The sequence below is a fragment of the Gymnogyps californianus genome, chromosome Z (assembly GCF_018139145.2).
Source record: "Gymnogyps californianus isolate 813 chromosome Z, ASM1813914v2, whole genome shotgun sequence".
NCBI lineage: Eukaryota > Metazoa > Chordata > Aves > Accipitriformes > Cathartidae > Gymnogyps > Gymnogyps californianus.
Window position 1 is genome coordinate 30,737,684 of NC_059500.1, and position 144,179 is coordinate 30,881,862.

Here is a 144,179-nt window from a genome sequence, read left to right on the forward strand (position 1 = left end):
GTCGAGGTTTCCTGGCTAGACTACAGCCAGTAAGGGTTATTTGAACTTTAGGCAGTTTAGCTAGGGAGTATAATGATTTCAAAAATACGAGTTTTCCCCATAGCAGCATTACAGCACAGGATATGTCTCTGTGTGTTCCAGTGTGTATCTGCACTTTGTTACTGAGGCCAGGCTGGATTTCCAAGGATACAGAAAAGCACCAGGTTAGCTTCAGGAGTCCAGTTATGCAGGCACTGCCACTGGGACATGCAGCTGGACTTCAGGAAGCCTCAGGATTCAATGCAGCATGTGCATCTGTGGCTTTTCCTGACTGAGCAAGTCTTGCCTCTTTCCTCCACACCACATGTCTCCCTGGCATCATGGTAGGTCTGTGACCCATGGTGGGAGGGCCTTTTATCCCTCTCTCTGCAAATTGCCCAAGTGGCAGCATGGTGATGAGGACACCTCAGGGTTACTGCTGGGTGACCACAGCTCTCCTTGATAGGGTGGTGGATGCCAGCTGAAGCATGGCTCAGGACCAGGGCATCCTGAAACCTGCCCCTGCAACAGATTTTGCCCCTGTGCTGAGCAGGACAGGTAGCATCGGTAACGCTCCTGCAGGGCTCGGGGCTGGCCCCTGCTTGCTGTCTGAGGGAGTCCTGCAGCCCTCCTCAGGAGCGGTCTCCGTCCCCCTCCTACCCCCTTAGCCTTTCATTGGTGCCTGTTTGTCCCAGACTGTAATGGCCAAGTGTGTCCTGCTCTCTGTTTCAGCCTTCCTGGCCTTTTTTCTGCCCCCCTCCTAAACTGGCTGGGCTGCAGCAAGCGATGTGCACAGCAGCACTCAGAGCTAGGGCGGCAGGCAGAGCTGAGCCCAGCCCAGCCCAGCTTTCTAGTTGTTGACAGAGGGCACATGGGCAGAAGGGCTGCCCCATGCTGCTGGGTGGTTTCCACGCTGCCCTGTCCTGTCCAGCTCCGGGTGCCATCTCTGCTCCTATCCATCCACAGGCAACGGTGCTCAGGAAGAGTGTGACTGGTCGGGGGGTAAAGCTGCCTTTTATTCCTCCTCATTCTGACTCCACAGCCTTCTCCTCTCTGCCTTTCTCTCTCTCTGCTCTCCTGCTTTCCCCCAGCTCGTCTCTGCAAGATGCCCTACCCCTGCTTTCCCCACCTAAGTGGCTCTGGGGCAGGCTGGAGAAGCCCGCAGCGAGAGGCAAGGAGCCTGCCAGCTCCTCCAGGTGCTGCCCTTCTGTCCCGCTGTTGGGGGCTGCCAGGAGGACAGCTGGTACCCTCAGCCGTACAAAGCAGCCCGAGACACTTAGCACAGAGTCTGTCATCTTGTGCCTGAGGGTGAATGTGAGGAGAGTGAAGGGGAGGGAATACCTCTCCCCACTGTGCACCACTTAGAAAGAAACACGGTTTGTTATGATGCCAGAGCATCAAGCATGTTATTGCTTAATTTGCCTTGCGGGCCTCTTGCATAGCTTACATCATAGCATTTCAGCTCAGACCCATATGTTATCAGCTGCTAAAAGGACTAATGTGAAAAATATCTGACACTGTATGTAACTCTGCTAGCTGCTGAAATAGTTTAAACAGATATTCTGTGTTTCTGTTAACACTCTCTTAGACACCCATAAAAATGCTGGTCACATAAGTAGATAGATGCTTTTGTACCCCTGAAACCAAAGATCATGCCCAGTTTTGGGAGAGATCTCATCCTGAAAGAAGGAATTAAAGACAGGTTTGTTGAAGAATAAGAACAGCCAAAAATTTCCTTTGCAACTCTAGTTCAAATTTGTCTCCCTCACCTACCTCATCACGTACTCTGTCTGATACTCTGGGCTGCACAAAATGGCCAATGTTTGATTGATGCCTTGCATACAAGCACAAGTCCAGCCCTTCAGTGTTCAAGGTATTCACAGCTAATCCCAAAGGCAGGGTAAAACTGGCTGGAGTTTGTGACCACTGAGCCTGACATTGTGGTGGACAAGATGTCTGCATCTTTCTGTTTCTTTGCCCTTCTGGTTTGTCAGCATCGCAAGAGACTTTTTGGTCTTTATTTATGGGTTTGTGTTTTCTATCTGGCCAGTACACTTGCCTTTTCACTTCTTTACGGTACACTCTCCATCCCAGAGCCCCATTTGGGTAGTATCACCAGGCTTGCCTGCTGTATTTGTCTCCCAGGCACCAGCTCAGGACATTAGTGTGATTGATCCAAAGGGTGAGCTTGAGTTTAGCCCTCTGAGGTTAAAAGGAACCCTTCTACTGGCAGTCCTGCATAAAATACAGCAGCCTGGGAGCCAGATCACATAGCATTTTCATCTATAAACCGGTGGCCAAGTCCTGGAAGGGAAGTGTAGCTGGCCATAGTCAGTCTGCCTTAAATAGACCTGGATCAGTTCAAGTCTGGAAGGGAATATTCCCATCCACTTGAGTGCCTCATCCTGCAGTCCCTCAGAGAGAGAGCAAGTATGGGCAGATGCAAAACAGCACAGTGCATGCAGCTGGATAAAGCAGATCCATCCCTCCTTATACCAGGGACAGGAGGGATGTCTAACAAGTAATTGCGTATTTGAAGAAGATAATTGAATTCAACCCTTCCAGCTAGCTCATAGAGGAGTTGCCTTGGCTGAAGCTGAGTCAGTGTCCTTAAACCAATTTTTCTTGCCTGCCGTAGAACAGCCTGAGAAAGCTGACATAACTAAACGGACTAGCAGCTACTTTCACAGTCCCTCTGCCTCCTTTTAGCATATCCTTTTTTTGTGAGACCTTGCAGCAAGCAGACTTTTGATAATGGCCTAAGCATAACTGGGTTGAGTACTGAGTCATTTGCGCAGCCCATGTCTCGATATATGTGCTGCCTGCATTTATGCAGTTGGGACCATGCCACTTGAAGAACAGACAAAAGAAAACATTTATTATAGCTGGTAACTAGGTAAAACACTGGAGATGTCAGAGATCTTTTTCCTAGATCCTTTTAATTTCAAAATTAATCATCTGACACTGTTCAAAGACTGAGTACCTCCCTGCGTAAGACAGAATCAAGGGGCTATAGGGACTTAGTTGCCCTAAAGGACAACTGAGACTATACCCTGGTTTCCCTTTTATCTTGTCCATAACTTCTGGAAACCCTTTCCTATTGCATTCATTTGCCTTCAGTGCTCTTAATCTGAAATTGACTTTGCCTGCCCCCTACCAGGGCTTTTTTAATGCACGAATAGCACTGGATAGGATAGATGAGCATTAAAGCGAGACCAGAAATCTGATCGAATTTCTGGCTTACTCTTGTTGCCTACAGCAACACAGTCTACACATCCAGAAAATGATTTTCTGCGGGGCTGCACTTCAATGCACAAGTTGACTCAAAAAAAAATATTAATTAACCTTCTTGAATTTTACCTTGCTTAGGCTATTTCCGACTTCCACAAGTGTCTTTCATTTCTCTTCCAATTGCATAGAAATCAGAATGTAATTCAGCACCATCAACTAAAAAAGAAGCCAGATGATGCATTTCAACATGATTAAGCCCTTTATGTTTTCTTTTTCTAAGTGCAGTTTCAAGTGACAAACTCTTACAATTGCAGGTATGTCTTTAAGAGATGTTTTTAATCAAAAAGTTATAATAGTTAGGGAACGAGGGACTTTCGGCTCCATTTGGTGCAGAGTAAGGCAGGGAGGCAATAGAGTGCCAATGCTGTAGGGTAGCCTCCCCCAGCTTGTGACCTTACATGGGTCAGATTGTTAATGGCGATACAGTTTTTAATAATTATAGCTACAACAACTATTATCAGACATAAATGCTGCTGGACACCTTCTTGTGAGAAGGGACTGGTTCAGTACCTGGGGGGACACAGGAAATGCAGGCTGTTAACTGTGAAAACAACAGAGACAGCCAAGGGGCAAGGTGGGCCACTGAAAAACCTGTCTACCTTGGTCCATCTTCACCTTTCACAGTGCCTGTCCCTGAAACACACAGGTCCTGTTCATGTGGAGCACTCCTTTCCTTGTGGCTAGCACAAGAGGTCTTCTCTGGCAGTATACACCAATTTGTTTTCCACCTATCAATAGTTGTAGTGAGATGACGGTCCGTGAAAGCCTAGCTGAGCCTCTGGTTGAGGCATGGCAGATCCTACAGACTGTGGCAACTCAAGAAGCGACAAAGCTGGCAATGCCAAAGTGCAGCCTGGTAATCAGTGGCGATCCTTGCAAGAAGTCCACAGCACACCTCAGAGGAACCCAGCTACCAACCCGCATGGTCCTGTGGGGTGGCGAGAAAACGTTACCTGAACTGCTGCTAACCCCTCTGCAGAAACAGAATTCTCAGTCCTCTGCAAGCGAAAAGCTGTGTCAGCTGGATGAAGCGTGGCAAGACCGGAACAATGTTGTTACGGGAAGGTGCCCTGGCTGCAGCCACCCAGGAGTTAAGCTGTGATTTCAGAGAAGAAGAATTAGATGGGCAAAAGACCAAAAGGCAAAACGTTGTCCCCATTTGGGTGTAAGAAACAGAGTTTTGTTTTCTAGCAGTTTGTGTTTTTGTTCTCTGAGGCCAGGGTAGAATTAGACACACGGTAACCAGGACAAACATCAGACTGAGGATTAGGCTCAGCACTTATGTGCTGTTTTGGAAGACGGGTGTGTTTCTACTCAGAAGTGTGGAAAAGTCAGAGCAGCAAGGATGCAAGAATGCTCTAATGAGCATAATTCAGACATCACACAGGCCTGCTAATTGGCACAGTGCCTGGGATTTGTTAGTGGACAACCATATAAACATGCCCCAGCCAATCAGTTAAGTCACCCTTCCTCCATCCTTAGAGTAAATGAGGAAAGGCTTCAGTTTCTGGAAGCGTACTGCTGGTAATTGCAGAAATCCATTGTCATTTTGTTTCTGGCAGGGAGTGCCTCAGCTTGCCAGGAGGCAAGCAGACCTCTCCCCATCGTGCAGCAGACTCCCTTGCTGACTGAACGGCACTATTTGTTTCATATTTATTTTCCTCCAGTCCTGCTTGCACAGGGGTAAGTTCTAGTGGGCTGCTTCTAGCCACTGTGCACACTTGTTTGCAATGGAGAAGCAAGTACTGTCTGCTTCTTCAACAAGAGTCTGCGACCTTATGGAGCTGGATAATTCAGCAGTCCCCCTGGTTTTCTTCCTCCTCTTAGTACTTGCTCTTAATGACCAGGCAGGTGTTCCTGTTAACTTAGGAGACACAAGAAAGATGACTGCTCTGCACAGCCTCTCTAGAATACGCTTTCTGTGAGCTAATCAAAGTGCTTGTCCTGTCCCTGGCCATTGCACTCTGGCTGCAGCATGTAGGTGTTAGGAGAATGGGGACCATGCATGGGCTCAAAGCAGAGCTGCAATTCCCAGCTATTCAGCTCAAAAGCCTGTGGTGCTGTCCCCAACAGGGGTGGGGTGTTCCTAAGTGTTACAGCTATGCTGAATTCTTACTCCCTCTCAGTCGCAAGAAATTTATGCCACTCCTTTCCAGTTATGCTCTCTGAACTGTTCCTGCCTTCCTTCCCCAAAGGTCTCAAATACTCACTGCTGGTCAACTTCTTGTCCTGAGCACTCCAAACAGCTTTGTTGTGTTTCAGCTGCCAACAGGAGCCTTGAGACCTTTTCCTCTCCTTTTCTACTAATGGCACCAGGCTCAGATACATTTTTGTTCCGGTGTCCTTCCAAGAACTGGGGCATTGCATGGGATTGGTATTTCATATTCCAAACATACGCCATTTGCAGCTGAAACTTCCTGCAAATTAGCTGAGAGAGATCCCAAAAGTATGTTAGTAGTAGCAAACTTCAGCTATAACAAGGTTACGTACTATACAGCACTGTGACATTATCAGTCACTTACATTAATAGCATTAGCAATCCTATTTTTAATCCCAGTCAGTGCATTAGTGATTGCTGTTAGCAAAGCAGTTATTCATGCTGTTGCCAAATCTTTGCAGCTTTGTGAATGAAGGCAGGAACATTTGTTATCTTTTGAGAAGCTGCAGAGTCCTCATCTGCAGAACCAAACTATGGTGATACTGAGGCTAATCAGCACATGCAAATGAGGGCTACAATCATTTTAGAAGGTTTTCTCCTCCAGGGCAAGTCATTACTCTTCAAAGACCAAGAAAAGCAGTGAAGTTTCTTCTGGGAAGGGTAGGGGTGAAGTCTCTGTGCATTTAACCCAGTTATCTTCATTTCTATGTTAAAAGTGAGCAATTTCTTCTGTGGGGAGGCATGAAAGCATTAATGATTCATAATTAGGATTCTCTTTGCCCAACTACTTTAGAGCTTTTGCACTTCCCCAAGCCCCTCCTAAAGAATCTGACCTCAGGCATTTCTCCTGTTTAATGCAATAGTGGAAAAGGCTGTTCCAGAGAGGTGGGATTCAGCATACATGATATGGGTCATTTTGTACTTGGACTGCATGAGTCAGATATCTTGGGGAGAGGGATGGTGGGTAATTTACTAGTCTGAGTACAAGAGTGGGAGTTTGGACCACCATGTTTAGCTGTAGAGATAGCTCAGCAATTCCTGGAAATGTCAACTGTTTAACACCTTCCCACTGTTCACATAGTCATAGCCAAGCTGGTAGATCAATGTTAACTACCACAGCAGAGAGCTTGATCAGCACTTCAAAATCTTTACAGAAGCCTAGCTAAGTAGCCATGTGGCCAGTGCATGCTAGGCTCTCTGCTGTCACTGCTACTTTGCTATCAGCAGCAAAGGGGATATCCTCTCCCCTTAGAGGGATTCCAACTTGCAAAGTCTTGGGGACTGTCACAGAGAGACCAGACTTTTTAGAGTTGCTGAGTCCTCCAGGAGAGTTTACATTTGGATGAGTGCAGTTAAGTGCTTTAGGCAAAATAAACATCTTGCAGGGGCAGTGGATAACATCCAGCAAGTTCTTGCCACATAGGTACAATGTTTATCTACAGGTGGATGGGACAGCCGGTTACAGAACTACAGTCACTGGACGCTCATGTCACTGCTTAGATGTACAAGGATGGTTGTGACCTTGTCTCAACCTCAGCCACCAAGCAATAGCACTGCTTTAACCAGCTGCTCCCCTCTCCTGAAGAGCCTGTGGTGCATTTGCCGCCAGGAGCAAGCTGAGGCTCCATGTTGGTAGTGGGTGAGAGCATCTGCTGTTGAAGTGCTGTCTGTGCCTGCAGGCTTTGGAGGACTCTAACCCAGCCTGCAGGCTGAAAGTTTCCGTTGCACTTCATCATCTCAGCTCCCACCCACCGCCCCTCCAAGAAATCAGGGAAAACATTTGCCTTTTGGTGCAAGAGATTGTTCAGCTTCTAAGTCACTGGATGCCTCTGTTCTGAAGTAATTCTCACTACCATAGCTGTCATAGCAGAGTATTGACACAGTGTCTGGTTTCAGGCCAATGTACAGAAAGTCAAGCTGTGCATTTGTTGCCTCCTCCTCCGGGCTGGAAGGAGCACTGCTGAGATCCTGGGTCTCCTCACTGGCTTCAGGAAGAAAGCCCTGGATAGGTGTCTTCAAGCCGAAGGACTTCCCTGCCAGTCTGGGAGCACTTAACACCCCTGAAAGCAAGTTGCAGCCAAGAATGGCTGGCCTTTGAAACCTCCACACATGCTTAGGGCATGATGCACTGCAATGCACTCAGATGGCTGCCTTATTAGAGCAATACTCTGAATACTTCTGGAGCTCCCAGGTCAGCCAGGTCTCTGGGTGCCACTCCTTAACTGCAAGGGGTTTTGAGGCTCTGCTCTGAAGTTCAGCATCACCATATTCCTCAGTCAGTATGGCACATTTCCCATCACCTCAGTCTGCGATGAATAATACCTTGCTCGGTGAGTGTAACAAAGCTAAATATGGGCTTGATGGCAAAGCTGTTTATCTGTTACTCCTGAGAAAGAACGTCATAGCATCCCCTTTGTTCTGCTCCCCCTCAAAAGCTCTTTCCTTTTCCTTAAATCTGAAAGATATGGTGCATGCATGTGGGAAGGTGGTGGGAAACAGACAAACTCAGCCCTGTTAGATCTTCAACCAAAAGTATTTCCAGAGAACATTCTGGAACTACTTGCTGACATTGATGATGTGATCCTGGTGAAACACCAAAGAAGGAGCAGCAAGCATGCTGTTCTCCTGCAGCTGAGAACCTATTGCAGTCACTTAGGGACCAAGCTGAGAGCTGTTCTGCTGCTGAGCCAGTAGAGCGCTTGTCAGTCAAATGAAGTTGTAGGGCAGCAAGTGAAGTTTACTAAAAATACCATGATTGCCACAGCTGAAGTCCTAGAATAGCAATTTTAACTAATTATGAGAGGCACAGAAATATTCAGATAGGCTCTGGACTGTATCGGGCAGCCAAATAAAGGAAAGAGCTGAGGGTAGAATTACCGAAGACAGTCCTGTTACCTGGACTTCAGATTACCTGGACTTCTCATCTGTTACCTGGACTTCAGTAATCACAATTTCCTCTTTGGATTTGGTAAAGCTGTTTGTTACAGGCCACGTAAGTCCTATTTGAAAGAAGTTGGCACTTGGAAATGACAGTAATAGAGACTAAAGTATAAGAGTTTCTTTCTGTTATGGGTCATATCATGTCATTGATATGCGTGATTTAGTACTATGACAACTGAGCTGCTGATTATAAAGCAGACACAAAATAGCTGTGGTCTGCCAGTTCTTATGTGGAGTTTTATTACTCTGAGCTTTATTTCATAATCATTAGCCGTCAGATAAATATTGCTTATTTTAGTTGAATATGGTAGGATGGTGTGTGCAGATGCTAAGATGTCAGAATTAAAGGGCTTTTTTTTAATGATTAAAAAGGTTCAGGTATCACTAGGGTGGTATTATTTTGTTTTCTAGAGCTTTTACTAGGGGGTGATTCTAAAACTGGATGCTGCATTGCAGGTTCATGTATTTATACTGTGGCATTCATGTAAGTGGCCTTTATTTCCTACAGTTTTGGATTACTGCTTTCATAGCCCTGGTAGTTCCCATTGCTTTTTCTGGGAATGACGCTGTAGGTGCAAGTATCTGAGTCTCCTCATATACATTCAGATTACTGTCTATTTCTGTGGAGGATCTGGCTCACCTCACCCTCAGCTTTAGGGCCTTTAGGGTGCGAAGGTGGAGCACAAGATGGGAACCTCCCGAGAGCCAGAACTTGGGACGAGAATTGCTCTTTGGAGATTCTCTCTCTTTGCCACATATAGCGGGCCCAGGACCCATCACTTGGGCATCTTCAGTGACTCTCTTTCTGTTCGGGATGAATCCTCTGTGTCTAGGGTTGTTTCAATGAAATGAGAGACACACTGCCACCCTTGACCCTAGTCTGAGTCCCCTCAGTCCTCCACCTTACCAGTCCCTTCTCAGTTGTGGCCCTATAAAGGCTCCTCTGCAAGCTGCGATCCAGCCTGTCTAATTGGGGAAGCATTCCCTTTCCATCTCTTCACAGCTGTACAGGTCAAATACCACCCTCATTTTTTCTTCTCTGCTGTGCAAAAGGTGTTTCCTCTTGGATGCAGGCAATTTTGCAGCTGCTGAATGGCCTTGTTGAGGCATTTTTCCTTTCCTGTCACTGAGCATGCACTGAACATCAGGAAATCATTACAGCAAATTGGGAGACTGTATGTGTGCACACATAGCGAACACATCACCCAATTGTCTGCAGTAATGTGCAGGGTAAGTTAAAATACCTCCCACACAATATTTGGCTTCTGAAGCTTGGTTCCAAATTGGCCATTAGTAGAGTAATGATTTAATCAGTTGTTAACAATCACTGTACTCCCTACCAACTGATGAGCATGTAGCCTTGTAATGACTCCCTCGCCACCTCCTCTGTTGCTGTCATCAGAAGAGCTGGCCATACTTCAGGTGGTTTCTATGCACTGCTGCCAGGGTTCCTCTCTCCTGAGTTCCCAGGGCATCGCATCCGGTGCAGGGAAATCTCTTGCTGTCCCCAAGGGGAAGAAAAAAAATGAAAACCTCAGCAGCTGCCATTTATGTTAAAAGTCCAGCTTCCAACTAAAGTTGGTGCTAGCTTACCTCCTGGACCTGAAGTCTTAAAGAGTGAGGTCTAGCTTTCAAGGGGAATTCATTCTGTTCATACTGATGCCTTTGTCTCAGGCTCAGACAATCTGTGCAATGCTTAGAAAGTGCAGAGCTCTAAACACCTGCTGGTGGAGAGAGCCATACTGTCCTCAACTCCATTGCCATGACAGCCTTCCTAGATGTGCATAGGCCTGATCATGTTCCAGCTCTTCCTTGCTGGGAGACATAGAACTTTCCTTAAGTCCTTGTCTTAATAGGTGGAAATGGGGGCATCAGGAACATAGCAGTGATTTGTGACATTTGTCCTGCCACACTTAGTCTCTAGACACGGGGAATAATTTTGCAATCAGTAGAACTTTTCTAATAAGGGCTACTTCGTAATGACTCCAGCAAAATGTCATAGCATCAGGTAGAAGGAACACTCTGGGATCAGAAATCCCCAACGCTCTGTGTCTTTTTTCTGAATGGTAAAATGAGATTTAGCCCTGAAGCGCTCCCAGTGCCATTGTTAAGGGTCTGTTGCCACTAAAGAGGAGTTCTCAGGCTCATAACCTGAGCACAGCCCATGTTGCTTTGCTTGGGCTACACAGGTTAATTATCAGCAACTAGCTGCAACATCTCGAGACATTTGATATAATTTTCTTCCCATCAGCTGTAGCTGAGACAGAGAGAACTAACTTGGAATGCATCATCCAAATCATACGCTCATAACTGGGTGGAGTTGGCATGCTAAGAGCATACCCAGCTGTGGGCTGCAGAAACGAGAAGGGGTTTGCTTGCTTTTCCTGTATTGTTCCCTGAGGCCATCTGCTTCCAGACCTTGTGGAGAAGTTCAGAGGCAGAAGCTTGGCAGAGAGAGGCAATAGGATAAAGACAGCATGGAGTGACAATGTTTTTGCAAGGACAGCCATTTGGGACACACAAGGATGTGTTCCCTAAAGCACTCTGGTCTGTGTGAAATGTGATGTGAGGTCCTTAGTCCTGTTGACTCTAAGTGGTTCTTACAGTACTTAATTGCTTCAGAAATCCTCTACCTTCCTCTCCTACCCGGTGGAGATGCCTGAGGAGGAGACTGGCTTCTCAGAGCAACCCATTCCTGTTTCAACAGCCTGCAATGGAAGACAAGAGGATCATCTTCTTTTCCTCAATAATAGTACTGTGCAATAGGATGTTGCCTTGGGCTTGCTCTGAGGTGACAAGGCCCCACTGAACTAAGACATTCAGGTGAGGCAAATAGCCTGAGCACCCAGACTCCCAGCTACAGGATCCCTCTACCTGCAATGGCAAGACAGGAAGTTGTCAGAGGGGAACTGAAACTGTCCTGAGGTCTGACTGGCCTGCCAGGTCTTCACACTGTGTTGAGAATGCGGGGGGGAGGGTGATAGAAAACCCACGCCCATCCCTCCTTCCCTTCCTTCCTCCCTCCCTCCCTCCATCCCTCCATTCCTCCATCCCTCCATTCTTCTATCCTTCCATTCCTCCATCCCTCCATTCCTCCATCCCTCCTCAGTTTGGCATCTCATTTGGCGTCTTCCACCTGTAGGTAGGTGGAAGGAATCTGACCTACATGTTTCCACCAGGCCTGGGAACAAATGGATGTGAAACATATCCAAGATGTGTTTGCTGCATTCCTCCCTCCTTTGCTCACTCCTAGCTTTCCTCCTCTTATTTAATGCTTGTCAATAGCAAATGACTTTACATACTCATATCATGTAAGGACAGCCAGATCAGATATCTGACCTGCCCTCTCTCCAAGAGTGGCAGATAGGTGGAGAAGGATAAGAGTAGGGCAAGTATACACAACATTTCCACCTTATACAACCTCCACATGTTTTCAGTTCAGATATTTCCCACATCTGATGTGCTTTCCATGGATTTAGTAATTCTCATTGGATTACTGTCTAAGATCTGGACCCCCCTTGAATCCATAGAAACTTTTACGATCCACAACCTCTTGCAGCAAGGAGTTCTCCAAGTTCCCTACACCTCACATGAAGAGCCACATCTTTCTGAATATGGTGCCCAGTAGTTCTGTTGATAACTCAGTTTCTTGTATTGGAAGAGGTACTGAACAGGCAGTCCTTTCCTACCCTCTACAAGATAATTATGTTTCCACAGACCTTTTTGATACCTCCCCTCAGCTGTCCTTTCTTCCAAACCAATGACATCCAGCGTACACAGTGCCCCCCAGACCTCACTGGCTCCAGCTATTTGTTCACCCATGTTGCCCTCCAAACCCTTCCCCATTATACTATTTCTATTCTGAGACAAGAAGACCAGGACCACTCATTGTATTTAAGATCTGCACAAATCATCAATTTATACAGTGGCATGGTGATGTCATCTAATAATTCCTAGTATCTGATTTGCTTTATTGACTGTTACTGAGCAGTGAGGTGACATTTTTGTAGAGCAGGCTCTCACAGCCCCAAGACTGTGTCATTTCTGCCCCTCCCCTACAAACCCCCATCCAACTTGAGTAGTAATGGTCAGGGTAAAGCTAATGATTCTAATTTAAGAAACTAAAAATGTACCTAGGAACAAGAGTGTCTGCCAGAGACCTCCACAGGGATGGGTCAGAATACTTAGGGAACAGTGGCCCACAAAGACAGAACAAGACCTTTACAACAACGTTTGGATCCAGAAAGATGGTGGCTAGTAACCTGACACAGTCTGCTGAGCAGCTGGGCCAGTACAACACATAAACAATTTAATGCAGCACCTCTTTTACTGAAAATGAATAACAAAAACTTAATAAATCAACAATTACTTATTGCTGTATTTGGGATAATAAATTCTTTAGTTTATCAGTAGCTTGTGGCTTCCATAGCATGTTCTTTGAACAGTTTGCCTTTCAGTTACATCCCCTTTCTCTCCTGAACAATAAATTAGCATTCATTTTTCTTTTAAAGGAAAAGAGGGGAAAAAGAAGATATATTACAATTTTTTCAAAGCAAAAAGAAAAATGCAACATATTTTTGACATATATCTTAAAATAATATGAGGATAACTTTCTCCGTGTGTTAGATGCCTATGCATAAATAATAAAGGACGTTATGTTATTTACAGTGTTACACAATAAACTAAGAGAGTCTCATTTAACACATAATCCATAAAGACAGTAAATGATGAAAACATCCAAGTATGTACAAGATGTATTTACAATAGAATAGAGAATTACAAATGATGATAATTGGCCATGTTCTTTGTCTGCCCTTCTCTGCAGCATTTCATAGGTGCTTTTTTTGTTTCTTACTAGAAGTAAGTCCCAGCTGATGGTAAGTAGCCACACTGCAGGGCCAAGAAGTGTTCAACAGGCTGAGAAGTGTGTCCTTTGAGGGGACACAAGTTTGCTATCCTGGATGCTCAGGAAACTGCTTGCAATGTGTGTGAGAGAAGCAGGGAGATGCAGCGTTGTTGTTTTGGAGGACTGGAAAGAGAAGGAGCTTTCCTGTTTCCCTGATAAAGGCAGTGATTGATCTCTTAAACCTGGGGGTGTTGGGGTGGCTCAAGTGAGGAAGGGAATAGCTGGGCCAAGAGGGGGGAGTAGGTTTTTCTCTGTTACATGAGAATCTCTGTGGAGCTGTAATGATTTACACCAGCTGAACAGGCAGGCTGTACCAGGTTGTGCACAACATATTCCAGCTATACACCCCTGAAGGAAGCCTTTTATCCTGGAATAATTCCTGCATATAAACACATACACAGGGAAAACTCACGGCTTAAGTTAAATGACATGGAAAGAAACCAGGACAATCTGAACAACTCTGCCACCACTGGAATATTTCCCCCGTCTTCGAAGTACGCTTCTCCTTGCCATGACTTTCAGCCAAAAGTTGGCAAGGGTTACACAGTGATGGCTCAAGGGTGTTGGGACTGCTAAGCTCAGAGGTCCAGGTAATGAAGTGAATATCCCCAACAGGGGAGCTGGCCTTTCCCGTAGGCACTTGCTGGCTCTGCTCTGTGCTGCTGCAGTCTCCAGCCCCTTGGCCAGCAGGAGCTGGCTGCAGCCTGCCTGCAGAACCTGTGGCCATGTAGACTCGCTAACTTCGGGGTGTGGACTTGACTGACGTGGAGCACCCTCACAGTGTGCTAAAAGCAAGTCCAGAGGTGAGGGGTCGCGTCCTGCTCCCACTTCTGTGAGTGCCAAGCCAGGGCAATTCCCATAACTCGCTGTTGCATGAATTGTGCTGTAAGGTTGGGTTCTCCCCAAAGACCTAAGGGCTTAGGCAGCCATATCCCCAATTGTATTTTCTTGTTCTTAGGTCCATGTGAAGTCCCCAGCCTAATTTCATGCTTACCCTATAACACTACTGTACGTACTGGGGGGAGGAGGAGCAGGGGCTGCACACTGCTTTGACTTTGAGGCACTGCAACAGAAGAGGTGTGACATTTTCCCCTAGACCTACACCGAGTAAATCTCACATGTACAGCTCCCAAGCATGCAATTGCTCCTTCGTTTTATACTGGCCCTCTATAATAACAGTGTTAGTAGTCTAATAATTTACTCCACTTCAAGGCAAGTTCCCTTTCCATCCTGATTAATCTGTCTGGGCTATCACAGATGCTTCAATGAGAGTGGGCCTTGTGGGTGATCTATATTGGAGGAGATTACAGAAGACCTGTGTTATAATCTCTATTCTGCCACTAAAATGGGTGATTTGGGGGCAAATCTGTTGTTCCTCTGCCATCCTTTTTCTGTCTTGTCTGTCCTGTAAGATCTTTGCAGTATCAGAGACCTTACTGAAAGGACAGATTTTCAAGTGCCTCTGGAAACTCAACAGTGCAAATCCTTTGGAAACTGGTGGTCTGCATGAGGAGAGCCCACCTGGCTCTCGGTACTACTGAGTTGCGGAGTTACTGGGGAGGTGGATGTTCTGCTGCATGGGATTGCAGATAAATAGGCATGACTAAAGGGATGAAAATGAGTGTATGGTATCTAGAATTTGTAGAGAGCTTTTGTTTTGGTCTGCAAAGGCAAAGTGTGTTCAAGTACATGCTAGCTAGGGAAAAAATAGCAAAGGGGACTTAAGTCCAAACAGTATGTATTTGACAAACTTCGCCATCTCCCATAGATTTCTCAAATAAGCAGTGCTATTTCAGCCACCACGTAGCCCAAAGCTGTGCTAGTTTCCTAGCCTTTTGCTTCTACCACCAACATCCTAGCGTACAACTTTCTCATCATCCTACACTAAGGTTTTTTTGTTCTTTTTCTGCTGAATCTGGTGGTCAGGTAGACTCACCAATGTTCTTACTAATGTGATGTGGTTGATTTATACAGTGAGCAACTCACTGATTTTCATCATCCTGATAAACAAACAGCTTCATTTACTTGACTTTGCTCTCAGGTCTCAAAACAATAGGACACCTTGTTCAGCAAAACTCTTAAGCGCATGCTTAACTTTATGCATGCACTGGATGCATCAATGGGAGTCTAGCACATGCTGAAGATAACTTTTGCTGCGATTAGCATAAGCATATGCTTGAACAATTTACTGAGTCGGGACTTTAGTTCCTCGGGTTTACATCTCACAAAATTTCCTTGACTTATTTCTCTTCATTTAACTGGGACCAGGATGTGGCCCAAAGGATGAGTGTAGTTTGGCTGAAATTCTTTTTCTCTTGACGTGGCTCTTATTTAGAGTCCAGTAATACCTGTAGAACATATGTTCTCATTTTCAGAATCCCCGGAGTCTAGGAAAAACATTTGTTTTCCACATCAATCCTGAGTCTATGCTGTGCCAACTGAACACACAACAAAAATCAAAAGAAGAGAAGAGGCAGAGTGACCCTGACTAAACTGATAGGAATTCAGTGCAAAAGAGGCCATTTGCTTCTGTCTGAACGGATGCAACTGCTCCAGCACTGACAGCATCCTTGTTCATTACCAGTCAAAGACTTCAAGGCCATCACTGGCTACATAAGCAATGATATCAAATAGCCACACACACTATGGCTGTAACCCACATGGTGTGCTTGCCTTCATAAATGGGCTTTGCATCAGCCTTGCCTCTCTCACCCCAAATAATGGAGTCAATAAAGGCGAGTAGAAATGAACTCCATACTTCCGCTATGTCCTTCCTGCTTGCCTATGCTTTTTAACCATTCAACAAATTAGTTCTTCCCTGAAAGTCATTTCTGTGTCCAAGAGTAACCTTTACTCCAACAGCAGCTCTAACAAGGTATTGGTAGAAGCTTGTCAGGGTTCTTTCTGAGGAGAAGAAGAAAGGAGAGAAAACTGAGGGGAAACAAAAGGATAAATCATCTATTAGAAATCAACATTAAAAAATAGAGGTGAAAACTGATTGCACTTTTATTAGTGGCATTTGTCTTCCAGCTAGATCTCTTCCTTGCTTGGTTACAGATATCTGTTATTATATTTGCCCCATTACCTTAAACTAATATAAATCTTTTTTTTTCTTTTTTCTTTTTTTTCTTTTTTTTTTTCCTTTTTTTAATAGAGTATTGGGTTCAAAGCCTCAGCTAACCTAAACCCATTTTCTAAGGGATAACTAGAACAATTAATATCTGGAAAATAATGAAATGGCAGCTCCTAGTGATTACAAGCTGACCTCTGATTAATAATACATTTGGTTTAAAATCACAGTATTACTTTCTTTCTATAAGTAACATTATTTAATGCAGGTTGGCTTTTTTTTTTTTTTTTTTTTGTTATCCTGCTGTAATTAATAGTAGCATGCTGTTGGATCTACTATTATCCCAGTGCTCAAAGAAGCAAACCTTTTGGCTGGCAGAGAGCAGACAAAACTCATTTCATATACGTAAAGCAAATAAAACTTCTTATAGAAAAAATTTTTTTTTGTTGTTTTTTTCAGCTTTTTTTTTTCCTCTTTGTGTGTGTGTGTGTGTGTGTATGTGTGTGTGTGTGTGTGTGTGTGTGTGTTTTTCTGGTGGGGTGGGTAGGGTGGGAGTGCCATTACAGGGCTTTTTGATCTGGGGATTCTACAACAAGCGACCAGAGGGACTTCTGCAATTCTTGCAAATCATACATCCAATCATTATAATGCAGTGCACAAAAAAGCCAGGACGACTGAGGGCTAGAAGGTTTTGCAAAATACTATGGGACAGCAATCATTGTAACTGTACAAAACTTGCTCTTAACGTAACATAACATAAAGGCACCATTGATATCTTTCCCCATTTTTGAAATACTGTAAAAAATTGCTACATATGGCACATAACACATTTGTACATACGTATATTTAATTTATAAAAGTTTTTTTTCCTCTCCTGTTTTCTATCAGCGGAATTGCTAAAATAAAATAAATTGTTTAATTTAAAGGTGGAATACTTCATTATATAAAATAAAGTTTTACATGTGAATCTATGTGTTTTATGTTTTATACAGCAATAGGGTCTTGGTTAGCTATCACACTGGACAACCTTGCTTGCAACTCTTCCGGGGTGGAGAAGCGATTCGCCGGGTTAGTCCTGCTTTCAGCCAGCCGGTAGGCAGCGGCCGGCTCCAGACTGGTCGCCACGGGGTTCGGTATGCTCAGGAATGGTGTATCCTCGCCTATTCTTTCGTCTTCGGTTTCGGTCTCAGAGCTGCTGCTCTCAGAGCTCGTGTTGGAGTCCACTTCCACCCTGCTGGAAATGTGGCCGTTGGGCTTTGTTCTTTTGACCCTCCGGCTGTTGGTGAGTTTCTTTGGAGGCTCCTGTGCTGGTTCATACTCCTGTGTGGTCTCATACTCCTCGTCCTCCACTATCCGCAGAGGACTTGGCGGCAGGCTGTTGCTCTCGTGGGCGGCATTGTGGTGGAAGGAGTTGAACTGCTGAAGGTGGTGGTCATACTTCTCACGTAGCCGTGGCGGGGTCACCAGGAGCAGCGGTCGCTCCTCTTCTATGAAGGGACTCACCGCCACCGAAGGGACGGAGACGGTCAAGCTGGAAGCCGGTGGCGACATTTTGGAGGGGTGGGACTTGGGAGAAGTTGGAGTGTGGAAATCGACAGGTGACATGCGAGCTGGTGTGGTCATAGCTGAGACATACCTGAAGAAAAGAGATGGGGAAAGGTTGCGAGCACAGGAGCGGTGGTGACATGTGAACACAGCTGCTCACATGGGCTGGGAAGGAAAAGGCAGGGATCCCTTAAGATCCCCAGCATCCTCACACAGGGCTACCAGGGAAACTTTCCTGTTGCTATTAATCCTATAAAACCGCTGACTTCTGGGACTCTGGGCAAAAACATTTGAGAGCAGGAGGAGCTCCAGGTCTGTTTGCCTCAGAAGAGCCATGGAGATCCTGTAAATTATTTGCCAGAATAACTTCCTGGAATGAATCCAGGAATGGGATTCAGAAACTGGGGGGCTGCCAGAAACAAAATGCATTTGCAAGTATTTTCTCAAAAGGAAAACGGCTGCTGCACTTCTGGCAGGATTTGACCAGAGCCTGGAGTGCACGCAGACAGGAGGAGAGAAAGGAAGGGAACCGAGCGACAGTCGTCTTGGGGCTTCACCCTCTTCTGGCAAGCAGACTGTCTCAGGCTAACGAGAAAAAGCAAAGTTTGGACAAAATCTAGAGCCAGATTCTGCTAATTTTAATCACTGGGGGTAGTCAGAGGAGGATTTGCAGTGCCGTCCCAGCAGCTTTGTGCTGCTCCACTCCTTGGGTGCTAGTTACCCTGCCTGGTAGGTCCATCTGCAAAAAAACATGGAGCGTTAATTGTCCCCGTGTGGGAACAAATGCTGACAGAGAGGACTGTCTGGCCCAGTGCTCATGATTACTCTGCAAAATTTGCCCCTATTCCTTCTTAAGTTTCTGTGGGAAGGGTAGTGGTCAAAGGTGATTTCTGAAAATGGAGCTCAGGTGCCAATGCAGAGCTTGTCCCAAAGAAAGAGGACAAAAAATGTGAGAGTCTCAGCTCACATTTGAATGAGCAGAGCTCCATGAGATGCTATGAGGTCATGCGGATTCATGCCAGGTGAGGACCTACCTGAAACCTCTTGATCAAAGGCACAGTACCCAGCATGGCATTTTGCACAGTTTGGCTTTGCTTTTGTTCTTATCCTAAGTTCACCTGCCTGAATTTCATCTGTGTCCAAATTTAAAACCTTTCTAAGCTCCATCTCTTACACAGGCCCACTGAGACAAGTTATATGGCTATAACTGATGATGTTATTTAGTTTTTTATTAGTGATTTATTTATCTGAGTCTGAAATTACCAAAATAAATCTGAATCCAACTTTTGTATCCAACCTATGACTCAGTTGCACATATTACACTTGATTAAAACAGAGTTATTGGATAAAAGAGAAACTGGGACAGATCCTGAACTGATGTGTAGTAGAGTAAATTGGTTTCAGGCAATTTGCTTCAAACAAAAGGCACATTGATTTACGTCAACTGAGGAACGGAGGAAGAAAAACAAAACTGGAGTTATGCATGGGAATTAGTCAAGTTGGTTGCTAGTGAGAGCAGAGGGCAATTCATAGGTCTGTGCATTGGATGAATGAAGTCATTCTTTATTTTTCCTTCCATGAGTGAGTTTTTCATGCCTTTCTCATTTTTAAATAGATAGTGTCTGAAAAACTGAAGCCTTTCTACTTCCCCAGCTGGTACAGTGTTGGATGTACATCCTGACACACTGGATTTTAGCTAAACTGGTTCAGTTAACACACTAAGTTAGTTAAATGTGTTCAGCGTACTGTGCATGCTTCCATCAGTGTCAAGTTACTCATACCGGGGTGTTGTGCATTCACACATTTCTGGTGTATTCCCCCACACCATAATGCGGCAGCGCTAACAAGCTGCTGTCCACGAGCTGAGGCACAGGAGCCGAACACATGCAGCTCTAGCCCATCCCAAAAGGAAGGTTAAAAGGCGACAGATTTATCCAGCTTCATGGCCACCAAGTGGTAAACCATGCTCGCTCAGTGAAAGGGGATCAGAGTGTATCCATGGCCAGCCAACAAGCATTAACTAGTCACATGCTGCCAACTTCATCATATTGTCCAGCCTTTTGTGCAGAGATGGTGTTTTTTGATCTTCTCTCCTGTAAGATGGCTAAGGACTTTCTAAAACGTAAGTGCTTGGGTCCTCTGCTCGTTTAAACAGGTGTCAGGGCATGGGATCCAACAAAGGGATGGGGTAATGCAAAGGAATCCCTCATAATGTCTGTTCTATTTAATTTCAAAATTGTGAAGTAGCTGGGGGACTGGAAGGTGGAGGGAGCACAGCCTTGATCTACCAATTCACAGCACAGCAACATTTGATGGCTTCAGGAAGTAATTTGTCATCTCATACATTCCTTTATGTTTCAGAGTCATTTTTAGTTGCAAATAACTCTCATTTTCCCCCTTATATACACACACATACATGCAATCCATCTCAGAAATAATCTGCCATGTATCTCCTGCTTGCTAAAAATAGATGAGGCCTAATTTAATGCCCAGGGAACTATCTTCTGCATTCCAAATTCATGGTCATTTCAGGCCCAGGCTAGGCCATCAATGCGTGGTGAAGTATCACGGAAATGTTGCTGCTTTTCACCTGTAGCATAATCTTCAAGAAACACAGTAACTGATGAAATGCCTTCTTTATTCTCATCAGAACAGAAAGGCACACGCTCCTTTCCCCGCCCCCTGCCCCCCCCCCCCCAATCTAAACAGCTCATATCGGAATGGTGCTCCGGGTGTCCCAGGCAATGCGGGAAGACAGCACGAATAATCTTTGCTTCTCACACACAGATGCCCAAATATACTAAGCTGTAATACTCTTCAGCGGCGGGTGTGTGGCCATGCATCGTGTATGGTTCCGAGGCAGGAGACAATGTGGTATTTACTGCTATAGGTCCTGATCCAGCAAAGCACTTAAGCACATGCTGAGCTCTACCCGTGTGAGTAATTTTGCTGATTTCAATGGGATTACTTGCACTATTAAAAGTTAATCTTATTGAAGTGCTCTACTGGATTGGGTCCATGGCTGTTTACGTCATGTGAGCCACATATCTTGAAATTAAATTCCATGGTAAATAACAGATAACTTTGTTATAAGGAGAGAGCCAGTTCACTATGCTCAGTGGTCCTACAGACCTTATTCAGAGAGCCCTCTGCCATGGTGCCTTATCCTGCTGCTAAGCAGTTGTTCTTTGTGTAGCAGAAGGAGTACCACAGAAATGGCTTTTGCTGTACTTGCACATTCATTTTTCTGGAACCACAATTTGTCTCCTACACAACTCGGTCTCCTTGGGGATTGCCTGGCTGCATTTTTGACATCATGGACATCCCACGAGATCAAATCCCTTGTGATTTCACAATGCTCAGAGAATTTGTCCAGTAACCCTTTGTTTTCCTTTTCTTTGCCTCTGATTGTTGGGAGCAAAGCTCTCTTTCAATGTCTTGTTTCTTCATAGTCTTTCTTTTGCTACTTTGGGGCCATCCCATGCTTTTGAGATAAAATCCTAGCCTAAAGCTGAGAAGACTTTTTCAGTAAAAGTTTTCTTGCAACTGATGCACTTCAAGGCAGACCTTAGGTACTGATGAACCAGCCTTTTCAGAGAAAAAATTACTTTGTTGGAAAACTCCTGGCCAGCTTTATTTCTAACTACTCCTGATTTAATAACGACCTGGGTTCTTCTGGTTTGCACTTTGTATTCCTTGCTTTTATTTAATAAAGTGTCAAGTGGAATTTTTAAAGGAGGTAATGGCTTTAGGAGCTGCAATCCCCCAGAAAGTAGGTGGTGGCAGAACTCCTATCCTGCTTAGGAGTCCTTAGTGCGCTCCTCCTATGAATCAATACATTGCTTTCTCCCCACCTTTTGTATCTCACAAAATCCCTCAGTTTTCTCACTTGCTTCTTCTAAGAAACTGATAATTAGGCAAAGATCCATTTTTACTTTACAATGGAAATTTCTGACAAATTACTTCAGTGGAGCTTATCCATATGTGAACTGCTGGCTATTAGGAATAAACCCAGCAGAGGCAAGAAGGGAAGAAATACTTTTGGTAGACTTTAAACTACTACCAAACTCTCCACCTTTACGAATGAGGAGACGTACACCCTACATGAACAGCTGCACTGTTGGGTTTCCTCCTGTGCTCCCAAGCTTTGAAACCATCTGGGAACACCAGGCCTTGCCAGCTGAAAGCAATGAGGTGGTGTGTCCTACCTTTCACTGTGAGGAGAGTCTCGGTAGGAGTCAGGGGTCTCTCTCGCATGCCGGAGGAAACTGTTGCCTTCCCGTGGCCCACCGATACCATTGAGGCGGCCCCGGGGCCCCGCTGGGCTGGTGTGCCTGCTGTTCTCCATGGAGGAGCTGACGAGAACCGAGTGGCTTTCGGAGAGGATGCTTTCGGTGTGGCCATTACTCCAGCTGGAGAGCAGCAATCAGGAAAGGAGAAGAAGGGAGGGGAGCGTGAAAGGGTGCTTTGGTGGCAAATGCAGATGAGCAGAAGTTTAGCCAGGGGAAAGGAAGGGCTCTATTGCTGCTTGGGATGTGCAGTGTAACGTTTGGGTTGGTAACTGGGGCTGCAGAGTTTTGTGAATTGCATGAATCCACATGCATCAAGATGATTTTCAATGTGTGGATAAAAGGAGAGGGAAGGAAGGCTTTCCAGTCACCAGGACTGTCACTGATTTAGCAATTTGCATATACTAAAATTCACTGTAACAGTATTGGAATGCCATTGAGTCAATAAAGCTCTTTGTAAATTCCTGGACAGATAATTAGTTAGGTGACATGACATCAAGTATTGTTAGTCTTAAAATGAAAACACTACAAAGGGAGCATAGATTTTTCTGGGTTTGTTTTTTTACACATCTTTTCGGTTTTGCAGCAGCAACAGATCAGATATTACAGGTGCTGTTTGCCTTCCCCCTCCAGTACCTGTGGCTGGGTGTCTGGGTGACTGTCACGGAGTGATGTGTTGTTGAGGTGTAGTGGCTTGTAGAAAATGAGGTCTCTGTTTCTCGCTCGATGACATGCTCACTGGAGATTACGTTTTTTGAAACGTACTGCTGAAAAAACCCAGACAAACCTCAGGTTTACAAACTGTAATTCACAGCATGTTTGCAGATATAATTTCCAATCCCTCCCCCCTAAGTCACAGTTTTTTATACGTGCCAAAGTGACACAAACTTTGTCACTTAAATACAGGCAGAAACCACACTGACAGACTTGAGCACATTCATGTATACCTCTGCATACAGATCCCATCTAAATTCAAAGTTGGAGGAAACAAATGAGGAAATTAGCAAAGGTCTGCATCTCAATCAGGCTATAAACAACATACGTATTTAACAAGTGAATGAGAAGTCCTCATGGATAGAAACCTGGAAAGGCAACCCCCCCTTTACTATTAGATGCATCAAAAATACTGTTCTCTGATGGAGAAGACAGCAGTAGTTAGTAGTAGCAATTGTTTATTGCAGGATAAGAATCTGGGCAGGAAATGGCTATTATCGGTGCCCATGGATGCAGCACCAGGGCAGACCTGTTCCTCAGGGGATGATCTGCAGAATGGGCCAAAGCCTCCTGAGGTGAGGCTGTAGGTGTGCAGTGGCCCAGCCTCCCACACAGCTTTCATCTGGAGTGCCCCGTAATGCTCTTGCTGGTAGGACTCTCCATTCTCCTCAGAGGGGAATCCTGGTTTCCCCTCTCTTAATAATCTGACCATGGATTTAGGTCTTTTGAGGGGAAATAGTGGAAGCTGAGGTCTACTGGAAAGGTATCTTAGCCTTAACCAAGGTCAGTGGGAGCACTGCCATTGACTTAGCAGAGCCAGGGCTCACCCCTGCAACGAGCTGTCATGAATATGTACAGTGATGGTGGAGCAGGAGAGCAGGGATGGCTCAAGGCGGCAGGAAGCTGACGTTTCTTCTGGGCACCAGGCTTCCCTGGGAAAGGGAGGAGAGGAGGAAGCAGCCACAGGCAGTGTGAGCCCTGGCCTCTAAGGCCAAGGGGCTTGGCCAAGGGGTTAGTTGAAGAGTGACTCTCTGCTCTCCTCTGACAAATGGCTGGGGGATGCTGGTGGAGTATCTGCCCAGCCCTGTCTCCCCAGCCACTGCTACTGTCCAGGTGAGATCTTCATTCAGACTTTTACCCCTGAGTTCATAATGTCACATTCCTGATCCAAGGGGGTTGTCCCTACTCGCCAATCATCAGGCCAAGGGCAGTAGGAAGAGCAAGACATGTGTGTTTGAAGAAATTGATCCCTACGGCACTTAGCCCTGCTGTAGAGCCAATCATTAGTATTTTTTTCTGAAGTGTTTTTCTTGCTTTTGGTGTCCTAGATCCACAGGCACAGCTGCAGCACTGCAGCGTGCCCCAGTAAACTGGCCATCTGCAGAAACGTATCTCATTTTACTGCATATTTTTTGCAAAGTCCCTAATTGTTTCTGGGTGGAGAAAGTTTAAAAGCTGCAGGGCGAGCTTTGCTGTGGCACTGGCAGCCTAGGCGGTAAAACCTACATTCACCAGCTGGACGTTATCTGGCGGCGGGTTGGGGTGGTGCGGCCCGTTGGCCATGTTCATCACATTGTTCCTTTCCGAGCGCAGGCTGTGCCGAAGGCGGTCGTGCAACTTTTTCCTCTGCTTCCTGTGCACGAAACACGGAAACGATTTTAATAGACAAAGGGAAAGCAGCTGCACCTTTCAGCATGTTGATGATGATGATAATAATACAAAATCACTTTTTTTGCCAGCACTTTTTCCCCATCGCTGCAAGATCTCAGAGTAACTCTGAAGACCGCAGGTCTAATTGCAGCTGGAGCTGTGGGGACCTGCAGAGGGGGAAGGATGTGTGGGAACCATTCCAGGAGTCAGCAGGCCACAGAGGGACGGGAAAAAGTGCGAGGAAGAGGGAAGCCATTTCTAAGCCATGCTTCACCTCAGGAGGAGCTCTTTTCTGCACTCAGAAGGGAGGGGGGAGAGATTTTAACCCAGCCACCTTGACACCCTCATCGTGGCCATGGACAGGTTTCTGACAGCCCACTGAGTTACGCTTCTCCATTCACCACAGAGAGCTGAGGCAGCCTGGCCTCGGGGCTTGCTTGTGGCCATTGGAAAACATGGTGTGTGCCATGATCTTTGTGATGTGGCAGCTACACTTTTTTTTGTGGGATTCGTCCCCTACCTCAATGGTGCACTCCAAATACATAAATGTGTTAAAGAAGTGAAGGGTGCAGAGGACGCCTCAGAAATCCAAAGTGAGTGAGTGTGTGAGGTATGCCTGAGCCTGCACCCATCCTGGCAGCTCTGGAAGGTTTTGTTACAGCCACATCAGATTAACTCTGGAACCTAATGATTACCAGGTGGATGTCAGGGCTGCTAATGCATTCAGTAGAACCATCCATCAACCACATGTACTAATGGCATGGTCTCTGGCTGACGTGGATGCTTCTACTGTGCCCCATCCTCAGCTGCTCCTTCCCCAGTTGCTAATCCTTCCAACTCTCCTGAAGAGAACTTTTCAGGAGATTATTACAAGCTGTCAGTAACAAAACCTGCAGCATAGTAAAACCTGGCGCTCTGAAGGCCATGCAGAACGCACTAAATAGAACACCAAAATAAATAACTGGGGAAAGAGATATTCAATTTCAGACTTAATTTATCAATATTCCCCAGTTTTGTCTGATTATACTGGAGAACTTCCACCATCCTGCCACAGAATCCAGGGAAATGAAGGGAGGATGCAGGTTTCAACACACTGCAGAGTGCATATGACCTTGGCTGTGGCAAGAGCTAAAATACACACAATTCCCTAAGCCGTATGCAGAAGTGCAGATAGTTTTGGCAGGGTAGGACAGTGTAAGATATAACCATTTTCAATCCTGTTTTGAACTCAAGGGGACTATTCCAAGCTTTCCAAAAAGGAGGGAGGAGGGAAAACAATAAATAAGTTGAAGCCTGATAGCCCGGGAAGCTTAAAGACAAAGAAGACATGACTTGACACACTGCATTTTACATATTTTTTCTGTGTGTATGTGCCTGGATAGTGGAAGACATTTAATTTATGTCTCTTCACATGAATGGTATAAGCAGACACGGCTGCCTTGGAAATGCTCCTGTCTCAGCAGGACACAGTCCCTGGTCCATGTGGGCTTTGTGTTTGGAGGATAACCAGGCATCATCTTAGGACACACAGGTGGTTAAGGCGGATGGAGAGCTCAGTGCTAGGAGGTATCTGAGCAGCTATCCAAAGACCTGCCTGGGCTGAGAACACAGCCAAGGATTTGACTTTATTTCACAGCACCCCTTCATGAGATCTTGGAGACCTTGGGAACTAAGGGCAACCTGAGTCCCCTGACATGGTAGAGAAAGTGGGTTCTAGAGGGATTTTGACTTCATCATGTATGGGTCTGAGATCCTGGCACATATTGCCTGGGAATCTGTCCCTAGGAAACTGCATTACTTCCCACCTTCAATGATCAATGTATTTGCATTTTGCATGCTTCCATGTGTGCCGTTTGTCCTCTAGTAAAAGGACACTAACTAAAAAATGAAATTACTCCAGGAAACTGAGAAGAAATAATAATGGGAAAGCTAATGTGCACTTCACTGATTCTGAGAAGCCTTTCCCTTAATGTAAATGACTTGCAAATAAAGCACCTCTGAATTAAGACTCAGTGTCAGAAGACATTGCCTTAGCATTTGACCAGCAGTATCTCTTGCAAGGAGACCAACAAAATCTAAGCCATTACATTTTATTTGGTGTGTTCTCCTAACACCATTCCAGGATTTCCCCTGGTTTCCAGGTTTTCCCCTATAAGGAGGAAAGAGCATGCGGGGAACATCTCACAGATAGCAGTCTGGCATCACTGCTGCATTTGGAGGGCCATGAACTGGCAGCTCACTTTCACTCTCGTCAGCTGTGTTTGAAAACATTTCACTTTTGGCTGGCAGTGATCGCTGATGTCTGGGACAAACCATGACAAAGCATCCAGACCCCTGATGGATTCTGGGGGCTCTTTATATAGAAAACCGTACTTCAGGACCCTGACTAAATGTTCGTTGAAATTCATGGGGATGTCTTGGCTGATTTTGACAAACTTTGGACCAGAAAAGATATTGTTTAGCTGCCCTGGCTTGCCAGTTGTCATTTCTAAAAGCAGTAATTGATCTGGTTCTTTATTACTGTTTCAGTTGTTCCCCACTGACCACCGGCACAAGGTTGTGTGTGTGTGTGTGTGGCTGGACTCTCACCGAGAGGGGCAAATGATCCCCCTCCTGCCCCCCCTTTTAACACATCCATTACTGGTGGAGCTTACAAAGAAAACCAACAACTCAACTGCCAATCAGGCTCTGCAACAGTAAATCAGATTTATACAAATGTGGAAGATTTATGATAAGGGTTTTCTGTGTTTTGGTGGGGAGATTTATAAGAGCAGCCAGAAGTTTTGGCAGCACAAATCCTACTGATGTTCAGTGTAATTTACGGTCCAGAGTGCCTCATGCGTGTTTGAGAGTCACCCCCAGTAATTTACAGAGGCTCACAGAATGCATTTAAGTGCCTACTTTTGCATTGGGAGCACTTTTGCATTCAGTTCTTTGGCCTTTGGTGTTTAGTAACTTTTAGCACCGTTAATCTTGCCTCGAGTACAAATAAACCAGGCTGATACGTAAAATTTACTGCTGGAGAGCAACATGATTCCAGTGTTGGGGTTTGTTCCTTTCCAGCTGGGGTAACCAGCTGGAACGGGTGATAGACAAAGAATTGCAAGTCAGTGAAATTTGCTCGAGTCATATTTGAAGGGTGAGAAACCTTTCAGATACCTGTCTTATTTTTGCACTGCTGATGGACATGGATACCTGCACCTGTCTGGCTTGGACCAGAGAGTTTGTTTCTTCAGCTCAGCTCTGGAGAAACCCAGATACAACCTTATGCTCAGAGGAGTAGAAGCTACAGTCAACTGGGAAGGCCCTGACCAGCAACCACAGATATAAAAAAGAAGAGAAAAGTTTACTTGGTTTTGCAGTAGGCCACCACACACATGATGCCAACTACCAGAAGAGCAATGCAAATGCCAGTTATGGTCAGCACCCGTTTCTGGTACAGTTCCTCAGCTTCTAGAAAGGGACAAAAACAGAGAAGGTCACAACATGGAGGATGGCTAGGCAAGGAGCACACAGTCAACAGCTGGCATGCTACAAACCACTGCACAGATTTACACAGCCACACCAAAACACAGCCACCACACGTCAGGCAGACTCATTATTGACTGCAAGGAGAACAAGACTACACCATAAGCTCTTAACACAGTACTAGGGATGAGCGATCATCCGTACAATTACAGTAAAAAGTAATATTTTTTTTGTTTAAGTCAACAAGAATAATATCTAAGAAACAACTTCACAATTGACAAACACTCAGCATTTGCTGGAAATTAAAAGGCAATGCACTAAGGTAATATAATGAATTTGCAAATGCTTTGGAAGTTCTACTCTGCAAAGACAGCTGGAATGAAGGCCAATTTTACAGGCCTTAAGAGAAATTTATTTTCTTATTATCTTTTTTTGATTGTTTTCATATCCAGTGTCCCTCTGCCCCCATGTCAATTTATATCTCAGTTGTCTTTACAGGAGAGATTTCAAAATATCCTTCTACATTTGAAACATGAGCTTGGCTTGCAATTGTATCACCAATGGAAATGAAGACAGGTTTTGAGCTCTGGTCATAAAATTCAGATGCTTTCTCCAGCGCTCCTCCAAAACCACAGCAATATCAACAACCAGCAGTGCCTTGTATCAGAGAAATGCTGGGTTTCTGCTTGTGTCTCTATGTCCAGCAAAGGAACTGCTCTATCTAAAGTGGCAGCTTGCTCAGTGATGACAACTTGTTACCGATCTCGTTCATCAGAGATATTTCACTATTATAAAGACATTAGTACCACTGGTAATGTTTGGGTTGGACCTACCCATGCATTCCAGCCTCGCTCATGCTTGGCAGAGAGCATCGCTGTGTGCTGTGCTGAGGAAACGTTATGTAAGGAGTGCTGAAACAGAGGCGCGTTCTGTGTTGACACTTTATGGATGCGGATTTGTATTCCTGCTTTTATGGGTGTCTAGCTTTCCTCAAGTCTTATTTTTGATTAAGCAGACAGTCCAGAAAACTTGCCCTGGAGGATCCAGACCAGAGGGTGGCCTTAGGTCAGACTGCAATATTGACCACAGTCGGAATACCAGCAGGTGATTAAAAAGAAATGAATGAATAAAAGCTGCACAGCTCCGCACTACCTTTGGGATAAATACCAGCATTATTCCTGCTGGAAGGGACTTACCTGAACATAAAAGGTCTATGGGGCAATTCACCAGGAAATGCACAACGGTCCCTCACATGTGCCATGAGTCTCTGTCCAAGCTCAGGCACTTAAGTGATGTGCTGTCATAAATTACATGCCAGTTCAGGAGAAAATGCTCCCTGCTGAAGAGGGAGCAGTCATTCCTTCAATGTGTTTCCCGGGCTTATCTAGTTTAGTTTTAAAGTTGCTGTGGGCAAATGGCAAATATTCCATGCAACAAGCCACAAAGCAAAAAGAAATCTTAATTTCTCTGATACAATGCACCTTACCATGGAACGAATTTGTCCTACAAGCCAAACCCACTGTAAATGAAAACACCAGCAAACAGGTCATGAGCACTGTCAGACAAAATTAATAGCACTGATTATTAACAAGGGGGGAGGAAGGGGGAAGAAGTGAGTTTGGTAGAACTAGGATGCTGCAAAAATATATTAAAGAAAACAAAAATATAACTCCGAGAACAGAAAGTCAAAAAAGGGAAGGAAGAAAGGGCTGAAACTCCAAACCAAACCAAACCAGGACAAAAAGAAAAAGAGGAAGGTGAAATATAGGGAAAGACAAGGTTAAAGGATTGAGAAGTCAACTGCAGGCCTGGCACAGCATGCTTGATACTGGAAAAAACAGAGTGAAGAAATGCTTGGGGACAAAAGAAAAGGCTGAAGCAGAGTGTGAAGGGATTTCTCATACAGCATAACTCCTTGCCTAGGCTAGTTAGTGGCACTTGATCCCCTTCCCATTTTTGCCCCTCCTGAAAGCGCTTATTAGTTAGCCATGGAAATGGTGTATTACGAGGACGTCACAGGAAACAAGAGAATCGCGCTAAGCAATTTAGGGGCAAATGTGAAATGCTTTGAATTATTCTTTTTTTTTTTTTTGGTCATGCTGTCAGCTGTTAGCTTGTGAAAGCAAAATGAATAAGGACATATCAACCCATTTTTCTTGGAGGGGAAGGGAGAGGAGGAAGAAGATTAATTAACAGTGGAAACTCTGCTTGGTTGTTTATACTCAGGGAAAAATTGCACTGACTCCAGGAGGTTTACTCCAGGCTGAGGCTGCTGCAAATGAGCCGGGCAGCTGGCCAGTGATGGCCTTGCTAAGGCTGCCAGCGGGTTGAGGCTTATTGCTTGTGTGTTGGACGCTCCTGGGCTCTCACTCACTGCAGGGGAGGGGGGTGCAGCGAGGGAGCACGGCTGTGGGTGCAGCCCTGAGCAACGCTCCTCACACCAGCACGTCTGCTGGGACTATAGGTCTTGAGGGGCATGGAGAGGTAAACCCCTGGGTCTGCTTTCATTGCCTTAATTCCCTCCCGTGCCCTTTGAAACGAGGCCCTTAGGACGATCCAGCTTGACATGGTGTGCATGAACAGCGGCACTGCCATGCTGTCCCTCAAGCCACAGGAGGCTGCCTGCGAAGGCACATGCGTCCGGGCATGTCTTGCCCAGCAAACCAGCAAGCTTCTACGTAAACCTGGCTGTGCCCCTGGCTGACAGGGTCTCCCTGCCTGGGACAGCAGGGGCTGACTGGGGGATGCCCCGGTGTCCTGTGGGGGCTGCTGCGGGCAGCAGGGGATGCTGGCGGCGGGGCCAGGATGGGTATCCTGGCCATGGCTCTGCAGGTGGTGTGGTGCCTCAAGGACAAGCCTTGGCCTCTCTGCTTAAGGCCAGAAGAGTTTTGCGAAGCAGGGACCGAACTCTGGCAGGGCACTTGCGGTTATACCGGCTCTCGCCCCAAAACTGCCCTCTCTCTCTGACTGGTGTTAACATTTACAGAGCCAGTTACTGATGCCCAGCCAAATAACACATTGCTGTTTGCAATGCTCATCAAACTAGCTTGAAAAAAATTAATAGCAGCCTTGGGGAAAAGTCCGTAGAGAAATGTATGTGCAGAGAGAATTTAGAAAAGGTTTTAGCCTGTTAAGTATTAAAAATTGTTTGAATAATTTTTTTTTCCTCTGCAGAATGCTAGGAAAATCAAATCAACATGGGACTTAAGTCAAGATATTAAATCCCTCTACGTGCAGCCTTTCGAACACGCACATTATGCAATTAATTTCACATCACCCTAATTTATACATAATTGATGATATATATGGTCTTAAATTTGCTCTGTTTTAAAGTTTTTCTTCTTACAGGTCTCTGGGGATTTTTAAAAGAATGTCATTCCAAGAGGTGGTTCTGCTGATGTAATTTCATATATAAAGCAAAATTTGCAAGTCAGTTTTTTACAGGATTTAAATTTAATTCCTCATATGTTAATGTAGCCATATATCTTCTACTACAGTCTAGTACTTATAAGTGAGAATTAATATTATCTTGTGATAACAATAATCACGACAATAGGCTGGGTTGTGAGAGATTTTTTACATTTGGACTGGTAATGAGTTTTCCACAGTTCACAGCTTAAGCTAATGACATTTTGTAAGGGCATCTTTAATAAGAACATGAACTAAAACTGTGTGAAAAGCATCACTGGCTGGTTCTTCTCATTTGCCGACAGTTTTAGGAGATTCCAAACTAAAACTGACCTGAATTCCAAGTTAGCCTATTCAAGAGATACATTATTTGTACCCCTGATACTAAATGTTAGTCAGATAAGTACAGTCTATTCATGAAGAGGACTTATAAGATCTATTTCTATTATATTTAAGCTGAAGTGTAAAAATAGTACCCACTGCCAATGTTCTTGGTTGGGTGCAATATGAGTTTGGTATTAGAAATATTGAATATATTTTCTTACTTGAGGATCTGGAGTCTAACTGTAAACTTCTACTTAAGTTCCTAAATAACTTTCAGTTCACTTCTAATTTACAGACCTAGAAGTGGATGTATATATGCATATCATTTACACATATGTATATGCATCTGATTTACATACCTAGCTGTCGGTTTAGACATAAAACTTTACTTGGAAATGAGAGCTCAAAACTAAATTTGCAGAATTTTAAGTGGCTATAACAGCTTATCTTTTTTTATAGACTAGTTAGTCATTTGGCTTAATGCTTACAGTGTTCCCAAAATCCAGCAACCCTAGAAGAACTTTGCAAACGGAAATATCAAAACTAGTCAAAATTACACAGCAGAAAAATGAATGTACACTATGTTATGATTACTTCAGTAATTCCTAGAACTCCTTAGGTCTGGAATATCCTATCACTATTACCATTTAAGTGAGCTGATCTCTGCTAACGTTTTGACAAGGGTTGTTGTTATAGCTGTATGATCCCTTCTAAAGCATAAAGAAATTGGTTAGGAACTGAAAAGGGGAGGTGGAGAAAAAAAATAAAAAGGGGTTTATCTCTCAGGCTCTAAAATCTGCAGGCTAAAAGGAATGATTGGTCCATACCCATAAATTCAATCCCAAGATGCTCTGCCAATGCAGAAAGTTGACAAAAAAAGAAAGAAAAAGGAAAAAGTTTCAGAAAAGAGCAATACACTGTACTCAAAAATAAATCACATATGAGAATTATGGCTATTCTGTGTCTGCACACGAAACAGGACAAAGGGGCGTGTGGTTACATGGGCAGTGTTCAAGTGCGCCTCTGTAAGCTACATGACCAGACCTTCTGCAAGGGTTACACACCAAAATATGTATGGGGAATCTCAACAGCCACAGTGCCGGGAATGCAGCAGGAACCATTAACCCTTAAAGATCTTACTGAGGTGAAGGGGGCTACGACCTGAGGATGCCACGTGAAACGGTTGATTGTTTTCAGATGGGACCATGAGAGCACAGGGATGCATCCCCCTGCAAATGGGTCGTGCATTGTCCTCCCTTCTGGCCCTGCTCCTGTTCCTGGTATGCGGCTCCTTGCTCTTGTGGGTCGTGACCTAGAGGTGGCTGGGACTGTTTGCTCAGCACTGGGAGCCCTTCTCAGCTTTGCAAACTGACTGCAGCAGGGCCCTCGTTCCTGGAAAATGAGGAGCCAACCCCTTTTCCCCTGCCTTTGGGCTGTGGTGCCTCGGCAGAACCACGCACTGGCTGGCTGGATGCACCCTGGGGTGCAGGGGCTGATGCTGTTTACATGGATCACATGCCTAAATTAGCACCCCCAGGCCCCAGCAGCCGGGGGTGAGGAGTAATACAAGTTTCCACCTAGCAGGTACCCTAGGAGACCCTTCCCATAGGGCCAACTCCATAACCGTAGTAGGTCTCACTTTCTTTGTCCTTGTGTGCTGTGAAATTTAAATCCAACCCTAATTTTCTGACCAAATGGATTTTTTAGGTAGTTTGTATACATGAAGAATGCCAATTCTTTCCTGCCAATCAGTAACATTTTAAGGGTTAAATAAGTTGGAATCCATCCAGGTCTCTTCCTAAAGAGCCAGTATTACATGCCTACATGAACATTGCTAATGATATACATTAGTTGCATAGAAAGCTTGGTTAAGTCCTCAATAAAATGAATGACATGCCCATGCATATATATTGCTGTATTTATGCTTGGTTATAGGTAAGATGCCTAGCCTGGATGTAATTTAATTTTAGGGGAAGTCATTCATATCATGCAGTTTCTATTTCAAATAATTCAATGGGAAGTTGGTATTCCATTAAAATGGGAATGTATTCTGGCTGAAAGCCCTAACAAGAGAACATGCTAAAGAAACATGCATTGCTTATTCAAACCTAGATGTCATGTAGCTCTTATTTATCTTTGGTATTCCTAGCTACATTCCCTAGACCTGATTATAAGAAAGCAGAATATCCCAGCACTTCTCATTTTATGAACAGGTCATTATGTTTGATCCTTTCCTATTTAACCCAATATTGTTGCATACTTTTTACATGCAATGTGGTTTCTATTGAATATTTGTCCAGGTGCTCTAAGAAGAAATACAATTAATTATTTTTAACAACTCAGTTTTCATTCTGGATGTGATATTTGTGGGGGCAGTATTGGAAGAAAAAATGCTTGGGAAGCAGGTTTTTTTTCCAAAAGTGACTTACAACTACAACTCATTGGATATGTTGTAGCATGCTGGGGTCCAGGGTCTACAGAACAAGAGTATGATGCCTGGAAATGCTGGAACAGGTCCTCCAGGACTGCATACTGTGTTCATAAGTGGTGTGCCACAGCTGCTGGGCACCCAAGATTTGGGGTGGCTACCTGATAGAGTTAGGTGGGTGGGTAGCCTGGGGACATGGTGCTGCCCAGTGAGGGGTGAGCACAGTTGCATGTTTGTGTGGAGACCTTGCACCTGACAAGGGAAGGACCCATTTGGATCAACTGCATCCAGCAGCAGAGAGGTCCAGGGAGACCAATTTCACCTCTGAAGCATTAAGGTGCCACATTTCTTAAGTCATTGTTTAGTTTTCTTATTAAATGTGTTCTGTGGGTAATGAGAAATTCTGGAAAAAAATGTTTCTTTTTCATGTAATTTGAATAGAAAACAAACTAAAATCCCCCAAACTATCACAGAGCAGAACCCCTACATGTTGGACAATTCTGCTTGAGGGGCTAGGATGCTGTGTCTCTTTGTGAGCCTTAGGATCCACTTTGGATCCTAAATCTTCGTTCATTTCAGTGATACTCAGGCTGCAAAATCAATTTTGAACTTAGGATATTAAGTTCTATGGCTCCTGTAAAAGTGTTATCCTACAACTGATTCGAGTCTCAAAAGTATAGAAAATGTCCTTTCTTAATTAGAGTATTCTATCATAGCAATTTTAGCATTTAATGAGCATTAACTGAGCAGTTTATAATGAAAAACTGTCTTTAACCTTGAGCAGAAGATGGACAATGACATTTTTCAAATCTGTTTGTATCATTTAGGAGTCTTGGTCTCAGCACATAAAAAGTACAATTTAGGGTGCCGAAAGGCTTCAGAAACTGAAAATTTCAAGTAAGATTGTCTAGTACTTTCTTACAAATGTGACTACTTGAGAAATATCTAGAAATTGGGAAATACTGAGCTAGTAGAATTGCTGAAAAATGGACTTTTGAAGATCTGTAGTTTATGTGGAAAGACTGAAAAATCGAGGCCATTACAGAGTAACAGCAGTTTTGGTCATCCCTTTAGAATATCATAGCTTTACTCAACTCTTGCCCCCTTTAATTTCTCAGCCAGGCTCATCCTGACAATATGAGGCAGGAGCTGTCATCTAAACAGAAATTTCCCTCCACCCCTCTTGATACTGTCCCTCTTGCTCACCATGCATGGCAGAGCTGAAATGGACACAGTTTAAACTGGTGTCCCATGCTGAAATACTTGCCTTCAGGAAGGCAGGTACCACATCCAATTCATGCCCGAGACAGCTCACAGCATGCCCCACAAGTTGTTCTATATTCACAATACGTTTATAACTGTTAACTAGCGAAGTAAGCAAGTCAACTGGCCCTTTGGGTGGGGTCCTTGGCCCATCTGGGGCATTTGGGAGGACAAAGAGTTTACCTGTGATTATGCTCTAGAGAAGTTTCCTCAGCCTTCTACTAATCCAAGGCTCCGCCAGTGTTTCTTATCCCAAGGATCATTCTGCACAGTGTTGCTATAAGAGTTCTCATGCATAGCTACATAAAAATTAGCCAAAATTTCTAATGTTAATTCATTACTTTTATTTTCCTCCATTTGCCTTGCTTCCTTGCCTTCAAGGGAGTGAATGTGTGAACATTCAAATACAGCAAATATATCTGCATGGAACAGATGTATTTTTACAACACTTTTGTAGACCACCTTCTGGTGTCCTATGGACCAACAAAAAGCCAGGGTATTGGGGAAAACACCTGGTAGCAGCTGTGAATGCTGTCCTCAAGGAAAGGACATTACAGGCTCTGCCAGCCAGACTCCAGAGACGAGCAAAACCAGCACAGTTTGTTCTTTAGTTTCCCTTGGTCTGCAGTGGCGGTAAGCATCAGTTGAAGGGGGAAAACTGCGTAGCTGCAGTGCTGGAGGTAACTGTGGCAGTGGGGAATCTAACAGCCACCACCTCTCAGACACAATGGGTGGTCCTATGGTTTGGTGTGTTTGCAAAGCTGGAAGCCAAGGGACAGTCAGCATAAACATGTGCTTTCCAGTAGTCTCCCTCACATCCATTCCCAGTTATGCTCGCATCTCCACTGACAGAAAGGAAAGACATTTCTATGGAAGAACTTTTCTTAAAATGAAGAGCCACCTAATTTCTTCTGTCCCTTTTCAACTTATTTCTAGTGCCCCATGATAACTGAATCCTCCAGGGCTAACCAAACCACTGCCAAGATAAGCCAGTTAGCCTTGTACTCTGTTGGGACAAGGGATTTCCAGAATGCTCGGCATCGGCCTTATTTTGATCTTGCAAAAGGCCCTCAGCAAAGCTCGTAACTTCAGGACTCTTACAAATACCAACTCTAGGGCAGTTTTCTGAAGGTAACTTTTTCTCAACAGCCAAATACAGAGCCTTAAGATAGTAACAGCTCATCAGTATGCACACTTGGCATGGAACCCCATTGACCCTTTCTTTCCAAATGAAGAAAAACCCTTCTGAAAGCAAGTAAAATTAGATAGCAGTGTATAGTCCACATGTACACTTTTGTTTCCTACTGGCACTTATGCTGTTTAACATCCTGATTTGCTCTGTACTTTTCAAAAGCTGCATCTACAGAGCTGAGTTAATCACCCGCAACATTTGGTGCAAAATATGAGCTTGGCTTTAAGCCCCAAATGCAACATTTGCCTGAAGATAACTCTAATTCCAAGTCCCCTTTTTAATTGTATGCTCTGATCTGTGTTGGGTGTAATAATAAAAAGTCTTATAAATGCTTCTTCATTGATTTTTTTGGTTAAATATAAATGTACCCTCACTGGACACTTTCCAAAAGTGTCATTTTAAGATTTGTAGCAGTTTAAGAAACCTGACGTTATACTGCAGATGCAGGGTAGGCAGAAGTGCCAGAGTCTCATAGCCATTGCCTGGGGCTCTCAGAGTAGCCTGAGGTAGGTAGTGGTGTGCTCTCCTGCCAGTCCATTTCAAGGAGAGGAGGGCTGGACCAGCTTAAGTACTTACAGCTGAGCATAACTCTTGCAGCAAGGCAAGGGCATCCATGCCTTTTCCATGGAGGCAACTTCAGAAAATCTCAGCCTGGTGTCTACTGCTCAAAGATCCCTTTAGAAATCCCAACCAGAGTTAGGAAACTGAAAAACTAATGAAGAAAAACCCTCCTAAACCTCTTTTTTTTTTCGCCCCCCCTGAGTAGGAAAATGAATTTATGATCAACATACAATTCTTCCATAGTTTTCAGGGTAAATTCAGCAGCAAACAACGGATCTTATATTTTTACACCACCTCCTTTTAAATGATTCTTCTAAGATCAGAAAACCTTAACTGCACTTTTCACCAGAATACACAGAAAAGGCCATTTAAATCTAACATTTCATAATCTTAAACACTGTAACAGCATAAAAATTTTCAAATCCATAGTTACCAGAGGCATTTAAAAAATAACTCACACCAATAAAGCTTTTAAAACAGGGCATAAAAAACACACTTGAATGCTGGAAGGTCTGGTCTCCAGTCAGCACCCTTGGGATTTACATGGGTAGCTTCCATGATGGGCAGTATGAATTATGTATGGACATTTTTCATCCATCAGTATAAGAGAAAACCTATGCATCTCTTCAGGCTCCAAAATGTCCAGCACATGCTAACAGCTTTTTGTCCTATATACTAATGGAAATTAAATTAAGCTAGCCTATAGTCTCTGAAATCTTCCTGTGCTGGCAAGTAATCCATCAAAAAAAATAGTTCCTATAATACTGCTCTTAGATCATAGTACATTCTGATGCCAGCAACAATTAATTATGAATAGTATACATGCATTAAAATGAAAGATCTAAGCAATTTTCTTATATGTTACCTTTGACTTTGCTATAGCCAATGAGAGAAAATAAATATTCAGTGTGCTTTCTGTTTCCTCCCTGACAAGTAGTAATAATTAACCCATCCCTCCATGGGAAAGCTTATGAGATATGTGACTGCAGTGCTGATTCTACCAGCAGTCTGACACAGACAGAGTCCTCTCTGTGTGTGTATGTGTCTGTCTGTCTGTCTGGTACATTTCTTTGGCCAATTAATCTGGCTCTGAAATACTTGATCTCTTGCACCTGTTACCCACAAATAAATATGTCAGATCCCATTGTTTATGCCGTCTCTCCCCCTTTTCTTTTTCTTTCTGTGCTCTTTCCCCTGAAACTTGGACGAGGAGGAAGAACACTTTGATCCTGTTTGGCATGTGCTCATTAGAAATGATGTAAGCATGTCAATTACCTTTAACTTGTAGGTGCGAATACAAAACTCACATGCAAGTAGAGGATTAGCTACCTGTCCCTTTGTTGGGGGAGTGCTGCCCTGTATAGAGACTCATAAGCTTTTTGTGGCAAATAAAACATGAGACTTTCAAAATGTCATTTTTGCACATTTACTGCTTGATGTCAGTGGGGAGTCCATATCACACCATTCAGTGTTAATTTCACAGCGTTCCTAAGTCTTGCATTTCCCCATAACCTCGATGCCAAACAATCCAGGAGAGTATTGCAATTGCTTTTTGTTATCATTTTCATGCAACAGGCAGAGACAATCAATATTAGGCCTTAGGCAACAAATCTAGTTACAGATTAAAAAAAAAAATTGGAGGAAAGATGCAGCGACAAGAAAGCAGCACCGACTGAGCATGCTTCTACTGCGGCACAGACAGAAAGGTAGTGGACGTACTGTAGAAGCTGGCCATTACGTAGTTTTGGCAGCGATCACCAGTAAATTCATTTGGGCACCTGAGAGGAAAAACAAACAAAAAAAATGGTAGAGAAAAAACAGAGAAAGAGAAGAGGTGAATATATGCTAAGAAAGAAGCTCCTTCAGTGTGAACTGATACGACTTGGTGAGTTCACTTTCAGAAACTGAATCTCGGTTTAGCGTGTCAAATGGCTCAAGATGTGGAGAGCAACTCATTTGCTCTGTGGAAATGAAAAGAAATCCTCCCCCTGAAAAACCAGCCAAAACCAAACCAATCCAGATCAGAGTGTGTTTCGAGATATGAGACAGAAATTCACCATTCCAAATTCCCAAATTGCTTTTAGGATGCACTTTCCACAAGGCAGCGAGGACACAAGATCTGTACATCACTCATCTCTCTGAGTTTGTTCTTTTAGGGTTGCACTTTACAGCAGTCTCTCAAACAAGAAAGCTGCCAGTGTGTGCAATACAAATGCATCTGCGAACGGATGGAAAGACCAAAAATCACACAAGTGAGAAACATTTTGGAGGTCAATAATGCCATGGGGTACAGATTTTACTTTAGAGAATCAGGTCATAAATTAGTGTGTAAAGAGGCCGGTTCCAGCTGAACTGTGAAAACACCAAGTACTATTGATTTTGTTGCTGTAGTTGGGGAAGAAAGCAAAATTCAGATTATTTTAACATACTTTCTTGGTTTTGGATTTTCATGGGCAGAGTTTCAGTACATCTTGCTCCAGTGAATCCAGGTTGGCACCTAAAGGGCAAAAACGTGATAAGCAATAGTACACCAAAACCACTGCACTAACAGACTGACATCTGCTGGCCTATGGAGATGGGAGTGCATTAAGTGACCTCCTGGTTAGGTGTTAGTGAAAAATGATCAGAAAAGGGGCAAGAAAGTGTAACCTTTCCAGAAGATAACACTTTGCAAAATTTACAGCAAAAATCCACCAGATAAAAAATCTAGGAAGTCTTTTTGCTTGTCTGTTTTGAAAGAGAAAGAAGAATCAGGGCTAGCAAAAATGTATATCAGCTCATTGCTTATTCCACCTCATGAAGGGACTAGATTGAGTTTTTTAAAATTTGCAATGCAGTGTATAACAGTAATTTACACTGTTGCTTTCACCAGTCACATAAAATCTACGAAAATACCATGATTTCCCTATTTGTGTAATGGCATGTTCTGTCTTCCAGTAATATCCTTTGAAGGGGAATAGTTAAAACAGCAATCACAGAAAAGCCAAAAAAATTCCAAAAAGTGAGAAGACAAACTCAAACCCAAAGGCAGTAAGTATATTCAACATGGCTGACAAATGGAAAAATAGTCAGTCCAGTCAATAAATAAGATGAGAGGGCAGAGGTGCTCTCAAAATTTGAAGCCCCGCAGCTGTCCACCCTTTCAGTTCATAAGCTCTTCTGCGGAAAGCTTCAGTGCAGCTTTCCCCTTGGTCACAGTGAAGAATTTCTCTTCTGTGCTTTGCTTGTCTTTTCTACTGCTGCTGACTGTCAATTCTTCCTTCACCTTTGTTCTCCATTTTTGGGCAAAGCTCAGGCTCCCAAAATATCAGCATACCAGTGCAGGCTCCTGTGATTCAGACATAAGTGTGAATGACTGTCCACCACACTAAACTTCTACAGATTTCAGTCTTCTTTCCTCCTGCTTCTTCTATCCGCTCTTACTCAGCGTGTAACCTGAAATTACCCAATATCCGCTTCCGTGAATACACCTCACTTGCGTTGCCTGTCTTTCTGATGCTTTCCCTAAGTTTGCCATGGTGCAAGAATCACCCCCTCTTTTTCTCCTGCTGCTGATCTGGTGCTAGCCTCCTTTTCAAACTGCTTTATCACTTAGCTCGCCAGGGGCCGAAGAGCCTTCTTATTTGCAAATGGATGTTGTTCAGAACAATCCTCCACCTCTTTTATCCATCCGAGTTTCATGTGCATTGAAAGCTGTCCTGATTTTTTAAATGCCACTCTTCCACAATTGCCTCTACCTCTAAGGGTCAGGGATGCTGCCCTTCTACAAGTGGGACTTCCAGAAAATCACGTTGGCAGAGGACCAGTGTCAGGCATAAACACTAGTATCTTGTTCAAATAAACCACACAGGAATGTTTTTTTGTATAATAAAGGTATATTTTGAGGATCTGCAGATGATTTTTTGGAGCTGATTTGCTGTAATGATGTATTTCTTTATTAAGGAAGGGAATTTACGTTCTTCAGAGCCAAGGTCACATCTTTTGATAAGTACCCAGTGTGGAGAGATCCCAGTATCCACAGATATATTCAGCTGAGAAAAATGCAACAAGGATAACTTTGTCATGAAAAGGTGATACTGCTGGGCATGATAAAAGACTTTTTGCGTCTTTGATAGAAGGCATTTTGATCTGTGTTACTGAACGAGAATAAAAATGTTTTACCCCCATGATTTCAGTTTTATTTTGCACTATGGTAATCTTGTTAAATACCTGTCCCTGGAAAGCTGGCATTCACACCTGCATTGGCTTTCATTTCACAGGGTCCTCTACATCTTGTTCGTCAGGCTCAACCCTACACAATCCCAATGAACATGCTGCTGATTAAAAGCCTCAGGCTTTGCTCCTGCCACTGGCTGGTGGTAGTTGCTTGCTCTGTCTGTGCTTGTTTTCAGATATTGGTGCAGCTGTGGAGGTGATGAAAACAACTCAAGCACTGGTGTAGACAGTGCTGAAATCGCTTCCAGACCGAGGAGGGTCAGCCCTGTTGAGATGGCGCTGAAAACAGTTCAGGTGTGTTTATACTCACTCTGAAACCATTGTCAGCAAACGGACTGCAGCACCTGCTGCTGAAAAGGGGTCCAGGGTGGGCCAGCTGAGACAAGAGCCGAGATGAGCCTGTCCGCTTATGATTATGTGTGAATGCTAAAGGCATTTTATTGCTCAGATATGCAGTGCAGCACCATTTCCAGTGCTGTTTGGCAGGTTGTTTACTGTAGATCGTGCTTTTACAAACGCCTTGTGATGGTGTCGTTTTCAAAACACCTTGTCCTACTCAAAGTTGCCAGACGTTATTTCTTGTTGTGTCTTTCTTTTCTAGTTCATTATCCATATATCCATTTTCTTTTATGACACTAGCAAAAGTTGAAGACAAGCAACTTGGGGCAACAAGTAGACATTTGTGCTGCGAGAGCCACATATACTAAAATATTTGCTTTTTTCCTCTACACACAGTAGTTGCAAAGAGCAGTATTTGCATGTGTTCAGAATGCACTTCTCAGAGCATCAAACGCATATCATCAAACTGTTTCTCGGCCAAAGAGGAATGGCTGAAGGGATGAGGACCTCACATTTCCATTTCATGCACTGCCTATAAGCAAATGCATTGTGGGAGAATGTTTATTTTCATGGCAAGTACAGTACACTTGATATTTAGTAGTCCATTTCATAGCCTGAGTCAGAACTAGTATTTCTATCCTGCCTGTTGAATGAATATCTCTGAAACTTTTGCTGGCATCATGGAAACAAGTTTTCTCTTTTCGCTGTTTTCAAGAACCTTCTGTCAATTTCTATTCCACCAAGGCCTTTACATGAAGACGGATCTAGAAAATGGCTATAACATTAAAAAGTACGTAATTCACTCTTTTGCTGTTAAGAAAAGAAGCAGCATCCTTCTGTTAGAGAGAAGCACTATTGTCATCCAGTGAAATTCGGATGTAAATTCATGTCTTCAGTAACAACAAAAGCACTAGAGAAGATGATGTCTGAGAGTAAGGAATCAATTAGTCAGACCAGCGAGGCCTTCATGTTAGGATACTTCAAAAGAACACTCTAAAAGTGTAACAGGTATTATATAGATTTTTCTTCAAGTAAGAAGCAAATGCTAGGAATTCTGGTCTTAATTTTGTATTTATTGAAGAAGATATCTGATTTTTTGTCTTCAGTGAACGTGGGGACACATTTGCAACTGAACAGAAATGACTTGGGAACCTCAGTCTCATAGGAAGCCAGTAACGTCCAGGCTTCCAAAGTCTACGATGTTTTCAAAATGTGACTCATGTTCCTATGAAACTTCTGAAAATTTTATACACTCATTTATTTAAGTAGTCTCAAAGCTTCCTTTTTCATCTTTCATATTTTGAGATTGTTTTGTTCAGTCTGGGGCCATAATTAAAATACTCGTAGGGAACATAGATGCTACTATAGATGTAGCTGTACAATGCATTACTAAGTCTTCATACATTTCTTGAGTATTTCACATGGTTACCTCTTGAAAGCAGGGAATTTTCTCGAAGTTCACACCAGTATCTGTGAGAGCAAGATCTGAGCCAGTCTGGATCATTATACTATGTATTTTACAAAACACATTTTTTTTTTTTAATACACAGCTAGATTTTAACAGAAGATGGATTTAGTAGCTCCTTTTTTTTAATAGAACAGGGGGTTTACAAAACCAGAGATATCACTTGGAAAATTCCATGGTTGTTGTGAATCTGAGTCATGTTTTTTTCGTTAGGGATAAAACCAATTTAGAATGATATGGCTCATGCTTTAGAAATTTTGTTTTTGCTCTCAACAGATGGACCATATGGAAAAATGTGAACTTGCTACTGAGGCAGAAATATGAAGAGCAAGTACCATATTTCAAGCATTCTGTTTCCACAGGCATGTTCTGGGGGAAGATTTATTTTCTCAGAACAATGAAGGCAATGTGTACTGGATAGGTACTTATTTTAATTAACACTGGAATACTAGAATTAAAAGTAGACATCTGTATTTTTAATGAACTAAGAAGAGAACCGTATTTTGTCTCTTCAGTTTCCCAGTACACCCACTTTCAAGTACTCACACTTTTATTTCTTACATGGCTGTATTGCGTCCTGTTTTGCTACACAACATAAAGTTTCAGTTCTGGCAAGTATTAGACAGCATAGCAAAAGGCCCTGCAAAATAGCGGTGACCCTGACTGTCCTCAGGATAAGAATCCTTTCCACTGCCTTACTGTAAATAAGATTCACCCTCTTTGATTTTACAGCTCTGATGCTTTTTCCAAATAGGTCTTGGGCCACCCAGAGAGACGCACATCTGCCAAATTTGGGAATTGCCCTTTTTTTCAACTCCAGCCCCAGAATTAAAGGTTATTTCTTGTCTACAAGAGGGAAAAAAATCCCCACTTCATTCAAGTGTCTCCAAGACATTTAATTAAAAAATTAGCCAATCTATAACATCAAAGAACAAACATAGTCAGATCTCTGAATTACAAAAAAATAAGTCCCTGTACCAGTGAAAATGGGATACCTCTGAAACTGTCAAGACAATGCTAATTATTAGCAAGTTTGCTAATAGATGCTCAGCTCTGCTGCCCTGGAGTTTTCTGAGCAGTGTTTGGATAGGAAGCTGAAACAGGCAGGTAGGCTCTTGTACATGCCCTGGAGAGTCATAGCAAACTACTCATCTTGTACTGCTGGCTTATAATGATCATGTAAATTTAACACAAATCTTTCTCTCTCTCTCTCTCAAAAAAGAATCCAACCCACCAGAGCCAGTAACTTTTCCATATTCACTTTAGCTACAAATGATTCTAAAATCAATGAAATATTCATCACTTTCAGCAACAGAGCAATCTGTGAAAAACCAAAGCAAAACAAAGCTCATAAAGTGCAGGTAACACCCTTCTACAAAAAAAGAAAACTCAAAAGTAAAGCGGAACATTGTGGGGTTCGGTGTTTGTGGGTTTTTTTGGGTGGCTTGGTTTTTTTTAATTAACAACAGAGACAAGCAGTCAATGCCTTCCCAGCCTAATGAAAGCATCATAGACCTTCACCTAACTCACCCACCAGAGTCATCTTTACAATTAGTGTCATTTGATTTTTAGTCCTAGAAGACTGAAAATCTATGCAGTTACAGCAGATGACAGTCTTTACTGACGACTATCTCTTGTCTGTCTGAAAAACAGCAATATCCTCACAAAAGTGCCCTCTTTCCGCTCAGTCCTGCTAGGTCCCAAGGATGTTTCCCGAGGTTTAAATGCTGAGTTCCCTCTCAAGCCAGAGAGAAGCTGTAACTTACTACGACTAGTTCAGCTCCAGAGGTAAATGCTACATGATGCGCTACCAGGCAGGAGGTGAACTCCAGTGCTGTAGCTTTTCATGGATGTTCTCCAACTTAATGGACTATTGCAACAGCCCAATATAGCACAGGCCAGGACTTGAGAAAGGCGCACAAGCACACCCTTAAAACTAAACTCATATGACTTCCTGAATCAAGATCCTCACACGAAATAGTAACCTCCACCAATTACCATGACATTCATTGTTTTTTATGCAATTAAACACAACAGCAAAAACTCCAGTTGTAAATCCAGTCTCATCAGAAAGTGTTCAGTTACTACAGCAGACAATAAAAATAACCAGTTTGTCCTGTATAAAGGATACTTATCCAATGCAGTTATCCACACACCTTTTTTGTGCTATTTGCAGAGTATTTCGTTTATAGTATCTGTTTCATTATTTCTAACATAAGGCTCAAGTTGTGTTACTTCATGCCATGTAAACATCAATGGGGCTTGCTGTGCCAGTATCACGTGCGAAGATTTCCCGGTTAGCCTCTCTTATGCCTCATACATAGAACACAGAGGTCATTCTTGGTAGGTTATTTTCACATACACTCCACATACTTCAAAATGAAGAAATAACTAAGTACAGGAGAAGAAACCATTCAGGTGTTCCTTTAAAGAGAAAAGCATTTCTGGAACCTGGTGGCTCCACTAAAGTAAGCAAATAAGGTTTCTTACCTGCACAGGTATCTTGGGGGGTTTGGGAGGTCTTTAACCATGTAACACTCTCCCCCATTTACACAGAAGGCTTTCTGCTTTATGTCACATTTCGTGAGATGACTTGTCCCAGTTGTAGATGTGGAAGTGGCTGGAAAAGACAAGAGCGAAAATATGGATCAGAATGGCTTAGTTTTTCTTCCTGACTGGTAAGTGTACTTGTATGTGAGGGAAGAAGTAAGGCCAGGGAGGATCTGGCAAGTCCTCTCAGCTCTCTATCTGCTGCTACCACAAGCACTAATTACCTGACCCTGTATTTTGTTGATTGACACAGGGAGTGGAGTTTAAATGCATACCTCAGAGATACGCTATGCCACACCCAGCCTGGGAGGAAGGGAGGATTTCACTAGCCCTGTCTATCAAGTGACCTTAAATTTCTGCAACACTCGTGTATTTCATTAAAAATGTGTAATTTATGTGCAGTTACTTATATTGCGTTAATTGCATTCAAGTGATTTTGGGATTTAAGAGTCATTACAGACTGCTGATATAGTGCCCAATAAAATGAGGCTCTGGATGAAGTTTCTTTCTGGCATTGCCTTGAAGTAGGTGTTTTTCAGTGGAGCTTAACCTGAGGCCCTGTGCTGATTCAATCCCTTGGGACTGAACGCCTCGGCTGAGAAATCCCAGCTTTAGGATTTGCCCATGCAGTGTCTGCCAAGGAAATTATAGTGCCCTGAACAAAGGGAGCAGTACTGTAGGAGAGACAGTAGAGTCCACAGTGCAGTCATTGCTGGTAACTACTAGTGTAAGGTGAATCTACCTGAGGTTGCCCTAAACTAGCTAACAGCAACAGGGATGATTGGGAGGCCATATTATATCCTCAGCTCCTCACGCTGCTCTGTGCCTGCAAAAGCACCTCTGTGAGCTGAGTTAAACCTGTTAGGCTGCAGCTGCAGACCCAAACTACAATCTCTGGTTGCCCCCTAGTTTGGATAAGTTTTGCTCTAAGTTCTGTCAAAACAGGGTAGGCATGCTTGAAGCCTGGACACCAGTCAGTACCCAGCTCAGGAACCAGGCCACTGATGGCCTATGTGACCTCTGGCAAGGCATTCAGGTTATTCATTTCACTTGATTTTATCTGCCTAAAACAATCGTTTAGTTGTAAGGCACTCTCCACTGCTCACAGAAAGCAGCTCAACTTATCCTGACAATGGGTGGGATAAACAGCCCCTCTGACGGTGTCTGTTCTTCTACATTGACTGCAGAGCAAGCTTGAACTCTTGAGAATACGTCCCTAATTTTTAAACGGCTAAAACTAACTGAAGTGACTATCTGTCATCTGTAAAAAGTGGGGAAGATTCCTGCATGGTTTTTGTTTAGCCATCTCCAGACATACAGAAGTAAGAAATTTTGTTACAGTGCTGAACAAATCCCCATATTTTTGTTTCTGAAAGATAGCTTCTACCCTGAGGTGGAACAATGCTTTTATCTACTGACTGATTTCACTAGAGTTGACTAGAAAGCTGCAAGCACCTACACAAAAGTTATCTGATATTCAAAGCCTTTTCTAACATGAAGGCACCCAAGGGGCATGTTTATAGTAGGCGATGCATGACGTTCTACCATTTGCTGCACACTTTGAATCCAAAGAAAACATACTTTTAGCAGATTGGCTATCAACAAATACCACTTACACATTTCGAGGAGTTCTTTCTGAGAATAAGGATGAAGTAGTCCCTGTCACATTTGATTTTCATGTATTTCCCATTACCTTCCAAGTAAAACTGCATTTTTAGCACTCAGCACTTGGGAGAATGGGCCACCTTGGCTGGCACCATTTTCAGAGTGGCTTTAGCTATCTTGTCAATGAGACGTGAGACAGTGACTGCGATATTGAAGTCCCCCCCTTTTACTCCACCAAAATCCCATCTGCCTGTACAGCTAACATCTCTCATACCCCTTCCTTGCTTTGCCATTAATCGCCAGCATGCCAGCTTCTTTCTCTTTCTTCCATGACGCCTTTCTTGCATGGGGTGCCCTCCTCCAAGGGGCCAGGAAAAGCCCTTCTGTGACCTCTTCCAAAACTCAAGCTCCCTCCTGCTTCTCACTGTTGCACCCACCCATTGTGTACATCTCCCCAGATCCTGATCTTGACTGGGGCCTCTAAGTGCTAATGAAATGCAAACATGGAGTACTAATTCCTCGTAATAACACATTCCTTTCTCCTGGCCCCTCAAAGCATGATTTATAACCTCTCAGACCAGCATAAATTTATGCCTTGTCTAGAGGCAGGAAAAGGGGTCATGTTTTAAGAGTAGTCTGACACTCTTTCAGCTAGCACCAGTTGAAACAGGACTTTGCACCCAATGTTGACAAAAGGCTGGCCAACAGATTGCCATCAGCTCAGTGGTGAAGGGTCGTCTACTCTTGATGTCAGTGGCTTGACCACCATCCTTGACATGAATCTTAGGATAGGGAGATTTGCGTTGTGGAAGAGCATTTCCTTCTTCACTGGATTGACAGGAGCCTGGATTATTAGCCCAAAGAAGATGCCTGACATGAGAGGCTACGGCATACCAAGACCTAAGATGTGACAAATGTGGGTAAATCCCATCTATATAGTAATGCGCATTTTGAAGCCTTTGTGAGTCTTAACAGGTAAACTCACTATTAAGCTTATCCCTGCTGATCCCTATCCACCATTGTGTCCTTTTACCTTATTAAAAGACTTCAACTTGCAAGTGAGACAAGCACTCTGAGGATGTCCTCGAGCTCAGAAAGCTAATGCATTAATTTGGAAGGGAAAAAACCCAATAATGTCTGCGGTGTTTCTGACAAAAAAATATTTTGCTACCCTGCTGGCTAATGGAAAGTTTTAAATTGAATTATGAAGGTAGATATAGTAGCAAGTGGGCTTGTAGCTATCTATAATTGTTTTCATCGTCTTGCTTACTGCTTTTTCTTTAAGCAGCAGCTCAATCAAAAGCAGATCACCGTGGAGTTTCAAAGTAACAGTTATTTCCCAGGTGATCTAAGTGAGCTTTGGATAGCAGCAATTGCTCTGAACCGATTACTAGAGATGGGAATAATCTGCAGCTCTCAGAGAAATCTCGTGATATAAAGGCTTTACACATATTTGTGAGGAGTGCCTCTACCCACGTTTTTGGCATCGCATATTCAAAATTGTCGTACAAATCTTGCGTGAGAGTTTTCTCTGCACTACTGATCCACTGGCACTGTAGTCCCAATCTGCCTGAGCTTTGTAACTCCATGGGGTGAGGGGAGGAAAAAAGTCTCCAGTGAGTTAATTCTGATATTAATTTTTCTTTGCAAAGGATGCATATTTTTTATGGCATATGGCCAGTATTCAGTGTATGCACTGCAAGTCTATTTTGCAAATTAAATACAAGAAACACTAACTATGGTTTTGGGTTTCACTTAAAGCCACATAACGGAAGAAATGTGGTGTTTGGGAGCAGGTGTTCATCAGACCCCATTTCATACAGTCTGTAACTAGCCCCAAAACACTGCCTTTCCATGCATGTCTAGCAGACGTGGGCTTGGAGGATGTATAGTGGGAATGACCGGTAGTGGTGAGGTAAAGCACAGCTGTAGACCACGTATCTGTGCGTTGTTCTTTATTCACCTAGTCAAAATTTGTACCTCCTTTCTTTTCTGTAATGTTTTCTTCAGCTATACAAGCACAAGATAGAAAAGATGGTTTGTTCTAGAGTCCTATTCCAAACCCCTAGCTTACTGAAAGGACTAAATTACATGCTGTAATGAAATTTGAAAATACCATTCATGAGATAACATCTGAAAACACTGCATACTCTACCTTTTTTTTTTTTGCCTTCCTTGAATGCAGAAACACCACACTTAAAAAAGCAACTGCAGGCAGTATGAACAAAGTCCCCACTAACGCAAACATTCACATGGCACTGAAAAACAATGAGATCTGCTCCCATCTACAGGAACTGCCTAAAGCCATTAACAAGAAGAAAAATAGGATCTATTGCATCTTTCGAAAACTACTCTCTAAAACATGAATTACTGCTGTAAAACTACCTTAGGAATGATTTCATGTCAAGCAGACACATCTTCATGTAATTCTGAGCTTACCTGGGGAATCTCTGACCCTTTTTTGTCCTGAAACAGAAGAATACATTCTCTTTCTCTCTCCCGCTTTCTGCAAAACCCTCTGAAGTTCATTCAGTGGCTACAGCAGCAAGACTCCCAGGCCCTGCACAGGTGAGGCAGTCTGCTGAGAGGAGCCCTAAAGGATGTCTGAGTACAGACTGAGAGGGAAGGGCTTTGCAACCTAAACAGAATAGTATCCATGCCTCTTTGAATTGAGTTTCTGCAAAGCTGGTGTAAAATCAGAGGACACGCTCAAAGTTGTGCAAGGTGACTAGTGAGATGCTTATGACTCAATGGAGACAAAGTCAAGCAGCAGCTGCAGCACAAAGGAAGGTTTGCCATTCTCACTGGAAGGCCTCTTACGAGATGTAAATATGCCACCTTATTGGACTGCAGGTGGAGACCTTTCCAGTCTCCTTTTGTAAACAAAGAGAGTAAATCACTGGGGAGGAACAGAACAGATACTTCTGCTTATCACTGTTTTCTGAGACTAAGGCTTGAGCAAAGCCTACTTGCAGGTCATGCCAACGGAAGAGGAAGGGACCTGCATGGGTTGAAGGAGGGACAGAGGGAGAGACGGAGGGGGAGAGAGAGAGCACACAAGCGAGGTTTGGGGTGACAAAGTGTGTGCCCCCAGAAGAAAGACAGCTTTACTAGCTCACATTCCCTCACTTGAAGCTCATACATTTCTTTAAAAGCGCAATCCAATTCCCTCTTGACTTGCTGATGGGCAGTTTAAAGATGTCCAGCCCTGATCTGCAGGGTAGATTGATTTCCCATGTAACCTTGGCTGTAGCACTTAATTCCTCTATGTCTCAGTTAAACCATCTACATTTTCTTCCCACTGAGTACTGAGCCTCTTAACTCACTCCGACTTCCCCGATGAGCTCGACCTGCAAAGTACTCGCGACTGCAGAAAACCTTGGCATTTCTGTACTGCACTGAATGAGGAAAACTTCTGGTTCCAACATAACTGTGGGCAGCAAAAGCTATATGGGTACCTTCAAGGAGAACAGAAGCCAAAACCTGAGAGCAATCAAAAACTAGCTCCTTTCTGAACAGACAAGAATTTCCATTTTACCAGGTGTGTAGAAGGATGTGTTTCATGTCCTTCATACTTAATTGTTCCAGAGCTGAAACTGCATCCATGTAGCTCTGACCATACCAAAGGTTTAAAAAAACTACCAACACCAACAAATAAACCTCAGAGAAAAAAAAAATCCCACATCTCTATAGGAGGCATTTACGGTCTATTTCATGGGGCTGCTCAGAATTTTTCATGTTGCTTTGGTGATGTAATACGCTAAACTGGCTGTTCAATCCAGTTATAAAATTTTTTCAGCCTCTGTCTTCACAAATAATACACAGTGTAACAGATTCCTGGGACCTTCACAGGAGATCATTTAAGGAGCCTACTACTGTTTTGCCAGCAGCTGGAATTAAGTGCTTACAAGTTAGTGGAATTACTCTCTGGCCCTAAGACAGTGCTTTCTCACTTTGGCACTATCTCTATGAAGATCAGGGCCAGTAAGAAGGAAACAGGAAATCACTGGGTCTGCAAGATAGAAACTTCAGGAAAGATTGAGAGCACATAAACTCTTGCTGAACCAAGGCAGCGTGTCCCTCTTCCCCCTATGACACAGACTCGGCAGCGGTTTCCCCTCACGAATCCAACCTTAGCAAAGCAAAGGAAAGCAAAAAAAAAAAAAAAAAAAAAGAGAAAGAAAAAACAAAGGACAGACGCTTCAGCTCGCTGCACCACCCGATCGCTTCCTCCCCGATAGGCCAACAGACTGACCCAGTTGGCAGGCGTGCAACTGCGAGACCTGCACAGCATCTGGCTCACCACGGAGGGTCAAGAGGTGACACATGCTAAAGATGGCCTGACCAGGAACAATTTTTGTTTGCTTCATTTAACTTTGAGATGGGAGGAAAGATGGGCAGAGACACACACAGCTCATGGGTTGTTGAAACTGGGCTTTGACACGACACATAATTTCCCATTGCCGTGAAAGATGTCAGCTTTCACTTTAGGGTGATGTGATAAGCGCCTGCAAAAGGTCTGCAAGGGCCTTTAGAAAACATTCCCCACCTGGTGAGGGGAGATGTGAATGGCAAAATACAAGGCAGTGACAGGCCAGAGGGTCCCAAGAGGAAAAATGTGTGTGTGGTGGGGAGGGGCAGCAAAAAAAAGAAAAGAAAGGAGGTGCAGAGGAAATATGTGTAGATGGAACCAGTGCGGGAAAAACAGGTCTAAGCCCAGGAATGCTAAACTGACAGCCAGATAGGGAAGTGCCTTTACTGTTGAGGGACTCTCAAACAACCTTGAAAATGCCAGGAATGGGTGGGCGGGTTTGAAAACTTATAGGCCTTAGATTAAAGCAGACAGCAGATAAGGAGCTGAATGCAACTGCCACGATATAGTGAACTTTTTATCCAATGTGGAGTCTTTTGCTGCGGTGGAGAACATCTCACCATGTGGAAAAGCCTAGATGGCCAAATAAACTGTAGGAAAGGATTCCTGGCTCACCTTGCTTCAGAGGCTGCATGCTGCTCTTTTCCATGCTTGCTGAGCAGCAAGGTAAGGTAAATGACTCATTGGGCTGGAAATTCTTAACAGGGACAGTGGCCATGCAAAACAACCTCTAATACATTTGGTAGGATGTGCTCCATCACAGGGGACTTCACTCCCATGTATCTCACAGCTCCTCCACAGAGCTCTGAAAGGTCTCTTCAGGCTGCTGGGGAAGGACCATCAATGCAGATGCAGAGCAGGCCCTCGAAACTGTAAAGGAGGCTTAAAAGAGGAGGTGAAGCTTCATGAAGCAAGAGCTGCCCAGAGAGTCCAGTTCCTCCTCCAGTGCACAGCTAGGGGAGCCAATGCATAAAGAAGAGAAATCAGCTGTTGGACAGGTGAGAAGCCGTCTTCTTCTGCATGCCAGGGCATAGATACCAGCCCCAGGAGAACTGACTGCACCAAACCACTGGGCAGGTCAGGTTTTCCCATTGGTGTCATGACCCTGCCTAATCAATGAGAAAGGGGCCATTGCACCATCTGCAGTTGCATTATAGCCTGGAGAGGTGACTGATGGGACCTAGCTGGAAACTTCCCTCCTGGCAGGAGGACTGGACTTGAGCTAGTAAAGCGGAGAACTTGGGCTCTTTTCTCAAGTCTCAAACATCCTGATTCTGCAAGGCAGGGTGGGGAGCACCCTAATGCAAACAGCATCATGTCTGCATAGAGCAAACAACTGTACTCAATGGTTTTATCTCAAAAAGACTTTTAATTAAGAAAAGGGGAAGAAAGAACCTTGACAGAACTGAAAGGACAAACACACATAGACTACGAAGATTATGAAAACAGATCGCTCTCCTTCAAGGAAGCGTCCAGAGAGAAATCCTTACGCTATCCTAGGGCCCTGCCAGCTGCCCAAATCCAACTGCAGGTTTGGCATGGCATTAAGTTCCCTAAGGCAGCAAGTACAGCTGTGCTTACAGTACTTTCCCTGCCTCGGGATGCAAAATCTGGATTTCTTCCCTTCACCAGTCCATGTCTGATACTTTCTGTGAGGGTTGATCATGTGGGTCACCAGTGCTGTAACCCACATTCAATTACTAAAATAAATAACAATAAGAAATCTAACTCTGATTAGCTGCAGTTAGTCTCAGCTCAGGTAGCAGGGCTGTCTTACTGCTCCTGAAAGTTACTGTGGCAGAGGATTGTATTACAGGTTCCACATGGTACCATCAAGTTCGCCTTGATGGGTATGTAGTGATACTGAAATAACTATTTCCTTATCACATTGAATATTGAAATACTCCCATCCCATTATAACAGAGTCAGTCAAAATCTGTTCTTGTTCCTCTTTCCTCTGAAGGATTTTCCTTATTAATTCCAAGTATCCAATTATACTTCTGCAGATAAGTGCAAAATCTCTTCACTTCTTTAGTGCTATCTACTCACAGAGATGCAGGGATAACAAAGACTATTCAGCAGCTTATGAAAGGAAGCATGCAAGCTTTCTATTACAAATGATGTTTCATATAAAGTCAACGTGATAATCCTTGTCAGGAACCCTACTTCAGGAAAGCTTTTCAGCAAGAACGTACTTAAAACTGAGCATATAAGCCCACACAAATTCAAGACAGCAGTCAAGTACCTGCTTAATTTATAGTCACATTCACTTCCATGTTTTTCCTTGGTGTCTTTAAAAAGTTTTTCTGAAGTAGAATGGATTTCAGCACAGTGCCTTAAGTGTTTAGCCTTGTTGAAAGCAAAGCTTGCCCACTGAAATACCCCACATTAAATAAGTTTGCAAGAGGAAGCCGTGTCTGCAACCTTTCCTTGAATAATTCTGAATGTCCAGTCCAGGATTCCTACGCATGCATTAATCTGTCTCCTATTGCATACTCTGCAGTGAAAAACATTTACTAGTTTACTAATTCCACAATGAAACAAGCTTTCATTGATTTTGAAGCACATCTTCAAAGTCATTAAGGGCATGACCCCTCCCCCAGCCCTCATCCCCAAAGCACAGAAGACTATCTGTTGCTTTCCCAGTGGCCTTCTGCTTCATGGGGGTGGCCATGAGAAGAAGCCACTGGAAACTTGAGGCATTAAAGGGATGTGCTGGCCCTGAGGCAATTACAGCTCAATCTCTTTAACCAGCCTGAGGTCCCTGGGTGGTGAGGAAAAGCAGAGTAGCAGAGACTGGCTCTTCCCATCTAACGGTAGCTCTTGCGACACCCTTTGAAACATAGACTAGTACAGAAATATACCTCCATTTCTGAGTCAAAGATACAGCAAAGGCAACTTCTCTCAGAAAACACAAAGGATTGCTCACAGGTTGCCAAATATCTCGTTGATATCTATGATAAGAAAGCATTACAAGAAAGGACCCCCAATAAGACTGGCAGGTATGGGAGAGAAGTAAAGAACAAGAACGCTTATCGAAGACAGCTTCCTTCCTAATGCACCAAAGCTTGAATTTATTTGTCAGTTTACTTTGAAATTTGTATTCCAGCAGAGATTTCCAAGGCTTTGGATTTTTTATTTTTTTTAAAGGTGCTTTACAATTCAAAACAAATTTTGAGGTACAACCGATAGAAAAGAAGGAAGACTTATTTTCTTGATGTTAAAACTTATTCCTTACATTTGAAATGGACCGTTCCCCTTGGAAAAAGTTATGAGAAACTGTTAGACAGAGCTGCTGGGTCTCTTATGCAGGATCTGCTAGAGTATCCAGCCTCCTGGCCTGTTTTGGAGTTGCTCACTGAGACCAAGGAGAAAAATCTTCTCCGGGCGGGTGCACAGGGAAATTTCCACTCTGCTATCCACCAGCACAGCCATGGGACCCATCTTTTCTGAAAAACACAAAGTTACCACTTCCCAGCTTGGAATTTCTCTCTCCAGAGGAGAGTGGAGGAGAGACACATTATTAGATGCTCTGCCTGTACCAAGATCCTTTGGATTCTGTAAGCAGGGTCCTTTCATAGCAAACTGTCAAAGCACTTGAAATTCCTATCAAAGAAAGTGCTTTCTGCAGTAAGGGAGCCTGTTCTCACTTCCCTCCCTAATTTCCAGCCTGGAGGTATGAAACTGTCACTGTTCATAGTGCTGTTTGAAAATAAGTGTGTATGAAATGGTACTCAGGGAAAACATACTTATGTCAGTAAAAAGGCAAACAAGAATGGCCTAGAAAACAGGACTAGTGGGGCAAAACGGAAAGATTTCAGGTTGCCTGGCCTGAAAGAATTTTTTTTTGAACTGTGAGCTGTAGTCCTGCTGGAACTGACTCCAACAGGCTTCAAAGAATGGCGTGACATGTCAAGGGTAGCCGCATTAGCGGGCACCAGCTCAGTGTGTCCGCAGTGAAACCTGCCTGTGATTACTGCCGCCCCTGACCAGGGCCACTGCGAACTGCTGCAGATGCCAGTCGCGAGTGCAGAGGAGCAAGTGCTTACACCCAGAACCAGTCCTGTGAGCCTGCTCTCCCTCCTCTGCCCTCACTCCTGCGACTTCTGCCACCATCTGCATTAAAAGGTGTGCAGTACTTCACTTTGGGCTCACTGGCAAAGCTCCGTGGCAAAACTTCAGGTTATTGCAAAGGGAATGGGATGCTGTCCTTAATTAATATCTGCTATCAACTCAGTTTTGTAAAAATGAACAGTAGTATGTTTGTTGCAATAGGAAGGACTACCTTCCATCTATCAATGGCACTGTTTGTTCTGGCACTTTATTTTATTTACCTGCTAACCTTATTTTATTCAGCTGTTATTGCTTCAGTGAAGTTATATTTTAATGTGCTGATACAGTAACTGTCATTTAATCAGTACCTGTTCTCAAGAAACATCAGAGAGGACTATGCAATAAACATGTCACTGTGCCAGACAGTATTTAAATGTTTATGAAAAGGTTGGAGTTTTTTTCACTTTAAAGGAAGTACATTAAAACAAGCATAAGGTTATTTTTCTAGCCTCTAAAAAAAATCTGGTAAGAAAAAATACAACCATGTAGAAAAATAAAATGTGTTCATGTTGAGACTAAATGGCACATTTCCTCCAGCAGTTAATTTCTACAGTCTGGTTATAAATCTGTCAAAAATCAGATTTATAATGAAATGCTAACAGATTCCAAGCAATTGCTGTGTTAATGGAGTCACTGTCGTACTCATGCATTTGTGCAGACACAGACCTGCAAAAGGGATGGATCCGTAGGAATGAGAAAAGGGCTCAATAGCCTGAGCAGAGTGTCTCTCTTCGCAAGAGGCAGTCTCAGAGTGAAGGAGAATATGCAGTCCAGATGAACATCATACTTTCAACAGAAAGCCAAGATTTTTGTCCAGTTAAGGGAGCAGATTTGGCAACAGTGCATGCACAGTCACATGAGGGAAAACTTGTGACCAAAAAAAGAGCCCTGTTTACACATGGCAGCTGCCTTTCTAATGTAAACCATTTTTGCTAAGGCAGTGCTATCCTTGGTCCTTGCTCTTCAGCTTAGAAGGGGCTCTTTGCTGGTATTTATTATTTCTGTCACTGTAAACAGAGCTGGGATACTGTTGTGTACCAAGATCAAGGAGAACACAAGCCAAAAATGTGAAGAGTTCACAGGGCATGTAAAGGGCAAGAAACAGAGGTACGCAGAGATGGGGACACAAGAAAACATCAAGAAACTCTTCATGTTGACAGCCAAGATTTTTTGTAGGTTCTTCCACAAAAAAGAATGTTCCAAGTACAATGAAGATGCATGGCTTACAGAGAGCCCCTCCAAGCAGGGGGCAACATTTGAAGCGTCTGTTTGAACAACTGTTTCATGGAAAGCAGCACCCATTTGCTGCCTGGAGGTGGGAACGTGAACCTATAGGGTGAGCGGGACGGAAGAGGGGATAAGCTGTAAGGGGGGTGGCATGCAATGAGATGAGAAACCACTGGAGGGATGCAGAAGGAAAGCACTGGTGACACTGGAAAAGCCTGATAGGATGGAGGTCCCAGGTGTGTGGGTAAGAGCAGAAAGCTGTTCTCAGGTGGTGTCATGCACAAGGAGCCCTCCAGACACAGAGAGCCAAGCTGGGCATCCACCGAGCCTACAACTTTTTAACCTTTTCATTTCAAAGCCCTACAGGGGGTGAAAGAATCACCTTTCTCCTGTAGACTGGGCCTAATCTTTCAGGTTCGTTGCAGAAAACTCTTAGTGCATGTGGTACCCTACCAGTGACGTTACAAGCACTCCATTTGCTCCAAATACTTTTGAATCCCTTTGTATCAAAATGAAAGCACATTTTCATTAGTAAACCTTTTAGAAGGTTTGTTTTTTCCATCTTCATTCAGTCTACAAACTGAATTGTTACGGTTTCTCAACTGCTGCATCCCTTTTATGGTGCCATGGGGTGTACCTTCAAGCAAAAATCTGTGCTAATGAGAACCTTGAGTGTCAAATGTGTCATTGCCTCCTGCAGGTGACTGAGGAAACTGCCTTCCACCACACCACAGGAGAGACCCCAGGGATTGCCCTTGTCATATTGCTTGTCTGATAACATTATTTCCTGGGTTTCAGCCAGTAATTTAACAAAGTCCAAAAGACAACCCAAAGGCTGGAAGAGAATTGTACACCGAAGCCCAGTGAAGGTAGGTGTGGTTTCCACCAAAAACCAGAATGTGCTTCGCATGCCGCAATTATTGGGCAGATGTATCAATCTTTTCCATGCTTGTTCTAGGGTTAGGAACAACGAGAAATTCCTGAAGGTCTCTGGGACAGGACAGCAATTTTGCACAAACTGGTGAAAGGGGAAGCTACCAAGTGCTCAGGGCCAACGTTTTAGGCAAACACTTGACAGTGGCAGCAGTGGAGCTCTCCTGAAGTTATGGAGGATGTGGGCTTAGCATTTATTTATTTAAAAATATCATCTTGTATATGAGCTAAACCAAGAAGATCAATAGTCTGAGACATTTAAAAACCCTGAGTCAAGCCTTCAAAATCCTGAGATTAGTTTAGAAGGAGAACAGCAGGATATAAAAAAGTCATTCACTTAGTGTTTTTATTGTTGCTTTTCAGCCTTTGAGCCTATCTCATATTGCAACCAAAAAGTTAGGCTTTCCCTTTTTCCTTTAAAGTGAAAGCTAAAATGTAGCTTGAAGAAAGAAACTGAATGCTGCAGGGATTCTGCGTACTTTGTGCGCTGGTAGCACTGCAACAGTATTTTACCATAGCCTGAGAACAATGCAATCCACTGCAAAACTGCCTCTAAATACTGCTTTCAAAGGATCCTTGGCTGCTGTACCCAGAATGAACTGCAAGGAGCAAATTACCAGCCTGGGAGGTGATGAGCGTTTTAGTAATGACCAATTTTTTTGACTCTTAGGAATATTGAGACAAGGTTGAGCCTTTTCACAGGACAAAAGTAGTCAGTGGCTGATTTTATCCAGGGCTGAGGAGTGTGTGGCAGAAAGGACTTGGATGCCAGTCTGGTGCACGTGGTGGCCTCGTGGCTGTGCCCCTGCAGCATCGCATCTCTGTGCTGCCAGAGCCAATGCCATTGGCATGAGGCTGCACCCAAAAGCTGCGGGGGCTGCTTGGGGGGAGTGGTGCCTCTGCGCTTTCCACCATCAGCCCTCCCCTGCAGCCTCCCTTACCAATTTGCACCTCCAGAAACTCAGTAAGGTTCCTGGCACAAAGACCCTGGTAAATAGAAAGTAAGAACAGCAATTCTAGCCTAAACCCATCCTGCTTTTCACAGGATGCCTGTCCTCACTGGAAAAGTCTTCAAGGTCAGTGAAGACAAGACAAAGTTTGAGTATCTCTGGGCAAAACAGAATGATTTTTTCTTTCTTCAGGGTATTCTTTTACAGTTGAGCAAAGCTGACTTCAACTTTCCTGTTGAATCAGAGACCTATGTCAGCTGTCTGCCTTATTTAACCTTGGTCAGCAAGACACAAAGCCTAAATGACAGATAGTGCTGTGGCAGACACTGTTGTCTTCCTCCATTTACCCAACATGGCTTGCTTCATTCCACCAAAGCCTTGTATTTTGTTACCAGCAGCAGCAATATCATGGCAGCAATGAAAGTCTTGTGTTGGTGGTATGCCAGTGGTGAGCTAAGTTACAGTGCTTGTGCAATGTTTTACTCTGCCAGTACTGGAGAGATGACCCCAGGGTGCCACTAATTTCCATGGCCTTTATGAAACTCACTGAGTGGGATGAAATTGCATTTTACTGTGCAAGGAGTCTGCTTTGAGACAAAAGGGCAAACAGGCCAGGAGGATTTGTCTGCCAGAGTCACTTATGACTTGACTGAAATGAGAAACTAATCCCACTGAGAGAGAGAGAGAGAGTGGGTCCTTCTCCTCTCTGACATTTTTGCACGATTTATCTGCTTTTATTTACATGCACCAATGAAGTGTGGTCCTTTCAGCACAGTTTTCTTTAATGCTTCTAAGGCTAAGAGCAGCTATTTGAATTAAATAGTTTGAGACACTGACTCATGAAAATGAGTGAATTTGAGCATCTAGATAAAAATTTTCCTTGTTAGGTAGGGATGAAAACAAAGACTAGCTTAAAACATTCACATGGGGAACGATAAAAGTCTAAATCAGTGGATGATAGCTCTGATTAAAAAGTTGAGTAATGGAAAAATGACTTCACAGATAATAAAATCAAACTAAGTATAATCCGAAATACATTTGCTTAACTTCTAGCAGTAAGTCTTTTTTTCTTGTTTTGGTCTGTTAGTTTTGTGTGGTCTTTCAGAAATTTGCTGTGGAATAGGATCTTCCCTTCATTACTCATGCTGATCAGATGAAATTTGGGTATCAAAAACATATCCATTAACAGATGACGCTAGAAAAAATAAAATGAAAAAATCTTTCATGCATTTTGCAAAGCTAGAAAAAAGTTCAAGAAGCCCAATGAACATATTAAACAATTCTGTGCTTCCAAAAGCATGAGGAACATTTTTCACTTCCTAAGTTTCATTTCCTAACTAGTAATCAAAACTAGAGAAAATCTTCAAGAAGTCAGTAGATAGCAGTTAAGAAGAATGATAGAGCAGTTAAAAGAATGTTTAATATTTTTAGAAGGATTTGAAAGTAAACAGATTGGAAAAAGAGGTGGATCAACCTTTAGAATATATTTCTCTGCTTCCTTGGAAAGGAATGGGAAGCCTGACGGTCATAGTTTTCCCTGCAAGGAAACAATCACTGTCTTAATTTCATTTATCATTTTGCTCTAAATTGTGATGAAATACACTACATGAAAATCGGTAAAAAAGAAAAAATAAAGCTTTGAACTGAATAATTATCAAAATCTTTTAGGTATATTGCCAACACATACAGCTCTTGTCTGGTGCATAACCCGTGCATGTCTATCAATCAGACTGGTGCAGTATATGCTGTTTGTGTCATGGACACCCATTAGGGGAGCTGAAAATTACCTATGTCTGAAAAGTAATGATACTGATTTTTCAAGAAATTCTACAAAAAACCCTTTCTTTTTTACTCATTTAGTGCTCAGTAGTTGGGATAGCCACAAAGTGGTTCCTCTAAAATAAAAGATACAAGCATTTTGCTATAGTACACTGCTGGTTTTGGTTGGACCAGCTTGAGAACTCTTGAGCTGGCCTGGTTTTCAGACAGGCTGAGCTCATCCTACCTTGGAGCTGCTTTAAATTAGGGAGTCCAAAAATGGAAGCACCCAAAAAATCAGCAGTCTCTTTCTAAAATCTGAGTTTAAATGCAACAGTATGAACTCCTCGTGGAATTACCCCGGGTCTGTCTTCTTGTAACTGAGATCAGTGGTTGGCCCAAAGTCAACAGCAGACACATTTTACAAATGAGTGAGAACAGGATGCCATTCATTACCTCCCATCTTTCACACATATTCTGTGTGATCTGGTGGAGTGTGTCCCATTGGAAAAATAAGTGGAAGAGGTTATCGCTTTGAGATAAAATGGGAAAAAGCAAGTTTCAGGGATGTAATCTTTGACCTTATTATAGCCTGAAATTTGCCAACTAGACTTTGTTTCCAGAGGCTGAAAAAGAATTACGGCTGCCTAAAATGATACTTCTCCTGACTCCGTGCAGAGCTGAAGTCCAAGCTTGGCTCTCACTGTTGTAGCAGTGGTCCTACAGTGCACAACGTTTACCCCTTTCTGTTTTCAGATCCTTTCACCCTCCCCCCGACAGTTTATTTTAGGCTGTGCCAGACCAGCAGTCCAGTCTGTCTGTCTGAGTCTTTGTTTCTCGTCACATTTCTTCCCTCTAGTCCTCCCCACAGCCCTCCTGCTTCACCATTGAAGCCATTTCAGTTTCTTCTCCCTACCTTATGTACGTGCCCTTACAGCACTGTCCCTGCAAGATGTAAGGACAGCAGGGATATTTTGGGGCTCCAGAAGCACCAGACCTTGACAAATGCTGCCCTGCTCTCCTGCGGGCTAGTGAGGCATGCAGCAGCAGGTGACATGCTGGGCTGGCGACTTTCCTGCGACCAACTTGAACAGAGCTGCCCTCTTTCCTTACCTCCACATACGAGTTTGTCTGGAGGGCAGGAGAAGTGTGTGATCAGGTCGAGTAAGAGAAGCTGGGGGAGTTCTTGCACGGGAGCAGGCTCGACACAGTAACCAGACCCATCAGTAATTGCATCCCCTGTATGTTCTGGTGTGCCTGGCTCCTCTCCTAGACTGACTGCTCTCTGGAGACAGGTCTGGTTATATCTTGATACAGAACATGCCCTTGGTGTTAAATAAAGGGTCACAAAGAAAAGCCTCAGCTCAGCTACTTAGTCTGACAAAAAAGGTCTTCTAAAGCATTTTTGAAGTGGTCCATTTTGCTAGGACTTCAGCAGACTATTTATTATATAGAGTTTATTGCTTTGGATTTGAAATTGGAGATGTAGCTTTTCTGTGACTTTTTTTAGCCTAGCCCTTACCTAGGCCTTTCTGGATTTTTAGTAGAGAGTGAATTAGGAGCAAGTGAGAGGCACATGATGAGAGGAAATTACCGAGCAATACAGGGCAAGAAAAGTGAGGCAATTATCTGAGCTAATTCCAGCCAATGAGGTAAGGAAGCTGAAGAAAGAACCCCCCTTTCTTAGTCTGTTAAATAATAAAGTTAATTAACCTTTGGGCTTCAACTTTATGCAAAACCTAGCCCAGGCAGCCTGCTTAAAGCACTACCTTGCTGCAACATGCACATATACCATTCCCAAGGTGTACAAGGCATGTCCACTGGGAGACGGTGGGCCTGGGTCTCAATCTCACAGGCTGTCAAATGCCTTGAAAAGCCCTGCCTGGAGTCACGCTTTGGTTAGCAGCTCTGGAGGAGTGCAGGTCACCTCGTCCTGCTGTATTCAGTGCCAAGCTACGGTGAGCAGAGCTGCAGGAGCATCCTCTGACTGTGCAGTAATTCCAGCCCTGCTCACCAAGGACAGAAACTTTCCAGATATGCCAATCCTTCCTGTACCTCACGCAAAAACCCACCCAGCTCAGTGCCGCATTTTGTGCTCTGCTCCAGCAATGCTCCAGCTACCTGTGGAGCTGATTTAACTGCCTGATCAAATGATGTGTTGGTTCAGCCTGTGCTTTCACACGTTGCAGCCTACACATTGCAGCCTGGTAATACTGCTTCAGTCCCCCCCTTTATGATACATATAATTTTTTGAGGAGATCATATCTTTTCTTTTGCAAAATTCTTTCCAACATACAGTAAAAGTAACACTTAGAGCAAACAAGCATGGATGTAGATCATGATTGTCAGCCATAATCATTTTATAGTGACCTCAGAGAAAGTGGGATTTCAAGGACTCAAGTCAAAAGAATCAAGTGAAATTTTGGAGTTGGTGGCATGCTTTCTGGCAATGATTTGTTGCAGGAGGAAGAGAGTCCAAGGTAAATTAAATACTTCAAGAGATTATTTGCTCATAGAATTATATAAAAGATACTTATTCATGTAACAAAGAAGGAATAAGTAGAAGATACATCTCCGGCCATTTACAGCATGTCCATAATGCTGTTTTTTTGCTTCCTAAGGAGCATGTTCAGCCATTAATCTTACAACCAATACGTAAAACAGACTGCAGTGCTCTAAGTACTTCTGTTCTGAAGGGTCAGCAAACCCTGAAAAGGAAAAGACATATATGGGAAAGACAAAAGTGCATATGGATCCCAGACCTTACAGATCTTTAGATCCTTTGCATATGACTGTTATTTTTGTCCGTTGGAGCGCTTAAACTAAAATGCTTGGTCTCCTGCCTACTAAATATAATGCCTGCAAAACTTCTATTAAAATGAAAGATCGCACTTCCAGGTGGACATTTAACCATGTGAAATCACACATCACATGCAATTCCCAATTCTCTGCTCATGAGTCTGGATCAATCCCATTATTCATTAGAATCAATACACTACCACAAAAAAAATAGTTTGGCAAGATTTCATAGCCAATGTGAATTATCCAGAATTGAGCATTGCCCTTGACTCTGGCTGTACTTAAATATTTCTTCGATTAAACCATGATCTCACACAGTACATGTTTCATAGGTGCTGAGTATGAGCAGCTTTCACTGAAACCAAAGAGACTGGCAGGTGCTTATTACTTCTGTTTAATTAATCTGCTATGTTTTTTTCAGACATTCATGCACAACAGAGATCTGTCGCGGTAGTAGGAGTAGGTGGCAGTTTTCAGTGAAAGACCAGTGATTTATGAGATGCATGGCACGTTGCCAAAGGCTTGCAGGCCCTTGACGTCAAGCACTGGTTTTGGACATCTGAGCTGATCAATGAATTTGGACAACTGCGCATTTCAGTACCCAATGGTACTAGCTGAGGCTGCCCTTATCAGCCCTTTATGAAAATCAGGCTGCATTAAAAGTTGCAGTGAGAAGCATTTTAACAGCTCTTCTATTTTCTTTCTCTTATTCTTCTGATTTCCATGCAGCTTCAGCTCACTGCGGTGACACTAAAGGTGCATGGAGGTAAAGAGACAAAGGACACTTTATATCTACAGCACGTCCAGACTCTCTGAAACATTGGAAAAAGGAGCCTTTTCTAAGGTTCCTGTGAGGGTCCAGAGGCTTATGCTGTGATTGCTGTCAGGGTTTCTTCTTCCAGCATGTTAACAGGCCCACAAAAAGCCCTCCTTGTAACTGCATGCACCTATTTCAGATTAGATCAAATCTGGGCTTGATCTCCTCTACTGCAGAAAATGCTGGGCTGCATGCTGTCTTTGAAGGTACAGGAGTCTGAAGGGAAGGAGGAAATTTTCCTGCCATATGCAACAGATGTGATACTGCTAAAGCCAGATGAAAATGTGGCTGGGAAAAGACAACCTCATTCCTCTTGGGAAGCAACAGGAGCAGATGAAACTGTATCTTTCTTCCACCTGCCTTCTTATTTTTATATGCCTCTGTGGAGGCGCCCTCAAAGTGCTGAACAAATGTGGACGAGGCTATGGTGGAAAGGAAATTCAAATGGAGCAAACCCCTACTCCTTCACACACACAGAGAACATCCACTGCTGGTTCCAGGCCCTGTTGGGAAGGAATCAGACTTATGATATAGCTCTGGAGCCTTCCTCCTCCTCCTCCTCCTCCTCCTCCTCCTCCTCTTACTGACCTGTTTCTCCAGCCTTGCCAGACCTCTCAACCTGACTGACAAAGACCTCAGAAGAAGACTCACGTGGGAGATGCCCTCCCTGGCCATAGGCACCTTTGCATGAATTGCTAAGGCCTCTCATAAGGAGCAAGAGGGAAAGGACAGCCAGTTCCTGCATGCATCATGGTAGACCTTTGTGCAAGGATGCTGCCACAGAAACACCTCTGTGCCTGCACCTGATACTGCTTCTTGGAAGATGGGTCAACAGGCAGAGCAGCAACAGATGGCTCAGGCAGACGGGGCCTTATACAGGGTAGGACTAGTGGCACTCTGGTGTCCTCTCCGCACACCCCCTAAATCACATTCCAGGTATGTCTCCACCAGCTACAAGCAGTGCTGAAACCAACTGGCTTCTTCATTAGTGTGCTGGGAGTTAAGGTTGAATAAACACACGCTCTTCTGCCCTTTCACCTCCAAACCAGGAAAATAACTTTTCAGGCTGCCTGTAAAGGGCTTCTAAGAGAACAAAACATCTTATTTCAGGCGCTTCAGTCTGCCCCAAATGGGATGTGCAAAACATCTGAAAGAGAGCGAGCTGGTTAACATCAGCTGGGCAGGAGCCCAGTGCCCAGCGCTCCAGGCTCTCTGAGCACCCCAGCCCTACCATGCAGAAATACAGGCAAAAATGACCACAGTCAAAAACCTTGTTGGCCTTGTTTGTTCCTGAGATCACAACAAACCTGCTTCAGCTGCAGGTAACCATCAGCTCATGGACAGCTGGACATTACTATCATGTTGCCAAGCAAGAGCAAGACCTCAGCATGGGCAGCATCACATCAACTAACAGGGAACCCAGTCACAGCCAGAACATGCATGGGGCAAAGAGCTGGTCTCTGGTATAAGTCCTGAAGCACTGAAGCAAAGTAGCGTCTGTGGGAGGTCTTATTCAGTGATTGTTTTATTTTTCCAAACCTCTGAACTGCAAAAACCTGGGGAAGCTGAAAACCTGGGGTGAGGGTCAGGGTGGATGAAGAAAGAAGAGGCTTTGCTTGCCTTCGGGTGTGAACTCTGCTGCTGATACGGCATGTCTGTCACGCACTGGCACCAGGGTGGTTTGAATGTCCTAGTTCTTCTGGCTGCCAGAGGCAGAAACTATCTCCTTCAACATATGGAAGTATCTGTGCAATCACTGGCTTTTTTTACAACAGTACAGATATATTATTAATGGAAAAAATCCCTGAAAGGGCCAATGAATTTCAAGGCTATGGGGAAGGCAGACCATAAATCACAAATGTACATCGGGATTGCTCTGGGGGTGTGTGTCTTATCCCAACAAGAACTAAAATGTTACTGATTTCATTGTGAGATTTACTCTATTTTTTCTAGTATTGGGAAAAGTAAAAAATGCAATTGATTTTGCTTTGCAGCTATGGCTTGTAAGTGAAAAGATGAGTCAGCTCCTGTATCACACATTGCCTATGCTTCTGCCTCACTGTATTTCACTGTCCTTAGCCTGTTTACTTCAGAAAACTGGACCTGATTAGTTAGAAGACTTTCTGTGTCATGTTTAATTTGTCCTTCATAGTCCCTCTGCTTTACTTTTTGAGATCATACATCCTCTGTGTTAACAAAGCATACGGGAAGTTTTCTCCTCTGATCTGACAGATCATTTAAAAACCACAAGCAAGAAGAGCATGATATTAAAAGAAAAGAAATCTCTGGTTACAGCATCCAAAATGGGCTGTTTGATATGGGCTACAGATAGTCTCAGTCCAGTACTGGAAAAAGGGAATGATGTAAAAAACTAATACTATTCTATTCAAACATAGATGCCTGAAATTAGACTGAAACAAATGGGCAAGAATGCCTCATTTTTCTGTCATCAACACTTACCAGTATGCAGACAAACAGTGAGCATTTTTAATTCAAATCCACCTGTAAAGAGTCAGGTTTCAAGCTTTAACATACTGCCTGTTTCTTTTTTTTTTTTTTGAGAGTGAAAGTCTAGCTACATCTGTTCCTAGCCTGGATCCACACAGAACCTGTTGATGGGAGCAAACCCACTCATTTTTATCAGTATGGGGCCAGGATGTAAACTTCTAGAGAGAACTGTTTCCTGCGGAGAAGATCTGCATGGTGAGAGGAGAGCGGAGTAATCGAAAGCAAACTCTGGTTTGCTTTCTGGAAGCCAAGGGATTTTCATCGGCAGTAATACAGCTCCACAACCTGGAGCGAGTTATCAGCTCAGCCAGTGCGCTAGCCGGAGTCCCGCTGTGTTGTTCCTGCCCCCTTACTTCAGTTATGCAGTCGCAAGGCAGGGGGCTGGAAATGGAGGAAGGCAAGTCTGTGAGGCTCGAGCATCACTTGGCAGCACAAGATGGACCCAGGAGAAAGGCCTGTATGGAGGACTGGTGCTACATCTGCTGCTGTTACTCACCTCTGCATCATCCCTCTCTTGTTCAGTGAGTTGCCCTACAAGTTTCAAAAGACCTTCTGCTCTGTGAGTGGCTGACAAACCTGGTACCAACCAGAGCCTAGAAGGTCCTCCTGCCCGTGTGTTATGGGACTGAAGGTGAAAGAGGTCTGTGCTATTGTGGTGCATTCCTGTCTGTCTGGAAGCGGCTGGCTGGCTGCCATTGGAAAACTGCCATTTTTGCCTCGTGATGCTGTCGAGTGGCCTGAAGGACCCCAGCAAGCTCGGTTTCTGGTAAGCAGATAGATTAGCCAGAGACTTCATCTGCTCCTTAGCTAAAGCTTTTCTTTCTGCTGACCACTCTCATCTGCATTGTTTCCTGAACTGAGCCAGGGCAATCTCCCTCTTCACCTACCCATCGCCTTGGCCCGTATTCCTCTTTTGGTGCAGGATTTGAAGTTGGCCAGATACTGCCACTTGTACCATTACCACACAAATAGTTCCAAGAAGAAAAATCAGGGTCTCTGATGGTTTCCACTGAGCCGTTCCAGTGCTTTCCTGACAATCCCATGCACAGAAATCTAATCCAACGAAACATTGTTCTGGTTTCAGCCTAATGATCTCCCATGGCAACAAGCTCCACAGTTTAACTACATGTAATATAAAGCAAGATTGCCTTTGATCAGCTTTTTAGTCCATCAAGCAGTGGGATGAGCACATCCTTGCTTTCATACCAGTGGACAAAGAGAGCAGAACCTCCTGTCTGCCCTCTCAAGGTCATTTTTAAAATCAGCCAGCCTCCCCATTATGTCCCCCAAATCTTTCAGCTCCAGTCTCCTCACATAGGAAAAAACCCTGAGAGTTTTTCCAAGCTCTCTGCTATTCCTTTAACTCTTTGCCGGATCCCTTTCTACTCTGCTATTCCATCTGTGAAATGAAGGAGCAGGCAACACTCCAGACAAAAGTACATCACCATTGTATGAAGGCATTGCGACATCTTCCCTATAGTTTTCCCATTCCAATTCGTATGTTTCCTAACATCTACTTGGCTCTTTGAGCACAGTGGTGTATGCAGAAGAGCTCTTCATTTGGATTTAAAACCCAAAAAATTACTGAACTACAGCTGTGCTGAGGTAGCGGTGGAATAAGCTGTTTCTATTTCAGAAATACCTGTAACACAAGTGAAGACCCACCCCTAAGGTGCTTACAACCCAAAGTGACTGGACAGATAAAAGATGAGAGGTGATGTGCCCGAGGATAGGCAGAGGGTCAGTAGCAGAGGCAGGGAAAATGCTTGGTTGTCCTGGGCAAAGGCCAGGACTGTGAGTGAGCAGCTTGGTTCTGGCTTTCCCTCTGGGAAACAGATAGTTCGGCTAATTACACCTATGTACTGTGTCAGCTCAAAGAATCTAACAAAGTGGGAAGGGAACCATCACAAACGACTCTTAGGAACAGGTCTGTTTCCTATAGTCTGTTTTCCTGCATCCAGGGGCCTACCTTTCCCACTGTCCCCTAAGAGGCTTTCTTCTTCCTTTTTCCCCCATATCATGTATTATTTGCCAGTTCTGTTTAATACGAATCATGAGAAATAACTCTGTTCCACAAGCTCTGCTCTAACAGATCTGCACAGATATGATCACCCAAGAGACAACAAAACTTTGACTGACCTACTTGTAGCCAAAGTTTAACTTTCAACAAGGAAATAAGCAATGCCTTTGATCCAAAGATTTCAAGGAGGAAAACAGGAGAAAACCAAAGATAAAAGACAGCCAGTTATCCCTGAAAGACATAATACACTCCACAGTATATTTTTCAGGGTAGAGGAGAAGGAGGAAATGGGGAGCTCTTAATTCACGTTCCTCATTCCACTGGTCTCAGGGGTCCTTTGAGTCTTACAGCTGGTCTGAGTTATAAACAGGTTTATCTCTTGCTTTTTATTTCTTGTCTCTGTCATTTTCTTATTGGCACGTTTGGTCCAAGAACGGCCACTAGACGGAAACCTATTGCAGATGCTTTAGTGAACTTTCTTATTGAAGTGACAATTTTGCAGTAACCAGACTCATGTTGTTGAGCCCATATGAGGCTAAGTGAAGAAGAGACCCTCTATTTCCTCCCTCCCACATTTCCAACATTAATTTTCTAATCTGTTTCCAGCTGTATGCCTCATTTCAGAACAGAATTTCGAGTATTGATATCATCCGCTCTCTAGGTTTGACAAGAGATTGCTTTGCATTTTGGAATCAGAGAAATAGAACAAAACAGAAGAAAATCAGCTCAACTTTGACATTCAGAGGAAACCAAATCTTGCAGCAATAAAGAATAACCTAATAAAATGGGGGCAGACTTTTCCAAAGACTTAAAAGCAGCCTGCTTCCACTACTGGGACCTGATTTTCAGATGCAGTCTATCTCCCACCATGGCTTTCTATGGGCACTGTTGTCTGTCGGAGGTGACATGGAACACTGTCCACAGTGAAGTTTTCAAAACTGATTAGTGCCTCTCTTGCCGGCTTCTTTGAGCAAGCTCTCTACTAACAGGTTCAACTGGGAGCTGAGGTTGCATCATGGGTGCTGAGCGCATCCCAGAAACTGACCCTTGATGCATGGAGGGAAGGTTTGAGGTTGCCTAGGTCTGTTGCCACATTGCTGCTTGTAACAATGGGGGAAAGGCTGTCCCACAGGAAAGAAACATGCCAGTTTGGGTTGGTCAAGAACAATATCAGTAGGAAAGAGGGGAAGGCGGGCAGGCAGGATGGATGGACAGACAGAAGGCAGTTATGCTGCTTTCTGAGGGCTTTTTTCTGCCCCAGAAATACAGAATTCAACCTAAGTCTTGGGTGATTGGGAGTTGTTCTCTTCTTTTTTGGGCCAGCCTCCTCTTTGCGTATCTCCATATTTTCTCCCAATTCTTCTTTTCCCCTCTCCCTGTCCTCCCCATACTATTGCTGTAGTCTTATCCTCCCTGTACATCTGAAACATGGGAACCCTTCCCTTCCTCTCCACTGGGAGCAAATGCTGACAACTGCCGTGGTACAAACATGCTGTTCTTTCACAGGGGCTGCAGCTCTGTGAGATTTTTCTGGAAGGTCCTGGGAGAAACCTAGTCTTGGCAAAACCCCTGCTGTGTTAGCAGAACTGACACACCTCCTGCCCTGCACAGAAGGTTCCATTGAGATTACTTTAAAAATTAAAAAGTAGCATTAAAAATAGAAAAGGTTTTTGACTGGCCCCAGTGTTACAGTGGAAAAGGATGATGTGGCCTCTCAGATTCATACTGATGTTCAGACTTAAAGATGTGTGTGGTTAGGTCTCGCTGAACTCAGTAGATTGCGTCAACGTATAAGGCTAGGTATTAGGTTTCCTGGTTTTGACTGGGGATAGGCTAACTTCTGGTTTTTTGCTCACAGAATCTGAGAAAACTTGTTCTGCTTTCCCAAAACTTTTGCTTTGTTGCTATTTTAATTCTAAATCTGCATTTAACTAAAGAAAATAGGTTTTGCCAGACTGTATCTGGCTCAGGGCCCAGTCACCCAGTGTCCCCTCTCTGACAGTGGCCAGCACCAGATGCTTCAGAGGAAGGTGCAAGATACTCTGCTAATGCTCAGTTATGGAATAAGCAGGCCCCAGGGAAAATTTCTTCCTAAGCCCTGTTAGCTAGAGCTTGGCTTCTGTCCTGATGCCCAAGGATTTATATTCTGTCCAAAATCTCTTGTTTATTTTTAAGTATTAACCGTTATGACTCTGGCTAACGTTGCTCTTCATATTATGCCTAATCCTGTTTTGAACAGGCCTGCAGTCTTTGGCTTCAGTTATATCCTTTGGCAGTAAGTTCCATAAGCTAATTGTGTATTGTGTGAAAAAGTATTTCCTTCTATTAGTTTTCACTTTTTTGTCTTAATAAAAATGATTTTGCTATTTTATCCCTCCCTCCCCTTTTCCTGTTTTCTTCACAAATAGATATCCACCCCAGAGCTGGAGCAGAAGGGAGAGACATGTACTATTGATGTAAGTTGTGCCAATGATTCAAAGACAGGTGATGGGTTGGAAGGCATCACCTAGCCAACGCCAAGCAGTCTGCCCTGATATGCCAGCCCCCCAAAAGCAGAGCTTCTGTAAATAGCTTTTAGAGTTATAGATGTGTACAGAACAAAAATTTGAGTGTTTTTTTTTTTGTTACTTTATTGTAACAAGTTCTAAGTTTAGGTATTTTAGTTCAGCTGTTTTATTTATTTATTTATATCATATATTCACTGCTTTGTTACAGACCAGTGGCCTTTAGGGCTAGAACTGGCAAATGCAAGGGTAAAATCTGGTATCAGTTGCCAGCCAGCGTTCCTCCTTATTCACTAGAGATACCTCCCTGGAAAGGAGACAGATGGCAGTGCCAGCGACATACTTCCATGGAGATTTTCCAATGAGGAAAACTTCCTTAAATTAAAAGCTGAGCTTTCTGAGAAACCAAGCAGAAAAGCCTGCATAAGTAACTTAGGACTTGTTCTTGCAAGGTTCTTCACATCTCAGTATACGGTAAGTGAAAATTACTTTCCAACATCGCCTGTCACCATGAAGGTTCTCTGCTGGAGGAGCAAAACTGCCAGGTTACCAGTGGCAGCCACTCACATACATAGTCTCAGGCTGAACGGGCTCAGCTGGCCTCCGTTGAGCTATAAAGATCCATGACCCAGAGACATGAGTTTGCATTTACTCCAAGAATGCATCTTTCATGGCAGACTCTGCAGCAATACAAGATTGCTCCTCATGCTCTTTGTAGCATTAACTCCATCTTTTCACCTAAAAAACCACAGTATTGCATGACACTTAAAATCTGCTCTGGTCACTGTTCTGATAATTAGATGTGTGCCACAGCCTGTACTTCATAGGGGTTATCTTCCCTATATTCTAGAAACAACTGATTTCAGTCCTGCAGCCACATCAATCACTAACCAAGCAAGCTGTTTAACTAATCAAAATCTGAGTCTTACAACTGATTCAATTTAATGAATCAATTTCAGTGCCATTGTGGGCATACCGGGCCACTCCATCATTGTCACCTACTGAACTGGAGGAAGTGAAACTGCTTCATTTTCAGTAACTACTTACTTAAAGGCAGAGAAGTGGCATGGCAGTTTTATTAATGGATAGGCACTGGTCAGGGGGTTTGAGGAAGGCAGCTGAACAGAAAGTGGGGGTGATTGCTGGGCTCATGAATGTGATCTCGGGAGGTCTGGGAGATCACCCAAGCCAAGGTACAGTGCTGACCTCAAGACTACCACAGTACCTCAAAGAACAAGATGCTCAGCAAATGACTACAAAAACAACTCAATGAAAGACTGCACGTAAACAGCGAACACATGATAACTGTGAGCTTGCCACACTGAACTTTTCTTTTGCAGTTGTTCTGCATACTTGGGCATTGCCTTGTGTCAAAGAACCATTGCCTCACAGCCCTTTGTCTTAATTGGTCTAGCAATAAAGTCATTGCTCGAGATGTCTGGAGTCATGGTGCCATGACAACGGGCTGTGAGAGCATAAACAGGTGTATGACCTCACTGTGGGACTGGGCAAAAGAGTGGCAGATAGTTATCCAGTAGTGGGTGTTACTAAGCAGTAAAGATGAAAAACAACACAAACACAAGTAAAAGGAGAGGCAGTGAAGGCAGTGAAGACAGCTCTTGCACAGGTCCTTACTTATGGTTAAGGGCAGCCACAAATTGTAATAAAGGAAGAACGCCTTCTGCACAACTCTCCTTTCTCAAATGGTGTGTGTGAGAAATAAACAGAGGTCTCCTTACAAAGCCTGCAGAACTATCTGCATTTGGGATCCTGTACAGCCATAATGCTTTCTTGAAATCTTATTTTTACTTTAGTACTGGTACACAAGAGGACACTGGTCCTCAGTAATGGCCCCTTGCTTGACATATGTCAATCTAGCTTTACTTGTTCAGGAAATGCCACCTCACTCTGACCCTGGTGTTGCAAACGTTTCTGTGCAAGAACAGAGCCTACGCATATGGTGGGCTCTGCATGTTCAGAGCTGCTTACAGAAGCAGAGGCTTGTCTTTTGCCACCTGTGCCATGGGAGGCATCTCCCTACCCTTTGAGCTGTGTGGTGTCTCAGTAGTCTGTGTACATGCACCTTGAGACCTCAAAGTCCAGAGGGCAGGTTCACATGAGAATCTAAGTTCCCACACATTTCAGTGGGAGTCACGGTGCTTAAACAGGGATTAAGAATCTAAATATATTTAAAATAGTCCCCCCAACAGACAAGAAGATAGCCAAGGATCTCCTAACTTCCACTGACATTCAAACAGTGCACTGACAGATAATGACTCCAAATGCTTCTGTACCAAGAGACATAGATCCTAGTAAGTGCATCTTGTGCTGCTTACTGCAGATCCCAAGCAAAGATAGGTGCAGCATGCATATCTATTCCCTGCAATGCTATTTTTCTAGTCTGAGTGCTTCAGAGAAGTTAGGAACACAAGGATCCACTGCCTCAGTTTTCCTAACCTCTCCCATATTCCACCAACTCCTTGAACACTACATAAAATGCCATCATAATATAGAGAGAAGAAAGTCCTTTTCTGATGGGCTGTCTCTTTCCTGATGGCTGTTGCTTTGCTACTTCCATTCTGAACAGACCTTGCACACAAGGAAATATTTTGAGTCTTGGACATACTGTCTCTTGTGAATCATGGAGCAAGGGCAGAGTGCAGAAGGAACTGCATTTAGCAAACTGGAAAATCCTGCAAGCCCTTTACTCCTCTGAGTTGTCCCCTGGCTTTTTCCAGTGTGCATGATGCTGCTCTGCCTCCCTTTCCTGTCTTCTGGGGTGTTTGAAGGGGAGAAGAAAACGATGCAGAGCTAATTTGTGATCAAAGGTGGAGCCTGCTTTCCACACAGGCATGGACAGACCTTACCTATCCCAGGGTGCCTGGCATGCCATTAGTGATATATGGGTGATTTTGTCAGTGGGACAGGGTAGGGCACTTCCTCTGGTTTCCGACCCTGTTCAAGAACTATCCAGGGACTTATTTTCAGCCTTGGAGACTGGTGGCTCTCATGAGCTGGTCAAGGACTGCAAAGAACATCCCGCAGAACCCTTCCGACCTAGACATCTGCAATACCTGGGAGGAAACTATGCATATCCATGTGGCCCCAAAGTATGGCACCTAGCCACAGCTAGGGACCTGCCTACTTGTGTGATGCTGCCTCCCTCTCCGCGTTACCAGCTGTTAAACTGTGCAAAAGGACAGCTCCAAACTCTTTAAATACTTTCTGCCTCTCCTGCTTTTCCATTCACACAAGTGCTTCTGGGAGGGGGTATGGGCATGGAGCGGATGGGAGGTGGCAGTGAGAGAGGGCACCATGCAACAGTCTCCAAGTGACAACAACATGAACGATAGCAGCAAAATCTGCAGAGAACATTAAAGGTTACATGATTGCAACCAGATACAGATGAACAAACGCCTATCTGCCGGCTGCAGCTCCCTGATGAATCGTGTTGGCAGGCATGCCAGTTTAGCAGGAGGGGGAAACTTCACCCCACTGTCTGTTCCTCTGGAATGCCTCTTCTGAACATTGCTTTAGTCTTGTCTGAGTAACCCTCAGCTACTGACTCCCAAAGGACAATGAAGGGTATGGCAAAAAACAGGACAAGCAGTTCCTGAACCCCTTGTATTCACAGTGAAACTTCACTCATTTCAGCTCTGAACACTCAAGGTTTTAGCTGTCACACATATATAGTAAACAGGATGGGTTTCCATCTACTGCTGCATCAAGAGATCCAAGACATCCCAGAACTTCTGTGGGAAAAATGCATGAAGGAAGACTGCTCTTGGGATTTATTTTATTGCCATCAGAATGACCTACATTTGGAAAAGCTTGGAAGAACTTGTAATTTCCTGAGTGCATGCACAGTGTCACGGGCACCCTGGGGACACAACTGGGTACAGAGTAATCTTGCCTATGTCGTACTTAATATGTGATGATGAACTACAGGAATGATCTGGAGAGAAAAGCTAGTGCCAGCTGATTTGGGCAGGAAGAAGTAACACGATGCAGTAGCGCTGTAGGTGCAGCCAAACCGCTTGGACTGAAAATGAACCGAGGCCTCACTCCAAACTGGGAAGAGTTAGCAATTGTCTTAGCAAATGTCCCTAGCAGTTGTTACGGCAGGCCCATGAAAAGTGCCCCAGCTACGCTGCCAGGTCCTCATGCTGCCCAACATTTTTTGCATATTAAGCACAGAAAGAAAGAGGATGTCTGGCCTTTTGGATTAACAGATGAAATGCTGTGTAATTAAAAGAGGTGGTGCTTTGATATGGATTGATGCCTGCTTGTGCTTAAATGCTTACAAAGGTAAAAAAGGATGAATCACCCTCATTCCAACACTGCCTGGACTACTAACAAATTAAGAAGTCTGAAGCTGGAAGTAGCCACATTTCGCTAGTGACACAACACAGGATGTCAAAAAAAGAAAGAATGTTAAGATGATTATAAAACTGTAAATCAAACTCTATTAAAATGTAGCAAGATTGCTGTAATTTTTCATTCTCCTGACTTAGAGAAGATCTATTTTCATGTAACTACAAAACCCAAGCCAGAAATTTGGAGGAGTTTATTTGGTTTATCCATTCCTCTAGGGCTACTATGCTTCACTCTTTACACAGAGCAGTGCATTGGCTTTCAATTAAGACAACAGAAAAACATAAATCTAGGTTTCTTGCTGGAGTTGTTTCTGTATATCATCCTCCCCCTCTATCCCATGCAGTAGCCACCAGAGACATGCAAAAATGGTTATACTGAGGTTTTATGTTTGACAACCTTCCTCCTCTCTCCCATTCAGTTATCCTTGACTTTCTGAAGCTATTAGTCCCTAGAAAGAACTACATGTACATCACAGATGGACCAATTTCATTTGACCGCAGTAGGAGAGATTAATTCCAGGCTTAACAAGCAAAGCTAATCACAGCCTTAGCTACAGAGACCACCAGCTCTTCTTTCTTTTGAAATAACAAAGCCTGCTTTTTACAGTGACAGTGTCTGCAGCTCACAGATTTTGAAACCATGGTGGTGGGGAAAAGAATCGGTTGCATGAGTGTGGTGTTAAAATGGGTTTTTGACACTGCTAGCATTTCTGAAACGCTACTTCTTTAAGTGCTTGGACACTTGTTCTGTGCCAAGGCAGGGCAATAGTACATTTGCTTTGCTGTCACGATGCATAACACTGAAAAGGAACCTGAGGGCTGTGTGGAGGTGGAGAGGAAAAACACAGAAAATGAGGGGCTTTGGGGAGAAGAGCCCTACAGTTTTTTTATCAGAAGGCAAGTGTAAAAGCGTTACAAGAAATTATTGCAGTGACTTGATGAGGTGTCTCTGATGTGACAGGGTACAAAGAAAATCACCATCTCTACTCTGTGAGTTCTAAACTGTACTTAAAGATAACAGTTTTTCACTATAGAAGAAAATGCACTTAAAGTAAAAATGTGATGTGGGAATCGGAGACCATCACATACAATCTCCTTCCTGAAATGCTGCAGGGTTACCAAAACCTAACCATCGACTTAGGGCATCTTTCTGAGCTCTCTCTTTCTTATGTACAGGAAGTGCAAAACCCCAGAAATACCAAGAACACCACAAATTTAGCTAATCTGCACAAGATTTCCAAAAGACAAGCCAGGGCCGAGGTCCAGGGTCACGGAAGACTCTGTTTCATATCAGGAGATGTTGGGACACCTCAGCACCTTGGTGGACGGGGAAGCTGCTCTCATCCGTTGACTGCCAATGGGACACTTCATTCCCAGTTCCTGCCTGTGGAAAATCCGTCCTCAGCTGATAAGCATACAAAAAGTCCCAGGTTAGAACAACTTTTGAAATTTGTGATTCCCACATGTCAACAGCTTTCCGCTCCCAGACTGGCTGTTTGTTCCTAAATCTGTTCCTTCTGCCAGGGCCTGTCACCCCTGGCACGAGCCTGCTGCTAACTCCCGCTTGCACCGTGCCTCCAGCAGTCGGCAGCTCGGGCAGCCTCTGTAACTTCCCAGTGCACAACGCCCTGACACTCCCTTCCCTGTCACTTTCAGGCTAATGGTGATGCACCACAGCACCGCAGCCAGTTCCTGACCACACAGGGCTGCTGCTTTGTGGCCAGTGTGGGGTTTGCAGAGCTGCTCTGCTAAGAAGGCATCTGTACATTTGCAGGTTTAGAGGCACTGTTTGACCAAAGGAGTTGAGTTTTCCAGGGCAGCAGTGGAAGGGTTACTGTCTCTCAGCTCCACAGAGGTTGTGAGAAACAGTAAAAGCCCTTTCCCATCCATGGATCTACACAGGGAGCTCCCAGATCCACTGCTGAGGCTCCAGGCTGCTGGGGATTGACATGGCAGGAGGATGCAGGATGCCCAGGCAGCCTGTGATGGCCACCATGAGCTGGGCAAGCCCTGAACAGAGCCCTAGGAGCTCCCTAAGCGCAGCTGCAGAGAGACTAGCAAATGGTGCATTCTCCTTTTCATGCACCCTTACATGCCACACTGTTTTTGTCATTTTGCATGCAACTTATGCAACAGTCACGATGCAACTAATGAATCAAACACATCCCAGTTCAGATGAAGTGCAAATTCAAGGTGTTAATTGGGACCCAACAGGAGTCGGCCTTGTATGGCACGTAAAAAGAGTAACAAAAAGAAAATTAGCCAACCAATGACCAAAACCACACACGCACGCCCATGCACACACACAGAGATGCATGCACACACACTCACTCTTGGATGCAAAAGGCTAAACAATAGAATCTCATCCAATGCCGGAAATATTGTATGCTCGTTAAAATACTGGCCAGACTGCTTTATGATTACTATCCCAGGATTTTAAATGATGGCTGAGTTTGAGATGAGGCTTTCAGAACAAACACTGCTGATGAATAGAGGAGGGAAGTGGAGATGAAGAGAGTGAAAGGGATTTAGACATACAGGAGAGACTTTTCTCCTAGAGCAGCCAGAATTAGTTTGACAAGTAGCCACTGTTTCTAAGCCAACGTTCGTTCTTTCTGTCTGTTGGGGCATTATCTTAGATGACCAAGAAATTATGGAAATGAATGGGAGAAGCATAGCAGCATAAGCTATTTAACATTACTTACAGCCTTTCATAGCAAATCAAAGGGGAAAATAGAAATGTGGCCTGTGCTACATCCTCTCAATGCAATCAGAAAGATCACTGATCATGCCAGCTCTTATCCTTGACTGTTTTTTTTTTTTGCTATTGTTAATTTTTAATTGGCTCTCCATTTGCAGTTTAAGACTGCAGCAAGTGAATCAGCCAGTCTGTATCTTTCAGCTAAACGTAAAACAGATCATTCATAAAATGAAAGAAAAAAATAGTAAGGAGGTGAACAACAGTAAAAAAATCATACTTCAGGGCAATGTGGTTTTCAGTCACAAACCCAGAGAGTCATTCTTCCAGAAGATAAGTAACACCCTGCAAACTCGTCTCAACATAACATGCAATGCTGACTCACTCCACGAGGCAGATCTCCTTTATTCTCCCTTAATGGTGAATCGGGCAGCTGTGCCAAAAGTGAAGTAAGAACAACTCCTCTCTTCTCAGGAATCCTGCAACTAGTGGGTATACACTTTCTCTTTGAAATGCCCCCTTCTCCTCTCTCCCCCCACCTCTTTTTGGAAGAACAAGGTTACCATGGTGAGCATAATATCTATCTTTTCCTAGAAGGAATCACTAAATCAAATCAAACTGCTGCTGACATCTCTGTCCTCCCATTAATTCCCCACTGTCTCCCCTTTATGGCATTTATGATCCACAGAGGCAGAGATATTTTAGACACCTTGGTCACAATAGCAACAGGTTAGCATCCCACATGAATGCAAACTGGGTGCCACTGGAAAAAAAAATGGCTGTGTGAAGAGGCTGAATGAAGCTGATGAGCCATTAGGAAGCTGGCAGGAGTCCAGCGGGCCAGTAAATCGCTGCCCAGGGGAGTCCTCCAGGACTGCTGCCGGAGACCAAGCCTGTAACGCAGACTGGGCTGGCAGTTTTGCACCATGTATAGATCCTACCCAATTCAGACAAGTTTCAAAACCGATAGGCAGAAAAGTAGAAAACAGAGGCAGACATGAGTTAATGCTCACACTGAAGTCTGGGAAGGAGCAGCTTGTACATGGCTATGTAGGACACTGCGTACTACTGTTAGCCACCAACATACTCTGTCTCCCCCAAACATTAGCAAGGCTGTTTTACCTTTCTGATAAGTGCACTAACAATGTAAATGAAACATTATGCTGAATATGTGTGCTTTATAGTGGTGTCCCTACAGCCACATGACTCCATATCTAAAGAGTCACTTGCATGTGTGACTGTGTGAGCACATCCATTAGGTACTCACAAGCTATTCTTTAGCACAGGCAAATCTGCTCTGCAAAAACTTTCCTAATCTTGCTCTCAGAAGAACAGAAAAATCTTTTTCACTGAAACTTTCCAAGCAATGTTCTACCTACAGCATGAGGCAGGGCAAATTTGAATAGTCTGTCATGTCAGAACTGACAACACGGGCTTATCATGGAAAATGCCATACAACCTTAGCTACAAGGCATTGGCTACTACATTTTAAATATTAAATCTTTAAAAGAAAGTAATTTATTTGTTATGCAAGATTTCTAGGCAGTTGTTTTCTGTTTCTGCTTAGCACTGGATGGCCTTCACGCTTAAGACAGTGTAAGAGAGTGGCAATGATGTCATTCACTGCTGCAGAGGAAATAAAAAGCTCTGAGCTTAGATCTTGGCAGGAAAAAACAGTTTTGCACTTAATCTCTAAACAAGTGTTTAAATAAAGTTTGTTTTGCTTGAATGCTAGTCAGGGTCCGACAGGAGGTTGGTAAACTTTTCTCAGGCACCCAGTTTCCAGACAGATGACAATTCAAGGCAGAGCAGAGGGACTGAAAGCACTAGGGTGCTGTCAGCCCCATAACTGGCTTAGCAACCAAACCTCTCTCTGACACCCTCACCTCCTCCCCAGCGCCTGTGCCTTTCCCAGGGCATGTTAAAAGAGGTGAACATCTCTGCAGCAGTGGCTACTCAATTTTTTCATGATGTTCATTTAGAAGTTTCTTAAAGGACCCCAAACTGCTGCGCACTCAGGTCCTCCTGATCAGCCCCCTCGTCTGACCCTCAACTCTGCTAGTGGTGCCCGAAAGCACTCACTCTTTTGGAAAATTTGGGCCAGAAACCCTAGTTTGTAACAGGCAAAGCCAGTTACAGAGCTGAATGTCACAGCTGTAGTACGAGGCTTACCAAAGCAAAAGGACAAGCCTGGGTAGTCTGTGTGACTGGCCACGAGATTCCTGAGATCTGAAAATAAAACATAGCCTCACAGGCTGTGGCTGTGTTACTTCACACCTGAGACAGTGACAATACTAAGCTTAGTAAAAAGTGCTCATGTAAAAGACATCCCTGGAGGCAATCTGGGAACCACAACATGCAGAAGTAATTTGCATGCCTGTAGCACAGCTAAAAGCAAATACAAAGCAGCCAGAAACCCTGATTTCTTGTTTAGGTTTGGTTTTTTTCCTGGTAGGTGACATAGCTAACAAAGACCCATAATGTGATTAATCTTAAATTTGGAGAATGACAGACTTGAAAGAAGAGCACATCTCACTGTGATCACAATTCAGTTTTATTGTATGTTCTAACACTGTTAGGTTATGTGATGAAAGCTCATCTGCCCACCCACGAGGGAGTGTGCAGAGGCAATGGCAGATGGCGGGGCGGACCTGAATCATACCCTGCCTGGCCTCTCCCAGGCCCATCACGGGAGCCATCAGCCACACGTCGAGGGATGAAACCCACCACTGTGATTCACCTGGAAAGGCTTTCTGGAGCAGCTTTCAAACAGAAGGGTGTTGCTGCTTATGGGCATCTGGGACTCCTTATGGTATGCAAGGGAAGTGCATTTTGGTATTGTTCAAGACTCATGATAAGATGTTTAGGGGAGGAACCAAAGGCAGGGAAAGGGAAGGATCTAGGTGGTTTGGAGGGGAACAAACATGGGAAAACACGGGGATAAGGGGACAAAAGGGGGCCGGTCACGTGTAAACAGGCTGCTGATCAGTTTGCTTCTGTGACCGTGCCTTGCAGCTCATCAGTGCAGTCTGCCCACATTAAACTCCATTTCTAACTCTTCTGCTGGGTGAGGGGTGTGCACGTGTGTACAGATCACGTGTGTATGTACATGTGTGTGTGTGCACACCTGCTGGGAACATGTGCCCAGCCTCATGCTGCCTGGACTTGGGGCATGGAGCTGCTGCAGCCTCACCTCAGTAGGGCTACCAGATTTGTCCACTTCCTAGCAAATACAATGTATTGTTTTCAGGAGTATGAAACATGGTCAGCATAGGGCAGAATAGTACTAATTAATTACAAAAAACATGCTTCTTTGTATCACAGACAACAAAAAACCATTCATTCTACTTCCAGCCCCACAAGGCCATGGGTATCATAACTACTACTCACTTTAGGTACAGATAAATGCAATGTACATCTCCTTAAGCTGAGGTGATATTAAGGCAAAAGATGAACATGTTCATCCTTTTTTCCTCCTATAAAAAGTTTTCCATTCAAAAACTGACACAGTACCTGATTGAGAAAGGGAGACTTTTAAACAATTCAGGGAATTAGGAAGATCTTGTCACATAAAGAAATATTTTTAAAACAAGGTGGTTTGGTGGAAAACACACCACCATCACTTTAGAAATAGTATGTTCAATTTTTCTGGTCTATTGTAAGGTTGTCTGTGCAGATGTTTTTAGTAATATCAGGTCTCAGTGTATACAAGATACTATCTTTTTTTTTTTTTGGCTGCAAAATGCTTTCTTGGACGGCATCAGGGACACAAAGCACATGTGTTTCAGACTGGGGTGCTATAACTCTGAGATGCTGACTGCAAATTGAAGGCAATTAACTTTAAGTGAAATAAAAAGTAATGGAGTTTTCCTTTAGAGATACTCAGCTTCAGACAGCCTGTAATGATTGTACGCACCTCAGGTTAGGTTGCAATGAAGAAAAGAACCTATGGAGCGTGGAGGGATAACAGTCATTTTTAGGGGACCAAAATTCAAGGAAACATAGCATCAAACAGGTCACTCAGCACAGCGTCTTGTTACAGAATATCCAGGATAATGCCCCAGGTGCCTATATAACTCAAGTCACCTCTGGCAATTTCCTCACAGACTGCCCTTTAACCTGTCTTCACTTCCTGGTGTTTCTCTAGAGCCCTGAGATGTGGCTGTTTGGGTTGGTCTAAGATGAGGGTGCCTTGGCGACAGGTTGCCCAGCACACAGCTGGACCCTGGCCCATAACCTCCACGGCTAGAGTAGAGAGGCTACTCACTACTGCTGCAGGCTAGCCTCAGGAGAAACAGGACAAGGAGGGACTGATCGGGGTAGCAAATCCACGGAAAGGAAAACCCATTGCAGCATTGGAGCTGCAGCATCCTTTGCCTTCTCGCTCCTCTCTGCCATGCTCCCCGGAGACCTGCTCCAGAGCACAGCTGCTCTAAGCCATAGGGATTGTCTTCTACTTTCCAGCCGAAGTTCATGCTCTCTTCCTCCCTCTCACTGGTGCTTGTCCCTTTTCCTGTCTTAGGAGATGGCCCAAAGTCCAGCAGTCATCATATCAGCTACAGCAGGCCCTTCCAGTTGGCCTTTTTTCTCCTTTCCACTTTGTTGGTGTCTTCCGAATTGGCTTTGCTCTCTCATCCCACCTTCTAAATGGGAGCTGAGCCTGTCTGGTACTTCACGGGTATATTGAGCCGTGTATCCCCAGTCCCCAGGTAGTGCCAACCTAGCTCATGACTGCAGCTTTGGCAAAACACTGACCATGCACATGGTGACAACCAAGCAAAACAGCTTTTAATCGTCCATGTTGCACTGCACACGGGTGCCTTGGCACGACCCCTGCAGGGTTGCTGAGACTGCCGTTCATCCTCAGGTGGGAGAGTGCCCTGGGGCTATCCCACACCTGAAGAAGGGGAGGTGCTGCCCAGCTGGCTGCTCTTCCCTGGCAGACAAACCCAGACATCTGGCAGATCTCCACTAGCCACTTTCCTGACTAGGGAAGGATTACTGTTCTTCTCCTTTCCTCCCATTTTTAATGACTCTTAGTCATTTGGCCTTTGCTAAATATGGGCCAGGTCTAGACAGGGTCCCTCCTTCAATAGGCTTTGCGGTATTTTGGACTGTTTTACCTCCCTGGCTGCCTGTAAACAATCAGTGACTGCTGGAAAGGATCTCCTCCACCTCTGGTTTTCGTCTCACAAGATCTTCTGCTCTGACGTTGCCATGAACACATGCTACCATCACACTCAGCAGTGTGTATTATCTTCTCTGTGCCTTCTCATGGAGATGGACACCTACGCTGTTTCACCAGGGTGCTCAGCAAAGGACAAAATGTTGAATCTGCCTTTTTTCTACACCAGTCTAATTTCAATGAAATTTGCCTTTGCCTGAACATGAGGTATCCAGCTTCTTACAAAAAGCATTAGTAACTAAACTGTGTCTCTGGTTCCTCACCTTTCCTGGCTCTGTACATTTTTTCTTTGTTCTTTATGGTTAGCCCTGTTATGATCTGTCTCATGAAAACAGTCTACTATAGACATTGTTCCACAGGGGCTTTCCGATTGGGTCACTAATGACAAAACAGCAGATATACTCTAAGCCATTGCTTAGATCTGCATGAAGAAGGTCTTGGGCACAGTTTATTCCTCATCTGAACATACACGCTTGTCTTTCAGGGCTATTTGTTACTCTGTGCTTTGGACAGCTCTGGAATAGTACTAAGACGACTGTTTGCAGCCATGTCTTCCATTCACAGGAAAGCTTTGACACTTTCCTTAGCATCTTAAAACAAAGGAGGAATTTTTTTTTTAACCTATTGATGGACATGAAACCTTTTTTGATGATCCATTTTAAGCATGCCCTGCTAAATATAATGGCTGCTTGCAATGCTTTTGCTGATGGCAGGAGATTTCCATGTCAGACCACTGAAGATTTAATTGTATTTTTTGCAGTAACATAGGTAAGCAGGCAGCAGAACCCTCTTCATAACTCATACACAAGAGTACACCTTAACTTTTAAGTGAGCTAAGGTCTGTATTGGGAGGCAGTATCTTTTGGTAGACTGATGGATTGGGTTGGAAAAAGATAGGTGAGCTTTTGAGCCCACTGATGTCTCTTCAGACCTCTACAGTTTCAACAAATTCATCTAATCCCACAATGTTCTTATACTCCATAAGCACCACTTTCTGCTGGTGTTCTAGGGATTTAACATCACAGAGGTCAATGTGGCTTCCTACATCTGTGGTGGATTTGGCTTGATGTATGTATGTACTGAATATATTAGTGAACATCTCCTAGTGAGATCGACTGAGCTGACTAACACGGCATTGACTTAGCTGTGGTCCCAACCCTAACCCCATGGCTGCTGGGTTAGTAGTTACAGGTATTCTGCTTGAACACAATATCATGTAAGTCTTTAAGCTTGCTAAACTTGTGGAATTTGCTCTTGCCTCCAACATTGTCTGGACCACTTGCCACCTGTCCTAATTTATCCGTGCTGCAACTGAACCAAGAATATTTTTGAAGGCCTTACTGTTGCATCCCATATATCATTGCTCATAAGCCAAGAAATTCTGCTGCCAATGCTCAACAAGCTGGGTACACTCAGTCAGAGGTTAGTGAATTACTGGCCTGTCTCCTATGCACCTTGTTTCCCTCCAGCCCACAGACAACTCGATCATCCTCTTTATTCAGAGGCATTTATTGAGAGTCAGGATCAGCCTACTGCCTGCAACATGGATGCTAATTAATAGCTTCCAAGATGCGTGTAGCTATGAAAAATCTCAGTTCAGTGATGCTAACAGCTCTGCTTCATTCTTTGAGCTCTTTGCATGCAATCTCTCTTCTTTCCCTCCACTACTGCCAAGGGTCACAGCAGTTGGTAGAAACAGGACACCCTGGGAAACCATGCCCTATTTTCACTTTCTGGCCTCTTTCTCTGTGCTGGAATGGGAGGAACTACAACTGTGGTGTCTTCAGGCACTGCCCCGGGTGACTTTTGTGCACGTCTCACAGCCTAGAAATCCACCCTGGGGCAGTCAGGAGGGTAAGGAGCTTCATCCACGCAAATGGCTTTCCCAGTGAGTCCAACATAACAAGCACTAAAATCTAGCTGAGGCCCCCACGGCTGGATCCCATCCAGGCTCAGCAATGCGATTGTACATCACTGGCATTTCTCCCTGGCTGACCTGCGCAGTGGGGATCTGCTGGGTCACCCCAGCGTCTCTGGTATGGTTCCTCACCTTCCTGTGCAGTGCCTGCTACACCGTCCCTCCGTGTTTTACGCAGCTTGTGGTGGGCTGGAAATACAGACAGGCACAGTGCTTAGGAAAATACCTGATTGCCCTTAGTCAGCATGTTTCAGCTGTGAAGTAACTCAAGCCATATTCTCCATTTCTTGCAGCCTGACCTCTTGTCATTTCCTGATGCTTTCCCTAAACATTTCCATGCAGAAACAGCTCTCAGCGCCTCTGGGATCTCTGCAGAAGGCTCCATGTATCTGCCTGCTGGGGCCTGAGCCGCAAGGTCATGCTCATAAAGGAGGTGTCAGAGAAAGCCCTTGAATGACAAACAAAGTAAGCAAATAAGAACAAAACCAACCACAGCATGCAGACCTTCCCTCCAGCCTGGGCTGCCTCTTACCCATCCAGCAGTGACCGCACTCCCCTCCTAATGTGATTTTTTCTGGGCAGCTGTTCTGAAAGCCCCAAGCGAAAGGTCTGCCTAGGAGAGGCAGCTTTGCCTAGCCACTCTGTCAAAAGCAGCTGCCCATACCAAGCACACTCTATTTGTAACGTTTCACTTCTGAGGAAGATGCTCATGACTGATGTCCGCTGACAACAAGAGAATTGAGACGAGGGTTTTCCTTTTCCTTAACTAGCACTTACGTTGGCGAGAAGAGGAAAGCATGCATACACCTCAAAAGCAAACTGCTTACCCTTGCCTGTGTGGAGCTAAGCCACAGGACTGGAGACAGAAGAGGGCAGAGCTCTCAGGGAGGCATTGCCACTGGGCATGGGGAAGAAGTACAGCCAGGGACACAACAGGGAATAGGCACTGCTGGCAGTGCTGAGAATCACACAAGGCCTGGGAACAGTCTGGCTCTTGGCTTCAATTACTAAGCAGCAGGACTGCACTTCAGAGACCACTTATCACTGCAATATATCTTGCTTCTCACTGAGCCCATGTGGAAGCTGAGACATCTGACAGTGAGGAGGGCTCCTGTAGGCAAGGGTTTGGCAGTGCAGGCAGGTAGCTGTTTGTACAGAGCTACACACTATTGCCAGTAATGCGATAGAAGCAATACTCTGTGACTAAAGGTGCTTTTTACGTGTATTTTCTTGGGGGTTGGGGCAGGCAGTGAGAAGAAGGGGATTTGGATGAAGAAATCTCTTTTTAAGCAAAGAACAGCAAACAAAATTTAAAACAAATCCACAGCCTCAGAGCTTCTGTACACCACACCCCACCCCTCCCCCCCCCCCCGGCTTCTGCACCAGTCTGCTGCAGAGCGAGCCTTTACTTTAGGGTGAGGAGCAGGTCCTGCCATGCTCCCATGTTTACTGCTGCACTTGCTGCAGAAAGCGGGAGATGTCAGTGCCTTCTCACACTGTATCCACACCCGGCTGCTGCACCCAGCAGTGAGTCAGCACCAGATGCTTGCAGGCTTGGGAGTCTCAGCTTCATCAACTGTAAATCCTTGCAGCTCCACTGGCTACAAGAGCTCTTCAGAGCAACACCAGCTGGAAACTTAGCCCTGTAAATCTCTGGGGATGAGCTGCCCGAGCAGCTCAGCCTCAAGCTGGCCCCACACAAGGGTCTCATTCTTCCTGGTTCCCGAGCCCATTTCCACTCATCCCGAAGCCTAAAGGGGTTTGGTGTAAGTAGGAGCCAGGGCCCTTTATTTAGGCTGAGCCTGCAGGGTTTGCCTAAAGGGGTTTGGTGTAAGTAGGAGCCAGGGCCCTTTATTTAGGCTGAGCCTGCAGGGTTTGCTGCATCCCTAGTCTAAACAAAAGTCTAAATGAGTGTAAATGAGTGTAAATGAGAATCAGGAGTTTGTGTGCCTGTGTGTAGGGGAGGCGGTAGGGCTGCAGTCTGCTTCTGTCCTCCTGGGAAGAAAACAGGCATTTGTAAAACCTGCACACACCTAGTTTGGAGACAGACTGAATATCCATTATGTATACACTAGCAGAGGCCTATTTTTAGCCACTAGGCAACGATAGGGTATCTGTCAGCACAGTATTCAAACCTCATCCCATGCCTGTCATTTTCCTTCCCCCTCTCTTCATGTCTCCACCATCCCTCCCCCAAACTTTCCCCTTCTTATGGAAACTGGGAGACATTTCATAAAGTTGGTAATGAGATTCCATCTCCACACACAGACAATGAATCATCCAAGGAGTTTTTCCCTCCTTCCTCCGTGACTTTTCACATAAGCAAATCCACTGATGAGTCTATGATCACATAACAGCAACACCAATGTCTTATCATCCTGGCGGTGCTGCTAAAAGTGATACCCAATTTTTCTTTCTTTCTTTTCCTTTTTTTTTTTTTTTTTTTTTGAGCCAGAGAAGAAGCTTGTTTGCATTGCTGGCCTGTATATTGACATGAGCAGGGTTTGAAGCGTAACCTGAAGAGAGCATCCTTCTGTGCTATGTGCGATGTGATACTTAGCAATATGAAAACCTGAAACATTGACACTATTTTATTACCATAATGACTTCGCAAGTGTATATGCCTCATGGTATCCTAAGTCAAAATGAGGTCATGGAACAAGAGGAGTTAACAAGAGTGACATAACCCTCACATGCATTGCTAGAGCCAGGGATGACAGAAGAAGTGCATAATCTGCTAAGTGAAGGGGCTCTGCTAAAGGCCTTAGCAGCACCCAGTGCTCAAAGCGTTGACATACAGGCACAGGCACAATAAATTTTTATTCTGCTTTGTTTTATGGCATGTCATATCCAAAGACATACCTCAAATGGTCTGAGGCGCCAGAAAGCAATGAAAATATCAGCAAACCAATGCAAAATGGATAGTGTTGCACTTCCAAACAAAATCAGGGAAACTCAAGCATTCCAAACAACTGCAGAAAATAGGACTCTACCTGGCTACCGCCCAGAAATGTTCAGCTACGCAGAGTTATTATTTTAACAGCCTTATACGTAGCCTCTAAATCAGAACTATTTTTTCATTCCAAACTCTCAAAAGCTAGTATCTAAGAGAACTCCCTTATTTCTCCTCACTTAAGAATTCCCTTATTTCCCCTCATATCAGGATGGAGTCAGCTGGACTACTTCTAACATGACTCTGTTGGAACAAAGGTATTTTGTCACTGATCTATATAGAGTTACTCCAAATTAGTGCTGTGCCTTCAGAAGTGTAGCTCAACTGTGACTCCAGAAGACTGGCAGTAAAGAACAGCCAGGGGCAGTAACTTCCTCACCTGCTCCAGCTCTGTCCTCAAAATATATAAGACTGTTCGTCCTCCCCGTGACTTAGGAATAGGCAGACCCTGGCAGGCACAAGTTGTTCTTACTATACTGATGGAGAAATTAAAATATGCAACAGTTGGGAGTCTCCCAGCCATTTATCTCTGAATTTCAATGAATATTTGATCACAATCATGCTCTTCTCAAGCTAATTTACAACCTCTTTTTGCCTCTGTACTAACACTCTGAAAACTTGTGGACAGGGTAGCAGTTTTCCAAGGCTAATTCACATGTTGTGTCACCTAAAAACCTGCCAATAATCGTCCTATTCTTGGCTTGCAAGAAACGTACAAGAGCTCCAGTGATGGAGCAGCCTTTCAGGGAGCACATGCAGCAGTGTCCTGCACTCAGTAAGTGATCAGAGGTACCTAATGGCTGAAGGGAATGGAAAATGAGGGTGTTAAAACAGTCTGTGTAGCCCATGGGCAGAGGAAGATTACACCACAATGCTCACAGCATTCAGACAAGATTGCTGCACTCCACCACCTCCTGAGAAGCCAGCTTCTCCACTTCTGCATGGTGAGCTAGCAGAAACTGATGTGCTAACTGAGAGGTGTCTTACAAATTACATCCTGGAGATGCTACTGACTAAAAGCAAGCTGGCCGTGGTGCTGGTGTGCTGCCTGCCTACTTGCTTGCTGTTGTAGGGTGTGCAGAAATGGAGATTTTCTCTCATCTTATTTTGCAGATCTCACAATAGGAGTTGTGTGCACCAAGAGGGCACCACCTGCCGCCCTCCCCCCCGCTTCAGACAGCTGTCATTGGAAATGTCCACGTGGCATTCCTCACGTCTGGGGTAGGTATTTCTGCCATGGATCAGTTTTCATCCAAAACCCCAACACCCTAAAACCAAAGATAATCCCAAAAGCAGTGCTGTAGAAGCAGCAGGTTTGTACACCAGGAAGAGGACATCAGACAGCTGATGGGGTGTTACAAAGGCTACTTCACTCATGACTAAGCTGTTTTTGACTTGCTGGGTCTTTTAATATTCACGCAACATTTCTTGCACAGTAAATCACCATTTTTCAAAGCACAGTGCCACAGACTCTGCCCAAGGGAGGGAAGTGCAAGAAAATCTGGGTTTGTCTGTGTGGCATTACAGTTTGTTTCTTTGCTTATTTAATGAAAGCTTTGCTGCTTGCCTTTCCTCCTTGATTTCTAAGAAAGAAGCCTGTGCCACCTGTGGTAAAGAACACTAACCCCTTCCTAAAACAGGCGCTTTGCAGCAAAGGCTCTGAGGCTCTCCATGACAGATCTGCTGGGCAGCAGGGATCAGGAACAGCCCCTGGCAGAGCAGCCTAAAGCCTTGCAACACACTGCTCAGGCTCCACTCTGCACCCCTAAGCTGACAGAGGCAGGGTGGGATGACATTGCAGCTCTGGTTTTGTGCTTAGCCCTGTCACTGTTATGTTTCTTTAGGGATGTGGAGCCACCCACCGTGGCACTTCCTATGCTCCTGCTCCACTGCCCACAAATGGCCCTGGCTGCCTGCACCCTCACAGGGGCAGGCACATATGTGTGGAAGGAAAAAGGAGGGAGGAAGAGAGATGGTGAGGAACAAACCGCTGTACAAGGGTTTGTACGCTGGTACCCAGACCAGTTTCAAGGCAGATGTGCCCAGCACAGAGCTGGGTGATGCTCTTACTAATGGTGATACTACCAGCACTGACACCCAGGGGTAGCAGCTTGAAAAACTCAGAGAGGAGGAAACTACCAGCTCAGCACTGTGCTGAAGCAGTGAAACAGGACCTGATTCCTCTGAATGACTGCGGCTTGGTTAGCTCACTCACACCGTTGTCCTAGCCCTGTAATGGAAAGAAACGCACTGCAGAATGGTCCAAGAGCGGTTCCTGCCAGACTGCGTGCTAGAGGCAGAGCAGGCTGCTTATTTCTAAAATGATCTCCTTTGCTGCATGGTTTCAGTCCAGGACATTTCCCAAGTATTCACATCACCTCCTGAGACCACACACACACATCCTTGCTTGTGGGTCCTGTTTCCATGCACTGCCAGGAAACATTACACAGAGTTGTCTGCATAAAACCACAAGCCTTGAGATGAGGCGCAAAAGAAGATGAAAAATATATATCTGTATTGCTTTGCTTGAATGAGATGACCAGGAATGAAGCTCAAAAACTAAAGAAACAGAACTCAAACCATGGAGAACAAGGAAACTGGGATCCCATCCATTCCAGTGTGGGGTCAGGCAGATTTGCTGGGGAGGCATGAGCAGGAGGAGAGGGTGCCAGCTCTCTGCTGCTGCCACAGCTACGAAGCAAGCTGCTCCCTCCTTTCTGCCACACTTCCCTTTGTCAGAATAAGAGCTGTCAAGAACTTATGTACTTGTTATGCCTTCCTCTAAAATCCTGCTACTGCTTCACATATCCCTTTCCCTGTATCTGCAGCTATCCTCATTTCTCCCTGTAAATCTCTGGAGCACCTTTGCGCTCTCCTCTGGGTGCCTTCCACCTCGGCTTGGGAAATCAGTCTCTGCATTTCCCATGCATTTTCTGCTCAGCTTTGTTCATCCCTTGCTCACTTCCTCTGACTGTGTGTAGAACTTGCTCCACCTGAGCTTCAGTTTTAGCCTGAAGGCCCTGTGTGGGGAAGGAGGATCAGCCTCAGCATCAGGAAGAGCAAGACACCAATAAGTCACAGGCCTGAGGGAGAGTGAGACGCAACTGTCCACATCCAGCCCCTGTCAATGTCATCTGAAAATCCCAGAGGGTGCGGATTAGCATGAGGGAGAGCTGAGGTGGGGTATTCTTTGCAGTGAAAAGTCTTTCAGGAAGCACTGACTTGTTGCGAATGGAGCATTTCTGCAGAAATGTCTGCATTTCTACAAAGCTTTCAGCGGGAATACAGCTAGGGTAGCAGCCTTTGGAACAAGGGAAGGCTATTGTGCTTAGCCAGGGTATAAAAGACCTGATAGCAAGCTGCTTGTCCCCTGAAGTGGGAATAAATCTGCGTCCTGTGTACTGTGAGGGATTATGTTCACTGTTGAGCTGTTGGTGCTCAGTGCGGGGAAGGACTGGGAAGGACTGGGTTTCCTTCTGGTGAAGCACCTCAGCCAGAGCCCTAAGCAACCCCACAGTACATCCACATCTTCTTATGGCTTGTATTCACAGGGACTGCCTGTACCCTCAGTGAGCGGAGGTGTGAAGACTGCATTCCCTGGAGAGTGAGTCTGTGGGAGCTGCAGGAACACAGCAAGCCCATTTCTAACCCAGGACCCAGTGACCAGGCCACTCTCAATCCTCCTCCAAGTTTCATTCCCTACCACATGACTCCAGGAGCTACACTCTTGAACCCAGGGCAGGCCAGCCTGCTGAGCGATGCTGCATTGAGGACAAGAGCAATCCTGGGTTATTTTTCTCACACGTAATACCAGCACAATTGTTCCCCAACAGTTGCAGGGGAGTCTTTGCAGATGCAGCACAGGACTTCTCAGAGCACAAGCTAAAGGTAACTGTGTGGAGCTGCTCTGCAAAAGCACTTTAATTGCTTTTGACACTGCAGATGAACTTCATTAAGCCCCAGGCAGATGACTCACAGTAGCAGGCTGTACTGGTGAAGGAAACACAACGGGATGCGGGGAGGAAGGCAGTGTTTCCACAGTAATTAGAGTATTTCTCTGTTGTGAGTGGAACTGCCTCACATCTTGCCTTCAGCTGGACTTTAATAGTAAGTGATCAGAGATGTCCTCAAGGACCAAAAGATGCTTAGCAGCGCCCAGTATATCTGGCTTGTGTTGAAAAGAATAAAGTAATGGTTTTACTTGAAGGGCCTAAGCACCTCCAAAGCTAGACACTCTCCTTACTTCTTTCCAGCAAACAGAAAACTGTTTCATCAGCCCAAGTACTCCACCACCTACATCCACTGCCTTCACCCAATTACATCTCATCAAGCTGGCAGAGCAACATCAGTATGTGTAGGGGAAGGGAATGTCCTTGCTGCATGACTGAATCTAGAAGGCAAAACTGCAAAAAGGACACAGCACACTTTCCACTATTATTTTGCCAGGCTTAGGTCCAAGCTCCCTTGCTGTGGATACTGTTACTCACAGTAACTAATGAAGGTGTGGGTCCTGTTCCTGTGAAGCTGGCGTGACCCCCACTTGCATGTCCAGAAATGCACCTCAGACAGACTCTTTCTTCGCAGCAGTAGTCACCATGTCCCACAAGAACTCAGGCCTTGCTAAAACCGTGCTGGCGAGAGAACTTGGAAGCAATCCTGTGTGAAGGCTTGGCTATGAATTTGGGAATTTCCAGCCCCTGAGTATCTGCAGTTATTACTGTTACCTGCAAAATGACAAAGCTGTGATAGAGATCCTCCTGGTGAGACCACACTGGGAGAGCTACTTCACCGACCGTGTGCACATGGGCAATGTGAGCTGACGGAAAGGGCCCCTCCAGCTCCTCCACCCACTGCAGTCAGTGTGGGGAGTCCAGCACTGTATAGACTGACTGCAAGAGTTAGTCCTCTCAGTGTACAGAGGAGGGAAGACATACTGCCTTCCAAAAAGGGGCAGCTAATTACACAGGCTGCAAGGTTTTGTGCCTTTTTTTTTTTTATAGTGTAATATCTAGCTCTCAGGTGAGACCAGCTCATTTCTAAACATACTTGTGCTACAAAGCATTCAAACTCATCAGTTAATCTTCTAGGACTCTATTACTTACACTTTCATATGAGCATATAACAAATACTGTGAAGGCAAGAGCAAAAAATCAATGAGTGCAGCTGAATTAGGAAAGCTTTTCCCATGACATAATAAATTGTCTTAATGATATTGCAACACTGAACACTAATGAGAATGTCTTCTTTTATTTCTTGTCCCCTCAATGTAAAATAAGTAGCTATGTCCTGAAAATTATCAGGCTCTGAAAAGTTATCAAATGACAGAATTTTCATGACAGAACATTGTCCTGAAAACAGTTATTATGCAATATGTTTGCAGATAACTTTGCCAATAAACTGAAAAAGCTTTCTAATTTAGTGCTCATCATTAATTGCCAAAGCTTATAAAAAAATCTTGAGCAGCGTGGTCATGGCACTTTACGCTTTCCTACATCTTTAAGCACTTCATTAAAATAACTATAATAACTAATGAATGCAAAGCAGTCTATGGTGGCTGTTGCTGTGCAGATCTAGTGGTAACTGCAGAAGGGAGCAGCTTTTTCAGAACCTGATTTTTTATTAGAGTTTTTTACTTTTTACTGCAGAGATTATGTAGGAGCAGCTGCAGCTTTCCACACTTGAGATGTCTTTGTGCAAATTTATTTGGTTTCTGAACGACTAAAATATGCTTTTCCTCCTTTTTTTGGGGTGGGGAGGTGGAGCAGGGATGGACTTTTAGCTGTGTGTTTCTGTGTCTGGACTGCTTCTTGTGAAGCCTAGGTCAGAACCCCTCCTGGACAATGCCTGCATGCCTAACCATGACAACTCCCATGATAAACTTGGGAAGGAAGGCAGATGTCAAATCTTGCTGAGTCAGTCTAAGCTATCTAAGCTATCTATTCTCCCCATCCAGGGCCTGATCCCATTATAATGTTTGATTATTGAGGTTGGTTCAAGTGAGAATTACAAGAGCAAATATGGCAAGGGATTTCCAGGTAACCAAACAGACATCTTTGCACTTTTTCAAAAGCTTTTTACACTTCCCTTCCTGGTGACTTTGAGTTAGTTATCACTGCTAGCATATTCCCATAATCAATACATTTATGGAATGAGGGCACTGTGGTAACAGCTTTCTAAAAACTACACAAAAAACCCCATTGCTTTTCTGCAGCATCCCATGAAAAGCAATGTTCACCAAGGCTCCCTCATTTTAATTGCAAATCTTAAATGTGGCAAGTTTTTAGAATGGGTGTGAGATTGCACATTTAAATGTGAGCTGGGTTAAAGCTGCTATAAAACTGGTACTATCATCCTCCTGATGCATTCACTGGATTTGTGTTGGTGTGGCGGGGGAGGGTGAAAGACTCCTTTTTGTGGGGCTCCCAGACTCCACTGCCACATTTATAATTGCACGGCTCCCAGGCCAGCAATGCCAGTGGTCTCTTGTCCCTCTGGGTCAGAGACGCCTTGCTGACTCTATCCCTGCCCCAGGATGCACGCCTTGTTTTCTGGCACTGTTCTACTTTCTACCAGCTAACTCCGTAACCACCGCTGAAGAAGCGGTACGGATGGAGGAAGCATGTATACAATTAAGGTTTTGTGCTGTGCCGGAAGGGGACTCGAGCTTTATCCCTGGCTCTGCCACATGCTTCCAGTGCAGCATAAGCAAGCGAGGATGTTCTCAGACATGGCCACTAATCTCGTTTCACTTATTTTTCTGACAGCTGGGGCCTGATCTCAAAACATTGTGCCTTCTGACGTGCTGCCGGCAGAGACTGAATGGAGAAGAGGCAAGTCCCGATGCTTGAGCCCCGAGGGCATGAGGGAGAGGCTTTAGAAGATGGTAGCACATTTAGAAATGGTGATACCTGGTCCAGCTTCTGTGGGGAGGGGCAGGAGCATCTGCAGCGTTACAGAAGAGGACACACATAGGAGCTAAGTCAGTGGGATGGTGTCCCCTCTTTTGGCTACCATCTCACTCTCACAGGTAGCAATGGAGATTCCCAGCTGAGATCCTCTGCCTCAGCCATCAGATAATTTGGCCACAGCCATCAGATAACTTGGCCACAGAATGCATTTTTCAAATCACATATAAACAAGTGAGTGACACAAACTGGTTTATGTGACTCACACTCTCTGAAAAAGCACTCTGTAAACAGTTTTTATGGTTAAAAACGATTATAATCTGTCAATTACAGTATGCTACGCAATGGGGCACAAGTGTTCCACATTTCTGTCATTTGTCACACATTGCTATGGCCTGTGTCACACACTGGCAAAACTGTAAAGGTTGAGAAGTTCGGTTATGGTCTTGAGAGTATGAATACATAGCAGGCAGTCGCTTCATGAAAAGGTATTTTGAAAAACAGGAGAAAGATGCTGCCCAGTGGGAACAAATAAGCAGAATGAATCAACTACATACACACAGGTGGGGATGAATGACTCCAGGAAAGGACATCTGGGTCGTTACAGATCACAAATGGTGGGAAACAACAAAGCCACAGAAAAGGCACACCCTATGCTATGCTACATCAGTAAGCCTCCGCTGCAAGACTCGAGACTGCTCTTTGAAGAAGGAGGATGTCGACAAACCAGGGAGAGTCCAGAGGACAGCAACAATCACCCTAAACATGAGCATGAACATATGAACACATGAACATATAGTAGTGAATAACTTCAAGATCAGAAATGCTTAAACAGGTCAACAGAAATTACATGCATTTAAACTTTAGATCATTACTCTGGCTTTAGCAGTGTAACAATGTAATGCTACTGCTGCAACAGATCATTGCGTGCCAAACTCTGATTTTGCCGGGATATGGAGTTTCCCTACGGATGTCAGACACATGTCGTTTGGATTTACCCTTTCACAGTTCAAATTCAAATGCAGCTCAGTGCACGGAAGAGGCTAGCCCTCCAGCAGGCCATCCCTTTTCATTTTCAAGGAAGGGTGTTCAGACAGACAACCTGCTTCATGCTTCTTCTGGTGGAAGGATATTAATTAAATGAGCCTTGAGTCAATTGCCCTCTTTAACCTTTAAACTCTTACGTTAAGAGCACTAACACTAGACAATAGATCAAAAAGAGTTTAGTTTTCAGAGTGTGCTTATAATGAAAGCATGGCTCAGTTTTTAGCAAAAATTACCAGTCTGCTTGGGGCAGCTGATAAAACCATTTGGTTGGCTCAGATCTACTTTACAGACTCAGCAGAGGGAGGGTAAATTTTTTGTGAATATGACCTTCTGTGCAACACAGGACATGCAGCTCTTGAGATGGTAGAGGAATTAGTGAGGAGAGAAAAAGATTCTGACGCTGTTTTTGGCAAAAGGCTCTATGTTTGGATCATGGGGGGGGGGTGCATGTACATGTGCATATGAGCATGTGAAATTTTGTGTGGGGATGAGGGGAAAGCAATATTCACAATTCATCAGCTTAGTGTCATTTGGAGGATGCCGGATGTTTATTGCTGGGGATAGAATAGTCATTTCCTGTGGGAAAAGACTATTAGTGGAGTAATTCCAGAAAGTTTCAAAAATTACTCTACATGTTTCTGAAACATTCTAGAGGTTTTTAGACATTTGTAACATCATCCAGATCGTCCATCAATAACATGTATGGGCCTGTTTACATTTTATTCAGCCAAACTGGAGACTTTGTAGAACAAGGACAGTTATTTAAAGAAAAAGTCATCCAGAAATCTGGCCTGAAGAGCTTGCCATAAAATAAAATGAATTAAAATATGTCTTATTGTAACTAAAAAAAAAAAAAAAAAATCTATTAAAATCCAGATTCCTGAAGATGCCAAGATTTGAAGCCTGTGTTCTCAATAAAAGGTTATACAGTCTGTCTTGCCAATCTTAAGTGTTTAAAAATCATGAAATTGGCATGAAAATGAAAATCTCTCTTAAAGTGACACATTAGTTTTTGGCCTCTGGATATTTGAACTTTAGCTGCCCAGATTTTCAAGCTTATTTTTGCAATCATCACAATTAGAAATTAATGAAAAAATAAAATTGCAGAGGAAAGAAGTACAGATTTTCAAGTAGTATCAGGACTGAATGGGCTGATACTTTGTCAAGAAAGCTTTGAGTACTAAGAGCCTCGTGGTAATAGCCTAAGTGTTGGCCCCTGCAGAACAGCCGGTGTCTGTATCTGGATGGATTTTACAAGCCACTCTCCATTGCAATCTTTTAAGTGCTGCATTGGTGGAGTATATCACTTGGCTACAAATGACTTCTAAGACAATTGTTCTGACCGTCTATGTTTCCGAGGCGCTTTTTATTAAAAAGCAGCTATCTCCCAAGAACAGCTATCTTAATTAATGTTTGCAGATCCTTAGTCAATAGTCATTAGTATTTTTTGACAACAGCTGACCAAATCAGGGCCACGATCCAACTGACAGCTCACACCATCTAAAAGCAGGAGCTTTTATTGCCAACCTAGGTAAATAATGGCAGAACAGATGCTGTGGGGAAAATGTGCTACTGCAGCAAGAGCCATGGCCCTTATTACCTCCCTTTTGCAGGCAGGAAGGCAGTGGAAAGCAATGCTGGATTTCATTTTTGACTTGCTTGCTATTCTCCCTGAACAGGGAGAGGTTTAATGGGAAGCAGTGGACCAAGGGTGCACCTGCAGAATTTGTTTTTCAGGGGCAGTGCAACCTTTCCCTAATGCACAGGCAGATTTCCAGAGGGATTTAAATATGTGAGTAAGGCGGTTGACACCTAAGGAGATTTGCTAAAAGGGTCTAACTACCCTCCTGGAGTAAAATGCATCCATTCTTCCTTCCCTGCCTCCATCTCGTACAGCTTTTAGGGGGAAAAAGAAGAGAGGAGAGACAACACATTTGTCATGTGTTGGCCATGATTCCTTCTGAATAGGGTCATTTCTACAACTTCATCCGCTACCAGTGGGTCCTAGCAATTTGCCACAGAAGGAGCATCCATCAACAATAGGTAAGCATGTATCTTCCACGGCTTTTAGAGTGTGTGTGTGCACATGCGTGCGCATGTGTGCGTGCGTGCATGTTTGTGTGTGTGTGCCCCAGGGGAGGGGATTTCACACCTGAGTACAGAGAGGTTAATTTGCTATACTCCTCAGCAGGTGTTGCTGCGGGTCTGGAGTATGTGCAAGATGTGAACTCACATAATCAAAGAAGGAGATAGATAGCCATCATCCTGACCATTTCCAGGTGGGTCATACGAAGCAGACCGAAGCCTGTGCCATGAGGGATTTTGCTCCTGTCCACTCATGCAAAATCTGCCCTGAGGTGTTCCTTATCCGGGGCAGGCAGGGGCGGGTTTTGAGCTTGGAGATGTGTCTGGTGGTGGGGAGGGAGGCAGGAGGAAGGAGGGACACAGTGGTCTTGGCGCGGAGCAGTTCTCACATTACACAGCATTAACTAAGGGCTGCCACACAAAATGGGCCAGCAGCTGCGCCTTTGTTTTTGTAGGGGTTTTGTATACAATTAGAGCCTGGACCAGCAGGCGCTGCAGACTGAGCCAGGCTGTTGTGGCCGTGGGACAGCCTTCTGCTCTCTCTTCGCACGAGCCCTTAAGGGGTAGTCACAAACTCAGCCCTTAGCTGGGCTGCGTAAGGGATGTCCAGCCTGCTTGGGAAGTGGTTTATTGTTGGCCAGGCATTGGGGTCAGCGCACACTGCTTCTGCTGAGGCTCAAACCTGCAGCTTTCTGCCCTGCACCTCTGACTCTCTCTACTGGCCTTTGGTCCACAGCAAAGCCAAGCCCTTTCAGAGCCGCTACGTGACAACTACTGCTCCTTATGCTTTCCCTTAAGAGTTTGTACTGAATTTCTTAATTTCCAGCACCACAACAAGATGTGCAAATACCTGTTTTACTCATTACTTGTTGTTTAGTGGTTTTCTGCTGGCCATAGAGGGGCAGGCAGTACCTGGACGGCACAAAAGCCTGCCTGTACAATCACTTTTGGAACAAATATGAACCAGCAGAGTTGATTTCAGATCATGGTACTTGGCAGCGTCTGGATAAGTTATGTTTGTCCCAGTACTAGGTCCTCCCAAAGCTGGTTGTCTGTGAAATCACAGCCTCCCAACTTGCTATTCAAAGGCAAGGACCTGTTCGAGCATGTATGGGAGGTGACCAGCTTTGGCTGTGTAAGCAGTAGCTTTGGTAAATTGCTGCTGCTCCAGCAGCAAAAGCTGGGAAAAGGTAGTGTCAGCAGAGACGACCTGACCCAGGAGCCTTAGATTCAGCCCCTTGTCCTGCTTTTGACTCGCAGCATGAGCTTGGTCACACTGCTTTCCCCTTCAGCCCTTTGTCTGCATTGGCTCTGTGCGGTATGACACCTTAAAGGAAAGGCTCTGCCTCTTATCTCAATTTGTTGGCACAGCAGACCTTAAGACATACCTTATAATGCTGGCAATAATAAACACGCATTAGCAAGCTATTAACAGGATCTGAAATGTTATGCTGACCTACAACAGAAGCCCAAAGGAGCCACATGTATGTGCATCATTTCCAGTTCTGGTCCTGCTGAGGTCTGTCTTTTTGCAGTCTTCAAAAAGAGTACAGCTAGGGTCAGAGCAGAGGGAAGAGCTGCCTCAGCCTGGAGGGTGCAATGTTTAAGTCCGCCAGGGCTGAATCTCACCTTCAACAGTGTCCTTCAGCACTTTGGGAGAGCCTGCATTCACCAATCACAAGACTGGGAAAGAGATCATCCTACACCAGGATGTAGGTGCAATTTAACCCTCTTGTTTCCTGCTGATCCCTGCTGCTCGTGAGCTACAGCAGAGGCTGCTACATCTGTTCTAGCTCATCCAGCAGACAGATGGGACCTGAGCATTATCTCTCTCCCAGTCAGCCAGGCAGAGCAGTATGACTTGGCACATATTTGAAAAGCCTGGGAAACATGCTGCAATTGGTTGGCCACATCCACAATGCCAAAAGGGTGAGCATGAAGAGATGCTGGCATGCCAGCCCTGAGAAAACAGACCCTGTTGCCCATGTTGGACAGGGCAGTGTGATCCTCAAAACAGCACTGTTGTGCTTGTGAAGTGGGCTAATTAGTTCTGTCCCCCATTCAGGTCAAGTTCAGCCCCTGTGGGAGCACATATACCATTTGTGGTACCTAAGTAGCGCAGTCAGTACACGGCTTGGAAGAGTCCTGCCCTGGGCAACTATTGCACAATGCAATATCCTTTTGTGACAATCCAGGTCCTGATGGGATGCGGCACCGTTCCCTGTTGCCGCATGCTCCTGAGCTTGTAAGAGCTCCGTTCGTTAGTGCCAGTGAGACACTGCACCGCAGGAATGACAAAGCAGGAGTTATGCAGACAAATGCATTTTATGAGAAGCAATTACGGAGCTGAGCAGATCTGTGTGAGAGGAACTGAGTAAAACATTACTAGGAAAGGTCTGCTATAACTGTCGTCCCTAAAATTGGCAACACACTGGGAAGGGGAGTGGGAGGCTGTACGAGAATCCTCATTTACTAGAGAGCTCTCTACCTATCTCTGGAGATTTATGAAACCTTGTAGCTTGTTCTCTGTTAATGTCTTATACTCCTGAAAAGCCCTTTTCGGTTAGAATAAATGATGGCCTCCCCCGCCATTGCAAGAACAGATTCTTTTACAGTTCTCCAAAAGGACCTGACTGAATTGCACCACAAAAGATGAAACAGCATGGCATTTCTTTTGAAGCAAAAGTAAAACTAGTTACGCTCCATGTCTATGGTCTTTCATTTAGCGGAAGAAAGGGAGATGAATAATAGATGGTCCCCTGGAAATATTGTTCCACCCGCTCTTAGTTGGAATCAGGCAATGCTAATACACTAAGAGCATTCAAGATTATTCTATTTAATCTCCGTAATGATATAGTAATTTTAGCCTAGTGAGAAGCCATGGCAACTTCCCCCTTTCCCCCATGAAGACCTTGAATCTGTAAGTGAAAGGAGGTCTTAGCCATGTCCCAAGGCAATAGATAAAGAGCCTTTAGCTTCTCTGTCATTCTCTAGAAGTGTCAGATAACCAGGACATGATATACAGCATTGCGATTAGGAAACAATATACCACTGAAATGTTTCAGGATGCATGGGGCCTCTTAAAAAAAAGTGCCTTGGAAATACAAAGTAGATGAGGGTAGTTGAGAGACAGTTAATCAAGAATATCAGTGACAGCAATAGGACAATAAACCTTGTTTACTACAGATGTTTTTGGTTTGGGGTTGTCAAATCTCTAAGGAAGGGTGAAAGGAGAGGGCTGTACCATATAAGGCCACGACCCACAACATCCTGAATCCATGTTTCTCAATTCTCTTCCAGATATTAAGATTTAATACCTGTAAAAGTCCACACCAGCCCCAGAGATCACCCCAACAAAGTAAATGAAAACAGGTGCTTGGATGTTCCAGAGTGTTTGGTAAAAGCTTAGCAGTCAGGCCTAAAACTACACCTTCATTAAACAGGCAGTAACTCACACATGCACTCTACTGTAGAAGTAGCTATGGAAAAATAGGTATGTTTCCTCCTTCCTGATTTTGACTCTTCGGACAGATCCGCCCACTGCCATACCCACCAATGCATCTGAAATGTTCAAAATAGCCTACAGCATGTTTCCTTTCTGCCCAATCTGAATGCAAAACAGATGTGTTGCGTGGTAGAGCATCACTTTGGCTGCTGGTAGTTTGCGAGCCAAATGATTCTTTATTGTTTGGTGTCTAAGGGGTGTGCAAGCATTTTGCCTCATGCCTTGCAGACTGCAGGACTCCACAAAATACGCAAACTTGCCCAGTAACAGAAGATATTGAGAAGTCTCAGAGCTGCTGTTTCCCTGCCTTACAGTTGACTACTCCTCTTGCATTTACCTAAAATTACTTGGGGTGTAAGATGGATATAGGTTGTGACCTGAGAAGGTGCAAAGGCCGGGAAAATATGTAAAAAGTGTACAGAACTAGCACATCCTGACGCAGAGAATTTAACTATGTTGACATGGTCAGACTCCGAAGAAGGATTAGGATCTCCTCACAGCCTGCAGTCCTGAACAACCGCCAACCAAGTGTACAGACCTGTGCTGGTACCCTAGCACCAGTCTTCACCTAAGGGGCAGCATGTCATTTACTGTTCAAGCATCTCCAGGGTACCGTGTGAATCCACCATTCCCCCCTAGCAATGTCTGCTCTGGAAGATGGGTTAATGGCAAAGGGGTGCCCCGAATGAGATGCTGTGCAGCATGTGGGGGCTGGGGACATGGGAGCATGATGCAAGGCTCTGTGCAGCACTCCTTAGGGACAGGTCATGGACCAGCGGCACTCTCTTCCTCTTGGGACACCCCTCCGAACCGTACATTTCACTCCAGCTCTGTGCAAATCTCCATTCTTGCTGTGAGTAGCCATGGTGTTTGTAAGTGGGAGGCTACACTGATCATACAGGAACGCTCAGAAGCTGAACTCTAAGGCTGGGCTCTTGGAGATAAGATGGATGGAAAAGACACTTGTCCGTTCATTTGCACATCCATTTCCTGAGAGCCAGGAACCACAGTCTCACCTGGGCGGTACACTGGCTTCATATGGCTGGTACGGCCAGTTTCCTCTCTGCCCAGTGGACCACTGGAGAAGAGCATCACAGAGCAAGGGCAAAGCAGAACTTGATCTCCCAGCTCTAGAGCCATGCTAAAATCCCTTAACCTCTCCACGATCACTGATGCTGGGCCAGTGGAGCAGAGGGCCTGGACTGCCAGGCAGCAGAGGGCTGCTGCCTTTTGGATATTGTGTGTTGTCCCAAAAAAAAGGTAGGGTCCCTCCCTGTTGCAGTGCACAAGGACCATGCAGAGGCTTTTGCCCTTGCAGTAGGCATCATGTGCTCTGCTCTGCTTCCAGTAATTTCCCTGCAGTTTCAGACTAGACACTTTCAGAAGACTTGTTTCATTTTAAAGTGGGATTTAAAGTTTTGTCATGGTGTCCTGCCCTCACTGTGAAGCAGTAGAATAATTTGGGCCATGGCTGAAAACGTGTTTGAGTCTGCTGTAAATGGCATCATAGCAGAGCTGAACTCAAGACATAAAAAGAGGATACAGCTCCCTGGGGTGTCCCAGCAACTGGTCACATGCTGAGTTTAGTATAGGAGACATCATCACATGCAAACCTTCATTTAACCTCCCTCCTCAGATACAAGTCTGGCAGTGACCCAATCCCATGCATTTGTGCCGTCTATCCGTACCAAACTCTGTATTAACATTGGCATTTTCCACTCTGAAGCAACGGCATTAACCTATTCAGGAGCTGATTTCATGCAGGACACTGGGAATAAAGCACATCTAATGTAATCAATCTTGCATTTCTAGCTGAGGCAGTGCTTAGGTTGCTTTTTGCTAACAGCAGCATCTATACAGAACCAGTATGTATAGTATCCCTGCTGCAGAGAAAAGCAAACTGGCAGGAGAAGAAAGGATTGTTCCTGGCATCATTTCCCCACCTACACAGCAGAAGGCAGAGCTGTTTCAAGCCAAGCAATTATCCTCAATTTATTACAGTAATGACAATAGTGAAGGGCAAAGCTAAAAAATCTTTCTGGACAGGGCTGACCAGCAAGGAGGGGGGTATCTGCCAAAGAGATTGCACTCAGACCTACAAGTCCCCCATGGGTGTTCAGAGTGCTTATGTCCTTTCTTCTCCTACCTAAAGGGTCTGCCTTTTTGCCCGGTGAGCTGGAGCCATCCCTGCACTGCGTACCCATCGGATGCCTGCACTCTCCCCGAGCAGGGCTGTGGGGACTGCCCTTCCTCCTGGCCACAGGTCTGGCACCCTGCCACCGCTGCAGCGATGGGGTGGCAGACCCTTCACAGCTCCCCTTCCTCCCACCGCTGCATTCCTCCGCCGGTCTCCTGCCTCCCCCGGCCCAAGCAGGAGAGCCACGTGGTGTCTGCCACCTGGGGAGAAATGCCCTGGCCAGAGACATAGGAGGTGATGGTGCCAAGGTCATTCCTGCAGCCTTGCTTTGTGCAAGGCAAGGCTGCTAAATTTAATGGGGCTCTGTGAGTGGCTGAGGAACTGAGGTTTGGACTCATGGTCTATACTGGACAGTGAAAAAACAACCATGGGAGCAATCTGTTCAAAACGACCAGCTGATTTTGCATATTTATGCAAAAAATTGAAACTAGCAAAGATTTGGAAAGAGGCAATCAATCTCTATTAAAAACAAACAAACAATCAAAAAGAAAACAAAAACAGAAAACAGAAACAAACACAAACAAACAAACAGGCCCTGCAGCTGGTTGAGGTTCAGCTACAGCGTGAACAACAAGTCTTTGACATTCAAAGCTCTCAACTTTGGGGAATGTGATCCCCAGACTTTGGCTAAATTGTCAATTGTCAAATGTCAATGAAGTGCAACATTGCTATTTTTTTTTTCCGAAGGAAGTCGTTAGCTAACAGTCTATTATATTCAATGAAGCAATGACAGAAAAACAGCCTAACTTGAAATGTCAGGATGTGATTTTGTTTACATTTATTTCATCCATTTTTAGCGATAAATGCCAGAAAGGAATGTCTTTTAACAGTGAAGACATATTGTCTTCCTATGCATTTCAAATAATATTTCTTATCACAAACTAAAAAAAAAAACCTCTGGTATGGAAGGATTCTGGAATGATTTTTGCTTTGTTGTATCTTTATGCAACCATACTTACTACCCTTTATTTGTGACTTTTGTCCCCTTTCCTTCTGGATTTTCATTAGTACGTGCTACCCTTTAAAGAGAGGACAGATGCCTCTCAGGCTGTGGGACTTGATTCTTGGTGCTGCCACAGGTTTCCTCTGTGATACCGGGTAAATCACAGAGGCCTCTGTAAGAGGAGCTGTTGGCACTCAGAGACTGTGAATTCACCCAAGCAAGGCAAAACATTTGTAAACTGTCACCTACGATGTTATTATTGACTCACGCTCTGTAAAATGGGGCTGGTGAGTATATTTCCCTAGTTCTCTCCCAGGCTTGTAATGGATATGAGCGCAGGCTGCTGTCAAAATGTGTGTTGGGGGGTGTTAGTGGAAGATCACTCCGTTACGGTTCTCTTCGTCTCATGCCATGCAAACTGGGGTCCTAGCTGGTCCTGCAGCGTGCTTTGCTGAAGCCAGCAGCAATATTGCAAAGCTTACAGCACCAGCCCTATGGCGATGCAGGCTAACAGTGCGAACAAAATCATCATTACATCTGCAGCAACACCCTTCTCTACTTGCAGGTCTGGATATTCCCACACCCGCCCCCCTGACGCTTTCAAAGGAGAAGGTGAAGTGCCCCCCATAGCGCAGGTTTTTGTGGTGCAGCTCAGGAATATCTCCCCCCATCTTGAAACCTGAACAACCTCCCCAGGATCCCAGTACTGTTCATCACACAGCCCAAAGGGCTGGCATGCACTGCAGTGACATTTCAATCACAGTCGCCATTTCCCTTCAGACTGAAGCCCATTAGCCGCTAAACTGGCTACTTCCCGGCGCTCAGCTGAAGGAAGCACTTTGTTGGGAGTATAATCAATCTTACCACAAAACTCTGGCTGGTACTCTCTCAGGTGATTAAATAGTCACATGGGAGAAAAATGACACAATACAAGGGTTGCTCTTAACTGAGCTAGGACATGAAAAATGAAAAGTGTCACTATATTACTTATACTCCCTTACATCACCACCCCCAAAAAGGAGCCATGAAGTGCAGCCCCTCCGTGATGGACTCATGCATAATTCAAAACACGGGCTGCCTTCAGGAGCAGATCTCTGGGTCTGAGTCTGCCGAGAATGCCAAGCAGCACAAGCTTGAAGGCTTCTCAAGCAATGAAAAGGGCAGATCACTAACAGTGTGAGAAAATGAAACACAGGAAAGACTGAGGTTGAGATCACACATGGGAAGTCACAAATTGACAACTTTAAAAGCTCTGTTAGCAAGTGAACATCCCCAGAAGCTCTCATAGTTTTACAGATATCTCTAGATTTGTGGTCTTTCTGCTACATAGTCTTCTTATGCTTTATGAATATTTACCATATGGGCTCCCTACAAGAACGGAACATAATGCTTTTTAAATTAGCACAATTTAAAGCAGAACTAGTGTTAGATTTCAGATGGTCATTCCAACATTTCAAATGATTATTCCAAGGTTTCTTCTTTTTTTACATGCAAGAGGTTGAGCTGCAACTGGAAGTACCTGAAATACAGAGCATTTTCAATCCTGAACTCACCACAAGGTAAAACAAAGGCCAGTGTAGCTGAACCGCCCATTAGTTTTCAGCGAAAACTAGAGTCAGCATGTAGGTAAAGAGTTGTTTCAAGTAATTATTTTAAACATGAAGAAATCTGCCTTCACCCAAAGTCACTAGAGGGTGGGATTTGAATTTGCTAAAGCTTTTCTCGATGAGATTGGGATATGAATCAGTCACCTTGGGGTAGCAAGTCACCGAGGTGCAATTGGTGACATTACTGGTGGGGACACGCATTCTTCCATGCAGTTGATGGAGGTCAGTTAACCCCAAAGTAAAAATTCCAGCAGTTGAACAAGCTTGTTCTTAAAAAAACTGTGGTTGACTTCTAGCTTGAATAATATATTTTCAGCTCACTCCCACATGATGCAGTGTTTCCTTGCCAGATCTGAACACCCCAAATTTTCTCTTACATGACCTGTCATTACACAAAGTCATGGTCAAGTTATTTTTCTGATCTTTCTCTATTGACTGACATTTTTAAGTCTTCCTCTGCAGAGGCGGTATTTACATGACTTGAACAACATTTGCAAGCTATGTTTTTAAAAACTTTGTCAGTGTTTCTGCTAAGTCCTCATTTTGGATTAATTATGAGGAATATTTCATCATTATGCCATCACCATTTGTAAAACAGAGTAACTTATGAAAATTAATATATGAATGAAATGTAAGTTAACATCAGACAGTAGCGCTGGTATACCCATTTGTTAAAGTCAGCGTGTATTAGCATCCTGAAAGTATCAGTAACAGCCCTGAGAAGACATTACAGATAATCTGCAAAAGCAAAAGCAGAGCATAACCACGTATTACTCTGCAGCTTGGGGAACCTGCTAGATATCTGTTAGGGGCAAGTCATTTAGACACCAAATTCTTCTTTGAATGCTGGCATATTGACATGCCATGCTCGCTGGATCTCAGTCCTGTTCAGGAAGCGTCAGAATATTTTTCTGTTTTCTTTGTCTTCAGCCCCCTCCCCTGCCAGCTTCTGCCCAGCTAAGTGGCTTGAGGGAACTGATACTTCCTCTGATTCACAGCTAGTAAATCTGCTTCCTGTGCTTGTAGCAGTTATCTGGATACACTTACAGAACATGTCTTTTTAATCCTTCCTCCAAATTTGGAGAAGGAAAAACTGCACACACTAAACAATCGATTAGCAACAATTAGGAAAATTACAGGGTTGCTTGAAAAGCTATTTGTCTGAGAGATCTCCATTAATCTCTACAGCATGGTGAATTTAAATGCTTGGAGCTAGCAAGCAACAGAGAGGTTGCTAGCCATGTTCTTGAATCTTCACACGTTCAAAAACCAATGTATTTGTTGGCTTTACTGTCCAGATACCATTTTATAAAGCAAAAGGAGAATTTTGAGGTACCCTTCTGTTAACCGACTTTGAAGAAAAGACTCTTTGTGCTATTTATTGGCTTTTTGACCCTGAAACACAGCCTTTCTTTGCTTACAAACAGAATACATACACAGCCGTATGTCCAGAAAATTACATAGCTGAAGGAGTTTGCAAAAATTGTTACTGATAACCTTCAAAATCTATTAATGCTATCACTAAATCAATGTCTCCAAAAAGTAGGGTGGGCTGACTAACCTCCATGAGGCAATGGCTGGAGTGCACTGAGGGCTTTTGAACAAAGTGACGGGAGAGAATTCAGTGACAGAGAGACACTTGACAGTGTTTGCTGCACAGGCAGAGCAGAGTGGCTCCAGCTCTCAGGGAGGCGGGGGAAAGCAGGGTGCGAAGCGCACTTCCTTGGATCTCAGTGTCAGTGAGGAACCTGTACTCAGCATGGCTGGATGGCAAGAGGATCTGCCCTGCAGATGTTCCCTTAGAAATGCAGCATGGCCAAAGAATGGATGATTGCATTCATAGTCCAGTCCCTCAGCAGGGGGAAAAGCTGCTTTGGGATCTCTTGCAAGGCCCAGGCAGACTGCAGGTACCAGTGGCATTGGGGAACAGATTCTTCCTGTTTTCTTCCAGTCAAGAAAGGATCAGACCTCCCCTGCTCTCCTGTGCTTGGCAGATATAACCACTTCTTCCCAGTTTCCTGGCACTTCCCTGGCTACTTAATGATGTTCCTCTCATGCAAGTATGAGCTCAAGCCTCTCCAAGCCCCTGTATCAACACAGCAGGAAGCCTTTTGTCATGCCTCTTATCCTGTGCTCTTTAATTCCTAAAACCCTAATAACACACTCACTAGTTTGTTCCCTGACCAGCTCAGACTAGATACAGAAATGATCATTCTTCCATGTCCCTACAGTTGTCCCTCTCACCCTGATACACTTCATTTCCCTTGCTAAGGCAGTGTTACCTTCATACTGCTAACTGTCCTGGTGAGCACACACACACACCAAGAAAAGCTATCCCGAAAATATAAAAATGTCTTGAAAATGCCAGCTATCTTGAAATTATTAGCCATTGTGACTTTCTCTGTATGATCACGCTCCTTAATTCCCATGTCCTGTGATGATAAAAGATGCTTGGGCATCATGCAACCCTATGAGGCTGAGTCCATGCAGCAGACACACTGTCAGATATAAATGCAAAAGAATCCATCACATAAGCAAAGTGTCTTTAAGATGGGTAGACAGCAGCAATGCACAAACACCAAAATCCTCCCCTCCCATAAATCCTTGCTCTGGGGCTGCTTCCACTTTTGGAAGGAAGAACCAAATTTTGGAGGAGCTGAGACAATAAACTGAATGAAGGGCAAACTGATGCAATGGTCCTTGGGCCAACAATGGGAGAAGTGTCAGCAGGGCACAGAGGGAGAAATCTTTGAAAGCATGAGTGGAAGTCAAGCAAATAGGGGAGCCTGCACAGTTAAACCCATTGAACCGACCTCCTGTTCACCCAAGAAGCCTTGCTGAGGGGCATCCTTCACAGCAGGACAGAACCAGCAGGGGAATGACAGCGCTGAAACTCTTCCTTAAAATGCATGCAGCATTGCCAAGCCCGGGCAATATTTGTCTTTTCTTCCCTTGACTGGCCCTTAGGATTGTTGTTCCACCCCAGTAAGAAGCAGCATGCGACCTTGGGGGTCAAGAAGCAGGACAGTGAGGGCCCTTGCATGTGTGAGACATGGGTCTTCTGCTCTGACTGGACATTATTACTGATTTACCGCTTAAAATATGAAACAGACACTGGTGCTACTTCATGTATCTTGAGTGTTTCTGAACAGTGACCAAGACACTGAACAGATTTTATTGTCGTTTGTTGGGATTTTGGACTAGCCCATGTGTAAGTATCATATCAAAATTATAGCTCTATTTATCTGAAAACTAAGAAAGCATGAAGGGGGATGAAATAATCCAAGGACTGAAAACAATTCCCTCCATGGGGAGAACTATGGAGCTCAGCCTGCCTGTCCTGTTGAAAAGGCTTATCCGAAGCTGAGCTGATTACAGCGAATATGCACCTTTGTGAGGGGAAAACACATGGAACAGAAGAGCTTTTTCATCTAGGAGAGAAAGGTGTAAATGAACAAATGGCCAGAATACAAACACATATTCTCATACTCAAAGTAGGCCGTTCTGTTTAAAAGAGAAGCTAGAATAAGGGAAAAGGCAGACACTATCTCGCTGTCAGTCTTCACACCACAACCAGTGGGGGTCTGGAAGAAACCTTAGTCAGGAAGATACTCTATGTCATGTAGGCCATGGACCAGTGCATCCCAATGCTCTGCTAGGTCTTACAGGGCTACAGACCTGAGAACCTTTATGCCAGTGAAAATTCAGGCCATTTTGTTTAAGCTGAAAAACTAAATTAATTATCCAGATTAATTTAGTATAGTGAAAAGCATAAGTTTCTCTTCTCAAGATCCAGTTCCAGCAGCTTTACACTGGCTTCCAGTTACCACCTTAGAAGATTCAAATCATCTTTTATAAGCTTGGAGTCTTTTCTTTTTTTGCATAAGAGAAAGGCTTTTGAACGAGCTTGATACTCTTTTTTTCTCCTTTGATCTGTCTAATCACATGAATTAATTGACTGTTAAAAATTGTAAAATTCAAATCTCTTTCAGGAATTCCATAGAAATACTGAACTATGTCACGAATCATGCTTAAGATCATAGCTTCATATACTCCCCCCAGTGCCATGTGACTACCAACCCAGTATTGATTTCCTTTCATCTCAAAAACTGAAGCGATATTCATTGCCAAAATAAAAAGCTGTCTGAGTTATGAGAATGCACTGCCAGCAAGTTCCAGGATGAAGCACAGATATAAAAAAGAAAAAGTGGGGGAAGGGGTAGTGAAAGCATGTGTGAAAAAGCTGAATATAATCTGCAAGAAGATATATATTAAAATAAGGCTTTCATAATGAAACAATACAGGAGCAAAGGTAATAGATGGATGCCACAATACCACCAATCTTGTCCAGAGCTGGATGGACCTTGCCTCTAGTTTAACTTAGAGCAGCCCTGAGTGGCGTCCAGCCATGTCCCACTGGATTTGTTCCTGCCCATTTTTCCCCAGCTAAAACCTTTCCTTTTGTCTCAGTGACTAACACTCTACTGGGGATGGGGGAGGGGGATGGGAGACAGGATGAGACAGGACAGGGTGTAAATAAGCAGACATTACATTGCCCAAAAATAATACATAGGTATTTCTCCCTTGCTGCTTTCAAGAGCTCTCTAATTGCCAAACAACGGTCATGGTCAGGCTCTTGAGTTTAATGTGTACCTCCTACTGAGTCTAGTACTTCATATAACATTTTAATGTGAAAGATCAAGATGTGATTCACAGTGCTCACTCTCCAGGGAACTGGGCTTCCTTCAGTATAAATAGTAAAGGTAGCCAGTGTACCTACATAAAGCAATCCACAAAAAGGCAGTGCCTGCTCCTCTCCGTGGTCCACCTGGGGAACAAGAGGGCAGAAGCCCTTGCAGGAGGCTTACTCTAAAACCACCTACCCGTCTCCAAAGTTACACACTGTGACTCAGTGCTTCGTTGATTTGATGTGGCCTGAACATGACCTGAAGCACACAGACTCCGGTGCTTAACTTAGTACCTTGTAACAAAAAAGACATCTTTGGGTCCAAACAGATCTGAATTCCTCAAAGAAAACAATTCTCTTCCCTCAGTCAGAGAAAGCCTTTTCTCCTAACACCACCCCATCCTAGGTGAAGCAGACTTTTTCCTTTCAGAAGTCTTTCATCACCTGCTGTGGTATCCTCTAGGGCTGTCTGCCCTTTACTGACAGAGAGCCAGAGTGGTCTCTGCCCAGGTACTGTCTGCAGTAGATTGGCATCACATGTGCTCTCCCTGAACCAGCTGCCTCATTGCATTGCTATTGATTCTGAGTTGGATTTCTGCAGCAAATCTATTGCATTTCCATTAGCAAGACTGCAAATGATGAAAATGCTCATTTATATCATTCCAGCTCTACATCACAATCAACCTGCTACTTAGCCTCCAGCAAGCCAAATTCTGCCTTCTCATCTGATGCTGAGAAAGTTCCCCAAGGTTTCTCTGCACCCAGAAATTAGGCACTGCAAATCTGAGGTGGGCTGCTGTGTGCTTTATTTGCAGTTCATGAATTGGAAATAAAACATTTCACTTCTAAGTACAATAGATACTGAAGAAGGATAATTTCAGTCTCCTGCAGTGGAAATCCAAACCCTGGGTTTTGTTATGATGTCATCAATTATTAATCAGTTTTGCTTAGAAACTTATGATGCAGTACAGTCCCAGATGTAATTTTTAATAAAGAAACAATGGCCATATACTCCAGATACCTATTATATTTTCTATACTCACATATGCATATGTATATAAATGAGGAGCGAGATCATGCAGAAGTTCCATGTAGCATGAATACATGACTTATTCTCAGTGAAGTTTACAAAGTAAAAGAAGCTTTTAAAAATAAATACAAGTGCAGACTACTTCTTTGCACTGACAAATTCAGACTGTTATTAAGAGAAAATACTTCAGGAAATACTGCTTTTTCTTCATCATGTTCTGCTCTTGATGCATGGTGCATGAAAGAAAAACCGCACCCATGAGGTAGTTTTGAAAGCCATGAATTTGGGATGCTTGTCCAAGAGAAAGTAATGCAGGACCAATCAGTTCAGTCCCCTGCATGTTAAATAGAAGAAGTGTTTCTATGCAAGCAATGAATGTTAAAAAAGGGGATGGTAGAGATGCAAAACCAAACAAAACGATAAATTTGTCTGAACAAACTCTACGCATGTTGAGGGCATTTTAAAGGCAGTATGACTAACTGGGCTGGAAGTCTCAGTTATCACTTTAGAAGGCTTAATGGATCTGAACTCCCCCAAAATTGCCGCGTCTTATGCATCTCACCCCATCAGTCCCAATCCCACTTTACTCTGAGTGTTCCTGCCACAAGTATATACATCTCTAAACCACCATGACCTTTGGGACAGCAGGGAAAGAAATATTTCAGGGAAATACAGACTGGCTGGCTCAGTACAGTGGCACTTGCTTTATTGCTGCTTGTTAACGGAGGCCCAGCTGTGTCTCCAGGGCCTACTGAGATCAGCATCTCTTTATTACACTGTTGAGTTAGGCTCAGAACTTGTCTGGTATCTTAACCGTGATTAATTATAACTTCCCTGCGACAAGACATTGTTAATTCACAGGACACATCAAAGAAAAGTCATGGCTTTCAAAACGAGTCTTCATATTGTGTAGCAGACATTTAACTTAGAAACTGAATTGCAAGGTTAGTCTCCCTATACACTCATTGGAGAAAGAGAGTTACTCCTGCTAGAGTCACACTGGGAATCGCCTGGGGGAGGTCTCTTCCTTTATGCTGAATAGGAAGCTGAAGGCTGCCTAGCTTCCTAATGTAGGCACTTAAGTCAGGTGCCTGAAGCTAATCAACATCAATGCTGTATCAGAAATGGAGCAACATCTGCTTTAAGGTGCTCTCCTCCTGCATCTTCAAGCTTTGGGGAAAAAGCAATCTCCCTTGTGGTGCTCCCCTCCATAATAACAGTGAGCATAGAAAAGGCTGGTATATAGCCTGTGCTGTATCATCTGTTCTCCCCTCCTGTGAGTACAGTCCCCTGCGGCTCTCCGAGACATTCCTAACCTTGACACTTTCAGAGGCTGCCAGGCATGGACTCAACCCTATGGCATTGTGATGGGGATTTGAACTGCAGAGCATGGGTCAGAATTAGACTGTTTCAAGAAAAAGAACAAAGACCGTGTGAAGCTGCTACAAACAAACCCTCGCTGTCCATAAATTGAAGCCTTCAGCTGGGCTGCAGCACCTATAACTGGAGGGAAAGGCTCCCTCCAGCCTGCCACAGAGGTAAAATACAGACTTTCACAAATCACTGTGTACAGGAGAAAGGACATCAAATGCAGAGCTGAGAAAGTACAAGCAGAGGTGAAAGAGGCAGAGAGAAATTGCAAGGAATATTTACAGTATGATACCAAAACAAGGGACAGGCTAGTTTTCTTTCCATTTTTCCCATCCCTAGCTCTAAAAAGACACAAGTTCAGCCATTGTGCCTGGATAACTTTGGAGGGGAGCTGAGACCATTTACTAGGTAAACACCCACTACCAGTCCTCAGAGGCACTCTTAACACTTTTTCCACTGAGGATGAGAAAGCAGCAGCCTTTGCTGATGCTGGCCCAGCACACCTGAAGTGGCAGCAGAGATCAGAAACATGAGAAGGGAGCAGTCCCAGTCAGGGGAGGTTTACAGCAGTACACAGCTCTTTCTGCGCTTTGCTACGTTTTCCAGGTGAGGGCTAGCACCGGTGAGGTAGGAGGGAGCCCTGCCTGCCCAGAGGGTCATGCACAGGTCCGGTGCTGCACCCACCCACCCACCCACCCACCTCTGTGTGTTACGGCCAGCAGAACTTGGTGGGCACAGAGGCAAGGAGATGAAGACATGCCTGTTGGTCATCTGCTGGCCACCAGCGTGGCACGAGGCGTGGGGCTGGCCTGTCAGCGCATGGCACCTGAGGTGGCCGGGGAAGCCAAAAGCGGAAAGGACACAGAGGCAGCGCAGATGTACCGCTGGGGAGGTGCATCCTCTGGACCCTGCTCTCTGCCGGGCCTTTTGCTCTGCTCACAGGGAAATCCACTCCAGCAAAGTCCTTGTGCTGTGGTCTATATCCTGCCCTGCCTCTTCTGTGCCCCATGGCACCTCACCAAGTCAGGAGAGTTGTGATCCCAAATCCAAGGGCTCGGGCACCTCCGCTTTGGGGCAGAGCCAAAACGCAGGAGTGGTGCACTGCTTTGGCAGAGCTGCCACCCAGAAAGGCAACCCCACACGGACCTTGGCAGGTGGCTTGGGGGGAAATATGTTTAAATGGAAAGAGAAGGCAGTGGGAAGACCTGTAAAGAGAGGAGTGGTTTGTTTGCAGGTGAATAGACCCTGTTATTACAGAAACACAATTTTGACAGTACTACAGAGCTGTGTCTATTACCAGCCTTGGTAAAGGTTGGAATTGTATTTAAAGGTGATGATGTAGGAAGAAGTAAAATTTAGCTCCTGAACTGTGTTAGCACTTTTACAATCTGCATGTCTTCTCAGAGGGAGGGAGATTGTAGGTTAGTGCGTACTATTATATGCCACTTGTAATGAAATCTTCTCTTGTGTAATTATGCTAAGATTGATACCCTCCCTAAATATGGGAATGCTTTAAAACATTCACCTCTCCTTTCTGTTTCAGCAAAGGAGAAATGATATTACAATATAAAATGTAAACCAAACAGAAAGGAAGAGATTATTTCTGTATTGATAAAGGGCAAAGTATAATAATAAGCGAGACCAGTCTTGAATCTAATGCACCAGACACAATTACTAGGATTGTCTCTCTTCTGCTTTCTCTCCCAGGCTCCAGGAGAAAGAAGAATCAATTAGCTCTCTGCAGACTATGACCTTGAAGGATACAGCTTTAAGGGGAATATGCTGAGTAAGACAGAAAAGAGAGGAGACGAAGAGAAAAGGATTTGGAAACTCATGGAAGGTCTTGGTTCAGAAACAATACATCAGCCACAGAATATGAGATGTGTCAGTTCGTTTTTATTTCTGCACTGGAAAAAAAAATTATCAGCACAAAAGGGGCTTTCTGGGAACAAGTTACCTCACTCTGCCTGAAATGGAAAAAAGGACACTGAGAGGCAAAAGAAGGGACAATCCAATTTGCAGATGCTACTTTCCAAGCCATCTCTCTGAGAATTTTATAGCTGTCAAAGGCATTCATAAAAAAAAAGTTATCACTGATGCAATCTGTCAACCTCTCCAACAAATCTTGCTCTACATAAAACACAGTGATGTGTTTGAAATGCAGCTGTTTCAAAAACCCCAAGACAGTGCTCTTAGAGCTGTCCAAAAAGTTCTTTTCATGCCTTTTTGAATTCTTAGGCAGATCTTCTGCAGTGTACCTTTCCAGCTATATTTTCTTATTTTTCTTTGCAGGGAATTGCAGCCCCTTGCCATGGCCAGAATTACGTGCCACAGTTAGAATAAATACTGTCTACACAACCTTCTCACTCAGAGCAACCCAAACTTGACCTGCTGCCAGTTCTCCCTCTCCTTTCGGTCTGTATCTATCTGCAAGTCTATGATGCCTTAAAACACATATATCTTAAGAAAATTAGGGCAACAGTAAAAAAACCAACTCAACCCAATCACCTAATTTCTGGACAACCATTTACTTCGCAGATGTGAGCAGATCTGAATGCAGATAATGGCTTTTTGTCAGTGATTGCTCCAAAGAATCAAAGCATCACTTCCCGCCCCCCCTGCCCCCCCCGCTCCCCCCTGCCTTCGTTTACTTCAGAGATGAAGTTAGCATGTTATTGATAAAGGCTTGCCTCACATGTGGAAATTCATGAGGATGAGGGTTGTCCTGGCATAACTAGCTTTTCGTTGCTTCTCCCTCTCGCACAAAAGAGGCCATTTTGACTGGATGGTGGTCCCTGGTCACTTTATGAAGTAAAAAGTACTGTCATATCTTTAATGTCACTTATGGTATTTGCACTACAAAAAAAGATTTTCTGCATCAGCAATAAAAAAAAAAAATCACTCAGTATAGTTTTATATAACTGCAGAGGTGGTTAAGTGTCCCAATAATTCAAGTAATGTCTTACCTACCACAGACAAAGCCCCCTGTCATTTAGCTGCACAGCAATATTTCCCTATTAGACTGTTTCCATCAGACAAATTACTTTTAATCAGAAGGCTGGTTGTCACCCATTATCTAAGTAAAAGGCAGCAGGGCTTCTACAGGAATACCTAAAATTTTCTTTCAGTGATTCTGGAATTGCTATTTCAGGACTGACTTTCAGCTGAAAGGACCTCCACTGAAATCACTGTAGTTAAGCTAATTTTCACTGTCAAAGTGGTTGGCAGAAAATGTTATATCTAATCCAATTGCCACATATCTGTACTGAGTCCAGTCCTGGTGGGGCTAAATGTAGTAGCGAACTTCTGGTGACTTCAGGGCTCCAGGGTGAGGTCCAGTATGTACCACCTACAAGGTGGCCATCCTGCGGCACTACAGGAAAGGCACGAGGGAGAATAAATGAGATGGGGTCCTGCAAGACAATTTGCAAGGAACACAGTTGCTCATTCTGATCACTGCAGCTTTCCAAAGGAAACCTCAGCCCTGTGCTCTCGGAACAACGGCACGCTGCCTTCTCTTTTACTAGAGTTGCACAATTTTACACAGCTCAGGAATTGGTGGCTTGATCTGCTCCAGATTTGATGGAGCAGATGATTTGATGGAGTTAAAATGATGAATGTCAAAGAAATTACACTTCAGCAATGTGTGTATTTCGATGCTTTATGATTGTTACTGAGAAAATAATCCAAGTACCCTAGATATTTTTTGCTTTAAGGATGAGCAAGGACTAATTTGGAAACTGACCCCTTCTGCATCAGCAAGAATGCTTTCCTGAAACGCCCCACAAAAGTCAATGAGGCAATGTCTGAGAAACAGGTTCAACAAGAATCAGCTCCTAGAGGAGGGCAAAGATGCAGAGAAATGCGTGTTATGCTCTTAAGAGAAAGGGAAATATCATAAGCTAACTGCTAAATTAATAATTCCCAGTCTCTAACTGCTTCAAATACGCTGTCGCTCTTTCCCACTGTTCTCCCTGAGTTTTTCAGGAGGATGACAGGGATGTTTGCCAGCAACAGACTTCAGGAAGGAGGTAGCAGAAGTGCTCTGCAGGCAAGGTAAAGAAAATGAACACACATGGAAGATTTTATAAGAAAAATATGCTGATAGACCATGTGGAATAGCTATCAGATAAACCCTTGAAGTAAATCACGTACTTCCCTACAAGTGGATGCAGAGAAAAGGGTGGTACCAGTGCTTTACAAAGGTCCCAAATGAAGCCCTCTTCCTTGCCACACACACCTCAGAACTAAGTTCAGAGGCCCCTAGGTGCTCTCCTCAGACGGTAACTCATGCTATACCCACCTTAGCACATTTAAGCTTTGCATGCCAATCACATGTCCTCCCTGAGGACAGTTAAGTGCCCCCTTTTTTTTTTTTTTTTTTTTTTGTGTGGAAGGGAAAAACAAAGAAACACATAGCTTCTACTTACAAAGTTTTGGAGCAGTTTGGAGATTGGTTTCTGTTGCTTGTGCCTGAGACGCTGTGGTAGGCTCCAGGGCGGGTGGTGACAGCGAAGGTGCAGCAGAGGACAACAACCCAACATCTAGGATGCGGTTATACAGAGAAGGCTGGAGGAACGGTTTGGAGGGCACGAGCGAGCTGTCACTTTGCACTGTCACTTCAGCCTTGCTCTTAGGGCTAGGTACGGGGAAGGGTGAGGCATACACCTCCGAAGGCACCCAGGCAGACAGAGCTGTAGGATCCACAGCGCTCTTTGGGTCTTGTCCTATCCTCCCAGGGTCAAGGTGGGTAGGAGAGTCATACTCAAAAATCTTGTCCACAAATACCCACTTGAGGCCAGCAATGCAGAGGCAAAGGCTGAGCAGGCAAGCCAGGATAGGGGCGATGCAGATCTTTTCAGAGTTGAGGCAGCCCTTCAGTCGCTCTGCCTCCAGGCACACACAGCAGGTCGCGGCAAGGCCTGCTATCCCCTGGACCCTCCTGTCCTCTCTTTGGGTCCCCGGCATGTTCTCCTCAGCCGGGAGCCCGTTGAGGGACGCATCAGGGCTCAGCTGAGCTGAGGGGCTGGGGAAAGTGTCGGCAGCTACTTCAGACATGTTTAAGCATCAGCTCTCAAACAGCTCACCTCCAAAAGGCCTTAACTCTATCACAGTCCATTACTGTGAGACACAGACAAAAAGAGATGGTAGTAATAGTCACAGTGCTCTGCAAAAATCACAGAGTGGGAGTCAACAAAAGGTCCGAGCTCAGCAACATCATCCAAACTGGGAGAGCAGTAATGCACAGGAAAAATGAGACACCCCCCCCGTCCTCCCCCTGCCCCCGAGCCCTCTGTCTCTCTCTCTGCCTCTCTGAAGCAAGAGTAGCTTCACAATTACTGAGCTCCTGTTTGCTGGCCACTTTTATAATTCCTTAAACGCCTCTCAAGCAATTCCAGCTCTTCTGCAGGAGGGAAGAAACATCCCCCCAAAAGCAAGCACAACAAAACAAAACGGGGGAAGGAGGGTGACGAGAGAAAGAAAACCACGAACACCGAACAAATTGACCGGATTAAGTGAACCAATAGCCCAGAGCGAAAGGCAAGACTCTCACCTTGAGCATCTGAGGCTGGTATCTGCTTAGACGAGGAAAACAATTGTCATGCAGTAGAAGGAGCAAAAGCAAAATCTGTAACAACAGCGGCAGCGGCAGAAGTGACAGTAGCAGCAGCATCCTGTCGTGTTACAGCGGCGGCTGAAAGAGGCTGAATCATTACAGAGCAGCAGGTGCTCGCTGTCTGAGCATCACTGCAAACAATATCATTACACAGAGGTTTGAAAGGAAGAGCGATGCCAAGACGGTGGTAACTCCCTTTCTCTCCCCTCCCTCTTTGTCCTTCTTGAGCGCTCATTCACTTTCCTCCTTCCCCCCCCCCCCCGCCCCGCTCCCCCAGCCCCTCGCAGCCTGTTTCCCTGATGTACAGACTCGCTCCTTCCTCCCCTACCCCACCCCCCGCCCTCTGCAGGGCTGGTCTGAGGGAAATCAGTACACCCAGCAACGCAGGACTGTCAGTGACTTCCTATTTTATCCAATTAGGAGGAATAAAGGCCATCAAATCAAAGGGAGGGAGCGGGCAGGAGTTGCGCGCCCGCCCGCTCCCTCTCTCCAGCCGGAGCGCGGCCAGAGGCGGCGGCCATCGATGACACGGTCCTCCGGCGAGGACCGGGTGTCGGTGGGAGCTCTTTGGGCTGGACTGGGCTCGCTCAGTCTGATATCCGATCTCTCCCAGAGGGAAGACCGCTTTCCAGCAGCAGTTTCTCCCTGCCAGACACCTAGAGACAGCTTTTCTTTCCAAGCCCCTGAATAAGTTTTGTTCACTAGGAATAGTGCTGGGATACATCTTAGGTCAAACAGAGGAAAAAAAAAAACCAAAAACATTCCCGCCTCTGACAAATTTGCATTTAAGTTATTATAAAGAGGCTTGCATACTTTTTTTTCATATTCCATTTTCCAACCTCCTTTCCAAAATCCTCCAAAACCAAAGCAGCAAAGACTTCACACTAAAGCCAGCGCCTGAACATAGTTTTCAAGAGCTTGCATGCTGCTAGCATATATCCTCACTCCCCCGTAGACTAAAAAAAAAAAAAAAAAAAAGAAAAAAATCAGAGATTTTTATTATTAACAAGGCTTTCACTTCGTTCTTAAATTAGCCTGTCATTCCTTACCTCTACCAATACCTAGCACTAACTCCTAGTTCCACCAGTGCAGTGTAATACAGGGGTAAATCAACAGTCCAGTTAAGATAATGAAAGTAAGATTAGAATCGGCTCTATTCCCATTCTCTTTTGTCTCCCACAGAAAAGCTCACCTGTGTAACAATACAGACATATGTATAAAACGAGAGGGGCTTTTAGTACAATTTTCAGTTCCTTGGACTTTGTGAAAACATTTGCATTGAAGATTTGGCAGTATGAATTCCCCTTTCTCCTTAGTATAAATGGTTGCAGGATGCATAAGAAAACAAAGAATCAAGTGCTACGAATTGCCTTAAACTCATTTTTGCTGGTACCTTAGTCAGGCATTCGAAAGGTAATTTCCTTTGTAGTTTTATACTTTTGGTAGTGACAAAAAAGACGGCTGTCTCTACCCATCTCCTCTCTCTGCCTCCAGCTCTCCACCTAGCCCCCCCGCCTTCCATGGGAACATTAGTAATATTCGCGTGAAAAACATTTATCAAAATCTCAATGAATCTCATAGTGTTTTCACAGCTCTCATGTCAAGGACTAATTGATGGATGTCTGATCACAAAGCTTCCTGTGAGGCTGTAGTAGCCAGCTGAAGTAATCACGATGCTACTACATTCGAGCACCTGGAGAATTTACCTTAAAGCACAGCCAGTGATAACACTCTCTGGAAGAATGTAAAAAGATAAATCATCATACAATCTAGTCTACATTACCACTGAAGTGTCTGGTCCACAGGTTAATGATGTGATCAGTAACCTCAGACAGAACGAACAGCTTGCATTGCATATTTACGTACATGGCTCCTCTTATTACAAAGCACATGTGCTCCTTAGCTAGTAGTATTCTGCATGAGTGCAGCCTCTTTCAAGTATCTCAAAACCTATTTCAAATAGCAGTAACAACACAGCCACTGTAGAAAGTGGTGGTGGTCTGTGGGTACAATTAAGCAAGGTTTCTAGGGAAAGGATGTATCTTTTATTAGATTAACCGATAAATCTGGGAAAACCAGACATACTTTCACACACACAAGTTGCTCCTCAGGTGTGAAGCTGAAGCATCACTCTTCAAAGCAGAGTGCAAGTCGAGAACGAGCTGGGAATATTCTCTTCATTGCACAGATGAGCATCTGAGTGCTTGGCACAAATTTTTAAAAATGTCTTGCCTTCTTTATCCATGTCTAATTTTTCAACCTTCCTATTTCCAGTAGGACAACTTTCCCTGCTGACGCTGCTCTGAGCTTGTGTTTAATCCACTGCCCTGTCCACATCTTCCCTGCACTGGCCTTCCAGGCAAACTACCTGTGTTCAATCATCTCCTGTAATCTTCACTACTCTCCAGCCTATCCACATTTAACTGCTCTCCTTTAAATTATGTTTCTGCTTTGCTCACGTCTTTCTGGTGCTGAGGTGAACAGAAATGCACGTGGAGATCTTGCACCTTCCTTACAAGGGTTGCCATGAAGTTAAAGTAATCATGCACAATGCTACATAGCTGGGCGGAGAGACGAATTATTATCGGTTCAGACCATGGGCTGTCACCTCTGTGTGCACAGTGCCCTGTGAAACCTCAGAGCCTCTTGTCCCAGGAGCCTGGTGGGGACGCTTCCAGGGGCTCCCCTGCATGTGGGTGCATTGCCCCCCTCCTCACCCTGCTGCCCGAGGGGCTGTGAGCTCGCAGGGACCAGGGAAGGGCTCTGCCAAAGGGGTCTTGCCTGCCCCGTGAGCCCTCCTGGCTAAATGGAGCCAGGATAGCTTCTGCTATATCCCTTGCTTTTTCACGCTCTCCTCCACTGGCCAGGGCCCAGCCTGCCTGCACCATCTCCTCCCGGCAGGCAGCCACCTCCAGCCCCTCCCGCCGCCTCCGCGGCCGCAGCATCTCCGTGGGGCCTGGCTCCCTTCCAGGCTGCGGTACCCTCCTCTGCTGCAGGTCCCTTCCCCCGCGGCACCTCCAGACCTAGCGCGCAGGCTGCCTACTTCAGCATCGCGCAGCCGGCTCTGCTCAGACCTCCTCCTCCTCACGTCCCCTCCCCAGGGAAGCCTGCAGAGCTGCTTCACCCTCCCAGCCCCGCTGGAGCTGCGGGGTGCTGGGGCTTGCGGCGAGAAGAGCAGGGCGGCACCCTGCCTTCGGAGGTGCCTGGCGGCTCCCGTTATTCCCCGGCCAACAAGGGAGAAAGGCAGTGCTGAATCATCGGCCAGGCTGCTTCCCTGGCCCCGCTCCACAGGTGGCCAAAGCCAGGGCCAGGACACAGCCTGCCCGTGATGCTGCAACCCGGTTCCGCATGGGGCTGGCTCCGCTCGGGACCTTTTGGGCAAAAATGCGACCCCACGCTCTTTATCGCAACTGGGTTGGTAAGGGAGCATGCTGCCTTTTGTGCCAGCTCTTGTGGCTGTGGTAAAGGCTGATGGGCTCTCACTTTGGGTCTGAAGACATGACTGTAAACTGAAGGTACAGTTTGCTGGTTTTGGGGGTCCTTTCTGCTCCCCTTCCCCCCAAAGCAATGCAGGAATACTTTCCTGCAGCTGCAGTTTTAAGCCTTTTACATTTCTGTAGTGACATGCTAGCACTGGCATGCTGTGCTTAAACATGGGTTCTGGCGCAGGCTGGAGGAGATGAGTGCCTTGGAAAAGAGCCAGCAATTGGTTAATAGAAAGGGAGACCCTGGAAGAAAACAAGAGGGAGCATGACCTTGGAGGTAACAATGTTTTACTAGGATAGCCCATTGGTGGGCAATATAGAAGGATAAGGAAGGAAATTACTTGCCTATTTGTAATTAGGTTAGGTCCTTGAGCAAAGACTTATTTCTGATTATTATGTAGCTTGGGTCTTTTTGGCTTAGAGGAAAAAGTAGTGTGATTCTACACTAATGAAGCTAATCTGTGACTGAGATTTGGACTCTTGCCATATGTAAGTGACAGGTTGAAACTCAGAGGCTTACAAAACTGTAATTTTATTTTGTGGAGTGTTTTTGCAAAGAATCAAGTGTTATTTTGCTAAGTTCCACTCCCAAAAGACTCAAGGAGAGAAACAAAGCCAAAGTGAGCATTAACCTCCAGCCTGTGATGAGGATGAAAAAGCTGTATCTGTTCCTCCAGTTTTATGGGTCCTAAAAGGAGGTTGATTTCATATTACCAAACTGCAGAGGACCATTCTCTCTGGCCAGCCACAAACATGTGAATGAAGCTTAAATAGACACGTGATCGTAAATGACAACATCCTGCAAATTAGAGGAGCAAGTACCATTTAACTCAGCTGACCCTTCAGTCATGCCATAATCAGACCCAAACCTGCTGAAGGTTTTGGAAATTAGGCTTGGTGAGTCATTCTCATGGAAGCCATTGGATTTCAAATATCCATCTGCTTTAAATAAAGTCCCAGTAGTCCACAAAAAGATTCTCTAAGAATTATCTACTTTCTTGCAACTACTGGGACATTAGGAAAGTAAAGTATGTCTTCACAAGTGGTTATTCATGGTTTTACTGGATCACAGCTTAAGAAAGGATGCTCAGAGAACCACACATCAGTGCAGGGCAAGTGATCTTCCCCCAGACTACTCCTTTCCTCTAAGAACATGCCAATTCTTCAGAAAGAAGCAAGCAGCAATATGTGGCATCAACTGCTCCATCATGTGTTTGATTGCACTCCCTTTTTTTCCATACATTGAGAAATTAAAAGCATTGTAACCAAGAAGCTAAAAAGAAAAAGTGCATGTTCATTAACAAGAGATTGATGAGGAAGATAAAAGGATCTCTTTTTATTGATTGCAGGCACTTTCTTCAAATTAAATAAGTGCACTATTTAAAGATGGGGGGGTGACCCAAAGCAAGTGAGCAGGCCCAATAAGCAGCATCACTGCCAGCAGTCATGGTGTGGGAAGAGTGCACATGGTGCAAACGATTCATTTATTCCTCCTTTCAGTGCTTCACCAACCCCTCCTCCTTAATCCATCTCCCTTGGATTGATGCCAGCACTTTCTCCCTTTGAGTCCTTCCAAAAGAAAACCTCATCTCTCAGCTCAAATGGCACAAGGAGAAAACTTCATTTTGCTTCTATACTGGTCCTGTCACCGGAACTGCAAATGTTAAAATGGGAGAGGCTGTCACTTGCACGCACCCCCCCCCCCCCATTTTTCACCTGATGGAAAGCAAATAGGATACATGTGCTAGTGCTGTTTGTATGTCTCTGCCCACTCCCACTACCTTTTTCCCCTTTATTTTTTTTAAACCCTCTGGCCATTTGCAGCCATGTGTGACTGAGGAGAAGAAACATCAAACCCATAAGAAAATGCAGGAAAACATAAGCAGTAAAAATATGAACCCTTAAGCACATATTCAGCCTTAGACATGAGGGTAAATACGTCAATGTCAGCAGAATCATTAGTGTGCTTAATTCATTTGGTATAAGAGGGCTGCCGTGGGAAGACCCCCTACCCTCAGACAACACAGGAGGCAGGGACCTGAAGAGGCTGTATCCAAACCATCTCCGTACCCTCAAGCCAAAACAACTATACTGGAATTATTGCACTGCCCACATAGGTGTGTCAGAAGCAGGTCCTCACACTGGTACATTTCTTGGAAATGTCTGGAGCACAGAATACAAACTTCAGTGCTCGTGAAAACATTTGGGAGAGCTCGTGTTGCCTCTGTGGCAGTGTTTTCTGTATTGACATCACATGTGCACATTTACACCAGGCATTTACACATGCTTTCTGTAAGTCCAAGCTGTGGCTTGCAGAAACAGTGATTAGAAAAAACAACACAACTACAATGGCCGTTTCAAGAGATGTTTATACTTTAAATAGCTACAGCCTGTAATTGAAACTGCAGACTGCCATGAAATGGGCTGTTATTTCAGGGGAACCAAAAGCTTTTCTGAGTCTTTTAATCTTCAAGTGAAATGGGAGACACTGAGTTTCTTTCATCCTAATCAAAAGCAGAGCTAGTGGCACTACACGAGACACAGAAATCCAACATCAAACCATGAATGTCAGGGGTTTTCATCAATGGCACTGACTCATTCCCCCAGCCTTTGCTCAGTCACAAAACTGGGATAAGCCCTGCCACTGTTCAGGCTAACAATAACTAGCTCTGCCATGTGGTAAAGCAGCATTTAAGAGATGCAAAGACATGTAATGCGCTCAGCTAGGCTCTTCTGCCTGCGGGCAGAAGCGGCAGAAGCAGCAGAAGAAAGACCATGTGCAGTTTTCTGTTTTGGGTTTGGTTTGGGTTTTTTTTTTTCCAGATCTGGCACCACCTTCACGCCGTCACTGGAGTCTCCAGCAGACCTGGTAGGGCAGTTGCGATTATTTATTTTCACAGTGCGGCAGTAAGCTGGGGCAGCATTGTAGTCACAGCGCCCAGGCTCGCTCATTAACTCCCACTGACCTTAGTGTTCAAATGCATCTGCGGGCCTGCATTTGAGCCACTTTATTCAGACGGAAGAAATTCCTCATGAGTGTTCACGGGACAGTGGCAATACGGCTACTTTGCACAAGCACGGCTATGCAGGATTTTGTGCTGGCCAGCCTTCATAGCCGCAGTGCCACTGCTGCTGGGGGAGTCACCGGACACTGATAATTTAAGTAAAGGTTCTGAAAGCCCTGAATCAAGGAATTATCCCTCCCCCATTGACCCCTGGTTAATAAAGTACTTAAACGTGCATGGAGTTAAACAAGTGGTGAGATACCTTCCTGATTAGAGATGGGCTACATCATATATCTAAGTGCCTTTTTGAATCAGAGCCTAATTCAGGAACTGAAAAGGTATTTTGGAGCGTAGTGCTGTGGTTTCATGATAAACAGTTTGGCAGCAATATCATCCTTTTCCCTGTCTCTCTTTTTGCTCCCTCTGTTCTGTCACCTGCACTAATTCAGTAATTTTGTTCATGTGGCCAGGCTCTCAACTGGATCAGAGAACTGACTTTTGACTTAAAAAGAATTTCTTTTGAGATTTTTTTTTTAACGGGTAATTTTACCAACTAATTCCCATCCTGGTCCCATGAACAGATATAGGCTGGAAGAATGGGGACAAGACCATGCTCCAGAGGACAGAACTTCTTTGACCTTGTCTTCTCACCAAAGACTGCATAGTGAAACCATGACTCAAGGCCCTTCCCGAGTCTAGGCTTTACTTAGGCAGAAGCTCCTAGAGGATCCCAACAAGATACCCGTTATTCTGAAAAATCTTGACTCTACTTACTACGCCTTTCATTTTTTTTGTAAAGACAGGATTATTTTTGTACCTGCACATATTCCCAACTGCTGCTGTTTAAAACTTAAGGCATCCAACTTTACTTCACTTTAAAGTGTCATTTTCAAAATTTCAACTACACATGGACTTTTTCATAGTAACTCTCTAGCGTAAGTATATTCAATAGTTTTGCTATTAGAAAAACAAAAAGAAAGAAGTCAAAGACATGGAGCCAGCCTACTGCACGGAAGAATTTCTGTATCATTAAATAAAAGGGTATTAATGATGGGACATTGACATATTACTGGCTTATATTTGTAAAGTACATCTTACAGTACAGTTACACATTCAGAATCTGCAAGCTTCAGAATTTTGCTTACAGAAAACGTTATGATTTCAGCTCAAGAGCTGGTTTGCTTAGCAGCATTCTGCAAATACCTCCAAATAATGAATTTAATCTATCTTACCCTAAATTAAGATATTAATTCAATTACACCAGTTGGTTCAGCTCTGGTCATGTCTGTATGTAGCCTGATTATTCTCAAGTTAGCAGAATTGAGATGTTCGCTGTTTAAAACAGATAAGCAACACAGTATTTATAACTGCAAAAATTCCAACAATAACAAAAGTGATAGCTCTCATCATGCCTCAGAATCCTAGCATCATCAAGGACATTTAATAATTAATATTTAATATTCTTTCTTAGTGCATTCAGAAAGCCATAGAAGGCATGAATCACTCCTTTGGCATTGGCTTGAAAACTTTGTCAATTTCCAGCAAATAATAAAGAAGAATTCAAATAAGTATGACAAAGGAGATTTTATGTCTAGTTATGAGTTTTCAGTAGTCTAATCAAATATGGTTTTATTACATAGCTATGTTTTGAAGGCAAACCCCAGCCTGTGTTTTAAGATGCCTTGTCACATCTTTCTCACCCCTGCACCCAGGCTCTCTTTGTGCTATTTATGGTCTGGCACAAAAGCAAAACTCTCACCTTTTAGAAATCAAAATTTGAATTGAAATAAGGTGTTAAGTCTTCTCATATACAGGACTTTAACGCTCCTGCATCAGGTTGGGTCTTGTCAAGAGCCAGAGAGGAAAACAGCAAAGAAGAAACTCTGAAACCTTAAAGAAATCTATCTGCTGTACTCTCATTTCATTGATGCAGACTCTGTGCTGCTCCAGACACCAAGCAGACCTTTACACCAGGGTAAAATGGGTTCATTATAACTTGTTTGCATTTAACACACCGGCAAGCACGGCGCAGGGCAATGTGGGCCATTGCTGCTGGATGGTGTAAGAGCAGTAGTGCAGCTTTGGAAACACCCCCTTCTGCGAGACATTGGACAACCTAGAAATGGAGCATAGGAGCCACTGACAGAGCGAAAAACAGGTCTCTCAAGCCCACAATAAGACAGAGGAAGGTGGGTAAATGGAGTCTTTGCTACATAACCCAGATATTTCTAATCCCCACTATTAACAACAACAGTATGTGACGGAGTGTTTATGCACTCATACATACATATGTGTCAGAATGAGTTCACGGCAATTACAATTTCATTTGATGGATGCATTATTCCTGCACCATTTCCTGCATTCAAACTGCAGGTCATATCCACAGGGGGTGCCTTATGTCTGTCTGTGTTTCACCACAGAGGCTGCGGAGTTGCAATGGAACTACAAAAAGGGGGTGGAGGGGACAGACTGTCTTTTTCCATCTTCTTGAGGGTGCCTAAGGAATAAATGCATTTACTCTGAAAGAGTATTTGAAAAGGTGGGCCAGACAGGCAGGGCTGAGGTCACCCTGTATCCCATGTTCCCAGCCAAGCTCATCCAAATTACCATTCAGAGAAAAAGTCGAATAAAATAGAGCTGTCCTCATGTACACCACTGTAGGTATGCTATGCCTGTGGTGGGAAGGGTGGCCGTGATGGTGGGGAAGGGAAACGAGCACCTACAGGCTGCAAGAAGGAGAAAGAGGCACTCAGCGACCTTGGCTTGTACACATACAGACGAGGTGAATTGTGTCCCTAAATCCCTTTCTGATCAGGGCCATAATTTGAAGCCAGACCCTATAAAACTCTAACATTCTTTCAGACATTGACTGCTGCAAAGATGGGGCCAAATTTCTTGCCAGTGTGGGCAAGATTTCAGCCTGCTCAGCCACAGCAATAGTGAAGATCTAATACCTGCTTTCACTTGAGGGATGCCTTGCTCTTGCTCAAAAATTCCCTGCATACTGCTTAACCGTCGCTTAACTCCAATTAAATTAAAAGCTGCCAAAGGGCAACAAATCCTCTCTGTGTTTCTAATTTCACACTAAACCCTGCGTCCTTCCTTTAGGGTTTTCAATAAAGGAACTGTATTTTAACAGCTTTGCACATGCTAGAGGAGAAGACAAGGATGTGACCAAAATAGATTTGATTCTAAAGGCACAAGCTCCACAGGGCAAAGCCTGAGCTCCCTGGGGTGGACCAGGCTGACACACATACTCATGGGCATAACATTGTTTCTACTTATTCCAGAAGCCTGAAGCTCAGCTAAGGAAGAAAAAGGCAGGGTGTCTTGAATTTTGAACGCCTTTTGCCCCAAAGAGCGAAGATGGTGCTCCTGCCTCACTGATGAATTTGAAACGATTCTCTGGAGGCCTTGTTAATAACACTTGAAAAATACATGAAATTCTGTATATTATATTCCTTTCCTTCGTTAGGCTTCAGTTCATGGTTTCATCAGGAAAGCAGCCCTGCTCAGCTGCACAGAAATCACTCTTTGAGGCTGCCTTGAAGGATGCAAAATGACTAAAATTTAACCAAATAAACTGAAAAATAAAAAAGGATAAAGTTTTGGCCTGCGTTGCTGCGTATGTGCTAATAACACTACACAGTGCAGGTGTGAGCAGACAACACAGTTCCCCTTCTAAACTAGCCCACTTAAGAAGTGCTAGTATTATCCCAACAGTGACTATTAGAGTTAGACATGGGCTAATTAAAAACCTATGCAGCTGGGGTCTAGCCAGCATTAATAATTAGTTGTAGCCGTTTCCACCACCTCCATCTCCTTTCTTCCTCTTACAAAAAAAAATCTCTGTGCATGTATGTAATTACAGGAAACATAATGCATTATTAATGTGGCTGCAGCAGACAGAAAGTTCAGGTTTGCTGCTTACCAGTGTAGAGGTAAGTTATAGCTACTGGCAACAGTCAGCTCGCTGATGCATTAGGTAATGAGAGAGTTTCCAAGAGTGCCAACTAAAGTGGCTAAATAATACCAGCTATTTGGAAAAGCACAGAAGCTGGGAAGAATGATGTGTCTGAATCTATCACTGAGACAGGCAACTGTGGACAACCTGTAGGAATTATTCCAGGAACAATTAACTTGCAACAATAAGGTTGTGCATTTTCTTTGATCCACGAATGTGATTATGTCCAAACGCAATTATGCAAGTCGGAAGTCTCCAGAGGACAGGCAGAGAGGAAACAGGTACAGAGAGCAGCATGAGACAAAGCACCCCAAATAAAGGTCTTTACCAAGCCTTTTTCCCATTGAAACAACACAGTGTTCGCAGTGAGCTGGAGAAAAATCCCCACACATGTCCTGTGATTTCAAGGAATATCAGACAAGTCAGGCCAGAAGCGCTCATTTCCTGGCACACTGAAAAATGATCTATCATTACAGACATGTTTCTGTCAAGCTGGTATCTGCACACACATGCTGAAGAAATGCTTTTCAGATTTCATTTTCCAGTTATCCTGGACAACATATTATGCTGCATAGAAATACAGATACATAGCCAGAACCCCTGAAATGAAGGCTTAGAACAGCAGAAAAATACGGTGTGACTTGAACAAGTAATAAAGTTACGGATTAGATACACGGATTAAAGTCACAGAAATTAATTCAGACCTGTTCCCCCAGCAGGATGCCTTTGTGCAGTCTCAACCTGAGTCACATTTTGTTTTTTCCCCTCCTCAAGGGGTTACTTTTTTTTGTACAAAATTCGTAACTCCTTGATACAGTGCCTAAAATGTAAAAATCGTAAAAAGCAGCAAGGAGCTGTCCTAAAGCTGAACAGTCAGAAGCTTCTCCCACACTCCATTGACGTGTCTCATGATTTCAGGGATCAGCCAAAGAAATGCAAGTAGACTTCCTTCCCAACAGGCCAGAGGGGAGGACCCTGGTCTGCAGCCAGAACCAACGGGCTAGCATGAAATTTGGCACACACAATGTTAAAACTTCGTTGTCCCAGATCACTTGTACATTACTGAACAAGAGATACAAGAGGGTTGTCACAACACCTACCATTCAGGCTGTGGCCCCTCACTTCACCCTGCTGACCGTGAGCCCTCTGTAGTAGCTTCTTGCCGACAAGGAGCTACCGTTTCTTCTTCCCACCAGTTGGGCACGATGGGGATTAGGGTAAAAACCACTGCAGTCCTGCCTTTGAAGATGACTTTCTCTGGTTTGAGTGGCAACAGTTAACTATAACCTTTTCAGCTACCCACGGCCATTGACTATTTCCTTACTGCAGACAGGCTTTTTAATACCGCTGTGGGGAACTGTGCTCAGATGACACAGAGAAATCCTTTGGTAATTATTCGGGCTAATCCTATTAGGAAAGAAAGGCTTTCAATTGCTAAAGCAACAAAAAAACCTTTCAGAGAAGGAGCGCACCACTTCAAATTAAATCCACATCCCCTTCCAGCCCAGGATAACCTGCTTACTATGGTACATAAGAAAAGTTGTGTTAACTGAAATCAAAACCTGTTTAACATTTTAAGAAGTTTTATTTAAAAATTTAAAAAATGTATTGAAATGCCTACAAATTTGAAAGACACCACTCTGCTTTCCTGTACATACTTTATTTTCACTTTACTAGTCCACAGTTCTACTTGTGTATTTTCCAAGTAAGAGACAGATTTTTACAGAATGTGCATCGTTTTAGAAGGATTTTGCCTATGCTCCAAATTTATGCTACAAGAGAGGATAAAATTTATGTTCCCCAAATTTGCTGTTATTTTAATGCTGTGGTAACATGACAGTGGTAGAGTTAACTCTTTCATGTGCTGATCAGAAATTCAGCTAGAGTGTTTAAAATGACAGTAACTTGATTTATTGAGCAATAAGAGGAATTATTCCTCTATGGCCACCAGCCAAACAAATAATCTTTTAATAAGGCATGTGCAGGCAGTCACTGCATTTCCTTTATAAAGGGGGGGAAAAAAAAAAGCCAGTTAAAAAAAAAGTGCCTAGGCACCTAAAATGGGCCTAACTTAGTATATAGGCACACACAACCATGAGGCCTTAGGCACCTCAGTTCCCTTCTCACACCTGCATCTGCTCATGACTCAAAGGTCTCCTCCATTCCTTACCCCAGAGGGTGCTGGATGAACCAGGACTGCTCTTCAGATCCTTTTAGCATGGCAGACTTCACCTAAGATGTTAATAGCAGCTTTTGGGTTTATTTTAAAATAACCTCACATGGCTACCCTTTTTCTCCCCCTTGCGAGTTTTCCTTCTCTCCAGAAAGCACATTTTCAACGCTGGCACTGCAGGCTGTTTTAGGAAGAACTTCCAAGTCCCACTTGCTGAAGTAAGTGTCCAGCTTTGCAGAAAACGATGAAACATTTTCTACACTAGAGAGACGAATGTCACTGAAGCTTTTTTCTAAGACCTTGTGGACAGGGGAAAGACACGGTGAATACTATCTCTTCATAGGCAAATAGTAGGTGGTGGTTTAATGCTTCCCCCTCTCTCTTTTTTTTTTTTTTTTTTGGCCTCCTTATACCTCTAAGGAAGTGTTGAGGATCTAGGAGATGGGCAGAACTGGAGACAACTTCCCCTGCTCCATCTTAGTCATCTCCAACATGCTGGCTGTCTGCCTGGCTCCCCACTCAGCACATGAGTGTGGAACAACCTTTGGTAATTGTTTGGACTAACCTTCATAGGAAATATTTTTAGCTTTGAGGCATCTAAAGTCTCTCTGGGCATTTACTGGGGTGCCTGAACATGCAGTTCAGGGTTCACGAGTTGTTCCCTCAGGAGCCAAGTGTTGGTCTGGGATTCCCAGCCTGCAACCCACATTCATACTAGTCCTAAGGGATGTGCTCCGGGTTGCTCAGGAAATCTTTCCTTTGATCAGGGTCTTGCTAACATCCAATTTGCTGTCTGCACATTTGCAGAAATGTACAACCTCCCTCAAGTAAAGGATTTAGAAAAATGTAAGCAGGATTACATATCTGTTAGAGACTCTGGGAAACAGAAAGGGAGTGTTTGATGCCTGACAAGCAGCACTGAGTTGCATTCACCCTGAGCAGGAGTGTGAAAACACAGGAGAGAGATGGAGATGCTTTGTGGGACCTCTCTCCTTCACTTATTTAGCAAATACAAGTAACTGCAAGACTTCTTTACAGCCTCTCACATAACAAAAAACACAGTGAAATATTTTCATAAGTGGAGGGAAATATTTTCATAAGTGGTCAGAGAATGTGAGAATATCTATTAAAAACTACGGTCATCTCAGAAATACATTGCTGCTACCCGTAATTAATGTGTGAGTTACAAAACTCAAGCAACTAACTTCGAGCCTGTCTTCTTTTGTATAGCTGTCTTTCTAAACACATCGTTTAATGAATCGATCCCTTTCCCTTTCCCCACAAGCATTCCTATTTAAACATCTACATTTTCCTGTAGTAACATTATGCATCGTGTCTGAAATCGACATGATCATGGAAATTCCCAAAGGAACCTGGAGCACAGCTCATGTTGCTCTCGCTGCACAGGAAATGCAACTGTTCTTACTCATCCTTCCTCTATAATGAAGAGTCAGATTCATTGCCTTGCTGTGCTGAGGAGGAAATTGCTGCATAATCTCCTTTCACAGCTAGACAATCCCCTCTTTCCAAAGCAGGCTAAGCATGCAAATTCTCCAGACATATTTGATGAATTTCTAATCACAGTGGGTGAAACGACAGGGCAAAGGCGAGTGTCAGTGACAGAAGCCTTGTGCTGGCTCCCTGCTGAAGACATTGTTTTCCTTGTATATTCACCCACATATTAATTGTGGGTGATACATATTAATTGTATCTGCTCTGGGACAAATAAACCATAATCAGGTCAAACTGTGGCCAGTCTTAAGGTCAGTCAGAAGTCTTGAAAAGACTAACACACACATCCTTCTCAGCACTTCACATGGGCTGCAAAATGAGACCCCCAAGGTCTCCCAGTTTATGATCTTACATCACCAGCATAGCAAAGGGAGTGCCTTCTGCCAGTCAGGATGTTCCCCTCCATCTCTTGAGCTAAGAGAGGGACCTCTGTGGGCTGCGAAGAGCAGACCAAGTTCTGCCTCTCCAGCCTGCCAGGTGATTTTATAGCCCTCTGTGGTTAGATTTTCCTGTATGGGGAATGGACACATTTCTTTTTTCCATGCGGGAACAGAAAAGGAAAAAAAAAATCTCATCTGCCATTGAGAAACACTTATTTGCTTAGGCCCCCTTCAGGTCAAGTTTGTAAGGAAATTTTGAGAAAAGATTTGATAGTTGCATGGAAAATGGGAACATGCATTCCCTTGCTGCACTAATAAAACCAAATGCTTTCACGCAAGGGCTAGTAAGCCTCATGCTTTAGCATATAAATCAATCATTAGTCACAAGAGGGCAAAGATGACATTTTCTAGGTAATAAAACAAGTCCACAGTTTTCCATGAAGACTGTTTTTGCACCTTCCTCTCCCTTTTTGGCCTTGCCCACAGTTAAGAGACAGTAATCACTAAAGCACTGACATATTCTGATGCTCTGTATTCCCACATCAATCATGTGCGACACTATTCAAGGTGTCTGAAATGGCATGTGACTCCAGCCACAATATTTGATTACGTGGCTTGCTGCTGTAATTGTTTCCAGTCAATGTGCATAAGGGATGAGGAGAGGCAGCAGACCAAGAGAGGATTACACTCCACTTAGTGGCTTAGGGTTTAATCATCTGTTGTCCCTGACTGCCCTGGGTCTATAAGGTGGGAGAAGCCCCCTTCTGAAGTCACAGGGTGCTGGTGGCCTCACGGTGAGGAATCTGATCCAAGGCATAACGGGGTGGTGGTTGCTACGGGAGAATGGGAGGGAGCTGGAGCCAACAACCAAACAAGATTACAGAAGAGACAAGACTCCCTGCAGATCTAACGAGGAAAAACAGGAGTCAGAAAGGTTGAGTTACCTCTCATGGTCATGGCTTAGGAGGAAAATCATTTAGCAGAGGCATCATCTTTCTGTTGTCTTTCCCCCACCAGTCCCTGAGGCACCAGTTGCTGCCTGCTGCCTGAGACAGGACAGAGGGCTTGGCGGGTGCTGGGGCTGGCCAGCCTGCCTGCTGTTGCGTGTCTCTGGCTGGTCTGCTTCCCCATCATCTCTGAACATTGGCTGGCAGCAGAAATTCTGCCCTGCAGCAAATGCTGTTTTCCAGAAGGTTAGCTTCCCTTTCTTCCCTGGCCAGGTAGAGGAGGTACAGCAGCATGACTGCTTCACATGTGGTCAGTTTGCCTGGCTGACAGCCGGGACTCTTGTTCAAGAGCCAGGGATATTTCAATTTTGACAGGTGGTATTGTATGCAGAGATTGTGTTGAAAATTAATTGGAATGACTATTTTCTGCAGAGGTACTGAAGGCCAAGACACAATCATGACTAGGGCTGAGGAAGAAAGAGCCCTCAGAGATCAGAAAAGTATGTAGAGCTCCTTAAAGACTCACTGGACCCTTATTAGTCAGTGTTTCTTATAAATGCTGTAATGTACTTTGTCATGCTGACAATTTCCTGCGATAACAAAAGGGGAGATGCCAAGAATATGGCAGTGTTTAAGAAATGAGCGGTGAGATCTGGTTGAGACAAAGGCTCAGCAGAAATGCCAGCTCATACACACATGCTCTCCCCTCCTTTCTGCCTAGACTAGCCTTTCCTGCGCTCTGCCACCGCTTTAATACTAGGATATAGCAGATAAACCTGAAAGCAGCAAGTCTAAACAAGTGATAACCAATCCTCCCCTTGCCTCCCATTCTAAAGAGTTAGCTGATGCCCAGCTTTTTTAAGCATTCTTTTTTCCTTAAGGAAGTTTCAAATTTTTCAGCAAACTTGTGCCAGTTCATCAGCTATAGCTAATGTGTTTCTACTAGAGTTACCCGCTCCACATCTTGTTCTGCAAATTTGATAATAATCAGTATATTTGGCTCACTCTTTTTGATTATTTTTAATCCATCCAGAGAAAATTGTACATGCTGCTTTTGGGTTATTGTGAGTGGCATTCTCATATTTTACAAGATATTTACAGATAATACAAGCTATTCCTCAGGATGAAACATCATCCAGAGGAATAGATTCTTACCGAATTAAAAGGAAAGAATCCCTCCCTTGTATGCAGCCTTTCTTACTGGCCATCTGCTAATAGTGCCCACGTGTGTATAAAATTCATTTGCACATTTAAATTGAAAAGCTCCATTTGCTCAGCCTGCCTATAACTGTGCTCTCTTGCTGGGGTGAATATTAGGTCTCAGATGCATGCATATTATCCAGTGAACATATAATTGCAAATGCAATCCACATCCAATTATCTGGAGTTTTACTGCATATTTTCTACACATAACTCAAGCAGTAAGTACAACAATACATTAGCTCTCCAGGTGTCCATTTGGCTGGAAGAATTAGTAAGGTGCTGGCATTTAGCTCCTGTCCTCTAAAGTATAATTAACTCATGACATTGCTGCCAACATGAGAGGTCACTTATACGCTTGGTGCAGGATACAGATGTTGTGGGGAAGACACCAAGAATCCTCTGCATCTGACAGAAACATGCAACTGGGCAGGTTAAGGTAAACAGTCCCTAAGCCTTGCCTAATTTCCTCTCCCCTGCCTCCAGGAAGGCATTTCACCGATGGACAGCCCAAATGTGCTGGCTAAACACACGTGGAGAGGATATTTCAGACTGGTGTTACCTCCCATGAAGCCTGGGATTGATCCACTGCTCTTAGGGATCACAGCTACATTGGCTTGACTACTAGTCTACCAAAAAAGATATGGAATCCATATTCACAGCATTGCTTCCCTGGACCTATCTTAACCTCCTCCTTCCTCCAAAGTGACAAATATATGCAAGAGTTACAAGCATCTACTCTGCAGATGTAGCTTGCCTAGTAACCAGGGACAGCATCTGATTCAGAGCTCATTACACCAGAGAACTGAAACACCAGTTCTGCATCATGACAGACAGACAGACACGCATCTGAATGATCTGCATTGCTGCTCAAGGCAATTCCTCATCCTTCCTGCAAAATTAGTGTTTAAGATTCTTCTGGCCTCTCGCAGACTGAGACAACTGTTATCCTACTGTCTGTCAAGTATTAGTTGCCATTGTGGCAGCTAATGGGTTTTGTGTAGATCATTAAAATATTCAAGAACTATGCATAGCCTTCAGCATGTTTTAAGCCAAAGATTTCCCCAGTGGGAAATGGAATGAAAGAGCCATTCCAGGGAAATAATAAAAGTCATACTAACAGTATAAAAAGTATAGTGCAAGATTAGACTCCAATCCTATTTCACTGTGTGTCCTGTGGAGTCAGTGGAATCAACCCATGTTTGCATTGCTTTAAATAACATAAGATCTTAAGGAATTCAAAACAATCAATGCTAGTTTTGGACTTTCTTAGAATGGAAAAAGCAGCGAGGGGGTGGCATTTAATCAGGCGAAAGTACCAGACATTTAAACCTACTGTTCTCTCAGAACAATAACTAAACTGTTGAACTAATGCCCCATGGCATTGGACGCCAGTGCTTAAAAGCATACGACAGAATTTTAGCTACAACTGAAAGAACATCCTCAGTTACTATATATAAAAACACAGACATTTCAAACAAATAAAAGCATCACATGTGATTAGCTCACTTCTAATTTGAGAAGACTAGAAAAAACTTTCTGCCACTGACAATTTGTGCCACAACTGGCAGCACTGGATCTAATGGGTAGCTTTCTACAATGCAGGTAGCTGTGGCTTTCAGAGCTAGATATCTGCCTGCAAAATAGACGTTATTAAAAAAAATGCCCTTATATTTCTTCCCTGGAATATGGCTTATCTTTTTCTTTTAAAAACCAACCATTTCAGTAATACTCCTCAGCAAACCTGCTGACATTTTGGAAAGCTCATCTAAATACCTGTCAGAAGCTTGACTGTGTTATTAAGAATCATGTTTTGGATCATTGTGAATATTACCAGAAAAATATCAGTAATAAATTTCAGATTCCACTTTACAAACCTCAGAAAAATAATGACTGTATTAACTTCTGAAGGGCTATTACCACCCCATGTATAAATGCTAAACTTTCAGATAAGCTCAGTGGCACATGGTGTTTGTAAAAGCTTCAGGCTGCAGAGCTCTGTCCAGTCAAATCCTTCCTGACTCAACATCAATTCTGAATATTTATAGCTCTGGAGCAAGGAGCTTTTCTGTGCTGAATAAACAAAACAGAAACAAATGAACAAACAAAAAAGCCAAATGCTCAGGGCTGGAAAACCAGTTGTCTCCTCTGTTGGCTTGGGACTGGAGTGTAGTAGGTGTTGTCTCATCTCTCTATTCAAGAGCAGTGGCCGCGGTTGCTAAACTCAGGAGGGCTGTGGTGTAATGCCAGCTGCTCTGTGCCCCACAAGTACACCATGGTCAGGAAGGCTGGGGTGGGATAGGCAGCCTGACCGCTCAGATGTGTCTACACTGCTCAGTAGCAAAGGGGACAGATGATGTTCTCAGTCCAAGGACGAGTGTCATGGCTGGGCTACATCTACATCACACACCACTTCACCGTGGCTCTGTCCTTCGTTAAAAACAATTTACATGTGTGCTTTTTCCAGTTCCCAGTGTCTAAATTGTGGGAAGGCTATGTCTTAGCCCACCCAGGTAGTGTTTTTATGGCATGAATATGGCTTTATGATTAATTCCCTCTGGTATGGTATAAAGGCACCTGAGAGTGTTTGGGGGTTGCAACGTCTGTTGGGATGATGTACGAGGACTGCTTAGAGTGAAAGGAGCCAAGCTGGTAGGGTAGTACCCATACTGCCTCCTGGGAAAGGTCTTGATGCACTTAATCCTTCATATTGTGCTTAGGTGTCTTGAAAAGCAGTAGTTGACGTGAGCCAGAATGACACAAGAAAGCATGTTAATGATGAAATGGGCAAACACGGCTCTAGCACTCCAGCTCACTCCTCAGCCACACTCCACTTAGCACCCTAGGTTTAGCCTTTATGATCATCCATCATAAATTAGAAATGCCCCTTGCTATTTTAGCTTGCAACAGGATTGATGCAGTTTGGAAATCGGAGGGCTGTGAAAAGTTTCCTCTCTTGTAAAAAGCAGATCCCTGTAGAAGGGAAAATTTGGGATTATTTTGCCAAAAGATCTCAGACAGCTGGATACTGTGGTTAATATAAACTACTAATAAGGCCTATGAGCTCTGTATATCCATAATGAAGTTGAAACGACTAGCATAAAGGGTGGGCAGTCAGGAGAAGAAAATCTTGTGAAAAAATGGAAGAGCCTTTATATACATATATATTCACTGAAAGAAAATACTGACATCCATCAGACACGATTCATAAAGGACAATTGCTCCAGGGCATAGCTTTCTTTTCAAAAGAACAGAGTGGGTGTATCCTTACCATGCATTTCCATGCTACTGCAGATGCAACTCAAAATTACTGACTAGCTGACTACCGCTAAATATTTAGGAAGATGCACACCTGGAGGGAAGTTCACACTGTAAAAGGCTGCTCTTTAATCGCTGCAGTGACTACAGTGATTCCTTCTCTCTATACAGGGGGAGAATGTCAAGAACAGCAGAAACCATTAGGATCCTGCCGGAACATTTTGATAATGAAAGTCACAGGAGATACAACTTTCCCACTTTGCATCCAATTAGGAGAGGTTACCAAAAGGCAATTTAGAAGAGATGTGGACATGAAGGATGGGATGGTAATTTCTTCCCCAGGGTTTAGCTTGGCTCCCACTGCACTGTTAGAATACTGCTAGAATAAGAACGTGAAAGAAGAGTATTGTTTTTAATTTACCTGGTAGGAACTGCTATAGTCTAAATTCTCAGCCACAGTGTGCCACTGTGTTTGTGGAGAAGCTAATGAGGGGACACAGTGATGGCTTTTCAAAGCCATGCATCTATGAAAAGATCACATTTATGTATACAATGCTGTGCCTATGGCTTTTGAACTATAACTTCTGTCATGCAGTTTGCATTTTTTAAGAAGTAAAAAGTAATTTATCAAGGGGTTATTCTTAAGCAAATGGAAACTTATTCAAAGCCATACACTTTACAAGTTATTCTGAAGATAACAGTGTACTTTTCTGTTCATCTTTTATCTACTGCTGTGTTATCCTCTGCTCTCATCTTCTAGATCTAATCAAATGCCGAGGCACTTCCAGTTATTAAAGTGGTAGAGACTCGCTGGATTCCTGCTCAGGAATCAAAAGTGCCTAGGAGACTGGCTCAGAGGGGTATCTTCCCTTCCCCTACTGCTCTCTAAGAAACTTTGTTCCTTCTCTCTAGACAACAGCATCTGCCTTTTGTGGTTGACCAGAACCGCCTGAATTGAAAGCTCAGCATGAAAACAAAGCATTGGACCCAGTCTCTTGACTTCTTTGTATTTCATTCATTTTGTGTTTCTGCTTCGTCACAGATTTCCACTGCCAGACCACAAACTTGCAACAACCTTTCATGGACCAGGGCCCTGCTATGCCACAGAGTGTCTCTGTTTACAGCCGATGCAGCCTAAGACCTCCCCTGGGAGAACGTGGAATAGAAAGCCCAGAACACACCATCTATGAAAGCCGCTGTGTGTGTGCCTCTGTCAAAGGGAGCCCAGCAAACCTCCAGGCATGCTGGGGTAATTCAGATTTGGAAACTTAAATTCCCTTTGGGACTTTCCTCTTTGTTGGCCCTTTCCCACCAAAGCTGAAACAACAGAAACTCCTCCTCCAAAACCAAGAAAGTGGGCTACAAATATGTCTTTCTCAGGACACAACGGCCTCCTGAGGAGCATAAAGGACCTTGCATTGCTAAGACTCTCCTGGGGTTAACACAACAGGGTGCCTCAGGGCAAAGTCTCTCTGGGGGTAGGTAGGTATTGTTGGGACAACAGGTGGAAGATAAGGAGATGAACAGAATTTCTGGGCTATAGGGGTAAGCTGGGAATTGCCTACTGTATTAAAATACAAATATTATTCTGTACCCATGCACCCATTCATCATTTTTGTCTGTTGTGAGTATCCTTTTTTCACACTGGGTCTGAGCTCTTTGGCTCTGTTATGCTTTCCTACAAAGCACTGACATTCTTGATTTCAGCATGGTTAATGACACATCTTGGTTTGCCAGAGTGCCTGAAATAGATGTGTGCTTCTGTCAAGGTCATGTATTCCATGTTGTTCACAGATCTCTGCCCAGCTAGTATCACTGCCTGTCGTGTAGCTTTATTCAATATGAACTACCTTGATGCCTCAAAAATGAAATGGAAGAGGGAAGATTTTGAGAAGGCTGATCCAATACCACAAAGTATGTTCATGATTGCTACCCAGAAGGGGTATAGCTAGCAGGGAACAGGAGTCCTTGAGCACCTGTTTTTGTCACAGTGGCAGCACCAGGGACTTCTTCCCATGGAATACACAGCAACCAAAACACCAAGGTCAGACCACCAACACATCTCTGTGCTACAAGCTCACATCCTCCAGTATAGCACAGGCTACGCTGGCAAATGGGAAAGATGCCAATTTTGGTCTCAGGTGGGCACATAGTACATGTCACTTCAGCATACTGGGGAGAAGAAGTCAGAAAGGTATAAACTAATGCTCTGTTTGGAAAGATTTTGCCATGATTAGACCCTCTGGAAGACCCTCAAAGAAACCAAGCCTTACCAGTAGCGCCCTGAAGCCAAATTCTCACATGACTTACAGGGTCTCAGAAACAGAGGTCCTGACATACTCAGGGATCCCGAGGAAAGCTAGGGATGGAGCCCACAGACTCCCATGTCTGAGACCCAGCTAAGGCAGCAATTAGCAATGTGGCTTTTGGCCAGCTGCCCTGTTGTGAAGGTGTCCCCCACTCCACCAGTGAGGACACATTCAGGTTTTAAAAAAATTAACTACTGATCCCTTTTGCTGAATGATGGGAAGAGTTTCTCTTAGGACCTTGGACAGAAGGAGATCATCCACAACATGTTAAAGGCAATGGGAGGTGGGCCTGTGAAATTCTTTCAGAAATATTACAAGCAACAGAAACATTTGAAATAGCTTTTGTGACTTGTATACCAGCAGAGTAGACTGCTGCAATTTTGGTAGTGCTTTTCATGGTGTAATCCATGACCTCAGGAAAGCACAGCCTGAAATAAACAGAACCAAACCATTGCCTTCACACTTACACATATATACTTTATAAACCTATATATGTATGTACAAACCTCATCATATACAAACGCTGAGGCAAGTGCTAGCCTTATAGATTTATTCTTACATGCACAAATATACAGATAGCTAAAGCCAATGTCCTTAAAACCCTTCCACTCTGGCAGCTGTATTTGAGCTATATAAACTGTTGCACTTATTCCTTTGTGACTCTTATGTCAGCTTCTTCCAATTTTAAACTGCTTATACCCATCATTGCCTTTTACCTCTCTGACCTCCTTGAAGGAAAAAAAACCCAAGAAATGCCAGCACAGAATAGAATTGACTCTATACTAGTGGTGTTACCTCAGAAGTTTGACATGTACAAACTTCCCAGTGGAGCTGCCTAACCCAGCTCATGTCCTCCGTGCCAACCCAAGCTCTCCTTCAGAGCAAGGCTAGGGGACCAAGAGTGCAACTACAGAAAACGCTGCAAGGTTAAGTGGTTTGGAAGCAGACATTTAATGTCACACAAGCCGTAGACTAGGAATCATGCAAAAGGTTGAAAGCTTTGTCTCTGGGAAATGTTATCTATTCACATGAGTTTGCCCTATCTGTGAAATTTAAACACAGGAAACAGGATTTGTCACGCCAGATCAAATCATAAGGGTATTGAGATTACTACTGCATTGCCCACTATGATTAGTGTCCACAGTGGAGAAAGAAACTGGAAAATACTGCACACTGTGCTGGGTTTTAACAAGGGATCAACACATGTCTTCATCTCTGCTCTTTCAGTAGGATTTCACTAACCAGGAGGCTTAAACTCATTTTACCTTAGACAAGAACTAGTTATCTGACCCTGCCCTTGCTCACTCACTGTGTCTTTAGAACAAAGCAAAGTGTTTTCTCCAGAGATGATTATTCAGAAAAATAAAACCACTGAAATAATAAAGCAAAATACATGAGGTGGTATAGTGTTTTCCTCTGACCCACTGTCCCACCAAGGCATCAGCTATATGGCTTTCCTGGAGAAGCAGCCTTTCAGTCCGTGGAATGGATGAGTTAAATGCCGACACTTGAAGATATCAGACTAACTTATTACAAGAGCAGGAGTTGGGAGTCCTGCTGTGCTAGCATAACTGCAACCTGAGTAATTGCCTTCACCATCTGAATTCCTTCGGTTTTCTCAATTGGTTACAGTATTCTCCTCTTCCCATCCTGCCCCAAGTGACTCTGCCATGCTACTACACTCTCCTAAAACAATTCTGCTCTTTCACCCAAAGATAGCTGCATTTCAGAAGTCACTGAGCTGCTACCAGCGTATTTAGGTTTTATGAGAAAACAGTGGAGCCTTTTTGGGATGAAAGAAGTTAAACACATGTTCAACGGTTAGGCAGTGTCCCCTGATTTTTTCTGATCCTTACACTGTGCTGCAGCACCGTCCATCATACTGTCATCTTTGTCTCTCAGTTGTAGAGGGAATATTAGAAATTAACATCTGTCAAACTGAGAATAAAATGAAGCTAAACAAAACAGAGTAAACTGAATCAATGCAGAAACTCCACATGTACTATATTCCACTATACTGCAAGATATCTGGTCACCAAGTCACATTGTATCTTAAAAGGACTGCAATTCACATGGACCTCAGAAAGTAGGAAAGACCGCAGAGTGGAGTTTCACTCTTCATCTGCCTTTTCTTGATTCCACAGGTTTTGGCCACACATCAAAGACAAGCACACTCATGTAGGTACCTGTGCATGAGTACTATTAAAAAAATAAAACAAAGAAATCTAACCAAAACTCCAAACATCAGACAGCAGGACAACTTGACTGATCTAAGGACTTGTTACAAATCAAGATGACTGTTTAAACAATTGCTTGAAATAGCAACAAAATCAGAAGGTCTTTAGAGGTTTGGGCAAGTATTCCGAAGGCAGAAGAAACAGCCATATAAAACCTATGTCATTGAGGGCCCAAGCTTTCTGTC

At 44.2% G+C, this 144,179-nt stretch overlaps 1 protein-coding gene across 3 annotated transcripts; it reads right to left on the reverse strand.

Annotated features, from left to right (window-relative positions):
* Nucleotides 1-17,367: 17,367 nt before the first annotated feature.
* On the reverse strand, nt 17,368-118,965 carry NRG1 (neuregulin 1). Of its 3 annotated transcripts, none has more exons than XM_050913188.1 (9): nt 118,338-118,965; nt 45,735-45,864; nt 38,945-39,003; nt 32,609-32,632; nt 27,932-28,034; nt 24,438-24,564; nt 22,854-22,984; nt 22,137-22,340; nt 17,368-18,019 (listed from the first exon to the last, which is right to left on the reverse strand). In XM_050913188.1, exons 1-9 carry the CDS (start codon nt 118,963-118,965, stop codon nt 17,368-17,370), a joined length of 2,058 nt encoding a protein of 685 aa, XP_050769145.1. The 3 variants fall into 3 exon arrangements, with proteins under 3 accessions (XP_050769145.1, XP_050769144.1, XP_050769146.1); XM_050913187.1 differs by lacking the exon at nt 38,945-39,003 and adding an exon at nt 39,655-39,722; XM_050913189.1 differs by lacking the exon at nt 32,609-32,632.
* Between the last annotated feature and the right edge of the window lie 25,214 nt (nt 118,966-144,179).

What these genes read in the sequence shown, in the direction of transcription:
- NRG1 (XM_050913187.1), bottom strand. Translation starts at nt 118,965, where the DNA reads ATGTCTGAAGTAGCTGCCGACACTTTCCCCAGCCCCTCAGCTCAGCTG. An exon ending in GAAAATCCAAAACCAAGAAA is followed by an intron (nt 32,633 to 39,654) that starts GTATGTTAAAAT and finishes CTGCATTGGCAG; the next exon opens with AGCATCTTGGGATTGAATTT. An exon ending in ACCCAGACACCCAGCCACAG is followed by an intron (nt 22,341 to 22,853) that starts GTACTGGAGGGG and finishes GCTGCTCTCCAG; the next exon opens with CTGGAGTAATGGCCACACCG.